Raw genomic sequence first — 131,875 nt, 5'->3', positions numbered from 1 at the left:
CCGAGATGCCATGAACAACTCGCTTCGCCGAGCTACTTTGATGTACGGAGACATAGACGAAGGTGCGTTGATGTTGATGTGTGTCCAAGTTTATGCTTTCGGTTAACTGAGGATAATTTCTGAATTTATCGCCTTCTCCTCCATTGCGTTGCAGCTAAAGCTGTAAGTAGAGCTCTGAGTGGACTCCCCCTCGGCCTTGGAGAGATACACATGTCATTAGAGTGTTTTCCCGAGGAGGCATGTTTCGTCTTCTTCTTTCTTTACCCCTTACCTCTTCTTCTTTGTCTTTACCTTACTACCTCTTCATTGTTTTCACAGGAAATCCCTCCGAGAGTAGAGGAGGAACAGACTCCAGTCTATGTATGGGGCTTCGGTAGCCACATCTCGGAATCGGCCTTGTTCGACTTGTTTGATAAAGAGCGAAAGACATCTCTAGCGTCTGTAACGCTTCACCGAGATGCCATGAACAACTCGCTTCAACGAGCTACTTTGATTTACAACAGCAAAGTCGAAGGTTTTTTTTTCAAATTTGTCCAAGTTTCTGCTTTTGTCAACTTGTTTCACTTGCAATCTCTGAATTTATCGCCTTCTCCTCCATTGCACAGCTGAAGTTGTAAGTGTGGTTTGGAATCTACAATCCCTCGATGTTGGGAAAATACACACCTCTTTAAAGTCTTTTCCCGATGAGGCATGTTTCGTCTTCTTCTTTCTTTTATCATTTCTTTACCCCTTACCTCTTCTTTGTCTTTACATTTACCCCTCTTCTTGTTTTCACAGTCAATCCCTGCGAGAGTGGTTAGTAATCAGATGATGACGACAATGACGCCATTGTAAGTTTTGCAAACCCTTCTTAATTCTTACTTCCTCTTTTCTTTAGATCAAGATCAGATTCTCTATATCCTTTTAGGAAGAAAACAAGGAAATTTGATGATAGAATTATCCATGTAATATTGTTATCTAATCTGTTTCTCTTGGATAACAGTGGATTACAAGCTTCTGTGCCACTACAAAGCTACCCCACGTATCAATTGTAAGATCATTCTTTTGGACTACTTAAAGATGTTTTAATTGTAATATGAATGCCCGTTTTTTTTATAGAATGATCCATGTAATCTAATCTGTTTCTCTTGGATAACTAGAACTGGAACTGGATTACAAGCTTCTGTGGCACTACAAAGCTACCCCACGTATTGATTGTAAGATGCTTATGTGCTTATGTTTTTGTTGTGTTTTTTTTTTTGTTTTTGCAGGTTCCCTGTGCCTTTGCCAAGAAGAGTGTGGGTAGAAAATAGAAGAGAACAGATAAGGGAAGGGATGGACAGGAAATCCATTTGTTACGTTAGTAACTTTCTATATGAATTGGAAGAAGCTAGCTTAAGAGACATCTTCCAACATTGTGGGGAAGTTCAGTTTTGCAAAATCAGGAGAGATCCGTTTACTGGAAGGAGTAGAGGTGATGGGTTTGTTGAGTTTGTAACTCCTGAAGCCGCCTCTGAAGCAATCAAGTTGGATGGGACATTCCATCATGGCAGAACAATATATGTCAGCTATGCCAAATCAAAGAAGGTATGAATCACTTATTCTGACTTTTCTCTAAGTGTATCTTATCTTGCACTCTATGTTTATTAGTTTCACTCACACTCTACTTGACTCTTATGCTATAGGTATCTACTTGAAGAGAGTCTCGTGTCCTGAAGTGTGCTTTAGGTGAGATGAAATCAGAGAAGTGACAAGAATGTTGTGAAAACTTGAGGATGGAGACGACTTTTAATTCTCGTTGTATGTACTATGTGACTATTTTTTCTTCTTAAAAACATGATGATGTGTAATGTCAAAAACAGGAAATCCCGTTACACCAAGCAGTTTTTGAAAATGATGAGAGAAATATTATTGCAAGTTTTAACAAAACAAATCAGTACTACTAAAATAAAAGGGGATTGGTATTGAAAAGTAAATGATGGCCAGTACTGAATTCAATGAGCTTGTGACTTTCTCAAGACCTTTAGTAGAAATTACTGTAACAAATAGTATTAAATTCTCAAATATGTACGACTTTGGTTAATTCATCTATCTGTATATATAAAAAGGGTACGACGACTTTGGTCTCCCATAGCCATCATCTCCTCTTCTAGGTTTCGGAATTCCTCCTATAATTCCTTGGAACCTTCTTCCTGATTCTCCTCCTATAATTTCCTCGGATAAACGAATTTGTGTCGATCTCTTTGCATTTGATTTTGGCAATTGGATGTACAGAGAAGCCGATTGGGAATTGGGATCTTTGTATTGCGATTGACATTTGAATGATAGCTGCGATGGACCTTAATGCTTCACCCCAACCCGAAGAAGACGATGAACCCTTTAAGAGACGTCATGAAGATCGAATTGAATCTGCAGTTGAGATCGCAAGACGGGTACTTTACATTTACCCAAATCCATTTATTATCACAGCCCCACTTAACATTAGACTCTCTCTATTTCTAATAGATTACGTTGTTAATCTTTTGGTGTGTGATCATAGGAGCGTGAAGAGCGAAAGAAACGAATGAGATTTGACAGGCCAACCCGAAACTCTCAGCCTGTCTTCCGTGATCAGTCTTATCACAACAGAGATACTAGAGTCTATGACCAAACCAAGATCCCTCAAGGTGTTTTCATTATTACAGCTTCTGTTACTTCCTCAAACGACGTTAATACTAGGTTCATTGGTTTCATTAAGTATGGTTTTTTTTTTTTGTAATAAAGGTTGGCTAGATTGTCCTGGGTTTGGTCTGGAGATAGGATGCATTATTCCTTCAAAGGTTCCCCTTAGTGAATCTTACAACGAACATGTTCCTCCTGGCAAAAGATACTCTTTTAAACAGGTGGTCCGTAACCAGAGAATTAATGGACGAAAGGTATGTTTTTGTTTTTGTTTCCCTTTAGCATGTATCAATCTTTTGTTTCTTTGCTATGTAACTCTCTAAAATCATGGTTTCTTTTTTTCAGCTTGGTCTAGTGATTGATCTTACTAATACTACTCGTTACTATCCTACATTAGAATTAAAGAAGGATGGCATCAAGCATGTTAAGGTGATTCATCGAATACTTTTTGTTTTTGTTGTTTGTATCATCTGCACCAGCATAATTAGCTGATTGATTTATCATCTTTTTCTTGTTGTAGATTGCATGCAGGGGTCGTGATGCTGTGCCAGATAACGTTTCTGTAAACAACTTCGTCAACGAGGTACTTGTTTCCTAAGTTCAGTTCCTCTTCTTGACTGACAAAAAAAAAGTCAATTCATCTTGAAGTTTATTATCTCCTCTTGAGCTGAGTTTGAATTGATGCACAAACTTATCTACTGTTGGTAGCTCATTTGAGGATACTGTCTTCAGGTTATTCATTTCATCCTTAATCAAAAACACGCAAAGAAATACATCCTCGTCCACTGTACTCATGGGCATAATCGGACAGGGTTTATGATAGTTCATTATCTTATGCGCTCTACACCAACGATGAACGTTACACAGGTTTAATTCTTTCTTTCACATTTGTACTTGTTTACTCGTTGTATTGATCCTGTTTAGAATTTTGAGATTCTTACGTCTGTGTTGTCTTTGGCAGGCATTGAAAATGTTTTCTGATGCCCGCCCACCTGGGATTTATAAACCGGATTATATTGATGCTTTATACACCTTTTATCACGAAATAAAGCCTGAGAGTGTCACTTGCCCACCAACTCCTGAATGGAAGAGATCTGCTGAGCTTGACCTTAATGGTGAAGCTGTTCAAGATGATGATGATGATGATACTCCGCCTGACCCTGTTCAAGTAAGCGTGGTGCAATCAAGTGCTTATTGTTTATTAAGATCTTGAGTTTAACACTCATTTACAGAAATATCCGTTAGAATTAATATCCTGCATGCTTTGTTAAGCTCTTGCTCTTGTTAAAACAGAGCTCATAATCTTATTGCAGCTTCATTACTGTTGTTTCTAGGTCATTTATTTACTTCTTCGTGATCCTGGAAAATAGCGGTATCATCTAAAAAAGATATACTGTTCTTAAGAATATCTTTGTGTGCATATTGATGGGTGTAGTTGAGTCTTTCATAGCTGACAAAGTTCATAAAGTGTCGATCTCATTTTGCTTGAGTTATCTAATGGGTCTGTTGCTGATCTTGCTTTTCTTTACTGTTTCAGGAAATCGATCAGGAGAATGTGAAGATGTCGAATGATGACATTCTGGGTGATGAAATACCCCATTATCAGGAGGAAGCTTACCGGCAATTCTGTTATAAGATGCTTATGATGAATACCGGGGTATGAGTTTGAACTGCTTATTTGTTATTCCTTGTTTTTTTCTCTCTATGCTCTCTTATGGAATATTATGTTCAGCCTAATGTTGTTTCCTGTGTGTATACTTCATTAAAATTCATGCTAAATGTTTGTTGAGACTAATGCAATAATAGAAAGCTTCAGTGAGTGTTATAATGTGATCTTTAATCATATAATGGATTAAAACTTCTCTGATCCAGGGAAGAGGATTTATGCAGTTCCCAGGTTCGCACCCTGTGTCTTTAGACAGGTATGACTCTCTTCTCTACTTTTGGTATTGCATACAAGGAGGATTTAGCAAGTTTATGTTCTGAATTTCAGAGGTTCATTAGTCGTAGTTTCTCAATGTAGTTAAATCTTACACTTTTTGCATACACAGGGAGAGTTTACAACTTTTGAGGCAGCGGTATTATTATGCAACATGGAAGGCAGATGGAACACGTTATATGATGCTCTTAACTATAGATGGGTGCTACCTGATAGATAGGAGCTTTAAGTTTCGGAGGGTACAGATGCGTTTTCCCTGTAAGCACTCAAATGGAGTGAGTAGTTTTCTGTCATTGCTTTTAGGCCTTCTGTGTCGATATCTAAAACCTGTGAATTACTTGACATATTTGGTTTTGGGTGGTAGGGGATGTCTGATAAAGTCCATCACTACACTTTGCTTGATGGAGAGATGGTCATAGATACCCCGACAGGTGAACAAGCGAGGAGGAGGTACCTCGTATATGATATGGTAGCAATCAACGGCGAATCAGTTGTAGAGGTTGGAACTGTCGTTCCCTTATTATTATTTTCCTTGGAATGAGTTCATTAGCACGTGAACTTAGCATTCAGTATTTATCTAACCGAGACTATGTCCGAGTTGTTTTCCAATATGCCTCTGTCGTGTTCACTTAGTATCAGCCATTGTCACGTATTATAGATATTAAAGATAACTTACAGTTGATTTAAACATGTACCAGCGGACTTTTTGTGAGAGATGGAACATGTTTGTGCGTGAGGTGATCGGACCTCGTGGAGCTGAGAAGCTTAGAAGTCATTGCTACAGATATGACCTTGAGCCTTTTGCGGTGAGTTGAATTTTCTGTCCCACGCCATATTTTGCTTCTCCTTTGTATAAATTGTTGGTAAAATTATTGTTGTTGCCCCAGGTACGCATGAAGGGTTTTTGGTTACTTTCTACTGTTGAGAAGCTTTTGAAGACTACCATTCCATCGCTTTCGCATGAAGCAGATGGTCTGATATTTCAGGTAACCAAGGGATGTTTATATTCTAGGTCTGAATAGATATTTGTTCCTGGATGCAGACGGATACAATTTTATGAGATTAGTAAATCTTTTTTCTTGGAGAAAGTAGGAAGATTGCATTACTTGAGCTTGACTTGCATTTGGTTTTATGGAGTATTAGGGTTGGGACGATCCTTATGTTCCACGAACTCATAAAGGTCTATTGAAGTGGAAGTATGCAGAAATGAACTCAGTAGACTTTCTATTCGAGATGGGTGAGGAAGAGGGGCGTGGTTTCCTCTTCTTGCATGAAAGAGGGAAGAAAAAACTTATGGAAGGATACGTGGTTGAGTTTAGAGATGATTCGGACTTGTCAAGTTACAACGGGAAGATTGTAGAGTGTTCATGGGATAAGGATAAGAAAGTTTGGGTTAGCATGCGGATCAGAGTTGACAAAACGACACCAAATGATATCAACACTGCTCGGAAGGTCAGTTGAATGGGTTAAATTTAATGTATGGCTTTTGTCAAATGGACTCCCTATATGATTTCTCAGCAAAATATGTGATGTTGTGAAAACAAAATAGGTGATAAAGAGCATAAATGATAACATCACTGAGGAGGTGTTGCTTCAGGAAATAAAAGAGATCATCCGTCTCCCAATGTACGCTGACCGCATACGAAACGATAGTCAGGTCGCACGCCGCAAGTAGAGATATTATATCCTTAGTGTTGCTTTTACAATCGTAGAACTAATTTAATAATGCATGGTTTTGGGGTACATTGGTTAACAGGTTTTACTTCTCTCATACGTTATAATATAGCTAAATCAATTTGTTTTGTTTTAGTCAATAACCAAATCCATCAATCTAGGTAGTTTTGAATCTACAATACTACAAAAAAAAAAGGTTTCTTTTATCCCGGAAATAATGAGAAAAGGAGGGTATTTACAAAAGTAAAAGATGTTAATGCAAGGATACAAATTTCTAAATCTAAATCTAAATCGTTCTGCTATACCTCAAACATGGAAACTCTACCAATAGCATTCACAAGGCTTTGCGGTTTGCATGCTTGCCGCGTTTAGCAGCTTGTGTGTCCATATGGATGCGCTCGGCGTACATTGGTAGACGGATAATCTCTTTGATCTCGTCCAGCAAAACCTCCTCCGTGATGTTGTCATTTATGCTTTTTATCACTCTAAAAGCGGCTATGGTGTCATTTGGTGTATCTTTGTCAACTCTGATCCGCATGCCAAGCCATACTTTCTTCTCCCTATCCCATGAGCACTCTACAATCTTCCCAGAGTAACTGGCCGGGTTTTTCCAACAATCACCGCTAAACTCAACCGAATAGCCTTCCATAAGCTTCTTCCTCCCACGTTCATGCAAGAAGAGCCTTCGGTGCCCATCCTTGGTCATCTCAACCAGAAAGTCCACCGAATTCTTTTCCGGATACTTCCACTTCAGTAGATAATTATTGGCTCGGGGTTTATAAGGATCGTCCCAACATTGGAATATTATGCCGTCCGCTTCATGTGAAAGCGAGGGAATCAACTCCTTGAAAACCTTATCAAGAGCAGAGAGTAGACAAAAAACCTTAATCCGTACACCAAAAGGCTCCAGCTCGTATTTGTACCAATGATTTGTCAACTTCCTCTCATCATTACGGGGTTTGATCACCTCTCTTTCGATTATATTCCATCTTTCGCAGAAAGGAAGCTCTGTTACTGACTTCCCGTTGATTGCTACCAAGTCATACACGAGGTACCTCCTCACCTGGCGGCCATCGGGAAGTGTATCCACAACCATCTCTCCATCAAGCAACGTTTTATGATGCACTTCGTGATAATCACTACGAGGGAACCGCATGTGTACCTTTCTAAATCTGAACGCCCTGTTTATCAGATAACACCCTTCTTTAGTCAAGAGCATCATATACCGCGTTCCATCTGCCTTCCATGTCGCGTAATAGTACCGATGCCTCAAGAGTCGCAGCTGTTCCCTGCCTAAGGATACAGGGTGCGAGCCAGGGAAGTACATAGATCCTCCACTTGTTGAATCGATGTTAAGCATCTCATAACAGAATTTCTGGTACTCTACCTCCTGGTCTGAGGGTATGTCATCCCCTAAAATGTCATCGTCGTGGAGATCAAGCCTCTTCCATTCATGAGTGGGTGGGCAAATATAACTCCCAGGCTTCACTTCTTGATAAAAAGTGTAGAGAGCGTCAATGTAATCTGGTTTGTAGATACCGGGCGGGCGGGCATCGGAAAAGGTTTTCAACGCCAGTGTAACGGTCATCATCGGCCTAGAGCGCATAAGGTAATGAACAATCATGAAACCTGTGCGATTATGCCCGTGTGTGCAATGAACGAGAACATACTTATTTGAGCGGTTATGTTTCTCGAACTGATAAACCTGACTGACAAAGGTGTTTACAGAGGAATTATCTGGCACAGCATCACGGCCAGAGCAAGGGATCTTAACATGCTCGATGCCCTCCTGGCTTAACTCTCTACTAGGGTGATAGTAACGAGTTGTATTGGTGAGATCAATCACGAGACCAAGCTTCCTTGTATTATTATTAGCTAACCACTGTTTAAAAGTGTAGATGTTGTCAGGATGAAGAGCATCGCTGTAAGAGTCACTGAGGGGAACCTTTGAAGGAATGATGCATCCTATGTTCTGACCAAAACGAGGACAATCTTTCCACCCCTGAGGGATGGTGATTCTAGTCTGATCACCCAAAACTGGTTGTGGATTGTTGTTGTTGTATACCCTCGCCCTTTTCCTATTGTCGTCCCAGAGTTCGGTTCCGTATTCGACACGTCTCTTACAGTCAAAAGACCTCCTCTCTGCTTGGACTTGCGTAGCAATCATTCTCTAAGGGTTTGTCTGATATCCCTAAACCAAAGCTTTGAATCGATATAGATTGAGAAAACACAGAAGTTGTCCTATTTATTATGGGTTATTGAAAGTCGGCGTTACATGGGCCACACCTTCTTTTCTAAATGGGCCTTGTGGCCACACTGATCCACCGAGACAGCCAGCAATCTGCGAGTAAATAAAACAGGATTTTCTTTGAAAAATCATCTTTCTACCGATCGAATTGACTACTTTCCTGAATCATAGCTGCGATGTACCTAAATGCTTCACCCAGGCCCGAAGAAGACGATGATCCTTTTAATAAGAGACGTCTTGAAGACCGAATAGAATCTGCAGTTGAGATCGCAAGACGGGTACCGCACATCATTGATTGATTTTCTACATTCTTCAACACGGAAATATCCATAATCAGAGACTACTTAGTTAATTACAATATGAAATCAATACTAACTGGATGATATCATATTAATCAACCAGAGACTAATTAGTTAATTACAATATGAAATCAAGACTAGTTAGTTAATACTAACTGGATGATATCATATATTAAGTTATCTTTTGGTGTGTGATCATAGGAGCGGGAAGAACGAAGGAAACGAATGAGATTTGACAGGCCAACCCGAAACTCTCAGCCTGTCTTCCGTGATCAGTCTTATCACAACAGAGATACTAGAGTCTATGACCAAACCAAGATCCCTCAAGGTGTTTTCATTATTACAGCTTCTGTTACTTCCTCAAACGACGTTAATACTAGGTTCATTGGTTTCATTAAGTATGGTTTTTTTTTTTTGTAATAAAGGTTGGCTAGATTGTCCTGGGTTTGGTCTGGAGATAGGATGCATTATTCCTTCAAAGGTTCCCCTTAGTGAATCTTACAACGAACATGTTCCTCCTGGCAAAAGATACTCTTTTAAACAGGTGGTCCGTAACCAGAGAATTAATGGACGAAAGGTATGTTTTTGTTTTTGTTTCCCTTTAACATGTATCAATCTTTTGTTTCTTTTCCCTTTGCTATGAACCTCCCTAAAGTCATGGTTTCTTTTTTTCAGCTTGGTCTAGTGATTGATCTTACTAATACTACTCGTTACTATCCTACATTAGAATTAAAGAAGGATGGCATCAAGCATGTTAAGGTGATTCATCGATTATATTTTGTTTTTATCGCTTGCATCATTTGCACCAGCATAATTAGCTGATCGCTTTATCTTATTTTTCTTGTTGTAGATTGCCTGCAGGGGTCGTGATGCTGTGCCAGATAACGTTTCTGTAAACAACTTCGTCAACGAGGTACTTGTTTCATAAGTTCTCTTCTCTTCTTCACTGACAAAATAAGCTGTTCAAGATGATGATGATGATGGTGAGGCTCCGCCTGGCACTGTTCAGGTAAGCGTGGTGTGCTTATTTGAGCTCTGAAGTTTAACAATTAACACACAGTTACAGAAATATGCATGCATGCATTTTTAAGCTTAAGATGTGCTCTTAATGATTTTAATCCGTTCTTACAATTATCTTTGGGTGCATATTATTGATGGGTGTGTGGATCTTGTCTTTCTTTTACTGTTTTACTGTTTTGTTGTTTCAGGAAATCGATCAGGAATATGTGAAGATGTCAAATGATGACATTTTAGGTGATGAAATACCCGATTGTCAAGCGGATGCTTACCGACAGTTCTGTTATAAGATGCTTTATACAGAGGAAGAAGAACTTAAGAAAATTATTGGGGTATGAATTTGAGCCTATTTCTTTTTGCCTGCATATGTCTGGTTCATTACAAGCATGCTAAACGTTTGTTGAGACTTGAGACTAATGAATAGCAGTAGTAATGTAAGCTTCAGTGATCTCTTAACCGTTAATTAACTAGATTAAATTTTTCGATGATCCAGAAAAAAGGATTTACGCAATTCCCAGGTTCGCACCCTGTATCTTTAGACAGGTTTGTTTGCTCTTTACTTTCCATATTGCGTACAAAGAAAGTGGAGATACAATGTTTCTCAATGTAGCTAAATCTCGAGTCTTGATGCTTTAACTTTTCCACACGCAGAGAGAGTTTACAATTTTTGAGGCAGCGTTACTATTATGCGACATGGAAGGCAGATGGAACACGTTATATGATGCTCTTAACTATAGATGGGTGCTACCTGATAGATAGGAGCTTTAATTTTCGGAGGGTACAGATGCGTTTTCCCCGTAAGCACTCAAGTGAAGTGAGTAATTTTCTGTCATTGCATGCTTAATTAGAGGCCTTTTAATTGTGTCAGATAACTTAGCTATATTTTTGAATATTTTTCTCTGACCTTTTTTGGTTTTTGGTGGCAGGGAATTTCTGATAAAGTGCATCATTACACTTTGCTTGATGGAGAGATGATTATTGATAATCCAAAGGGTGATCAAGAAGGCCAGGCAAGGAGGAGGTACCTCGTATACGATCTGGCAGCACTCAACGGCGAATCAGTCGTGAAGGTTGGTACTATAATTATTACATCAACATGCTTTGGTTTTGGTTCCCGTACGTGTTATATCTATTTCAATATTATTGTCGGGTATTATAGATACTAAAGAAAAACCTCAACTGATAATTTTAAAAATGAACCACAGCGGACTTTCTGTGAAAGATGGAACATGCTCATGAAAGAAGTGATCGCACCCCGAGATGGTGAGAGGGGGATAAGTAGAAATTGTTACAGATACGACCTGGAGCCTTTTGGAGTGAGTTTCATGTTCTGTCTCATTCCATATATATATATATATTATCCTTTTCACTTGTAAAAGTTTTTTTTGGTTAAAACTTTGTTTGTTGTTACCCTGCAGGTTCGAATGAAGGGTTTTTGGTTACTCTCTACTGTTGAGAAGCTTTTGAAGGTTACCATTCCTTCGCTTTCGCATGAATCAGATGGCCTAATATTTCAGGTAACCAAGGGATATATGTTTATATTTTTCATTTTAGGTGTCTTGTTTCCTGACATATATATATTGGGTTTTGTGGACTAATAACAGCGTCGGGACGACCCCTACGTTCCCCGAACCCATGAAGGTCTTCTGAAGTGGAAATATGCGGAAATGAACTCACTTGACTTTCTGTTCGAGATGGATGAGACTGATGGGCGAAGAATGCTCTTCTTGCACGAAAAAGGAAAGAAAAAGCTCATGGAAGGCTATTCGGTTGAGTTTAGAGATGATGACTCGAACCCGGCCACTTACTCCAGAAAGATTTTAGAGTGTAGGTGGGATTCAGAGAATCAAGTTTGGGTTTACATGCGGATCAGAATGGATAAACCTACACCAAACGATATTGAGACCGCTCGTAAGGTCGGTATATTTAATGATCTTATTCTTGTATATAAAGATCAACAGAAAATTTATAGAATAACCTAATAACTCTATAATTAGTAATAAAATTAGCTAAGAAAATAAGAAATGTAGAATAAGTATAGCACTGATAATGCTGATATGTTTTGTTTATCTGTATAAAAATAGGTGATAAAAAGTAAATATAACCGACAACATCACAGAGGAAGTGCTGCTTCAAGAAATAAGAGAGATCATTCGTCTCCCAATGTACGCAGACCGTATCGGAATTGACAGTCGAGCGGCTGTGACACGCCGAAGGTGACAAAAGTTTATTAATTTGGGTACTCTCTCATACGCTTTCATTTGTGGAGAGATGATTTGATATTTTATCTATCTAGATTTTTATTAGTAACAATAATATTCAACAGTTAACAAATAACACTAGTATTTACGAGTTATGTCGAACTTATAATACCTTTCTCGGCCTTTTGGATAATAATAATATTAGGCTTCGAGTTTGCGATGTCAAACAAATTTTATTTTCTTGGCCATGAAATAAAATTCTTAGTCCAACTAATACATTCGCATATGATATGATATTATTTTATTTCCCGTCAAGTGTTTAGGCCATACACGTGAAGATTGCTTCTCCCAGCACGTGTCCTTCAATCGCATCGAGCAATCTCTCTTTCGTCACCTGAGCCACCCATATGACATTTATCAAACCAACTCTTCATAAAGTAATTACTACATATATATCATAAACAAACTTGATAAATAAATAAAAGCCAAACGACGTTGTTTTATAGTTACCGTATGACCAAGATTTGGTTTATCATCGAGAGCCAAGAGCTTGAACTGGTAACGGTGATCGTGACTAGGCATGAGGGGACCACGCCATCCCGGAATCTTGTGGTCATTATTCCCTTCCCGGATACCAGCGGTCTGCTCCTCCTTGCCGGAAAATGCTTCCGGAATACCTTTCATCTCCGGCGGTATGTCAACAACTACCCATATCGTCCATGGGACTAGCGGTCCACTAGGATCTGGCGCATCTATGTCCTCCACCACCAAGGCTAGTGATTTCGTACCTTCTGGAACGTTGTACCTACATAACCCACGAAATCATTTTGAAATGTTGTTTTAGACTAAGATACGTCACATGGCCTACAGTCGATAATTCATGTTGACAATATAATGAAGAATGAGTTGACCAAAAAAAATGAAACCAAACTACGAAGCCTTTTATGATAACTGATTAACTGATTAAATAAATAAATTCTTTTTCTTATAACTATAGTTTTTTTTTTCCATGGTTTTACGTAAACATTAATAATCTTGCATAGAGCGTTATAATTCATCATTGAATCACCATCGTATATGGTAACAAAGTCATAAATTAAAAATATATATATATATAAACTGCGATTATATAGTTATATACCATTCAAGAGGAGGAGAGATATCCTTCTTAACACCTTGACCTCCCTTCGTATACTTTCTCGGCAGCTTCCCATCATTATCTATCGTCGGCGAAACCAGCCTGAACTCATCACTCGACATTTTTTATTTTCTTCCTTTCTTTTTGATAAACTTGATGATTTATTGGTTTTATATCTCTCTTTCTTTTATACTAATCCTTACTTACAAATATCTCATCGTGTTGTTTATATTACTGATTTAAATGGATCTCTACGTGTACAAAGTACAATGACACTTCGCCGACATGAATGTCTCGTGGCATAATTGGTATTATGGAAAGGGTCTGGAGGAGACGTGTAGGTTGTAGATTACACCGTGGTGCGTTTGCGAGACGACTTCTGGCACAACACCATATTGGGCTCTAGAGGGCCTTAACTTTTTTTTGTTTTCCACCTAATTACTATAATGATTTTTTAGATGTTCACAAATTAATGGGATGGATGTGCGTATGTATTTTTCTTTTTCAACTCCGTGATGAATCAGTTTACACCATGTCACACAATATCTAATATATAATAAAATATACATACAAAACTAATCGCGTGTGCACAGAGAACATCTTCTAATTTTACTGTGTCTGAGTCACCATGCGGCTGGAAAGGTGTACCAAAATAAATGCAGACAGTAACATGAGTCCATCACCATCACCAAAATCCAAAACTTCGCTTTCACATTTATTTACTTATGTAACTACTACTACACGTCTACACCTTTATTAATTTATTAACTTTTTCTCCTTAGCTACGTGGATTTAGTTTGGCAAGATAGGTCTATAACCATCCATTAAATTTAAAACATTTGATAATTCAAACTAATTAGTTTTGAGATCATAACACTGTTTAGGCCAAAAATAACTTAATTACACTATATATGCATGTATAACATAAGATTTTTTTCTCTCGAGTTCCTATTTCATCTGTTATTTTTCTACACATTTATCTCTAAGATTCAGTGTTTAAAGTTTACACTACACAGTAATTTAAAATCGTTAGCATTTTACACTTGTTCAAATCGTATGTTTATGCTTTCTTTTGTTTAATTATCTATTATTCGTTCTTTCGTAGGAACTAGCAACTGGGGTTAGTTACGTTAAATAGGCGATTTGAGGAAAATAATTGAAGAAAAAGAATAAGTCCGATTTTTTGTTATCTCACGTAAAACTAACGTCTCGTTCACTCAACAGCTGAGATGACAGTTTACCACTTTACCTATCTCTCAATTAAACCTGTATTGATTATTAGTTGTTTCTTTTAAATACAACTTAAGAAATCATTGTTTGAAATTTCATACTATTGCTTTGCTTTCTACAATTAATAAAAGAATGGCGAATATATATAATATGAAGAAAGAATATAATGACCAAATCCTTGAATATCTGTTACTATTTCAAGCTCATGCGTCTTTCCAGCATAGTTATTGCTATCCGGTCTTTTCAAATCATATTTCCTATTTTTCTAACTTTGTTTTATTTAAAAGGACAAATTTGCAATCCTACTTCATATATAGATATAGTTTATACTTTTTAGTGAATCAATTATAGAATTTGTATTGAACTATGAGAGAAGAACGAAGACATATCAATGGACTGGGACATCTACTGTACATAAACGTGGGTAATGTGCAATGAAGGTAGTTGTTTGAGAAGACAGTACGTAGAGTTTGAGTTGTAAGAAAATGATTAGGGTTTTGTTTTTCGTCTGCACTTCAGCCCAATGTTTTCACCAAACCCCACTACTACTACGTGAAACCCGGAGCCTCACGTGCTCTTCCATATTTTTTAGATACTTCTTTTTCTTTTTCAAATGTTACAACTTACAATTAGTATACTGCAAATAGAATCTCGTGATCTCCCGATGTTTAAAAAGACAGATTTGGATCAATTTGTGTGCTAGTGTTTAGATAACTATATGGAGTTGTCTAATTAGATTTGCATCGTACTAAAGTATAATAATGCCATGCATCATTACTTTTTTTTTGTTTAGAAAATGACATCACACACATATATGTTTGACGTGTATCCCGAAAATATTAGAGAAAATTTGTTATATATACATCCATCAAAGTCAATTAATCTTCTATGTTGTGTAAATCAATGTACTCTTAAAATAAGAAGCCAACCAAAAATGCTTCTTAGATGAAGAACGGATAAGAGAGCTAGTTTGGTATCCCTTATAGAATCAACAATCGTCATGAAGAAGTAAGGAGACGAAGAAAAAGAACATTGACAATAACATCCTAACTTCCGATTCGATTGAAAGTGCCAAGACGAATGCAAGAAGAGCTAGCGACAGTAGCCGCCTAAGCGAAGAGTTGATGATGAGTTGGTGTATAACTGTATACAGATGTATAACTCGTGTATAAATTCTAATAGTTGTGTAATTCCTTACGCAATTATATACAGCAATTTCAACATTTATACTATATGCAATCAAGATCTCAAAATACCAACTTGTATTTGTTGATTCATTAACTACATGAAAATTAGACGAGACTGTTTGAATTAGCCTTGAAAAAAGCGTTGCCTAGGGACTCCGACCCGTATTCCCTTCACATTTTCAGCGAATTGGAGGGTCATGATCGACTCCTTAGCCGTAAAGGAGTGGGACGCAACGGTTGCAATGAGTAAAGTCTTCGAATCGGCCTTCAACAAGGGCTGTTGAAAAATTATCATGTTAGATAAACTATGCGCATAACATCTAAACTATACATATTGGAATTGAATATTGGAACTGAATATGAGAAAACCATAACCTTCAGACATGTCAAAACTAATACTCTTTAAATTAGTAAATACTATAAATTAATAAATTTTGTTGGTTCAAAATCTTTTTTTACATGATTATTAATTTACGATATTATTGAAGTATTAATAAATTAATACTCCATAATATCTAAACTTTACAAATTGGAATTGAATATAAGAAAGTCATAGCCTTGTGATCTCTTGTTGTCATCTGCAGTCTCAATGGCTAATTCAGTGGAGAATATATTGGCCAGCTTTGCACAACCAACGTGACCATCATTGGTCAAAAAAGTCACCAAAGATCACCTCAGCCAGATAGAGTCTTGTGTTCCTAGACAGGAATACTAACTCCACCACTGTTGCAATACTATAATAAGCCAATGCTAAAATGGATCACGGCTTAGCCCCATACATTGGAATTCTAGATAAATCTCGAGGTATTTGCCAGAAAACATTAAATCGTCGTTTATTTTTTTCTAAATCGTTGGCAAGCTCATCTGAAAAAAATGCATCATTTGATATAATTATGATTCCACCTACGGGAGCCTCCGCTTCCTGTTTCTGTGAGCGTTTCATTTATAATTTATTTATTTATTTATAATAAGTGAATAATAATTTATTTATTTATTTATTTTTCAAAAATGAATTAACTTCTTATAATGATCACCAATCACTTATATGTATTATTACTACTATATAATATCCCAGGCGTTGCGTGAGTTTGAAATTAATATAACAAAATATAATTAGATATTTTTAAGATATTTTAGTAAATTATTGAATAAATTGATTATTTAATAGTTTATATTACATAAATATTCTTTTAAATACATATTTTTCAAAACATGTACAGAAATTATAAAAATTTTTCCTTCAATTATGGTTTTATAGCTTACTTAGTTCCTTCAATCATTTTTCCACTATCCAACAAATGCAAGAAAACTTACCTATTACTTAGATTCATTATAAAAATAAATATTATTCGAGATGATTAATCGAAAATTATATACGCTTTTCCGAGATAATTGATGAAGTCATATATAAAAATCATATGAAAAATGATTTAATTATACCAGTATAAGTGAGACAAAAACCTAACTTATATATATTTACAATTCACAATAATATGGTTTTAATAAATTAATATAAATATATTATATATATATGTTAATTAACTATATACTGATAAATGATATATGATTAGAATAATATTAATAAATGAACATAAATTAAAAAGTAGTTACATAATAATGTCATGTGAATTATTTATCTTAAAATAAATAAATAAAACAAAATATAAAATATGCGACATATCTTAAGGATGACAAATATAATTGAAAATAAAATTATACATCTTAATGTTCATAACATAGGAATAATATATATATATATATAATACTAATATTCCAAAAAAAAAAAAAAAAAATTTAGATGATAGAAAAGTTAAATATTTCATCATATTTTAAAACAAAAATATCACATATATATATATAATATATATATCATACACCTGAGCAGATGTTGAACTTTTTAAATGCCTGTCTATACATCCTTTCTTTTTATATAATACACAAGAACACATCACAATCAATTCACAATCAATGGACCCGCGAGACAATTAACCAACGTTAGCACTAAATCAGTTTCTATAACTATATATATACGCATACTACGTAACAATTATAAACCACAACAATCACAAATGGACCATTCTAATCTTCGTAGCCAAAACCCTAATTCATCATCCACCACTTCCACATCCTCTTCCCCTTTCCATGGTCACAAGAGCGACACCGGATGCACAAAACGGTCAAGGTCAACGTCCATGTTATCGACGGATCCTCAGAGCGTTGCGGCCCGTGAGAGACGGCACAGAATCAGCGACCGTTTCAAAGTTCTACAAAGCATGGTTCCTGGTGGTGCGAAGATGGACACTGTCTCTATGCTTGACGAAGCCATTAGATACGTCAAGTTCCTGAAAGCTCAGATCTGATTTCACCAAAACGTGCTTGTCTTCTTAAACGACCACGAAACCACGTCGTCTTGTACTTACTCTCCCGCCACCGGAGAATACGAACCAACACTCTTTGGTTATGATGAAGGCTGTACCCATGTAAACGAGACGTACTCACAAGGCATGCCACATACGGTTATGGACTCGGAGTATTCGCCGTGGTTTGGTCCGGTTGATTATGAGCAAGAACGTGGCTCATCTTAGTCATGTGATTACATTACAGTATTTTACCGCTTTCCTAATTGTCGCAATCTTTAGTAACTTAGTTTAAGGTTTACATGCATTTAAATTCTAAATATTTGAAGATTTCACTATAAATATGTGAATGAGACTAATTAATTATTTAACCTAGTACGTTATTGGGTGTTTTCATCAAAATTAATTGAGTTTTTTTTGTTGCCAATTTTACCGAGTAACTTGTGTCCAAGTAAACGTCTTTTACCACACGACGTGTCGACCAAATATTAGCACACACAACAACACGTCGTTTTATATATACAAATTAAATAATTAAACAACAAGAAGTTGCGATTAAATTTGGGAAATTGGGAAACAACACGTCGTTTTCATTACGCAGAGACGCCACGTACTCCAAACACACTACGACGAGGCTCCGCTGCAATTGTAAAGTCGGAGAAACAGAGAGGAGACTGTTTCTCCGGTCAACGAGAGAACTCAGGAACTGCCAATGGAAGACTCTGGTAAAAACATCAAACCTTTCCTGAATCAATTTCTCCTTTTAACATCTCTATTGTTTATTCTGATGAGTTTTACAACGATAATGGCTAAAATTGAAACAGAGAAGACGAAGCAGATAGTGGTGCTTCTGATTGGTCCGCCAGGAAGCGGCAAATCGACGTTTTGTGACACCGTGATGCGTTCCTCTCTCCGCCCTTGGTATCGCATCTGCCAGGTTTCTCTTTTTTTTTTTTTTAATGCACACAAGCTGACTGATGAAATTCCTCAACGTGACTAAATTTGCGAAAATTCCTTAGATTTCGTTTTGTTTAACTTACTTCAGGACATTATTAACAATGGCAAAGCTGGAACAAAGGCTCAGTGTTTAAAGATGGCAATAAGTTCCCTTAAGGAAGGCAAGAGCGTTTTTATAGACAGATGTAATCTTGACAGAGAGCAGCGCTCTGAGTTTGTTAAGCTTGGTGGTTCTGGCATTGAAGTCCATGCAGTGGTTCTGGAGCTTCCTGCTCAGGTTTGTATTTCTAGATCAGTCAAAAGAACCGTTCATGAAGGGAATCTACAAGGCGGTAGAGCTGCAGCTGTTGTGAATAGGATGCTTCAGAGTAAGGAACTACCCAAAGTGAATGAAGGGTTTTCTCGGGTTATGTTTTGTTACAACGATGCAGATGTTGAGAATGCTGTTAACACTTACAGCAAGCTTGGTCTAATGGATACGCTTCCTTCTGGCTGTTTTGGCGAGAAGAAATCAGACACTAAAAGCCAACCTGGTATAATGAAGTTCTTTAAAAAAGTCAATGCTCTTCCTGGTTCATCATCTTCTAATGAAGCTACTAACGCAATGCGCAAAGCTAATGAAAAGACAGAAAATTTCCGAGTTTCGCCAGCTAAGCTTGGTTCTGCTGATATTGTACATACACTGGCATTCCCATCAATTTCAACTGCGGATTTTCAGTTTGATCTTGAAAAGGCTTCTGATATCATTGTCGAGAAAGCAGAGGAATTCTTACCCAAAGTTGGGACTGCACGTCTTGTCTTGGTGGACTTGAGCCACGGGTCAAAGATTCTGTCTCTTGTCAAAGCTAAGGCTTCTCAAAAGAACATTGACTCAGCGAGTTTCTTCACATTTGTCGGGGACATTACTAAGCTTCGTTCTGAAGGTGGTCTACACTGCAATGTTATAGCTAATGCTACTAATTGGTAAGCACTAAGCATCTATTAGTTTCTTGCTCTTCAGTAAAATGCACCAACTTATTGAGTAAGATTAGGAGGATACATCTTCCATTAGTAGCTAATTTTGTGAGCTATGTTCAGGCGGCTTAAACCTGGAGGTGGGGGTGTGAATGCAGCAATATTCAAAGCTTCTGGTCCAGATCTCGAGACTGCCACAAGAGTACGAGCAAACACTCTTCTTCCTGGAAAAGCTGTGGTAGTTCCTCTTCCTTCTACTTGCCCTTTACACAATGCAGAAGGTATTACACATGTCATACATGTTCTAGGACCAAACATGAACCCAAACCGACCAGACAACCTTAACAACGACTACACCAAGGGCTGCAAAACTCTCCGGGAGGCTTACACATCCCTGTTTGAAGGTTTTCTATCAGTAGTACAAGATCAATCAAAATTTCCCAAACGAAGCAATGAAACAGCTGCGTCAGATTCTGGTGAGAATATTAAGGAACACTCTGAGAGAAACAAAAAGTACAAAGGATCACAAGATAAGGCCGTAGTTAATAATATGGAATCAGGGTCTCTGGAGGATACAAGAGACAGTGGAAAGAAGATGAGTAAAGAATGGAGCACATGGGCATTGGCTCTCCACACCATCGCCATGCACCCAGAGAGACATGAGAATATCGTGCTAGAATTTTCAGACAACATCGTTGTGATAAACGACCAGTACCCAAAGGTAAAAAAAGTCTTGATGCTGATTTATATAAATATAGTACTTATCTTTCTTCATGAGACAGATGACAAAACAAGATTTTCCATTTAGGCTCGGAAACACGTGCTAGTACTGGCGAGACAGGAGAGTCTAGATGGGCTAGAAGACGTTCGCAAGGAGAACCTTCAACTTCTGCAGGAAATGCACAATGTTGGTCTGAAATGGGTTGATAGATTCCAAAACGAGGATGCATCTCTTATCTTCCGCCTTGGATATCACTCGGTACTTAAGTCATCCTTAACGTTCTGAGCACTGATGAATTTTCTGTTTCCCTTGAGTCTAGACTTCGGAGTTGCACTTTCTGTTGCTGGTTTTAGAGTTTACTTTAAAGCTAAGAGTTCATTAGCAAAATCATTGAAATTGATATGTTTAACATACATTGATTTTTTTTTTCTTTCAGGTTCCGTCGATGCGACAACTACATTTACACGTTATAAGCCAAGACTTTGATTCAGATAGTTTAAAGAACAAGAAACACTGGAACTCGTTCACGTCCTCGTTCTTTCGTGACTCAGTTGATGTACTTGAAGAGGTCAAGAGCCAAGGTAAGGCCAATGTGGCGAGCGAAGATCTGTTGAAAGGGGAGTTACGTTGCAATCGGTGTAGAAGCGCACACCCAAATATTCCTAAACTCAGATCTCATGTCAGAAGCTGCCGTTCTCAGTTTCCTGAACATGTACTCCAAAACAGTCGCCTTGTGGCTCGACCAGAGACTTAGCTATAACGACCCGTTCTATTTTGGTTAAAAATTAGTGTATACTTTTTATGGAAATCTAACTTTAACGGGTTAAATATGTTGGGATTTTGGTTCAGATAAGATCAGCTCTGTTCTTAGGTTTTTGTTTTTTCTGGTAAATAAGTTATTGAGTTGGTTCATTTGAGGAAAAAGTATGTGTTGAAGAGCATATGAACTTCATTGAGTTGGTTCATTGAGTTGGGTCACTGATGAGTATAATAAGTTATTGAGTTGGTTCATTGAGTTGGGTCACTGATGAGTCATCAACTTATACAACTTATACAACTGATGAGTTGGTTTAGTTTATAGTATTAGAAATTAATTGAATTTTATATAACTATTTCTCGTGAGGTCTAAACGAGTTTTTTGTCGACCAGTCTCGTTCGATCGGTAAGAACTAAAAGTCGTTGTGATTTTAACTTCGGTAAAGTAGTCATTAGAACAAGGAGCATCTATTTTACAACGACAAAAAGTAATAGTTGTTTTGGCAAATCAATCACAGGGTAATAAGAAGCCCAATGGGCCGGTACAACATGTCAAATTAAATTGATTTTGATTTTGGCCATAAATGATCAAGACAAAGAGCAACCTCAAAAAAAAAATTTTGAAACAAAGAATTGATAACGGCTTTAAAATAAGAATCCAACCAAAAATGCTTCTTAGAAGAAGTGATAAGAGAGCTAGTTTGGTCGACGTAATAAATGAGAACAGTTGATCATATGTTGAGAACAGCTGATCTATCATCACCGAACATTGTCTACCAAAATGACTATAAGGTTGAAATAAATTGACATTATTGGTGTCCACAAAATCTTGTGCCATTCCTATGATGATTTCGGTAAGACCACCAGTGGCCGTAATTTAACTGCTCTGATACGTAACTAGCGAAGTGGACAATCATGATTTTGTAAATTAAGTTTCTTTTGAACACCACATAAAGTATCTTTCTGTTGTCCACTTTGAGCCCGTCGACTATTGAGGGAATGGACCTTTCACAATCCGCCCTAGCGAACATGACGAATTCTTTGTTCATTTCAATTGATTATTTAATAGTTTATATTACATAAATATTTTTTTAAATACATATTTTTCAAAAATTGTACAAAATTATAAAAAAATTTCCTTCAATTATGGTTTTATAGCTTTCTTAATTCTTTTAATAGTTTTTCCATTGTCCAACAAATGCAAGAAAACTTATCTATTATTTAGATTCATTATAAAAATAAATATTATTCGAGATGATTATTCGAAAACTAAAAACGCTTTTCCGAGATGATTGATGAAGTCATATATAAAAAGCATATGAAAAATGATTCAGTTATACCATTATAAGTGAGACCAAAACCTAACTAATATATATTTACAATTAACAATAATTTGGTTTTAATAAATTAATATAAAAATATTATATATATATATATATATATATATGTTAATTAACTATATAATGATAAATGATATATGATTAGAATAATACTAATAAGTGAACAGAAATTAAATATATTTACATAATAATTTCATGTGAATTATTTATCTTAAAATGAATAAAAATAAAAGCAAAATATGCGACATATCTTAAGGATGACAAGTAGAATTGAAAATAAAACTATACATCTTGATGTTCATAATATAGGAATAATATATATGTAGTACTAATATCCCAAAAAAAATTAAGAACAATTTAGATGATAGAAAAGTTAAATATTTAATCATATCTTTAAACAAAAATATCACATCTATATATATATATATCATATCTTATGTATATATATCATATCTTATATATATATATATCATATACACATGTTGAAATCTTATATAAAGTATATAAGAATTACAAAAATGTAATAATTAAATATTAATATCTTTTATTATTTATTCAATTTTTATTGTCATTAATCATTCATTAGAATGCTATATATACTATGGAGGTGAAAAGAATAACATAAACACAAATAAATAATTGCAATTAATTAAAATTTAGTGCCTTAAAATATGGATATGATTATAATATGAGAGTTACAAAATATTTGATAGAATATGTAAGTGAATACAATATGTAAAAAATTCATAAAAATAAATTTATTGTTAATAAAGAACTGATTTTTTGGTTTGAACATAAAAATTTGAAATTACTATAAATATAAATATATGACAGGATAGGTCGCTATGTTGGTTGTACGGAGTTATGGTTAGCATCTAGATGAGAGGATAAGAAGCTCTCCCCTGGCATTCCAGCTTGCCCTTAACACATTATTTGTTTACAAATTGTTTCTTAGTTTATAAAACCTTCAAATTTACGACACATTTGCTGTAAAAATTTTTTTGTCAAATAAATTTTACATTTTCTTCAAAAAAAAATATATATGATAGGAACTTCAAGATGGGCTAGAAGACGTTCGCAAGGAGAACCTTCAACTTCTGCAGGAAATGCACAATGTTGGTCTGAAATGGGTTGATAGATTCCAAAACGAGGATGCATCTCTTATCTTCCGCCTTGGATATCACTCGGTACTTAAGTCATCCTTAACGTTCTGAGCACTGATGAATTTTCTGTTTCCCTTGAGTCTAGACTTCGGAGTTGCACTTTCTGTTGCTGGTTTTAGAGTTTACTTTAAAGCTAAGAGTTCATTAGCAAAATCATTGAAATTGATATGTTTAACATACATTGATTTTTTTTTTCTTTCAGGTTCCGTCGATGCGACAACTACATTTACACGTTATAAGCCAAGACTTTGATTCAGATAGTTTAAAGAACAAGAAACACTGGAACTCGTTCACGTCCTCGTTCTTTCGTGACTCAGTTGATGTACTTGAAGAGGTCAAGAGCCAAGGTAAGGCCAATGTGGCGAGCGAAGATCTGCTGAAAGGGGAGTTACGTTGCAATCGGTGTAGAAGCGCACACCCAAATATTCCTAAACTCAAATCTCATGTCAGAAGCTGCCGTTCTCAGTTTCCTGAACATGTACTCCAAAACAGTCGCCTTGTGGCTCGACCAGAGACTTAGCTATAACGACCCGTTCTATTTTGGTTAAAAATTAGTGTATACTTTTTATGGAAATCTAACTTTAACGGGTTAAATATGTTGTGATTTTGGTTCAGATAAGATCAGCTCTTTTCTTAGGTTTTTGTTTTTTCTGGTAAATAAGTTATTGAGTTGGTTCATTTGAGGAAAAAGTATGTGTAACAACCTTAGGTAAAGGAGAGCATATAAGTCAAGATGTTAGTATATTAACTGAACTGAGTCTTATGATAATTTAGACTGAAACTGTTGGAATTATTTGGACTTTACGTTTTAAAAAAAGGCACAAATATTGGAGAAGCAACAGGTTCACTAATTGGAAAGATATAAAAACCAATCGGTACTTGAAAGCATAAAACTAAGAAAGAAAAACAGGAAACAATGTGATTCAATTGTATTGCTAAGAAACGAGAGATACTTGAGCCACACTCAAGATTCTCTCTATATGCCTTGCTTCTACTGAGGATTGGGAGGACGACCATTAGCAGCAGAGACGCGAGATCCCCACTCAAGCAACTCTCTGCTCGTATCATCTTTGTGAACAATCACTTCAATGAAACAAAGACAATCTTTCTTCTCCGTTGTCGCTATCTTAATCGCTTCCTCTAACTCCTCCTCGTATCTCACCTAACCAAACACACAACATTCATAATGTTACTACTTTACACCCAAAATTCATATATGTTTTAACTTCCAACTGTGATCATTAGAAATTACCTTTTTGGTCCAGCATTTGCCTTCACCGTTGTGAATGGCATCAACGAGACCAGTGTAGTTCCAATTCTTGATCACGTTGTAAGGACCATCATGAATCTCCACTTCAATGGTGTAGCCACCGTTGTTAATCAGGAAGATGATCGACTTCTGTCCGTTACGAATCATAGTGGATATGTCCTGAGCCGTCACTTGGAAACTACCGTCTCCGATGAAAGACAAGACTCTCTTCTCTGGTACAGCCTGTGCGTATCCCAGCGTTGCACCAACAGACCAACCAATTGATCCATACTGCATCTGAAACTCATACCTACAAAACAGAGCAAAGCTTTTTTTCAAATCTTGAGTTTGTTCCTTTATTTTCACTTTGTTAAATGTAGAAGATTCAGTAGTTTTTTGTTGGATACGTACCCACATCCTTTAGGCAGCTTTAGTTTCTGGCAATTGAACCAAGAATCACCAGTTTCAGCAATCACAGCAGTTTCACTAGAGAGCATCTTCTGAATGTGTTGAAACATTGCGTTGACTCTCAGAGGCTCTTTTGGTTCGCATTTCGCTGGTTTACCTTCAGGGACAAAGATCCTATGGTAGTTCTCATAAGCCGTCTCGTTACGCTCCACCCACTTAGCCAACTCCCTGAAGAAATCGGCCATCCGAACACAACCAAACGTAGGACCATTACCCACAACGACACGATCAGGATGCACAATGATGGCTTTCTCTTTCTTGAGGAGAAGGGAGTAACCAACGGAGCTGTAGTCGTTGAAGATTGGACCTGCGAATATGTAAGCATCGGCAGATTCGACAATCTCATTGCAGAAAGGTGTGCTTACTGCTCCCCAGTAAGTGCCAAGGAAATGAGGATGGTTCTCTGGTACAAGGCCTTTAGCAGAAGGCATCACTGCCATGGCGTAGCCTGAAGCATCAGCTAGCTCCACAAAGGCTTCACTAGCTTTAGCCACACGTAACTTGGGACCACCAACCATAACTGGCTTGACTGCCTTGTTCAGAAACTCCAATGTTGCTTCCACCGCAGCTTCTAGACCCATCTTGTTGCTCAACCTAATAATCAATCAATACATTAGTAATTAAGCTTGAATCTTGGAAGTGATTAGAATATATTGAACAGCTATAGCTCATATTACCTTGGAGTTAGGGCAAAAGGGACAGGATCACGAGCAAACGTAGGATGAGGAGTTGCAGCTAAGTTACAGCTGATGCTAATGTACACAGGCTTGCTCTCTTTCAGAGCTGTTGATATCGCTGTATCAATCTGTTCATGAGCATCCTCCAAATGGTTCACCACAGCCTGACAAAAACATTATGATCAAAATCTTACTTGCTATATAATCTTGTGATGATAAAGATTAAATATATGATTTGATTTTTGTGTGTGTTATTACCTGATAGCAAGTAACAGTTTGGAAACACCTAAGCTCTTGGCTGAAGTCAGGTAAACCAATGGTGTGATGAAGAATACGGTTAGTGCCAAAATCGTTGGAGTTGGGACCTCCGACGATACAGATAACTGGAAGATTCTCACTGTATGCACCAGCGATGGCGTTCAAAACGCTGAGTCCACCAACGGTGAAGGTGACGACACAAGCACCGACTCCACGAGATCGAGCGTAACCATCTGCAGCGTAACCTGCGTTAAGCTCGTTGCAGCATCCGATGTTTTTGAGCTCTGGCTCGGCGATGAGGTGGTCGAGCAGAGTTAGGTTGAAATCACCGGGAACAGAGAAAATGTCAGTGACTCCGGCTTGGACAAGACGGCGGGCTAAGTGACGTCCAAGAGTTGCTTCGGAAGTTGCGGTGGTGGGAGCGCAGTCTTGGATTGTTGCGACGGCGTTGCTTGGTGGACTTCCGACGTCGCTAGTTGTTGGCTTACACGTGTCGATCGATCCTATTTTGGTATCCATTGGAAAATTAGCTTAACGAATGAATAATACTGTATATGATTATGAAACCCTTTTAGTTGTTTGTTGATGAGTAGTATAATGCAATGAGGAGGTGTATTATATAGTTGTGTGGAGTAGTAGTAGAGAGTATTACAAAGGCGGTTTCAGACGTTTCGGTATCTGACTTTCTTGTGCTAAAAGCAAAAGATTTTGATGAAAATATTATTTGCTAATTTATCTGCTGTCAATTTATACATACAGCTAATTATTATACGCGAAACACGACCAAATTAGTTTTTTTATAAAATGTTTCTTTTAGTTTTTTAATAAGAAGATGAATCATGTTTGATTAGACATATCATCAATGCATCGTTAATCCCTGATTTTCATCTGTGAACTTGTTTGCCAAGATTACTCATAAATGCATTCGGATTTCCTTCTTAAGTATGGTTTAGCTTATAGATGAATTCAACGTGCCGAAGAACAGAAAACGAATCTATTTTATAAAGAATTTACTTATTCGTATTGTTCAAGACTTTTATTACCTTAAAAAGAAATTAGTAACCATATACGAGAATTTAATAATTTACATGTGATGCACGGAAGGACATTAAAATATTCCATCCTGATTTCATCAATATTTTCTTATACTCGATTACGTTATAAATATGATAGAGCCTAATCCCTCTCACATAATTAGAATAAAACTTAAAATACAATACATATGTTATGTGTATATATGGACCATGTATATAAGACAATAGATTAGGGCGGAGTTATTACGCGCGTAAATTTTTTTAAAAATATTGACAATAATTAAATAGTAATATTAATATACAAGTTTTTAGATTTTATTTTGTAGCATTTTAATATTGAATATGGATTTCTCATATTTCATTTCAATACTCTCTCAGTTTCATTATATAAGAGTTTTAAGACTTTTTTGCTCTATTTTATAATATTTTTCTCAAATTTCTATGTATAATTTTAATTAATATAAAAATTTATGACTTTTTGAACTATAAATATATATATTCTTTTTGGTTGAAGTTTTATAAAATAGATAATATTTATTATTTATTAATTTTTATGCTTTAGCTCTTATAGGAGATAGAATATCATTTAAATATCTATACCATCATAATAAACCATATTTTAAGTTTAATTACACATTTCAACTTAATGCATAAAACTAAATATGTTATATCAAACACAATTAATACATAATATCAAATCTATCTTAGTAAAAATTGAAAATACAAATAAAAATTAACAAAATATAATTCGCACAAAAAATGAATCAACATTATTTAGGATATATTTGTTATGTTGTTATCTCATAAGTATTAATTTTACCTCATGTCATTATCAATTTTAAATGAGTGAAATTTATAAAATACAAACATATATAAAGATATAGAGAAATTCTCATCTAATAACTGAATATTCTATCCTATAAATTATGATTTATTTAGAATTATCTTATGTTTTAACATATGCATTACAAAAATACATTTGTTGAAATTATAAAATCAAACATAAAAATTACTAATATTCTTAAATGATACATACTAATATTTGAAAAATTTTAATCGAAAAGAAATTTCATCGTTAGATATTCAGTTTAGTAATCACATTTAATTATCTATTTTATCGTAAAACCATAATTCACTTTTTCATGGATTATAGTTATAAATTTAATAACAAAACTAATATGAGAAGCACATGTATATTGGTTAGTATTTTAAATTTAACAATAAAAATAATCAGTAAAAAAATCAGTTAACATTCACAAAATTTTTGGAAATCCAAAAATATCCTAAATATTACTCTTCTATATGTCATAATTTCATAAGTAATACTTTTGTCAATTTTTATCAATTAACCAAAAATTCACTCCTACAAACTTATATATTTAAATTATTTATATATGAGAGAATACATATCTTTATATTTAAATTGTTATTATTTTAAGATTAGGCCAAGAAATTCAATATAATGTATGATTGATTTTGTATAAGTTTAGTTATTGTATAATTTTTAAGATTTTCTTTAGAATAACTATGTGTATCTTTATTGTAAAATTATCTGTATAATTTCTTTATGTTTTGGAATTAACAATTTTTTTTTGTTTGGACAATTCATTTTTCTTTAGAATTACAAAATTGTTGAATTTACTTTATAATAATAAAATTTATTATAATAATTTTATTATTTTAATAATCTACAACATAATAAGATCTTGACAAATGTCGTGATCTTATGAATTAGTAACCTATTTTAATAATCTACAACATAATAATATTTTGATACATGTAGCAATCTTATGAATTAATAACTTTTGAAACTATACTTTATATAATAAAATATTATTTGATAAGTAATTAACTCTTTAATTTGATTTTATTTTGTTGAATTCGGAATATTGTGCTAACGTAAGAGAATAGACTACAACTATTAGTTTATTCTTTTTGTCAAGGGGTTTTCATTGAATAGACAATAAAATGTTGAAATGAAATCATGTCTTTGTAAATTAAGCCTATTTATTAAAAATACAAAATAATACACATCGAAATTTCTTACCGTGTTTAGTGCTATGAATTACCGTCTAAGCTATTGTTTATTTCTCAAACCAACAGAGTGGCGGCCAATAAAATATTCACCAACGTTTTGTCGTAAAGCTTTGGTTTAATAGCAACAGTCGAAATAAACCGAGAAATGAATTCTCTCGTCCAATTAGAATATGTTAAAAGGTGATTACATTTGACGGTTTAACACTATCATTATCCGTGACGTAGTATACAAGAAACTGTCTGAATATACTTTCATTTGCGGCCCAAATTAAATCCTATCTTTAACAGCCCAAATCGAACCATAATACTCAGCCAGAACGGTTGGGTGATAAGAGAGAACCAACAAATCCAATCAACGGTATGAAACAGATCCTTGACCGAATTAGAAACAGCTATCAAAGTTCGACAGATACACAAGACAATCTCGTATACGCAATAAGTTACGTAGGAGACCAAAATCGATAGTATTGTTTTGTTGAATTCAGTAATCACAGATTCAAAGTAAATGACGTAAGTAACGAGACTCGTATGTTAACTGTCTCAGGGAATAATATCTTAGAAACAAGTCAAATTTAGTTATAGAAATCAGTGGCGTGATAAACTTGAAACATGTTCTGCATTTCATTGCGTAGTATTCTTCAATGTTCCAAGTTATACTGATAACGTTGACGTTGATATCACTCTGATCATATTGCTTAATATGGTGAGGGCATAAAACAATCATTCATATACTAGTGATTTTCGCAAAAGACTTAATGTCACGCCTACTTCATCGGACTCTTATTAAAAGAAATTCAAACAATTAATCAAAAATTTCAAAAAAAAAAAAAAAAAGTAAATGAACAAAAGAATGTGGCAGCAAAGAGGAAAAGATCGGTTGTATCAAGAACAAAATAACCGATCAAACAATTCCTCACTCAGGCAGCGAATAAATTGATTTAGGCAACTGGGAAAAAGAGAGAGATCGATGTTCGATTCACTCGGCAAAAAGTTGCCTTTTCACTATAATTCAAACCAATTCTTCAAAACTTTTCAAACCAATACAAAAAAAAAAAAAACAAATAAGTTTCCCATCAGAGTAACTATGACAATATAGCATCATATGGAATCTGATTAACAGACCCATAGCTTTTTTATTTGTTATCCTCATTAGGAAAAAACTACATAAAAGAGTTTACAAAACAGAGAAAACCATGACAAAACCAAAAAAAAAACGTTTCGAAGAGAATTCACCACTAGACGAAGAAGATAGATGAAAACTCTAAAAAGAAGCCGTCTATAAAAAGGAGAGGGTTGCGATTAGGGCTGGGCAAAATAACCGATAACCAAATAACCGACCGAAACCGAACCGAAAAAAACCAAACCGAACCGAACCGAAATTCTTCAAATACCCGAATGGTTAGTAAAAATCTATATCCAAACTAACTGAAACCGAACCGAACCGAACCGACAATTAAATGGTTAACCGAAATATCCGAAAACCTAGAAGATATCAAATATTATATACTTAATATTATGCAAAACTATAAAATAAACTTAAAATATAAATTATTTCTAGATTCAAAACAATTAAATATTTTAAATAATCAATATATGTAAATGTTATTATTTTGAATTTACAAAGTTAAATACTATTTTGTAAAATTGAATCCATATTTTTCCCTTTTTTGTATTTTTGTTATTGTATATTTGGTTAATTTTGGTTATATTCGGTTAGTTTTGGTTATATTTGGTTTATTTGGTTAATGTTAATATAATTTATGTTAGTTATGGTTATTTATTTAAATAACCAAACCGAAACCGAACCGAAAGAAACCGAACCGAACCGAACCGAAATTTCAAAAATATCCAAATGGTTACTATATTACTATATCCAAAATAACCGAAACCGAATACAACCGAACCGAAACCGAATGGTTAACCGAATGCCCAGGCCTAGTTGCGATGACGATGATGGTATTAGATGGCGGCGGCGGCTAACAACTAGGGTTTTTGTTTGAAACACAATGCTGAGCGTTTGCATTATTAATATATAAGGGATATGGGCCTTATATGCTGCAAACATGGCCCAAGGAAAACTGACCCAAGCCCAAACTAATATGGACGTGGCGGTTCCAAAGTTTCACCTAATTTTTTTTAATGGAAAACTGGATTCACCTGACATCATCATTGTTTGTTGCCAATTTTGATATGCTATTGTTGTATGTAGTAAACTTTGTTTAACTGCTGACATCAACGGCAACAGAAAACAAAACAAATACAACTCCCAAAATTTGATTAATCGTAACACCGTCATAAATCGTGAGCTTAGTTTTATTTTTTTTGATCAAATCCAAATTGACAAACTCAAATTAAAACACAAAAAACGTGTCTCACTATAAAGGAGCGTTCTGGAGATATCTCATCTCATAAAGACCAGTGACTTGATCTGCAACAGCCCACATGATGGCTTGTCCTGGTGGAATCCTCATTAGCCTCGGCAACAACCCTCTCCACAAAGCCACTAACCCTTCCTCTGCATAAATCGTTCTAATGGCATGAACCATCCCTTTATATCTCACCCCACCTTCACCGTCTCGGGTTTGAGCCATCAACCTAGTTTTGACCACATCAAATGGTCCTGTGCAGAACGGACCAGCTGTTCCAGCTAAAAACCCTGAGATCATTGACTGCCATGGCTGCAAGACTTTACCATCGCCTTCATGTTTGTTCCACAAGAGTACATCAAACGCGTTTTTCGCTGTGAACATTACAGCTTGGTTGGTACCGTTTCGCATAACCGTCGGTGCTGCACCTGACCATAACCCCAATATGCTTTCTTCTCTCACGATGGTTCGAGCACAATGTATAGGTCCTTTGTACTTGAATAGCTCAGGACTTAATCCTTTCTGTTGCTGAAGTCTAATTTTCACCACCTGGAGAGATTTCAAGACAAAGCAAGAACAGAGAACTCAAACAGTGTTTTACTCTCAGGTAAAGGAATCATATGAGATGCAAAAACTCCTTTAAACCATTTCAGTATCAAACCTTATCCCTCTAACCACAACAAGAACAAGACAGAGACTAGAAATGCTTCTACTTACTGTTTAGTATCAGACAGATCTGAATTAAAACAATTTCAAAAGATAGACTAATGTATTGATGAACAGAGAGAGTCTGGTTTTAATCTACAATTTTCAATTGTACTAAAAATCTCTCTGGACAAAAGTAACTAACTATGATTAAACTATAATTTAACAAATTCTAAAGTGCTAATAAAATATTTAAGACATGTGATTTCGTCAGAGTTGTTTTTTGTCCTGTAAAGTTAAGCAAAAGGCAACAAAAAAAAAAAAAGGAGAGCTTTTTATACCTCAAAGGGTGTAACAATGGCGAGGGCTTCAAGAACTCCGGCGCCGAATCCGGAAAGCAAACGGCCACGGTTGCTTACTTTTCCGGTCTCTGAATCTTTGAACGCGGATTGAAACATGGCGTTAGATCCCATCCGAAGAGTGTACTTGAGCGTGAGGTGAGTGGCGAACGGAGTTAAACCTTTCCAGAGAGCACGAACTCCTTCGGTGCGAACCACCGTGGAGCCACAGTGGGTGATTCCTTTGTAAGCGCCGACACGATCTAGCTGGAGACGCGTTTTGATTACGTCGATTGGTTGGAGACAACAAGCCTCGACTACTCCGCCTAGTGAACCTGACACTGCTTTCATGTACGCCGGTATCTGTTTCCTCCGCTCCGTCGTTGTCGCCGCCGCCGCCATTTTAGAATCCTCCCTCCGCGGCCGAGCGAATCAAAAAAACGGAGAAGAAAGCAGAGAGAGAGAGAGAGAGAGAGAGAGAAAGTTCCTTCTACTTCTATTTATGGTTTTGATATTTTTGGTTTTAAATCAATTTTGCAAGATTTGTTTGCTTACAAAGAAAACAAAAAGGGTTTACTAAACTTTGTTGAATCCTTTAAATACATAAATGTGGAGAAGTGCGAGAGACAGAACACGACCTTTTTTTCCTAGAAGTGTCATTCCTAAAAAATATTTCTAATTACAATTTATTCTTATTCAATAATTCTATTAGAAAGAAAGAAAAAAAAAGGGTTGGTAAAAAAATACGCAATGTATCACGGCTGTTCTGACGTAACGTAACGTTTCTTCAAAAAATACTATTTCATCACAACCAGAATCAGATACTTAGTTTATAGGCGTAAATCTATTTAATCACCATAGAGATGGTAGGTGTTAGTTTATTTGAGGCCTCTTATTTAAAGGACCATATTTGATTTGATTTGATCTCTTCTTCAGCGGTCGTAAATGACCCAACTTTAAATGACCATGCTTCTTTGGTCATTGTCTTTTGTTCGAAAATTGCCAATAGCATTCTTTTCCCTTTTCATTGCCTTTTTTAACGTTTTCTTCTTCTTTGTTTTTTGCTATGCTATTACACGTCTCTTCTTCTTTGTTTTGCTATGCTATTACACGTCTCTTCTTCTTCTTTTTCCCATTCCGACTAGAAAATGCAAAAAAAAAAAAAAAAACATTAGTTAGTATTTAATAAAAACTTAGTGTGTGTGACTGTGCTAAAGGAGCTTCACGTCTGGCACTGTATGAATGCCATTCACAGTGTCTGTCACTTACATCATGGTAAGTACAGTACTTTTAGATCCCGGTACCTGATCCTCTTGGGCATTTTTAGGTTGAGTGATCAGGCAAAAATGTGTCATGGAAATTTCAATTCTAACTCGCACACTAGTCCCAAAAAAAAAGAAGCAATGTATCTACTAGCAATAATTTTATGCTACGATGCTCTGTGACAGTTGTATGATCTTCACTGTGAGTATGGTCTTCACTGACGATATATTTACTCACTGGTAGCTCGGTAACAGTTTGGACTTGGACTTTTTAACCTAAACTGCAGTTGACAATCTTGGATTGTATTTTTGTTTGCATGTGATTGCATTGCTATAACTTCTCTATAAACTAGTAGATAGTATACAACAAGATGTGATTGTCTGATTGATATGTTTTAAAGATTCATTATAAAATTTTTGGAGGATATCAGTGGGGCATGGCTTATTAGATTTTATACTGCTGATCGATTCTAGACATTTTGGCTCGCACACCTGAGACCTTCACGCTCTTACAGTCTTACATTTCACAACTTTTCAAATCGATTACGTATTTACACATAAATTCAAAGCCAGCCCAAAACATAAAGAATCAATAAATGAGCTCTACAAATAAATAGAGGCATACGACGACAGAAATTCCTTGACAGAACTTCATATATAAGGGTCAGTCACTCCGGTCAAGTTGGATTTAAAAGAAGAGAAAGAGCATCAAAAGATCACTGGTTGTTTAACCCACACGCTTATTACTTTTTAACATCCTTTATACAAAGATAAATAGACCTCTCTACTTGAGCTGAGCCATGCAATTATAAGATTCCCCAAGAGAATAATCACTGTTTCTTCATGGACTGCAAAAGTTAACGGAGCAGTTTAGATTTCAATATCACAACGCCTACTGTAGAATCTATGAAAGATTGAAAGCAACAAAAAAAAAACAACTCACATCAATGTTCTTGGCGACTTCTTCCATCTGCTGAGCAACTTTCTCCTTGCTCTCTGCGGCTGGAATAATAAAACAAACCCACTTCTTTAATAAGATTGCGCAACAGGAGGGAGAAAGCAAATACACAACACAAATTTTTATAATGCTTTAAGTTAAAGAGACAAACCCATTTTAGAGAGGTTTTCTATTCTCTTTGAAGTCCTCACAGCAAATCTCTGGAACGCATGGCTGCCAAAACAGAAACGAATTTCACAAACTGTTAATGCTAAGTTATTGTAAGTGTTAACAAAGCAAGAATTACAACCAATCTTGTGAAACAATTGGAGATCCACTAGTGTGCAAAGTAGTGTGGAAACAAAGATAAACAAAACAATAATAGCCTCAGAAATTTCTTAGATTCAAGAGTAACGTCATGTATTTGATCAGGACAAGCCTACGAAAATCATCACCGGCAGCAAACCACTAAAGAAACATATGGAGAAACCAACAAATCTATACAAAGTAGATCCTAAGTTTCCCAAAGCTCAGGAAAAAAATGCATTGCTCTTCAAATCAGGGAATAGCATAAAACAATTCCAAAACAAAAGCACCAAATCTTGTTCAAAAAAAAAAACAAATATATCAAACTTCCTACGCTGCAGCGTATGGTAAATTACGTAGCAGACCAGCTGTAAGTTGAGGCTATATTGCTTCGATATGAACGAGCCGATGAGGAACTTATTTATAAATCCACTCAGCCAGAGAAAGAAGCTTTATATATTTAAAACATCTACCCCCAAATTCGATTTTAAAACCCTAAATCGACGAGTATTAAGAATCGAAAGTACCTGTTAGCCAAACCATTAACTATGAACTCGTTCGCAACGTACGAAATAACTCTGGCAATGAAGTTTCCTCCTCCCGCCATTACCTCACTTTCCTATATCAATTAAAAAAAAAAAAAAAAAAACCCTAATAACGTCAATAATTATACCCCCAAATCGAATTCAAACCTAATTTTATGATGGATAAACAAATCAAAACACAAATCAAACAAGATCGTGTAGGAAAAGAGCAGATTTTGCAGGAATCACAGCCTAACCTTATGCAAACGAAGAGGAAGGTTTCGAGCGAGACCCAACAAAGATCGGTGTCAAGTCCCTTATTTTTTACAAATCCCAGATTCGTCCGATGTTATATAGAAGGAGACAACTTCACCGTGACGGCGATTTGAGTTGTTGCGTTACTGGGCTTGATGTCTCCCATCTAACGGCCACGATGTTCTCATATAAAAGATCCAACGGTACATATTACCCCACTAGTCAACTAAACTAACCTAAAAACTCATGGTCCCGAAATTCCTACTTTACCCTTGACTCCTCCCTCAATTAATTAATAGGCCCATATATTTTTCTTACGTGCCAGGCCCATTTAGGCCTTATTTTCATCCAGGTAAAATATAAAAACGGGCCGAGTCTGTTTGATCTTATAATAAAAACGACGTCGCAATCTTATACATACAAAGTTCATCAAACAAACAAATAGAGAGAGGATTTTGATGGGTTTTTCCCGGTTTACTCCTCTTAGTCTGATTCCTATGCATTGATTTACAACAAATTAGCCAATAAGATCCGATTCCATGTATCGGGCAATCCAGGTAGACACCAATGTATACAATCAGCGTGCCGCATTGGATCAGCTCTCTCCTCAGCTGTTAGGATTTTGCCACCAGTCTCGGTGTAAACTGTTGTGTGGGCGTCGATGCGGTACTCAGAGAGCTGCGTGATGTTGATCACAGTCACGGGCGTTGCCATGTGCTTTATCACGCTTGACACCACTTTCATCATCTGCTTGTTGGACCCTGTTCCCCAAAACTTCTTATCCTTCACTGGCTTCGTCTCGTTGAAACACTTTGTGCCGTTTGGCTTTCCCCAGTCTGCACTTCTGCACGTTTTACATAACAACACTTCACGTTAATCACAAAGCAGACACATTACTTCTCCAACCAATATTTAAAACTCAAGATTTGTTTACCTAGTATGAGTGGGAGACATGGTGGTGAAGAAGACTCTGGTCTTATTAGGGTCAACGGTGGAGTCAACCCAATTAGCCCATGTCTTGAGACCTAGCCTATAAGCCACCGCTGTGTCTAGTGCCTCCGCACCACTAGCCCCATTTCCAAACGAACCCCACAGAGCGTTCATGCGGATACCACTCATCCACCAAACGTAAGTGTTGAAAACCAAAATATCTGCTCCTTCCCAAAACTTAGCTCGATCTTCCACTGAGTCCACTTTCACTATCCTTTTCTTCGGATCCAAAATCACAGGTATGTCCGTGTTTGATTCCACGATATATGGTGCCCAATAGAACTCAATTGTAGCATTGTATTCCTACGGATCAACAAAAATAAACAGAGGAAAAAAAATTTAAAATATGTTTTGCTTGCAATACAAGGTTTGAAGGTTTTGCCTTGCTTTGAATATTGATCTCTAAACGTACCTTAGCTTTAAATACAAAGTATCTTTTGCTACGGTTCATTGATTTTTCTCCTTCGGGTATTATTGATTCCACCGAACACACGAACGATTCCCATTGGCTTCGTTGCAACGAATCTCCCACAAAAAGTAGTCTTTTCCCTCTGAGTTTGTTCATTGCTAACTTCGGACTAAATCTGTTTTGGATTTAAACAAAGCTCATAAAGGTTCTGTCTCAAACCCTAAAACAAGTGAGATTATAGGTTGTGTTTAGTAAGTTGTAATATTTACCGTGGAATTGTGCAGTCGTCAGGCTGCCATTCCCACCGAAGATAATCAGTTTCTGGCTGTCCGTTTTTCATACAAGAGAATTGACGGTCGATGTAAGGACATGATCTATCGGTGTAGAGTGGTTCGATTGAGCTATTGTAAACCCATTTCCCTGATGCAACATTACACTCTTCAGGATCGAATTCGAACCTGTCGTCAAGCAATTCCAAAATCTCTGATCTCTCTTTTCGAATTTTCTCCTCTGGGAAACAAGGAAGATTAAGAGGAACATGGTGAGAATACTTGCGTCACAAGAAAGAAACACCAAAACAGGACCAAAAAAAAAAACAGTTTTCAGATTCGAGTGTCACGTATGTGCTTACTAGGTTTCGAGCTAACTTCTTTCCTCGGACACGACTTTAGCTTGAATAAATATGAAGAGGAAGAAGAAGACATCAAGCTGATTCTTTCGGTGTATAAGAGAACGAAGAACATGAAACCACAGAGAACGAGAACGATGATGGAGAGAGGAATCTTCTTGGTTCCTCCTGCTCCTCTGTAAGAAATCAAGAAGCTCATAGTGGCAAATCCGGTAATTTAATGTGGAAAACGTGTCGGGTTTGTGAAAATAGAGAGGGAAAGGTGGTACGAGGGTGTTGGGTTTATATTTTTGGGAAAATATGGATTGAGTAGGAGTGAAGCTAAAGGCATGTTTTGGATGTGTTGCTTCCATCTTTTCCCCAATTTAATAAAGATGTGGTTAGGGGGAGGTTAATCATTCGGTTTTTTTCTTTTGATTAGAATCTGTAAACGTGAAATGCACATTGTTATTGATTAGAACATTTTTTTCATATATTATAAATCTGCAAGACGTCTTCCGAGTTCCGATTAGTTGTATATATTCAATCAAGTAATTTCAATAGGTTAATGTTGAATATTGAAAAAAAACTGGTGTCATTTACTTTACTAACACACATTAGTCTCATTACTTTATAGTTTATACTAAAAGAAAAAGAAAATTAACAGTTAAACACATACGACATCTGAATCATATCAAATTTGGTTACTTGACTCGATTCTTCGATTACTCGTTTTCTTTTATACACTACTAGAACTTTGGTTACAGCTTTGAAGCTTTAAAAGATAAATAGAAACAAACATATTTGGGAAAAGCATCGAGTGACTACTTGATTAGGAATGCTAATCAACTCAATCATCATTCTTAAAAAAGTCGTTTAATGTGATGAGCAAATAGTTGAGTGATTGTTATCTTGGCCGTCGACATCAGAGAGACTAAAACGACGGGGGAAATATATTTAACGTATGGAAACGAAATAAACAGGCACCAACTAGGCAACTAAACAAATAGTTGGTGTTGCTTGTAAAACCAACAATAGTTCCTCTTTAGTTATTTTTTGGTATAGATGATGATCAACGAAAACAATTATTAAAGGCAAACATAAATCATTAAGGCTTCTACTTTCGCAATTAATCATATGCATAACGTATTATTGTTGCAAGATATTTTTTCACTATTAATAATCTAATTTGTATGATGAAGAAAAAGGGGTAAACCAAGAGAAAAGAAAAAAAACAATTAAAAAATAAAAGTGGAGATGCGGGGTATCGATCCCCGTACCTCTCGCATGCTAAGCGAGCGCTCTACCATCTGAGCTACATCCCCAATGTTGTTAGATCACCCAACATTTTGATATTTGAATACTTTAATATGGGCTGTTAATGGGCTTCCGAATATTTTTCTACATTTGATGCACTCTCTCACTCTCAGAGCTTTGAACAATACTAATTAGTAATTTCGATTTTTATTTGTAAAAAGTAAAATAATTTGTAGAGGTGCTTAAAACTTTTAAAGAAAGAAACACATATGCGTAAGGGTAGGGATTGGTCGAGAGTTGATAGGTGAAGGTGATAAGGCAAAAAAGGTCTCCTTGATGGCAATGTTTTCTTCATGCGCGTCAGATATAATTTAGATTTGTCGTCTCTGTTTCCGTTGCCTCTTTTTGTTTCCGGTGTGAACTAAGCGACCGAAGTACTTTCTACTTCATCTTTGATAATGACGCCACGCAGTTAAGATTTTCTTGTGTTTTTTTAAACAAAAATTTGAACGAAAAAAGTTGAAAAAAAAGGAAAAAGGGAAAGTAAAAAAGAATCTGTAAATATTTTATACTACCATTCTCTTCTTTTTCTTTTTTACACTTCGAATTTGAATTTGGAATTTTTGATCTTGACGATCATGCCTTATAAAATAAAATATTTAGATAATAAAGCTATCAAATCTTTTTTTTTTTTAAATATATATATTTATTGAAGACATAACAATAGCTTCATATCCTAAGAAATTAAAAGAAGTACTATATTTTGTGTTACCCGTTGTGCATGTATTATACCAATGAATGAAATTATAAAAACCAACGCTTTCTAAAGTGCCAAAGATAAACATACTATAAAACAAGTAGAAGATCTATATTATGAAACATACTAGACGTATTTAAATGTAATGATCAGACTAATCATATCATTATTAATCTCCCGTAAACTCGGCGACAAAAACAAATTAACGATTACCTTAAAGTTGGTTGCTCCAAGCCTTCGATGTTTTTATTTAATAATAAAGCAAACTAGATAGGTTTCGAAGAGCCCTTTTGCAACTTTTTAATATTCATCTTCTGAAGATTCCTTTTACTATTCGAAAGCTTGATCCCGCCTATTTATATATCTGATTAAGATTATTTAAATCTTCTAAGTATATCTTAAAACGAATTCTTTTACCGTTCAGTGCACATTGAGAATTAAGCCTAGTAGTTTATATTGTTGATCTATCATCCTTAACATTGTGGATAATCCACTGATTGTTTTAAAAAATATTGGTCTATCGTATTAAAATTGACAATTGTGACGTCTAGCAAAAGCTAAATTCTCATTTTATTTCAGAATTACTAACCACTTATTGGTTTTCCAATTTTAAACAGTTGCTTCAAAATTCAAGTTTCAACCTATAGTTAAATATGTTTGGAAAATAAAAAACCATGTATATAGTTAAAAAGCATGACCATTCTTTTTTCTTAATATAAAACTTACGTGAAGGAAAAAAAATCACGAAGTAGTTACATTACATGACCTTTATTTTGAAATAATTGATGAGGCCATTATTAATTGCTGATTTTTTTCAAAAGTACCAAAGTTCTTTTCTTCCGTTGAGTTTCAAAAACAGAATCTTCTCCTGCATATCACTTTGGATATAACTTTATTTTATGATCATGGTTACTTTCTCCCTTATTATGTTACCAATAAATACTAAATCCCCTGTTTATTAATAGAGAAGCATTCTTAAAAAATGCTGATGTGTCGTCGCCAGAGAGCTCGAATCACATTTTAGCAAATAATCCTCATTAATTATACTAATTACATCTATGCCATTATAGATTCAAATCAAAATTCATTACATAAATTAAAACTATTTGTAGCCATTTAATTTGAATCTATATTACTATTTTCTAAAAAACAACAAATTATTTTTTAAAATTGATAATTATTCATATTTTATTAAAATAATGTCCACACAAATTTCTCCACCACGTTAAAATTCTTTTCTATATTCAAATATTTCACAGGTGAAATGTATATTTACACCAAATAGTCACCAATTGGAATAATAATAAAAAATTAGTTACATATTTTGTTTTATACAAACGAAACTTAGATCTCAAATAATAATTTTACTATAATAATTTTCTTTGAATCGATTTATCCGCATTATGTGCGGGTTGTTTACCTAGTAATCTATTATTTTGTGATTGTGGTAAGATACATACCAATACGTGAATCTATTCAGAACTATAAATTCGTGTTACGAAATACAGTGAAATATAACGGTGAAGTCACAAAACATATTTTATTCACTTCAAAACAACACAAACCAACTTAATAAACTAATCATAAGCGTTTATTGAACCACAATGTCACTTAAAAATAACAAAATTTCACAGTACTTTTGTTGTTTACCCAAATAGTTTTGCTTTCAAATTAAATAGTTACTAGTTACGTCTGTGGGTCCTCGCAAATAATGTGAACTTGAGTGTTCTTCTTGTCCTTTATAAATACCAAGAACGTCTTGCACATTTTCTAACACACTCTCCTACTAAAAACACTATCACCATGACCCAACGACCCAACCCTAAGACTGGCTGCCTCACGACGGTAGTCCGTCGTCTTTTATGCTCCGGTAGCCAACAAACTCACCCTTCCGACAACATCCTCGACTCTGACGAAACACTCCAACTACTAATCCCTTACGAAGAAAACGAAGAGCCAAAGAAAGAGATCAAAACCGAAACTGAAACCCAAAACGATGACGTCTCTCTCCAAGCTCCTCTTCCTCCTCTTCCTCCTCCTCCTCCTCCTGCTCCAAACGTCGTAGCCAAACTCATGGGGCTAGACCATCCCGCACCAGGATCAAAACGGTTCCGGTATTTTGATGATACCGGTTCGGCTGTCGCACGGAGCAAGTCGGTTAACTTCATGGACTACATCTTAAGAGGTCACGAGGACGAAGAAGAAGAAGAAGACGAGAAAGAAGGTAACCGCCAGTGCCGAAGAGTCAAAGCTTCCGTTTCTTTTCGCGAGATAGTCCCAACCTCGGCGAGATGGAGCTCCAATAACCAACAAAAGAAACACGACTTTTTGCTGTCGTATCTCGACAAGCTCGACGAGAAGAGGGAACTTATCGGATCATCGTCTTTTTCAAGGTCTAGAAGGTTCGAGAAGGTTGTTGTAGAAGACTCCAAGAAGCCGCCATTGCCACCTCCGGCGAAGAAGAAGGAGAACGAGAAAGTGGCTAAGAAGTTTAAAGACGAGCCTAGAAAAGTTGCGAAGAAGAAGAAGAGTGAGAACAGAAGTGACGTTAACGGAGCTAAGAAAGTTCGTTGGTTCCTTTCACCGTCCAAGAGTAAGTCGTCGGAAAAGACTGCGCTTCTAGGAGAATCAAAGAATATTCGGGCGGATGAGTTTGTCGGAAAAGAGAGCGAGTCGCCGGAGAATAAGTCTAACGCGAGTCCAGTTTCGGTTCTTGATCGAGATCTTTATGATTATCTAATCCTTGACGATGACTACTACTTCTCAGGAGGTGAGTCTACGAAATATTATTTTTATTTCTTTACTTTTATATTTTTTTTAAAGATATATCATATATATATTTGAACGTAAATTAATTATTTTAAAAATCTTCTTTGAAAGTTTGCCAAAAGAGAAACTTCTGATGTTTAGTAGGTAAAAATTTGGTCATTGGTCAACATTTTAAGTGTTTAACCCATTCAGTGCACTTTATTTGAAATACTTAATAGTATCATTCAAAATTTTGACCAATACAAGAATTTTCCATAAACGTCGGATAACTCTTATTTAAAATTTAACCTTTGAACATCTTCTTCCCTTTGAACATTTTTTCTTGGTTTTACTGTAAAAAAAAGCTGCGAAAATGAGACTTTATCAACATTTTCAAGAATTTTTATTTGTATTTTCCCAATCATATTTTAAATGTCACTTTAATTTGAAAAAAAAAACAGGAGATTCAGAAAGTGCATCGGAGTTGTCAACAACAAAGCAAGTAGAGACAACAACAAAATCTTCATGCTCTTCATCACCAGCAACAACAAAAACAAGTACCAAGAAAGAAACCAGCAATGATTCTGAAGAGACAGAGTTTATCACAAAACTAATGAATATGCTCTCAGATCTGTCTGAAGAAGACATGAAGTCTTCCACTTGGGTTTCTGCTTCGTCGTCAACTAAACCCGTTGACTTTACTCAGGTCGAAGATCTTTGTGTCGAATTTGGTCAAGAGATTCTTGACCTTGTTATGGACCAGTTAGTTGATGAACTCTGTATGTAATTTCAATTCCAGATGTCAGTTAATTATCAGAAGTATGTCGTTTTATAATCTTATAATCCAATCGTTAACCAAAGACTCGTGCAATTTTTACCATTCATATTTTCTGAAATTACTAGGCCAATATAAGTTATTGACCACGGGTAACATTTATGATTACTACCAAAGACTATGATACCTATCCTAAACACAAATATATCGTGTGTTGAAACACACACGATAACCAAAATATATAGCACAAGGATAATCTTGGTGACTCGTATCATAAGAATAAAATTATTATTCAAATTCGATATGATGAGAAAAATTATAAATATATAAGTAGTACTGGTCCAAAAACAGTCAAATCGGTTTTCTTCTGAGATATGCAGAGCCCCGTAACTTCGAAATACGAACTGTCTTCTTTATGTCTATTTCACATGCAAATCGTGGTCTCCTTCTAACGTTACTTCTTTGACGTTTTTTTGTATTTTTCTGGATTTTTATTTTTTTTGTTTTTTGGTTCACATGTAAAATCCTTCAACATTTTCCCACTCTAATATATTTAAATTTTGAATTTATTAATTTTTTGAAAAAGAAAAAGAAAAACGCAAAAGTCATAAATGTCGAATTGTTTTCTCGTACCCATGACCTCGATCTCAGGGATTGTTCCAAGGTTGTAAACCAATAGAGCTAACGCGGCGAATGAGTCATCGCGTGTTTTCTAAAATTAACGCAGATACAGTAAAATAAATGTGAACGCGTCATAACACGGTTTCATGTTTTGTGTAATTTAACTGTTCTGCTCGCGCGATGTGTTGGTATAAGCAAGCTGTCTTGCAAGAGAAGAAAAGAATAAAAAGAACAAATTATTTCTTTATAATTTAAAATAGGTCTCTACTTATGAACAAAATAGGTTATATTAATATATATGTGTGTATATATGAATATGATGATCACAAATAACGCGGAGAAGTAATGTGTGACAAATGTGAATTGAAAATTTGGAACAAAGACTTTTTTTTTGTATAATTTTATTGTTTATCGTCTGATTAATAGTTATGAAACATTCTTAGTAACAGAATAAAGTAGCTTAAAGTACTAAACCAATTTGTTTTTCGACACCTATAACTATCAAAAATAGAATTCAAATTAGCATCTAATTATCTACACAGTGGTAGTTACTTTATGCACATATATAGGCGTCCTTATTTTTATCAAATAGAATCGTTATATTAAATGTGAGGTTGGTCAAATTGAAGTGCTTACATGCTCGCTCTCTGCTTCTAGATCAATTAAAGCTCATTTAAATCTATAAACTATGAACACAAAGACTTGGGAAAACATTATGTGAGGGCGCTTACAACAAATTTAATTTGATGAATTTCCAATTAAAAATAAGGAAACCAGCCTCCCGGATCCATCGAGCCTTTGATTATATAATTCGCAATCCTATTTTCATAACCACGATATGGTAACATGCGGACTATCAAAATCTGATATTTTATATTTTTCTTTTCGAATATAATTAATATAGTTCATATAAATAAAAGGAACATTAATTTAGATATGACCTAATTGATTTGCCTAGCAAATTAACTCATGTTTATGAGTAGCCTATTTATGAGAAATTAGAAACCTTGATTACGACCATGATCATTATGATCTCTATTAAGCTTATTAAGCAAAGCATCAATGAGAGTGTCTCTCTTCTGAGCCCTAACTTCTTCTCTCATCCGTCTCTCTTCCTCTCTCTCCATCCACCTCCTCTCCGCGGCAGCTCTCTCCTCCTCTAGTTCCGCCATTCTCTTCCGCCACTCTTTCTCTCTCTTTTCCCTCTCTCTCTCCTTCATCTCCCATGCATCTCTCCATTCCTTCTCCATCTTCACCGTCTGCCTCATAAACTCCTCCAATACTTCTTTTATTGTACTGCCAGCCGCGGTTTCAGCTTTAGTTACTCCTTTTCCTTTTTTAGCACGTTTTCTTGGATTGGCAGAAGTACTAGTAGTAATCACTTCTGTCTCTTTCTTCTGTGTCTCTACTAAAGATAATAATTCCTCGTTGATGTCTTGATTTGGCTCGTCAACTTCTTCTTCCTCTTCTTCATCATCATCAGATGAAAATTGATTATGTTTTCTCTTTGAAGAAGTGCTTGGTTCTGTGGGGTCTGACCACAGCATTCTTTGCATTCTTGCTGCAAAAATCGATTGAATTTCATTGTGGAATGGGAATTGCTGCCTAATAGCATCTGGCTCTGTCGTCTCACACGCCTGTCCCATAATTATTCAACATGTTATATATATAGTACTATACATAAATATTTATAAGTATGTAAACATGTAATAGCTATAGCATATAAATAATAATAGATAGCAATAGCCTATGCTAATTTTTATAGCTTACCAAAGTATCTTAACTGGAAATCATATATAATCTCGTACACACATGTTCATCTATCGTATAATAAGAAAACAAAAACATGTTCAACTATATCACGTTCCTTTTAGCATACAATAAAAGACGTTTTCAACAATCTTGATGCTTTGTGTTCATCAGTAACGTACGGTTATTATTAGAAATCTTATGCACTCGTTATATAACGGTTATATATTAATATTTTAGTGGCATGTTGTGAACACGAGATGTTACTTACATAACATACTAACCATGTGATAAACGAACAAAAAGAAAGATTAATTATGGTATAACGGATCAAAATGTGAACATAGGCAATATCATGATGAAAGCTCACCAGTAAACGCGTAGAATATTATTCTCTAGCTCGTTACCATTAATGGCAGGACAATATCTAAATAACCTTGGAGATTAGGTTAAGCTCATTAATTGATGTATATATAATATAGTTCACCTATACATACACCATAAACTAGGTTTCCATTTCAGTATGCATACTTTCATGTCTAACCACACAAACTAGTGATAAAATACAAAACAAATAACTATATAGTTACAAAAACAATAGAAAATGCTATTCTAATAATGATGCATATAGATACTTGTAATCATGTTCATTTAACAACATTTATATATAGGTGTGTATATATAGAGACTATAGAGAGAATCATTTAGTATAAATATAGTTGAAGGGGTAACCTTGTATCTGGTGACGAGGTTCTTCCACTTGCTCTTACATTGTTCAGGGCTACGGACAAAACCTTTGTCGGCCATCTTAGCAGCCACGACTTCCCAAAGAAGCTTATTACGTTTGGTCTCCATGAAAGTCTGATCAAGCTCTTCTCTTATACCCAAAAGCTCCTTTGTCTCCTCTATGCTCCACTGTGGGATTCTCTCACCTCCTCCTCCGCCGGGATCCATCGCCGCCATCGTGCTCTGAGATGGAGGAGGAAGCTGTTGCTGTTGAATCAAGTGATGATGATGAAGCTGATGGTGGTGGAGGTGATGTTGGAAAGGGTTACGTCTGTCCATTATTGGAATCGAATTGTCTTTGTGACGTAAAGAGAACAAGAAGAGATCAAGTTTTTTTTTTTTTGGGGTTACTTATAAATGAAGAAGAGAGAGGCTGCTTTGAGAAAAGAGGAGAAGACAGAGAGGAAGAAGAGAAAAGAGAGAATTTAATTAATTTATAAGGAAGTGTGAAAAGAAGGTGTGAAATCGTCAAGGGACGATAGAAGTGTAGTTTTTTGTTTTTTTCTCTAAATTATATATAATTAATAGAGATTTTTTAAGAAAAAATATTGAATATACTAGAAGTAATCGAATTATTTAGTTGAATAAAATACGAACACGAATGTCTCTTTTCATTTAGTGAAAAGGACATCATATATCGTGATTACATTACATTAGAAAAATAATAAGTTTAGATTTCTTTCTTCGGATATAAAAGTCGACATTTAAAGCAGCTAACTGAATAAAATCATACTACTTTTCTTCGTATTACAAAATTTTCTCGAACTATAATTTTTTTATTTTTTTTATTTTACAAATTGATTATTTCTGTTCTATCATGCTTAATTAAAAAATTGTAAAGTGGTCGAAGTTTTTTTTTTTCTTTTTTTACTAGAAGGCCGTTTTTGTATAGATGACCCTTTTTTTTTTTTTTGGCCAAGCTCAAGTGCTAAACTCAACGGCCTCATATTTATTTTATTGGTAGTTACTAATTTTGTCCCAATATAGTACTTATAATACTGCGTTAATATTTCGTCATGCTTACGAGTTATGTATGAGTGCCAATCTGATTTATAACCTTTATTTTCCTCCTCTTGCCTCAAATTAAATAATCATTGCTGGCCTTTATGCCTAGTCAATTGACCCACTAGATTTTCTTCTTTCCGTCAGTCTCGTATTTTTTCCTTCGAAATTATATGTAATTACAAAATTTCATCTTAAAAGTTATCTGATGGTTGACAGAAAAAGAATAACCCTATTGGAGATCAAATACACTTTTAAAAGTTAGATGAGCTCAATGGAACAAATTTATCAGAATTAAACAAGCAGTTACATAAGCTTTCCTGGTTGTTAAATATGTATAGAGGAGAGAGTATTTAATTTAACTAGTTGACAGACACCTAACGTTCCTATAAGAAACGACTTAATTTTAGCTACTGAAAACAAGAAGACTACGTACCGTTATAATTAATAAAGCTAACAAATTGATTGGAAATGTAAATTCCCCAAAGAGAGAAAAAAAGACGACCGTTCATGTGTTTGAATAATGATATTTGCTAAATGAATTGATGAACTATAACATGGATATTTCCGTAGTCGGCACAAGAAGAAATAATTAATAATAAGAGGGAACAGAGAAAAATGTACTGATGAGTATGTTTGGATCCAGTACTGCAATATACAACTGTCAGATTCCCAGAATATATATGGTAAGTACATACATATATATGAAGCCGCGTCATTGCAGTGACATTAGCTAAGTAATATCGTACGGTGAATTATGAAACTTGAATCTAAAGAAAGATTCGTGGGGGTGTTGTGTTAAAAGAAGTATATTATCTGTATAGAGAGAGTTGTGGGGTTTATAGCATCTGTGTGTGATGGATGTGTAAGAAGAAGTAACAAAAAAATAAGTCAGCGAAGTGGTCCAAATGCTGATGAACCGTGTTGAAAGTAAAAAACAAAACTTTTACATAACATGCAACTAGACTTGGCTCTCCCACCTGTCATCCCACGTGGATTGATTCACACGTTATTACTACCCCTAGTCTTATACTGTAGTACGTACTTCTTAATTCTGTTAGGCCAACTCCAACGGAGACGGCAAAACATTAAATTTGGTGTTAATTTACTCCAATAGAATGGCAAAACAAACATTACTACTATTTTTTTAATGTTTTGTGAATAGTGTAATATTATTTACAAAACACTAAAAAAAATATATTATTTTTATTTATATTTTTGCTTTAAAATATATTTAAATTATTATCTATTAACTAAAAATTAGATATATCATCAATATTTTTAAATCTATCTTATTACATTTAATAATATAAACTAGAAACTATAATTAATATAGTATAAAATAATAATTACGACTAAATTTCAAAATAAATATCAAATTTAATAAGATTAAAAGTTCATACTAAACTTCACACGATGATGCTTGATTTCAAAAATTTTTAACTTGACACAGACAAATTAAAAATCGTGAAGCACATATTGAACTTCGAAATGCATTAATTGAGCACTTATGGTTCAAATTTAGTAATATGTAATTTATTTCTTAATTTAAAAAAGTATTTTTTGTTATTTTAATTTATTGATTGTAATTTTCTATTAAGTACTGAATTGAAAGAAATCGTTTATATAAATGTTGATGTTTTATTAAACTATTTAAAAAATTTAGTTTAATAATATAATGATCAAAAATTTTATTTTTAGTGTGAAATTTGATGTTGTGGTTGGAGATGAAAAACTTTTTGAAACACCAAACACACTAAATTTAGTGTCAAAATTTGGTATTTTAGTGTTTTATGGTTGGAGTTCCCCTTATATGTGTCGTCGATTCATCCAATTTCAAGCTAATCTAAATTTTTCGTTCAAAATCTGTGGTCTTTACAACAGTTTTTTAAAAAGTAGAGGAGACTGGGAGTGAATGCATTACGAAATAGAAAAATTGAATAATCAAATACTCTCTCCGTTTCAAAATATAGGATGTTTAAGGTAAGGCACACATATTAAAATAGTTTATTTTTCTTTTAAAAACTATTAATATATTTAAATTAAAAAAGATTTAACCAATAATAAAGAAAACTACATAAATAACAATTACAAATTATTAAATATATATTAAAATTTGCATAAAAAGTTACAAAAACATCTTATATTTTGAAACATTTAAAAGAAATCAAAACATCTTATTGAAACGGAATAAAGTACTAGTTAATCAGGTATGCGGAGTCTTTTATTCCACGTGTAAACGTCCACCTTATTTACCGACGTGGCAATCTTATTATTTTTACTTGTAAAGATTGTTTTTTTTCTTTTTGGCTGATGTTTATCTGCTCATCATACAACAAGGCCACCTCATCGTCCCCGTTTAGTAGTATTTAATTTTTGGGTTCCTCTTTTGCTTAAAGGCTTTAAATAAAGCACATACATAATCAGCCAATTCGTGTTATTTACAATATTGTTTAGGATATCATCGCTCCGGATTACTCGGAACTCATCTACGCAAAAAAAAAAAAAAAATACACCACATTTCTAAAACCTTACTAACTCACTCACTATCTGCACAAACACCATGAAAATGGTTGGTGTCTTGGTGATATTTCAGTTGATTGCATTAAATCTTAATGTTCTTTTAAAAAACATTCAAGTCTCTAAGTGTTCATTTTGAATCTCTAAATCACACTAAATCTATGAATAAGCAAGTGCATAAGTAGTCTGTTTTTTTCTTTCTTTCCTATTGTTTGACATATATAATACTAACAATTATTCTACGTCAACATCACCACGTGAGGAGTTGAAAAGATTTTAATGATGGAATTAGACGGGAGAGCAAGGTCAAGATTCATGGTGCGAAAAACGTAAACATTGAAACTTTTAATACCAAACAAAAACGGTGTTCTTAATTCAAATTTCGCTACTATGATTAATCAATTTGACTTCAATTTTTTTTTTTTTTGACAAATTGTTAACGTCGTTGATTTAGTCTTTCAAAATCTGTTGACAATAATGTGTACACTACTAGTAAGTTTATTTGCAAAAGAGAGAAGACGGTATTAAGAAACTTTAACTACTAGTCAGTCCATTCATTACTACTAAGTAAACACCAGCATCGTTTGGTGGGTGGTATTTCACAATTACCTTAAAACTTTACCAAAATGCAACAAAAAATGAAATTCCATAAACCACATCATCTTCTGCTTCTAGACTAAACGATTCCCCAAAAAGAAAAAAACTAGCAGCTTTTAACAAAAAAAAACTGAAAACGAGATGATTCAATCTTAAGACAGACATTCAAGATGAAAACATCCGCTTGACCCCTGTTTTCTGCTCAGGCGTTAGCTTCGAAGGGAACTTGATGATGAATCTGATTCTCAAGTTTCCTTTTCTTGATGGATCTTTAGGGATCGGCATGCCTTCCCCTTTCACTATCTCTTCGTACGACGGACTGACCACATTGTTTACCGGAACCGTTAGGGTTCTTCCGTCAAGAGTAGTGACCTGCGCTGTGCAACCTGTGAGAGCTTCCACGAGAGATATCTTTTGCATTACCACCAGATCATTCCCATCTCGTTTGAAAACGGGATGGGGTTTCTCGTCTACGATGAAAACAAGATCGGATGGAATGATTCCGCGATGCTCGTTTCCTTTTTCCAGGAATGTTATCTTTGTTCCTTTCTTCCAACCGGCTTTGATCTCTATCGTCAAGATCTCCTCAACTGGAGTTGGCCTCCTGCATTGAAGCACACACTACGGGTTTAGTCAGCAGCAAAAACATAGAAAACATAAATCAGTAATGTCCTGCATTGAAGCACTCACAAACTACGAGTTTAGTCAGTCAGCAGCAAAACATAGAAAACATAAATCAGTAATGTCCTGCATTGAAAGTGGTTTGGAATTACAGAAAATGCGAATGAATCTATTCTTCCTGGATTCAATTGGTGTTTGCGAAAAGTTTATACATTCAAGAGAGCTTAAACAGACTTTCTACAAAGTGTGTAACTTGATCAATCAGAGAGTCTGTGAGTCCATGAGATTAAGAGAATCTATGTATAGTTAAAAACCATGATGAAAGTGGTTATTTAGGCCAAGGGATGCCGTGGTTAGCTGTATATATAGCTATCTGTTTCTAAACTTACATCTATCATTAATGTGTCAATAGAGAGGTCAAATAGTGAATAAAGGTCACACTCACAGAGATAAAAACTTGTAAACTAACCAAAACCTGTTAAAAAGAAGAACTTTCTAATAAGCCGACTCTATAGACTAAAGATTTGAAACCAAACTCCATACAACAATCACAGATAGAGGTTAAAGTGTCCCTAATTAGCCAAAAGCAGCAGCAGATATTTATAGATATGCAAAAAGCCACTAAATTGATGAAGGGAAGGGAAATGGAAAACAAACCCGGAAGAGTCGAGAACATCACGAGAGATCTTCATCTTCTTGGTGACTCCTTTATACAAATCCTCCAAACTACAAGGCAACTGTCTCTCGATAGGAGCAGCTTTCCTAGCAGGAATGGAAGGGTCTCCTCCTCCTCCAGCGCCGGCAGCAGCAGCAGCCCTCAAGGAAGCGAAGATATCATCACCATACCTAAACGCAGAAGGTCCTGCTCGGGAGTCGCTGCTTCCGGTACCAAAAGGCCTAGTGAAACCAAAGAAGTCAGAGAAGATATCATCGGCGCTTCTGGGATTGAAGCGGAAAGAAGAAGCTCCGGCGTCTGATTCTCCAGAGTAACCACCGGAACCGGGAGGAGGGCCTTGGTTTAAACCTTCTTCTCCGTATTGGTCATAGATTGCTCGTTTTTGAGGATCACTCAAAACCTAACAAAGAAGCATACATATAATGATCAAAAAGAGAAGTGCATGGTCGATTTCGATTAGATTAGCTTAGCTCAAAAAAAAAAAAAAGAAAAAGATTGATATTTTTCTAAAATCCTAAAAAAAAAAAAAAGGGGGAATTGAAAGAGAGGGAAGTAAATTAGTCACATCGTAAGCTTCGGAGATTTCCTTGAATTTAGCTTCGGCTTCTTTTTTGTTGTTAGGGTTCTTATCAGGATGCCACTTCATGGCCAGTTTCCGATAAGCTTTCTTAAGCTCGTCGTCGTTTGCACTGCGATCAACCTCAAGCACCTTATAGTAATCCACCCCCATCTCTCTCTCTCTCTCTCTTTCTCTCAATCTTTCTTCTTGTTCCAATCGCTTTCTCTCTCTCTCGCTCTGTCTCTCCCACTGGAATCTTTCTTCTTCTTCACTGGATTCTAGGGGCCGACTATATTTTCTCTTCCGGAATTAACATTTTAACCGAGCTGAACCGATCTATAATTTGGAAATCGGTACGATAAACCGATCGTGATTTTTAATCGGTTTAACACTCCAATTTTGTACTTTTTAAGTTTTGTCCACATATATATTATCAGCTTTAACTTTAAAAGGCCTTAATATTGGGCCTTTGAAAAAAATAATAGTAGCTGCTTGGTTAAGAAATCGCAAGACATTGGGTCTCTTCTGACCGTTGGACTACTCAAACACAAACATTCATGAAAAGAAAATTTTAAGAAAGAAAGCAAACTTTTATTGAAGTCTATTATTTCAAAGACGAATGCTATATATAATGTATGAGATAAACAATACAATCGCTGATGAGAGGAATGGCGATTTGGTTTCTCCCTTGGTGGTTGAACTTTGTCTCCATAGAGACGGTTACCGACGGTTTCGTCGACGTTGAGGGGCTTTACCTACTCTGTGATCGTGCGGCGGTTATCTCCACGAAGTGGATCTCTCTTCGTGATGCTCTGTTGGCGGTTGGAATGAAGGATTTGTTCTATAAATACCGCATTTTGGATCTGCAGTTTCTTCATCTTCGGCTTTTGCTTTCTCCACTTCTATTTCTTTTCCAGTATTTTCATTTCAAGTCTCTCTCAATGGCCGATAATCTTCGACAAAGAGTACAAGATATCAATCTGGGTGCCGATGATGCTCCGCTTGCAATCCCGGAGGGTGTGGTGGCTAATGCCGCTGCAGAGAACCGTTTTATTCTCATTGGTCGTCCTGTCATGCCACGCCGTCAGAATGTGCGTTCCATCATTGCTTCTATGCCACGAATTTGGGGCCAGGCTGGGGTTGTTCATGGTCGTATGGTGGGGGGTAACCGCTTTCAGTTCATTTTCCCTACGGAAGGAGAGATGGAATTGGTTCTTCGGCGTGGACCTTGGGCTTTCAATGATCGGATGCTTATCCTCCAACGCTGGTATCCCAATGATAATCCTCCTCTTATCGATTTCATCCCTTTCTGGATTCAGATCCGTGGTATCCCGTTCCAATTCCTCAACCTCGAAGTCATCTCTTTCATTGGTCGATCGATTGGCAACCTTCTCGATGTTGATTATGATGCGGAGGCTGCTGCAAGAGTGGAGTTTGTTCGTGTCCAAGTCCATTGGGACATTACTCTCCCACTTCGCTTTCAACGTCATATCCAATTTCAACAAGGTGTTAATACTCTCCTCCGTTTCCGTTTTGAACGCCTCCGGGGTTTCTGTGAGGTATGTGGCATGTTAACACATGACACTGGTGCGTGCATACTTCAAAATGGTGGTGAAGAACATTTTGACAACAATGATGATGCTGATGATGAAGACGTTGGTCATCTTGCCGCACCTGGTATTCATGGTGTCGTGATTCGTGAGATCGTTGAGGAAGACCCGCTTCCTGAAGCTGCACAAGAGATGCCTGCACCTGATACTCCTGCTGGTCAACCGGCGGGAGAGATTGTCATTAACCATGCTGCTAGCGGTCCTACGAACCCTGTGGACTCTGACTTCATTATGGAGGCCAGAGGTAAACGTAAGAGAGATGAGTCACCTGAACCTGCTGAGAGGATGGACAGCTCCAAAGCTAAGATTTTGGAGGCTGGTGAAAGTAGCTGTTCAGGGGATGATAGCTCTCCCCTTGATCTTGACAGAGGCGCGGTGGGCCCAGTACCACCACTTCCCCCATGAGGACAGCCGCTTGGAACTGTAGAGGCTTAGGCAATGACCTCGCAGTTCGACATCTAAAGGAGATAAAGAAGACTTATTCTCCAGACATCATTTGCCTCTTTGAGACAAAACAAGGAGATGATACTGTTCGAGACATAGTTGCAGAGTTAGGATATGATCGGGTTGTAACAGTCCCTCCTGTAGGCTTCAGTGGTGGTATAGCACTTATATGGAATAGCCGTATTTCAGTTTCAGTTCTTAGTCATTCCCCAAATCTTGTAGATACGCATGTTCAAGTTAATGGAGTTGGTTTTTATTTGTCGTGTGTTTATGGGAATCCAAACCCAGCTCTAAGACATTTGGTCTAGGAACGACTACAAAGACTTGCGGTGAATCGCAATGGTCCTTGGATCTCTATTGGAGACTTTAATGAGATAAAGAATAATAGAGAAAAACGAGGAGGCCCTCTCCGGCCTGAAAGCTCCTTTTTAGATTTCCGGCGAATGATTCAAGTTTGCGATTTTCAGGATCTTAAGTACTCTGGGAATCCTTTCTCTTGGGTCGGTAAGCGGTACAGTCATGATGTTACATGTTGTCTAGATCGTACTTTAGTTAACTCCGAGTGGTTAGCTCAATATCCTGCATCCCATGTAGAGTTTTTAGAGCTTCTAGAATCAGATCATAGACCGGTTATCACTACCATCTCCAACGACTTTACACCCCGACGAGGTCAGTTCTACTTTGACTCAAGAATGGTCAATAAAGAAGGATTTAAAGATGCTGTGGATAAAGGATGGACTTCTATGAGACCCGGACAGTCAATGTGTTTGCACTCTCGCCTCAAAGAATGTCGACGTACCATATCAATTTGGAAGAAGGGAAACAGAACTAATACTCAGGAAGAGATTGGCATATTGAAGAAACGTCTGGATCAAGCTCATACGAATGGCTTACCTACACAACAAATTCGGGATCTCCGAATGAAGCTAAGCTGTGCGTATAAGGAAGAAGAAGAATATTGGCGAATAAAAAGCAGGAAAACATGGTTGGCAAGTGGAGACCGCAATACGAAATATTTCTTTGCCACTGCAAAGAATCACACTGCTCGTAATAAGCTCTACTCGATACTCGATGATGACCGGTTTGAGCACTGTGGTGATAGTCAGATTGGTAAGGTCGCAGAAGCATATTTCACAAAGCTTTTCAAAAGTGAGTTATCACCGCAGAACAATCATTACCATGTTTTCAGAGATTTCAAGCAAAGGGTTACACCTTCGATCAATCAGGATTTAACAAAACCAATTACTGAAGAGGAAATTAAGGCTGCAGTGTTTGATATTGGTGCTACAAAGGCTCCAGGCCCTGATGGTTTCACTGGAGCTTTCTATCAGAATTTTTGGAACACAACTAAGGATGCAGTTACACAAGAGGTTCGCGATTTCTTTGATCTCGGGGTCTTTGATAAGTCATTAAATCATACCAACATCTGTTTAATCCCTAAGACACCTGAAGCAAAGCATATGAGTGAGTTCCGACCTATTGCGTTATGTAATGTCAGCTACAAGATAATCTCCAAGGTTCTGGTTGGGAGATTAAAACATCATTTACACGGTATCATCTCTGAAGAACAGGCTGCCTTTATCCCTGGTAGAATCATCACCGATAATGTACTTATTGCTCATGAGCTTATCCATGCACTTAAGGTGAAAAGGCGGTGTGCTAATTCATACATGGCGATAAAAACGGACATTACGAAGGCTTATGATCGCCTTGAATGGGACTTTCTACAAGAAGCTATGTTTCGTTTTGGTTTTGATGTCAGATGGATTCAATGGGTCATGACCTGTGTCAGATCACCAACTTTTTCGGTTAATATAAACGGTAATCCTCAAGGTTTCATTCAACCAGAACGGGGTATTAGGCAAGGTGACCCGCTTTCCCCCTACTTATTCATTCTCTGTGCTGAGGTACTAAGTCATATGATGAAGAGAGCTGAGTCTCAAGGCTTGATTAAGGGTTTGAAGATTAGCAACGCTAGTCCATCTGTAAGTCACCTTCTTTTTGCGGATGACTCCTTATTTTTCTGTCAAGCAAATATTAAATCCTGCAGTGCTATCAAAGACATCCTTACACAATACGAAAAAGCCTCTGGACAACAAATTAACACGAGGAAGTCTGCATTAACGTTTGGTAAAAGGGTTCCAGAAGCGACTAAGACTCAGATACGACATCGACTACAGATTTTCAATGATGGTGGATGTGGTAAGTATTTGGGATTGCCGGAGCAGTTTGGTCGTAAAAAGAAAGAGCTATTCGAGTATATTGTGGAGAAGGTTCAGAACAGAACAAAAGGATGGAATAACAAATTTCTGTCCCAAGGTGGGAAGGAGATTTTGCTGAAGGCGATAGCACTTGCTATGCCGGTTTATACGATGAATTGTTTCAAGATTCCTAAAGGGATTTGTGAGGAAATAGAACGAGTTATAGCAAACTTCTGGTGGAATACTCAACAAAATGGTACTGCAGTGCATTGGGTGGCATGGGCTCGTTTAAAGTATATGAAGAAAGAAGGCGGGCTTGGATTTCGAGATATAGAACGGTTCAATGAAGCTTTGCTTGGCAAACAAGCTTGGAGAATACTGCAACACCCAAATAGTCTTCTTGCGCGTATTCTTAAAGGTCGATACTTCGCAGATTCTAATATCCTGGAGGCAACAAGAGGAACTCAGCCTTCTTTTGGATGGCAATCGCTATTATGTGGTCGTGATCTTCTTAAACAAGGTTTACGTTTTACTATTGGTGACGGATTATGTATTAAGACATGGACTGATCCTTGGTTACCTGTACACCCTCCTCGACCACCACGGTTAGCTCCAACTATACGTGATGATTTATCCACAGTAAACACTCTCTTTCTGCCAAATCGCAGCGGATGGAATGAAAGCTTAATCCGTGAGAAGATTCATCCAGATGATGTCAATCATGTTCTTCGGATAAAGAAGAGTCATTGGCAAAATCAGGACTATCTGGGTTGGCACTATACGGAAGATGGTCTATACACAGTTAAGTCCGGCTATTGGCTCGCTACACATCTCCCAGAACAGGAATTTCAAATAGGCCCTCCATACGGAAATCCGCAGTTAAAATCAGAGATTTGGAAAACAAAACTACCTTCAAAGTTCAAGCATTTCTTCTGGCGTATGACTTCTCGAGCTCTAGCTACAGGTGATGAACTAGTGCGAAGACATATTTCTTCGAATCTATATTGTAAGCGGTGTGATCAGGTTGAAACTACTGAGCATCTCTTTTTCACATGTCCCCATGCTATGCAAATCTGGCGTTGTTCTAATATCCCTATAAGAAGTCTGCTAAGTTCAGTTGAGCCGTTGGAAGACAAACTCAAGAAGATCCTAGAATTTCATAGACTGAGAAGCCACAATGATCGACTCTCTCTTCTCCCATTTTGGATTCTATGGAACATATGGATAGGACGTAATAAGCTTCTCTTTCAGGGGAAAAATCTCAGTTGGCAGAGTTTGTTGAAGACAGCCCGACAAGAAGCTGATGAATGGTTAGCTACCATCCCATCAAGTTCACGTGATAATTCTCCGGATCATACTTCTATCAGTAGGGATCGACGAAATAATTCTCCTTGGCAAAAGCCGCCCTTTGGATGGGTTAAATGTAATTATGATGGTAGCTTTTTTAACATCGACAGTCAATCCACAGCAGGCTGGATTGTGCGTGATGATCAAGGCCAGTTTATGGTGGCAGGTCAAGCCACAGGGTCTAGAGTTATGTCAGCTTTTGAAGCTGAGTGTCAAAGCCTCATCTTTGCTATGCAACAATTGTGGAGTAATGGGTATAAAAATGTTATCTTTGAAGGTGATTGCCAAAGGTTGGTTAAGGCAATTAATTCTTCCTCTCTGCACTTTGATGTCTACAATTGGTTGCAAGAAATCAAAGGGTGGTCGACGAGATTTGATAATGTAAGCTTCCGATGGACTTCAAGGAAATCAAACTCATTGGCGGATAAACTAGCTAAATTTCAGCAAGACAGTCCTAGTGTTCTCTTATTTTCCTCAATTCCCCCTTGTATTCTATCTGACTTCAACTCTGTATTTGTTCGCTCTTAATTAATGCAATTGAAGGGTTAAAAAAAAAAAAAACAATACAATCGCTAATGACACGATCTACATAGAAATCTCTAATTCTAATTTACAAAATTCATTTTCGTAAAATAAATATAAAAATTGTGTCTACGCTTCATCTACGCTTTCAATCAATCACTTTTCTTCTCCGACACAGAGAGAGAGAGAGAGAGAGAGAGAGAGAAGTAGAAGCAACCTGAATTTTCTAAGAATCTCTTCTTCTCTCTCATGTCAAGATTATCCCAATTAAGATCTCTGTCACAGAATGATTCACATTACTCTTCTTCTTCTTCTTCTTCTTCTTCTGAAGAGTCCTTTGATTTCTCACTTTTTGTCACCTCCTTCTCCGAGGTTGCTGTGTCGTCTATCTTTTCATCATCATCTCGCTGTGTCTGGCTTGACGCTCGAGAGTCTGATGTTCGAGTATGACTCGTTGGTGCTGGTCCTACTGGAGCACTCGAGTCCGACACTTGAGGGCTCTGACCCATTTCAGACTGCCCAGTCCCAACTGGACTGCTTTGTGACTGACTCATTTCAGACCGGCCCGTACCTATGGGACTGTTCTGAGACTGGCTCATTTCAGACCGTACCGTATCTATGGGACTGTTCTGAGACTGACTCATTTCAGACACCCCCGTACCTCCGGGACTGCTTTGAGACTGAACGCCTATTACCTGACTGGGTTCCTGGTGATCTGTTTTGGAGGGACTCAATGGTACAGAAACTTGCTCAGACTGGCTCGTTTGCTGTGACTCGCTTGCTTGCTGCTGCTGCTGTTCCTGACTCGTTTGTGTCTCATTCGCTTGCACATGGCTGGTTTGTGTTCCTTGAGAATCAGGGACAAGTCCAAGAACAGCCAATGTAGACCTACCAACAAAATAGTTTCATATCAATGTGCTCAGCGGCAAATGGATTTCAAATAGCTTCTGACTCAGATTATTCAGAAATGAATTCCTGGAAGCTTGAAAGAGGAAAGGTCACCTTGGAAGTGAAGACTGAAACTCTGGCTGGCTGGCATGTGCGGTTAGTGGAGCTCTTAATGCTGGGATTTTAGTCAATGCATTTCCCAGTTGAGGTGGAGGAAGCTGAACAAAAGGAATTTCAGTGAAAAGCCAAGACAAGGATCACACAGTTTTAACAACGACTAGTATAGGTAATTTAACCATTGTGGAATAAATTTATTATAATCGCACCTGTAGTAAGACCTTGTATGACTGAGGCTGTGTTGTCTGTGCACATTTCAAAAACCCCACCCACAGTTTCGGATATTTCCATATCTGAGGCATACATATTAGAGAGAACCACAGTTTTATTTTCAACACACAGTCAATCATAAGAATGGAAGTATAACATTTCAAGAACATTACTGACCTGTTTGCTAACGAGACGAGAAAGGATCTCCAAGATGAAGTCCGACTATTACAATATCATGTTAAAGAGATTATTCAGTGAAAATAAAATTGGGATTGCAAAAAGAGAAGTGATAAGTTTGTTACCAGAGCTGGAAAAGCACCGATAGCTTGTAAAACTGTACGCATGAATAACATTGGCAGTGGAATTTGCTGGACCTGCAGCCAAAAGTTTGCCAATAAAAATAAATGTCCAGAACGAGAGAGAAAAACTCGGTAAGATAGAGACTGTTATATACCAGTTGATTCAGAACGCCGGCTAAAACCTGTTGAGTGAATGTCTGCCTCTGTGCAAAACAGGTATTGCATGCATCTGTGACCTGATAAGAACATTAATCAAGACATACGATTTAGGGAAGTAACCTCGGTGTTGATGGTAAAACAGAGCTGGCAGAGATTTCCTAATTGTTCATCAAAGCTTATATTCTTTGTTTGCTGTATGTTAATAAGTAAATGGTCGAGATATACCTGTTTAAGAGGTATTCCATCTCTTGCTGGGTCAATGCTATGGATAGCAATTAAAACTTCAGATGGAGAAAGCGCTGGGCCAGACTGAGATGATCCCTAAGAACCAAATTCCAGAGTGAGCAGATCAAACTTTACTCAAAAGCCATACGTAAGAAATGAATCTGATACCTGAAGCACACGAGAAAGTGCAACTTGGAATTTCTCCATGGGAAGATTCACCATATGTGGAAAAATGCGTAGAACCTGATCGAGAGACAAGTTACAAGTTTAGAAATATATGACAACTATAACCCAATGCGTCAATAGAAGGGATAAAAGGTAGGAAAGAAGATTTACATCGTCTCTTGGCAGGAACGGCAAAATTGGGAAAAGAATTTCTACATCCTGTAGTCCCATCAAAAGTTCAGAACCAAAGAAAAATTAGAGAAGAATAAAGCTTACAGTTTTGCTATTAAAGAGTTATCAATGAACATTTCATTGTCTTTACCTTTATTCTTGTATCAAACAACTTTCTTATAGTAAGTATCAATTCTGAAGACGGCGTGGGCCCCTCAGTGAGGGTTTGAAGAACCTGTCATCAAAGAGGAACAATAAGGAAATAGTTGTATACACAACTATATGAAGCTTTTTAATCTGTTTACAGTATAAAAGAAAGTCAAGAACAATGATAACCTGCATTAGAAGGTTCTCACTCCCACTTGGTGGGTCTGCTATAATTTTAAGAAGCTCAGAGGATGAGCCCATAGTACGAACTAGTATTGGGATTTGAAGATGAATAGCCTACACAAAACAAAAAGTGAGAATAAATACCGGAGAAGAAAATTCACTGATATTATAGAACTTCTTTACACTGGGCTCCAGTCTTACCTGCTTAACAGGATCTAATGCATTCTTGTAAATGCTGAACACATGAACAAAAAGGGAGTGCTTCTGCATACCAAAGACACATAGAAATCAAATTTTGCCAAATTTTGCCACAAACTTAAAAAGCTAGCTTAGTCATTAGTCCAAGAATGGTAAAATTTTACAAGACCTTTGTACAGAGAGCAAAATAGAGTGACAGGCAGCGTTGAGCTTCAGTAATTGAAGTTGATGATGTTCCTTCGGAGGGCGTATCCATGCCACTAATAACGGGTTGTGGTTTATTTGGTGAACTTTTCAGATCAAGATCCTTCTAAAAGAGAGAAAAAAACTTATGGTCAAATATTTTTTTATGCAGTGTTCATTAGTACATAAAGAAAATATAAATGCATAAACAACTCGAACAATAAATTATTTTGGTACAAGCGAGCACCTTATTATAATCATCAATACGTGTTTCAGCATCTCCTCTCTCTGAAGAAATGCAACTTACGACGGAAAACAGCCTATCCTTTGCAAATTCTTCAATCTGTTGTGTAATGAATGATAAAGAATAGAGCTTGTTTGCAACCTGTAAAAATGACCCACAATTATTGAAGTGCTAACACATCAGCAGCTGAAAACATTGAATCACAGGTTTAGCAGAAACATACCAGGCGGATTGCTTTCATGCGAATCTCTTCCAAGTGATGAACAGAACTCTTTTACAAGAAAAAAAGATGAATATTTAGTGAGAGCCCCATAAAAAAAATTAAGAATATTACAGCCTTAACAATATGAAACTGTCAAAATGCTGATAAGAGAAAATGAAAAGAGAAGGTCAAAAAAAGGAAGGAGAAAGAAACACAAGCACAAAATTAAAAAATGCATTGAAATGTGAAAGAGGATAATTAAAGCTGAACCAAATAAAAGGGAATTCAAGCGGTCAGATAGAAGGAACCTGCAACGCAATCTTCAGGCAATCACTTCGGATTCCAGGTCTCATTAAAATAAGGCTCCAAACAGTACTGAGACCTTGAGTAACACGGTCTCCATTCTGTAAATCCTTTTCAACTTGTTCACCACTTCCAGGACAGCAAAATGATTCCAACAACTTCAGAACTGATTTGGGCAGATGTGGAGAATCTCCAAGCAATTTACTTAAGGATTTGTCAGACGGTGGAAAAGAATCTCTAAGCGTTTCGGCCTAAAAGGTAAAACTGTTTTCTGAGAAAATTCCCTAGCAAAAAGTTGACTAAGATGCAAACAAAATGAACGCTTACCACAGTCAGCAAGAAACTTTCATATGCAGACGCAGCAGTAGTTGACGAGAAGAAATCTTGTTCTGCTTCTGCTTCCCCGTATAGTCTGTAAAGAACCCGCACGGTCAGCTCATGTCCCTGAAAACAAAAGAAAAGGTAGTCAGATAAATAACTTTTGAATCAATTAACAAAGCCATCCAACAGAAGACTAAGAAATTCTATAGTCGAGCCAGTACAAGAGCCCATCTAGATTAGAACATATACCAGGATAGAAAGAGAATATCAGAAGAATCTAACATCACTATCTCTAGCAAAAGGATTTCACCGCCAGAATTAGGCTTTTTAATGCTATCAAAGCACAGTAAGCATGTTCACGAATACACAGGATTGACCAATCCAAATGTCCAACAATGAAGTCACGAAAACAAATTCTCACCTCATGATTCAAATAATCCGACAGAACATGCTCCTGTAGTATTTTCCAAGGGTCTAACTCTGAAGGAAACTGCAAAAAAAAAAAAGAGAGAGAGAAAAAAAGGAAAATATGACGATTAATTACTGAGAGATAGAATATACTCAAACAATCATCTTGCCAACTAGGATGTATTTAATAGGTATAAAACAGGAGGGTATAAACAGCCATCGAAATCAAACATGACAATCAGTAAGCACTAGACATATCCTCTTTCTACCACAAACCAGGCTCTTAGAGTAGAGGCAAGTGAGGCAAGAATCATGCAGAGACCGTTATGTTAAAAAATACAGATTAGAAATTGACCTCAACTCCCAAATGAGCAAGAAGAGAAAAGCGGAGTTGTGAACCACCAGACACTGATATTTGTTTATATGCTTCAACAATGCGCAAAAAAACCAGCTTCTGCAAACTGTCTTTCTCTTCATCAGAAAGGTCGACAACAGGTGCTGATATCTTAGGCAGGACAAACTGAGGCGCAGAAGCAACTGAAGTTGCAGTTGACAAAACCAAGCTGGTAGAACCTGTGGCAGCCGCCTTTGGACTAAATTCATCAGACTTATCCACAGACATTGAAGGAATTACATCGACAAGAAGTTTTCCACTCGCATTTTGATTCTTGGTTGCAGCCTCCACATTCATAGCATTCAATACAGAAGTAACACGGGATCCTGATAAATCAAGTTGAGCAGAAGAGTCCAATCCAGGTATTCCACTTTCTGTATTCCCTTTATAATGCACGTCTGGTGGAAACACAGTACTGTCCTCTTCATTTTCTGGAAACGAGGCATCAGAAGATGGTAATAAGCCAGTTGCAAGAACTGCATCTTCAGCTGAAAACATCTGCTGGTCCACATGAACAGAAAAGACTTCTTCATCTTCCTGTTATTGGTGAGATTTTAGTGTACAATACAATCTTAAAGACAAGAAGGAAAAACAAGGAGCATAAATGACGCAATAAATATAACAGAGAAATACGTAATCGAGCAAAAAGCACCCATACATTTTCCGTTTTCGGTATGCGAGGATTTATCAGGGCAGCAATTGGTGGGAATGCAGTTGACAGTGAAAGGACATCCGCTACAAATGATGGGGGATATTTGATTTGTGCATCACTATCAACTATACACATATTCATCACCAACTCATTGCTGCTATCAGCATAAGAAGAACTATTTGGTGGAATATTATGCATATTAGCCATCACAACATCAGTAAGCAGATCCGGACAAATATTTTTAATAAGAACCTCCAAAGATCCAATTGCTTTTTCACCCTGAGCAACCAAGATTCCAAACATATTAACTAGTTGCTGAACAGGTTCACTATCACTCACTCCTCTGCTATTACTCGGTCCAGTTGAGGTAGAAGCAACCCGAGGTAGAGAGCCACCATCATTACCATTTAATCCGTCAGTAGATTCTTCTGACACAGAAGGTGTTATTCTTGCACGTTTTCCATTCAAAGCATCTCCATTTAGATCAATATTGTATTCTGATCCAGATCTTTTCCTACCAAAGTTACTTTCCGCAACATCAGAACTAGCACATAGGTGATTCGCTTCCACTGATACCTGTAATTAATAGTTCTCGAATTTTAATAATTTAATGTCTGCATCCAATATAGATAAGATAACCGGAGAGACACATGCACACACAATGATAAACATATAGATGAAATTATGAATTGAAAGAGGAACAAACTACCTTGGTATCCTCTGCACTGTCTTTGTCTTGAATGCTTCCGTTAGTCTTGTAAAAAAGATCTTTAGCTTTGCCTGCCCGACCTCCACCTTCTATCTCTTTAAGAGCACCGATCAACCGATCCTTCCACTAGAGAAAATGACAGCATACAGATCTAAATAGTTGCGAGTTTACTATGAAAATCAATGCCGTAGTTATAAGAATGTTATACCACTATTAGTTGATTAATAATGACAGGATAGCAAGTAAGACAGATTAGCATAATACACTTAATTCACTATATCCGAGTACATAAACTAACAATCTACAGCAAATTTTTGGGAAGATAAATTACAAAGCATGGGACAATGGTCGCTTGGTTGCAGTGACGATGTATACCAGCTCAGCATGACGAAAATAATCAACAATAGATAGAAAATAACAGTGAACTAAATCCTTGGAGTTAAATTAAAACAAAATAATACCGGTGCAGCAGCGGGATGTGTACATTTCAAGTAGGAGAGAAATACAGTCTTCAAGGCAAGATTTGCTGCTGCAGCATGCACTCCTTTGAGAAAGCTTAGGGGATCCAAGCTAAGTAGAACAGGTAGAATACGTCCACAATATGCAGGACGTTTCTTTGCAACTGATGAAAGACTGTATAAGAAACAGAATTAAAATGAAGAGGGAATCATGAACCATAAGACAAGTTTACATGACATCCTGGATCCCCATCTACACAATTCATGATGGAAGATACCGACAGATTACCAAAGACAGTCTCCCCATAAATACTGGTTACTGTGTGTGAGGACCAAAGCATGTTTTTACATTAACCCCGTTCTAATCACATGGACATCATCCTAGGTTGGATGCTCTTCAGTCAAAAGTCAAATCTAAGGTTTTAAATTCATGTTCAGATTAAAGATTTTCTACACATAATGGGCCAAAAAGAAAGTAACAGAAAGAAACATAGAAAGTTGAGTTTTCATGAAGTCATAGATAATTTTGCAGGTACAAACAGGTTGAAAAATACCAAACTAATTTGCGTATATTGATGCACTTAAAAACAACTCACCTATTAATGAGAACAATAATCGTCGAGCTATTTAGAGATTTAGCTGCAGGGTGCCTAAGCTGATCAAGCAGTAAACCCAATTTCTGGCTGGCCTCAATCGACAAGTCTCCGATATTCAAAACAGGATGCCCCCCACGAAGGATAGTTATATTAAAATCTGCTTCACTTCCTTCAGGACAGGTAACTAGATTGTATAAGCAACTAGTGTCTAATAAGCTACGAACCAAACAACAAATTTATAGTTTCAAGTAACTGAGCGGATAAATTCAAAAAAGTTTACCTTCATGAGGTGTATACAAAAGAATAAGCGCTTCCACAAATTTCATGGCGCATAATTTAACACCACTGTTTCCTTGCTAATATACAAGTCACAAGAAAAGAAAAATAATACAATCAGATAAGAAAGGCAACCCATGGAGGAATAAGAGAAAGCATTAATTCCCACCTTGAAAGCCACTGAGCATATTTCATCCTTAACCTTAATCATCCATGTCCACGAAGATTCAAGAAAATCATTCAACTCACTAGAATGCAAACCCTGGAAGCCAAATAGCAATAAGACGGGATTTAACATACCAAATGCAGAACGAAGAGGTCACATATACTAGAACCTAGAAAAACAAGAAAACAACCTGAACTGCCACTCTTTCGAGGGTGGAACGGAATAAATCAGCTCCACAAGCAATGACCTGCCTCGCCACAGCTGGTGTCTCGTCTTCGAGAGACTTAATTAAAAGGGGAACTATTTCGGGTAATAATTCAACATATTTCAATCCAATTTCACCAAGTATCCTGCATTTGAAAATAGCATCAGCGGTTCAGAGAGTTAATGTAAATTCCCTAGTTCAAGAGAGGGACACGTCCTAGATTATACTAGTCGCAAAGGAATCTTTCAGCAAGCTAACGAGAATAAGACAGACTCTAAACCTCGAAAGGATTAACAACAACAAGTAAATATACGAAGGCAAGAAACTATGCGTCGTCATTAGGGTGGCCGTGTAATTGATTATAAACAGAGACGGTACTTACAAAAAACTAGAGAATCAACACAAAGATCAAGAAGAATCAACAATTTCATATACAAAAAAAAATCTGGAAATTCATTTATGTTTTTTTTTGTATTTTACAAACAAATTCGAAATATTTGAGAAACTCCAGAAATGAAATCACCAGAACAAGAATAATAAAACTAATAAGGGGAAAAGGGTTACAGATTACAATAACGGAGCTTACTCGGCGACAAACTTGCGAACAGCACCGAATTGATCGGAGAGAAGATCGAAAAGGTGAGGAAGCAACTCGATGGGAAAAACGGATTCGTCCTTTTGCAAATCCCGGCGCAAATTGCGTAAGCGTTGCAGCTTCGGAGGCAATTCCGTGGCTGATTTGGCGGAACTCGCGAGACCTTCAAGCCTTTCTCTTGAATACGACGAAGCCATGATTCCAACCATCACCGGTTTCAACACAATCGATATTAATTATACACTAGTTCCCAGAGCTTCAACCAATACGCATGTCTCTTCTTCTTCTTCTTCTTCTATAGGGTTTTTCCGAATGGGGAGATTCGTTTTATTTCTGCTATGAACAAATTGAACTGATTTCCATTTTCGAGGTCTTTCCTAAAAGAGACTGGTAAATACTTCACACGGCGTCGTTTGGATAAATAAAGAAATTATACTATGGTCCCTCATAATTGATATTGTATTAGATAAGTCCCGTTAGTTAATGGATTGATTAAATAAGCCATTTGGGAATAAGAATGGGCCGATATGGGCCTATTTGGGAATAATGAAATTTTTATCGGAGTCTTCTCTTTCCGGACAAAATGCGAGTGGCGTGCATAAAATTGCAACAAGGACTTCTCACAAGTTGAAAAGCACTTTTGGAGATTAGGACCCGGTTTGTTCAGTTTCGAAACCAAAGCCAAAAAAGAGCCTAGTGGCTAAGTGAAGGGATATACTCGAATATAGATAAATCATGGTGTTTTGTAAAAGTAAAACTTTCAAGAACTCAGTCTTGAAGTCAAGAGCTCCATGGATTCCGTATGCTAATTACCGTGAGATCTGAAATTCCATAGTTAGAAGAGACCAATGGACACTCAACGCTAGAAGAAGATTCACATGGACTGTCTACCTCTCTTTTACCAACCACATTAACATAACATTCCTCAAACACCAATTTAGAATGCAACGAACCCATGAATCATTATAATGCACAAATCATGAAATCGATGATTCTTACTCTCTAACAACGAAGACAACCTAAATCAGATTACTTCCTCTGATGATAGGCTTTATAGCTATGTCTCACACCACATATTGATATAAGAACTAAATGCTATGTGAATGACAGCAGTTCTTGGAGCTCGAATACAATACTGAAACAGTTGCAGAGCTCAGTACAATGACATTGTAATCTCATTACCAAATCAATTAAGTTCCATCCTTTTTTACCAACCTGATACTAATAAGCTGTCTGAAATCTAATACTACCATCCACACCTAATTAAAACAACAAGCTCAAAATATGGATGGAAGAATACAATCATTTTCAAAAATGAACTGATCAAGAGAGTGAGTAGTACATTATTATAACTGACAAACTTGTTCTTGCAAATGGATTACAATAACAAAACACTACCAAAGAAATAAGGGAACACACAAAGGATACAAACTACCAACAACAAATATCATCATCTTCTTCTTTTCAAAGAGATTACTGCAAAATGGTCTCAAACCATTTCGTCTGAAATTTTACCTTTTTTTTGTTTTTGTTTCATTCTCTCTAATCACTCGGAGCGATTAGCGAACCTCTCAACCTTCTCATCATTGAGATTGATGCCAACCATAGCTTCTCCAAGACCACAGCTGACCTCCACAAGCATCTCAGGGTCACTGTAATGAGTCACAGCCTGAACAATGGCACGTGCACGACGCGCTGGGTCACCACTCTTGAAGATACCAGAACCAACAAAGACACCATCACATCCAAGCTGCATCATGAGAGCAGCATCAGCCGGAGTAGCGACACCACCGGCGGCAAACTGAACAACGGGAAGACGACCAAGCTGTTTGGTCTGCATCACGAGATCGTAAGGAGCAGCTAATTTCTTAGCGAAGGTGAAAACCTCATCATCATCCATGTTCCTCAAAACCCTAATATCACCCATAACAGACCTAACATGCCTCACAGCTTCAATAATGTTACCAGTACCAGCCTCACCTTTGGTCCTAATCATAGCCGCACCTTCACGGATCCTCCTCAAAGCCTCGCCGAGATTCCTACAACCGCAAACGAAAGGGATCCGGAAATTATGTTTGTTGATGTGATGGTCTTCGTCGGCGAGAGTCAAAACCTCGCTCTCATCGATGTAATCGATTCCAATAGCTTCAAGGATCTGAGCTTCAACGAAATGACCAATCCTAGCTTTAGCCATGACCGGAATCGTAACGGCTTGTTTGATATCTTTAATCATCTGAGGATCGCTCATCCGAGCAACGCCTCCTTGAGCACGGATGTCGGCGGGAACACGCTCCAAAGCCATGACGGCGCAAGCACCAGCTTCCTCTGCGATACGAGCTTGCTCGGCGTTGACGACATCCATGATAACACCACCACGGAGCATCTGAGCAAGACCGACCTTGACGGAGAAAGGGGATTTCTTAGCCTCCGTTATAGCACCGTTACCGTACACCGCAACAACGCCGGTTCCTTCCATTATCGGAGGAGATTGAATTGAATTTATTTTTTTTGTGTGGAGAAGAAAATGGAAGAAGAAAGATTTGTGATTTGGTGGTGAGGCGATTTATGGCCGGTCCTCGTCTATCTTATTAGATCGGCTTTATAGTGAGAGTTTGTGGCGGTGTGTCCCTTAATTAAAAAATAAAAATAGATGTTTTTTTTTTCTTCTTTTATTTTTTAATTTATAATAATAAATATTGAATTTTTCATTGGGAACTGTGTAGATTAAGTTATACACACGATTTCGGACGGTGTAGATTAAAAACACACGATTTCGATTATCGGGTTAACCACACATGTTTAGTGGACTGCATTTTAAGCTTTTAGCTAGCGTGTATTCAATATAATATTTTAAGTGATTTGAGTTTTTGTGAGATTTTAAATGATTTTGATGATTTTAAAGAAGTTGATATGATTTATTGTAAAATTCTTTCAAATCTCACCTAAAACCATGAGATTTGGATTTTTATATTTTAAATAAGAGGGATTATTGGTTCTAATGGATTTGGAATTCAAACAAAAATCATATGTTATTCAATCATTGATTTTTAAAATACTTATCAAAATTATGTGTTATTGGTTCTATGATTTACATATATTTATTAAAATCCCTAGTTATTATTTAAGAGGAGTATTGAAACAATGATTTTGGAGGATTTGATGAGATTTAGGAAATTTGGAATTTTGATAGATTTTAGGGAAGTTGATATGATTTATGCTAAAATTTTTTCAAATCCCACATAAAACCATGAGATTTGGATTTCTGTATTTTTAACTAGACAAATCCTCTCAAATCTTCTAGAATCCTTAAAACTTATTAAAATTCAAATCCACAAACTGTTTTGAATAACAGTAGATTTTAAAGTAGATTTTTAAATCATCGGTTCAATAACAGTGGATTTCAGGAAACTTTTTAAAATTCATGATTGAATAACATAGGATTTGTAACTTTTAAACATCACTTAAAATGTCAAGTTGAATACACTTAGTTGACTGGTTCTCCCGCTACCTCCCGCAAACACTGCGTTTGCGGCTGGTAGCGGTTGCTAGCGATTGGAACCAATCATACAAAACGCTCCCAATCGCTCCTAATCGCTCCCAATCGCTCCAAACCACTGAATTCCAAAAGCTGCTTCCCGCAAGCGTTTGCGTTTGCGGGCGATTGCGGTTTGAATTTTTTTTTTTTTGTAAAAAACTTAAAAGAAATCAATGATAATGAATTTTTTTTTTGTTATATCTTCTATCTAACCAGTTTACTCATTAAAGATGGAAGAAAATGAAGTACGGATATGATTGCACAGATTATAAAATAAACAATTAGAAGAAAATAATATTCCAATTAACAATAATCCAGAAAACTTGATGTAAATTTAATGGCACATCGCACATAAGTTCAAAAAAATCTAAATAAATATAATATTTTCTCATATTTCATCAGAAATTTAAGAAAATAAGATTATTTGTGAAAAGTATTAAAACAAATCACCAGTGACTCTTCTCAACTTTCACTTGACCATTCCTACCTATGCAACTACTGACCCACGATCTAAGAGAAAAGAGAAAAGATCTACGATCTAAAGCATATGTATTTTGCTTTTAGATTTCAAAATCCACATTATGTTTTAAATGTATTTGAATGGATTTGAAAGTGTAAAATAGAAGGTTTCAAATTAAAAGATAAAACATGTTATTTCTAAATCCATGTATTTTGATTTTTAAAATTTACAATTCTATATGCATTTAAAAATCACATATCCAATAACAGCCCCTAAATAAATCTTCTCAAATCCTCCAGAATATCAAAAACTCATTAAAATCCAAATCTATAAATTGTTTTAAATAACAATAGATTTTAAAGTAAATTTTTAAATCATCAGTTCAATAATAGTGAATTTTAAAATAGATTTTTAAATCATCGGTTCAATAACAGTAGATTTTAATAGACTTTTTAAAATTCATAATTGAATAACATAGTATTTGTAAATTTAACATAAATCACTTGAAATGTCAAGTTGAATACAAATTGAGAGTCTTCTCAAACTTGATTTTTTTTTTATCAAAGTGTTACGTAAAATGCATGGTTAAAATCAGCGAAAATGCTGACCAATAGTAACAAAGTTTTATAAAAGTACAAGTAACAACCAAATAGAAACAAAGTAACAACCAAAAAGTAACAAAGTTTTTAAACGTTTTCCACAATGAATTTGTATGTAAAATTTTGGAAACAAAAAATATCTTCTGACACCAAGAAATGTAACTGGACCTCGTAGAATCCACGACTGTCGCTCTAGTCCGCATTAATTGTTTCCATAAAAGACAAAGATAAAAAGGAAAAAAAAGGTTTTGCAGAAACGAATTGCACGCTTTTAAAAATCATTGATTATGGAAAGCATCTTTTTTTTCTTCTTAAAAACATATTTTGATTTTTCTTTATCATAATCTATCCATAGCCAATCGTTTTGTAATGCGATTGCGATACACTTGATAGTTGATACTCGAAAAAGAAAGAAATTAAAATCCTTTTAGCAAGCAGTTTGTGATGATAAAAGTAAATAGGCGGCTGTGGTTGAAAAGGAAGGCCCGCCTCTCGTTTGCAATCAGTAGATTTTTCCACTCAAATCAGTCGACCCCGGCGGCCCAAAACCCTTCCAACTTGGTCGTCTTCTTGACTACTTTGACTGTTAGTGTAACATTCACGTATAAAAGTCCAAAATTTATTCAAGTAACTTAGCTGCTATTCATAGAATTAGTGATGATAAGTGGATGATCGATTATTTAGTCAAATAGGAAGTTCGATTCTCAAATAATTGTAGCTTTGTAATTAAGGATAACAATCTTTCATGGAGGTTTAAGACATGCTGCTACTAAAACCGGTTTGTTATAAACATCCTATAGTTTTATAAACACTAACAAAATGCTATATGTGCAATTCGTGTCTATAATTCGAAATCTTTGTGTGGAAACAAACCATATGGTAGATAACGAATGACCATAACGAAACAACCATATTTATTTTCCGTATAAAGAAATCGTTACAGCACTTTGGAAAAATAATAATAATAAACGAATTTGAGTAATATATATACAACACGAAAAAATCAAATTGGTCTTAAGAGCAGCAAGCAACGCACACAACCAAACCATTCTCATTACATATCAAACACTGAATCCTTGATCCATCACCGTTAATAATCCGGCGACTACCTCTGCATCCACCACACATCAAAAACCTAAACCCATCGCATCGACGGCAACGTTCATCTCCAGCCATTGGAACTCCCTCAAACAGAACCTTAAACTTACCTTGCTCGTGCAGACCCAATACTCTCTGAGCTCCTCCGATGCATCTTCCTTTAACGAACAGAACCGGAGGCAGAACCTCTGTTTCCTCCGCCGCTGAGACTCTTCGGAGCTCTTCCCTATACTCTCTATGCATCGACACATCTCTCTCGTAGTACTTAACCTTAAAACTATCCAGCAGAAATCGGATCATGTTGCAGTCGTCGAACGTTTTTCTGATTCCCCGGAGACTCGTCGTGTAGAAAACAACTGATTCCTCTCCTCCCGGAGGACACCGTTCCTCGAATTCCAACAAAGGATCGATAACGGCATCGCCGTCTTCTTCGACGCCGATCACCGGAGGAAGGGTATTTTCGTCTTTTTCGATTTCCTCTTCATCGGGAAAGAGGATATGGTTGTCTTCATCATCGACTCTGGAGAAATCGTCTATCTTCTTAAAGCACACTGATGCTAATTCAAACGCTTCTAACAGCTTCGGATCGAAAAGTGTGCTCGAATTCAAATCAGGTCTTCTAAATCCAGATCCAATAGCTTTATCAGATCCGTTAGAAACTTCCGATTTGCTCTCTTTCCCATCACACGGAACTCTCGGAATCTGGTTTACCGGAGGCCGTACGTTTTCCTTGTCGCCGACGACACTTCTCAAAGCTTCTTCTCTCTCGTTTTCCACAAGTTCCTCCTTTACGTTTGCGATTTGATCTCCAGGCTTCTGCTGAGGGGTTCTCCAGATAGAACCGGCGGCTGTTATCTGAGGAATGGGGTTAGATATTTTCGGAAGAAACTCAGAGATCCCATCTTCTGCAGCAGAAAGCACCTGAAGAATCCGATCCTGATTCAGATACTCGCCGGCTTTAAACGATTTCAGTTTCTTTGCAAACTTCATTCTCGATGACTTCATCTCCCTCCAGTGTTTTTTTTTTACTTCACCGGAGATCTGTACCAGTCAGATAACAAAATTCGAGAAAAGTTAGTTGGGGATAAAGAGGATAAATTAGGGTAAAAGAACAAAAAGGCAATGAGGATGATGATGATGATGATTCAATTTCAGCCCCAACGGCTAGTTACAAGATGGAAGCTTCTCTTTTTCTTTTCGGGGGAAAACAAATGAAATGAGAGTGTATGACCACTAAGCATGTGCCACGTCTGTAAACGATTTAACAACACATCGATTAACGCAACGGTACATAAAAACTCCGCATCTTCCAAATCTCATCATAAACCGAACCACATTAGAATTACACATTGAACCGGAACCGGAACCGCTAATCAATTTTATATGTATGCCAAAACCAAGCGACGACGTATTGCCAAAATCAGATTTGGCCAAACGGTTTGTCAAATTAAAAAAAAGGGAACCAAAAAACGTTTACAAACCCCATCAAGAGCATTAAAGTCACTGAGTTTTCTCTTAAGTACATAGACACACAGCTTCAAATTGTACGTTCTGCTCCATCCTAATTTCTTTCTCCTATGGTTTTTATAGTTTTCTACAGAAGTCAGACAACCACACCACCAACTTCTTCTTCCAAAAACTTTTAATCGCCTGTTCAGCTGCATCTAGCTGCTCAGTAGTGAATCGTCTCTCTACCCGGGCTAGGATACTAAACCGGCACACGCTTGCCACGGTACTTGTCAAAGAACTACACATTGCATAAACAAAAACCAGTCAATCGATCGCATTAGCCAACAACTGGCAGAATATGCAACAGAGTTAATAATAAAGTTAAGGCAAACTGACAAAACACTAGGCCTAGAAACTCAAGACTGACAAAACACTAGGCCTAGAAACTCAAGATCATCAGACACAATGAGAGAATGATCCATTGTAATTTGGATAGCCAAACTGGGAATCACATGAGTTCTGTTTCTGTATGTGGATCGGAGTAATACATCTATCTCACCAGGTTTTGAGCAGTTCACATGGATAAATTGTTATTGATAACATTGAGTAACGGCATGTGGTAGTGGAAGTCTACGAGTCTCATGCAAAGACAATTATTAGTGAATTTTGAATTGGAGACATACCGTTCTAATATATGGTTGCTGAATGATCCAACCGAGAACTGGTATCTTCTGAGCAAAAACTGCCAAGGTTGGCCAGAAGCCACTGAAATACAAAACGCTTTTAGTATCTGTTTACATTCCCACAAGCTGTATCAGTAAAGAAGAAGAAAAATAGCAAAAAGACCTGAAGAGTACGAAAAAGCCATAGGTCTCCAACATCATTCCCAGGATTGGCCACCCAATGACAACAAAAAAGAAACCGACGCCAAAAGAAATAGTTCCCTGAGTGGAGAATATGTAAAAGCCAAATGAACATGCGTATAAGGATAAATATGTAAAGATATATCTGAGACGGATCCAGAGATATTGACAAGATACAGAAAGATGGCAAAAGCAACTAGACCTTATAATTTTGACGTTTCATGAAAAACTGCATGGTAGACTTGAAGCCAATGGTTAGACTAACACCCGATATGAAAAGAATCTGAGAAAACATGAAAAGAAACAAGCTATCTCACTCTTAGTTTTGTACTTTGCAAGAATAGTGGGTCAAAGCATTAGAAAACAAAGATATATGAGGTACTTACGTTTCCCATGGCAAGTAATCCCTTATCAAAGACAAAGACTACTCCCAAAAACGAGAAAAATACTCCAAATCCTGTAAGCCCTAACCCGATTTCTGTTTCAAATCACATAAAGTATAACCAAGTTCAGTAGGAATAACTTTGCACCCTGATGATAAGATATACTGAAAACAATTGGATTCCCCAAACAAGAACAGGACATTCAGTGATCAACTCACTCATTCCCGTGATAAGGATAACTAAGTAACAGGTATCCCTTCCGATAGCACTAATGATTAAGTATAACTAAGTAACATGTACATCTTCCAATAGCACGAATAAGTAAGCGTAACTAAGTAACAGGTATCCCTTCCAATAGCACGACCTATTTACAGAAATCACAATGTAGACTTACTTTTTCGGTCATTCATTTCAAAGGACATCATGGTTCCCGGATTCAGCTGCTTCTACCTTTAGCTGTCATAAGCATAAAAACATGAATTAGTGTTAACATGACTTAGCCATACCTAAGGCCATGACTGATCGCATACATAACCCATAGAGATCTAAGACTCTGGCATCAGTTTTGGCGAAATATCAATATTAGGAAAGATTCTACGAATTTTACATCGACTAGAGAGGTACTAGTTACGGAATCAAACGTATAAACCCTAGGTTGTTCAATCGAAAACAAATAGACTGCCTACAGAGCGAGACGAGCGATTGATTCAACGATAATAGAATCTAATTAGACGAATTGCAGAAATTGAAAAGAGTCAAGTGAAAACGAGGATCATATCAAAAGATAATCAAACAGAAACCGCTACGGTGCCCAGGGTAACTTACAGATCTGGAATTAGGGGAGGAAGAAGGCGTAGAAAACCTAGCACGCAAATTCCTCGAAAGACGATCTAGAAAAATTATCAACCATGTCAGGCGAATTTTGTAATCGGAATTGATAGATCAGTGCAACGAACATTAGTAGTAGATCGTGATGATGAACAAAAAAAACAAAGATGGAGGGATAGAGAAGAGAGAAACGAACTTGCTCGCAGAAGAGACAAATGGCCGGAGGGAGGAGCAGAAAGCAGAAGGCGATGCGAGAGAGAGCACGGTGGTGGAAGAAGAGAGGCCGAAGGGGGTCGTGATTTGTTTACCCGGTGAGGCCAGAGAGTGTCCCAATCGGAAAGAAAGATATAGTGCGGTTGGGAACAATGTAAATTATGTGTCTTTACCATTCACCACTTGACACATGTCACTCTGTAGTAAACCGTGTAAAATAAAGCAAAATACGAATGTATACTTATATATCAAGTATTTGCAATCAGAGAATAATTGTTAATTGATTCAATGATCACTAGTGTGGAATTGTGAATCAAGTATTTTTTTTTGGATATTGTGCTATTTGTTTTCCATTTATCCGTCTCATTTGCAGGTTTTCACAAATATTTATTGCACCTCCTATGAACATCTACTCCATGGAAAGAGAGATTAGTGTGCCATTGACTCAGGTTTAAGTTTAATTGCCACTTTAATTTGTTTATAAGAGATACACAAACTTCATTTTGTAATTTCATTCTTTACTATGTTGCAGAATTTGAATCACATAAGCAAATTAATATATTCCGTCTTGAACAACTCAAGGCTCATACATCTCCAACCGAACATGTTTACAACAGATTTTCATGTGGTATATTGTTTTTAATTTTATTTTGTTTTACTTGACTTACTATTATTGGACAAGGTAATCTTTGGGCATGTAGGTTTGACGCATGCGTTCTTTAGCGTATATCTGAACGATGAAAGTGAGGATGTCAAGAATCATCTTATGGTGAAAATGTTTCTAAATCTTTTAGACGATGCAATAAGGGAAATCATATTTCAGATTAGTACATTTAACCTTGTGAGATATGCTTTTGAATCTTCTAGATTCACTATTGAAATTGTATTTATTTGTACGCAGGGAAAATCTGCTGGCCTTGGGACTTCATTATCACTTTGTGATACCAAAATACAGTTGAGAGTTATTGGCTACTATGAAAAACTTGGCCTATACATTTCAGAAAACTTTGAGAAGTTCATGTATTTTCTCCCATCAGTTAAACTTTTTGAGGTAAATTATGTTGTAGAAATTTCCATAAATTTTGTTTGAAGTTGTACCCCTTTTGCATGAAGTTGTTGAAAATCTAATTTTTTTATATTTCAGGTTATTAAAGAGAGCATGAGTAGAGAACTACAAAACAATGGTCTTTTGGGCCATTCTGAACGGCTTCTCATGCAAATCGTTTCACAAAGTAGCCACTCAAATAGAAACATGTTGGAAGTGCTGAAATCAATTTCTTTTGACGATCTTGCAAACTTCATTCCTGATTTGCGTACTCAGGTATTTGCATGTGACATTTTATTTTTCATTATCGAATAGCATTTCTTTGATTACTTTGATTGAGTGGCTTCTTGGCAGATATTCATCAAGGGTATATTTTTTGGTGATATTCTAAAAAGCGAATCGATGAGTATCTCTAACGGTTTTCATAGTCTGAAAATATCTCCACTCCCCGAGAATTTGAGAGAGAGAGAGAGAGGAAGATTAGTTCATCTTGCCAAACGTAGAGTTGATGTCAAGGTGGAGAATAGGTTTGTAACTAATTCTCTAGCAAAGGTACTAATTAGATACTTGGCTACTTTCCAATTGGTTCAAATAATTATTGTGTTTTATGCTTGTGAATACATTGTTTTGTAGGTCTACTTTCCAATTGGTCTTGGAAAAGTCAAAGAACTTAGGGAAATGGCAATGCTAAATCTCTTTGTCTCCATCATAAGTGAGAAGTTATCTTACAAGCTAAGGTAAATGTCAGAAAGGTATTCTTTTAGCATGTTTTAAGCTAATTTGTTACTTAGCTTTCAAATCAATTTTGCCTCCAGGACACAAGAGGAGCTTGGTTATTTTGTTCAATGCAAAACTCGTTTGCTACAGGGAGCCGCCGGTCTTGATATTTGCATTGTTTTCTCATCTTTCAATCCTAATCATCTGTCAAGGCGAATATATAAGTTTGTGAAACTCTTTGGGATGTGCTTGGTAAGTTTGTTTATATAATAAGTTCATGAATTTGTTTGTAAATTTGTCTACATCATTTCATTTACTTCTATATTTACAAGAAGGTTTGTGTGACGAGACTTTTCAAGATTACAAAATTGGTGTAATTTCGATGTTGCCAAATGATAGTGGGAAGTCCATATGAAAACAGATTGTTCAAGGCGTTTGGGTACCCGTTCGGATTGGGGTCGGATATTTTGGATTTTCGGATTTTCGGGTATTTCGGTGAAGGGGTCCTAGAGCAATTCGAGTATTTCTAGTATTTTGGTTAAGTTCGGATAAACACCCATTGGGTTCGGGTATCCGATTACCCAAAATATATTTTAGATTTGAGTTTGGTTTTGAATATTTACATCTTAAACTTAACAAAATACTTGAATTCAATTCGAGTTCCAAATAAATCTGAATTCAAATCTCTCCGACTCCGATATTAAAGTGAAGAAAAACTATGGCAAACACATTTTTGTTGTTGAAAATGACCTCTTTTGTTTTGTATTTTTTATTTTATATATTTTTTAATATATAAAAATAATATTTTGGTATCCAGAATTTATGAGTGTAAAATAAAAAAATGCAATAAAAAATATAATAAGTAAAATCTCTCATATCTAAAATTCCAAAAAAAAGTTGCACTTAGTAATATATAAATACTTGAGATTTTAGTATTAATCAAAAATATTAAAGTGGCAAAATGGTTACAATGCACTCACTAAATGCTTTAGGTGTTGGGTTTAAGTCTCACTAGTGATTATGTTGCACTGGTTTAAGAGTAATATTTATACTAGGAGATACCCGTGCTTTAAGCACGGATCAACACTTTTTAAAAAACTATAATATAATAATAAAAGTTATTGTTATTATTTTAAAAAAGTTATTTTGTTTGAAATAATATTTATTTTTAATTGTTCTGTAAATCTATTAATCTATTTGAATAGTAAGTATTTTGGAATATTATAGTATCTTATTTTTGACGTATAGTATTACAGTTTTATATTGTTTGTTTGTTGTATTTGCTTCATTATTTTATGAAATATAAAGTAGTAACTTTAATATTATAATTGTGGGAAAATAAAAATTATTAATTTATCATCTATATAAATTTAGTTTTACCAACCCGCCAATGTGGAAATTAAAACATACATTTTTCATAGATTGATTAATATATTTCGTTTTTAAAAATTCAAATCACAACATATGCAGAAAAAAATTTGCACTTTATTAATCATAAGTATTATATGAAAATTCCAAATAATTTGTAAATAAAATAAAATAAAGATGATAGGAGAATCATAATTTGAAATCTTAACAAAATTTTTGAAATTTAGTTATTAAAAATAATTATATTGTATATTTGGATATAAAATCTTAGTTTTTAAAATTCTGATTGGTTTATATATTTTTTTAAAAAAATATTTAGTAATTTCGTTCATAATTTATTAGAGTAATAAAATATATTTTTTCTAGATTCTTTTATATTTGATCTGTGAGTGTTTTTTGTTTTTTTAGTTAATTATATTTATTTAAATTAATTAATTAAGCTTAATTAAAATTTTTTAATGGCAATTTAATGTAATATTTTACACATTTTAAGGTTAGTTTCATATTTGTACTTCCCAATTAATATAGTAGGATATATATCCGGATTCGGATATCTGTTCGGATATCGGATAATACCCGATCGAGTTCGGGTATCCGATTTTAATAAATACTAAACCTATTCGGTATTTTAAAACTTCGGATCAGGTTTGAGTATTTCATTGAACAAATTGTTTAGAGTTAAGTTCCATAGATTAACAATTAAAAAAGGGATCTGTATATGGGAAGAGATTGTTCCATAAAGGTAGTGAATTCATCAAACATCAAACTGATTTGCATATTTCTTGTCGATTTGTAGTCTAGAGTTTACAAAAAAAACAAAGATGGGATAGAGAAACTAAAAAGAGTTTTTAAGTGACAACATTGGGAGAAATTAAAGAGCCTTCTTAGGTGGTGGTGGCTTTGCGATTCTTCACGATCATCTTCTTGTGAAAAGCTTTGTGCTTGTGGAGGAATCGCATCTTGGAACTTGATTGAAGCTGCTTAGCTAAGCTGATTCAGGTGAAAAAAAAAAAAAAAAAAAACTAACACGTATGAACAACAACAACAACAACAACAACAATTGATCCCATATATAAGCTAAAACAGACCTATTACTATTTACTCGATAAAAAAAAAAATGAATTGGTGATACCTTGAAGATGATTTAGAAAGGTCAGACGATATATATTCCTCCTGCTATATTTATATAAAAAACTCGTAAGAATCAATCAATAAACCAAGACACGGAATCTTCAGTTGCAAAAGGTATGCAGAGATGACAAATAGAAAATGATAACCTTCTTAACAACACTGCGACAAAAACAGGGAGTAGGATCAATTCTTATCTCTTTTCTAAATTGAAAACAGGTACGAAATGGTGGAGGTGGTTTAGCAAAGGGGCTGTACGTGGGATTGTGAAATAATCTCCCCATTATTGCGATGTGCCCTCCTCCTTCCTCAGGAAACCCTAGCTGTTTATATTATGATGATAAATATCGGAAAACAAATATTTTTACATTATTTATACTGTGTTTTTAGGAAATATATAGATAATCCGATATATAAAAATGGAAATGTTTTTCATTTTTTTTTGTTAAGAAAATTAGTATATATATTTTTGAAAGGACTGATTACCTATCAAAATTTTGGAGTAATTAATTTTCTCATATGAGAAAGAGAGCATCATGAGTGTTTGTTTTTTTCTTTCTTTGGGTCAAAATTCGCATCTATATATACTGTATGTTGTTTGTTACCCATTCGGTCCATCATCATCATTAACTATAAACAAGAAATGACGCTGAAGTTATGGAATCGGAAAAAATATAATTTCGGATGAACCGGGTTCGATGATATATGGTTACAAGTACAACCAAGCCGAGAAAAACTCCGGAATCCATACATACATACATCATACACAGAAACAAGCACTCTTATGGCTTTTCTCCATCCCACACTTGTCTTTACATCTATACAACAGATACGGTAATGCGAGGAAACCAACAACAGCAAGCAACTTGGTGTGTTATTCATTCTCTTTGTTAGACATTGAAGATCTTCTTTACCTTCCTGATCTTCCTACGACATACAGGGCAAAAACCTGATGTTTCAGCTATCCTGCGTATTTGTACATCCAATTTGTTAAAAGTCATCACTAATGTTAACCCAGTCCGATTTCAAAGCCAAACAAAAGATCATATCCTAATATTGTTTAAACGAAGTCATGTTTTATCCAAAAAAAAAATGGAAGGAATGAGTTATTTATTACCGTGTCCCGCACTGGAAGCAAGCAACGCAGTGACCACAAGAGAGGAAGAAACAGTCTCTAGGCGCATCATAGCAAATCGCACAGAGATATCTTGTACTACTGTGGCCTTCACCATGTGCGCCTTCCAGTTCCTCTGTACTTGTCAAGATAGAACTGTAGGACGAGCACCAGCTCGAGTTATCGTCGTCTTTGCCCGGAACTAGAGGAGCTACATCATCATTTTCATCAACAGCTTCGTCTTCGGAGTCTGGTTGTCGTTTATTGAAAAGACTCGAGACAATTAACAAGAGTGCTGTCACTACACCTGTAATTAAAAAAAATCCCCAGGAGAAAAGCAAAATTTATAAAGAAGTCTTAATGAAAACATCGGTTGCTATGACTCAAAAGTTTAACAAAAAGAGCATTACCCATGCAAACCATGTATGCAATCCACCTTGGTTCATATGAGAGTTTTGCGCAGAACTCATTCTTAGAATTGTTCTGAACAACAAGAAGAGAGTTGAATTCAGACTGGTTCGTAAGATTTCTACTGGAATATACATAACAATGTGAACTATTTTGTATTGCTCTATGAACTCGTTCGTAAGGAAGAGTGAAATAGAAAGACAAGAATTGGGCCACATACCAGCTTTGGACCTGGTGATGTTAGTACCGCAGCATTAGTTCCAAATAATGGAACACCTAAAGTGCACTTGTCGTTAGGGAAAGAGCAATTGTAATAAGCATTTGTAGTATCATACAATATCCCCTCGACTTGAATGTCAATCGTCGCCTGAATATAGACATTGTGTGAGAATATTATGACAAAAACAGAGCTACTCCGGATTAAAAAGTGGCAAAATACTGCAGTAAAACTAACAATTGAGGCTCTTGTTTCAAAAATTTATCCTAAAAATTTAACATTTAACATGTATCATCATAAGATGCTTCAGCTTTTTACCTTCACTTCATTCAGGTATACGTTGCCTACTGCAACGTAATAGCTCGACGACTTAGTTATGTCCTGGTCAATGTAACCACTATCTGTCAAAAATAAAATAGGTAGAGTGTGAGTAAGCTCATGAATATTACGAATTAAAACCTATCATGTTAAAAGTCTTGATTGCTTACCAGAGATTATATGCCATGACAATGTGGTGTCTGGACGTGTAGGGTCTTGTACCCACTCAGAGAGCCCATCCACACCTTCGATTATGAATGCATAAAAAGCTGAATTACTAAACAACTACTTCTTATTGACAGCCATTAAAGACCAGAATACAACACGAAATCTCAATATCAATTCAGGGGAAGGAACAAACACTACAGTAGCCAATGCACCAATGCACAAACTACAGTAGCCAATGCAATAAGAATGATTTCAAAGTAGAAGCCTAACTGGAGGTAGACAAATCATTAATAGATGGCAAAAACAGCCATTATGTCGTATTTTAAATTTGTTTGATGCAGGAAATTCTTCTGCTACATCTTCTACATCATATTATCATTAAAGAGAGAATAAAGCAACCAACGTGACCATTCCCGTGGTAATTGTCTTGTACTCTTAATGGATCCCAAAACATCACCAAACTCAAGATTTCGCCAATAAACTATTGTGACGCTAACTTAAAGTAACCAACAAAAAGAATATAAGAGCATCCATCTAACTTACTGAGGTAACTACCAGTAAAAAAGGAATCGTATCTAGCATACCTTGGGCTATGACAAGGTAGAGGGAAGAACCCACAGATTCAACATTGTATGAAACTTTTAAGCGTGACCCCTTGTTCAAATACTGTATCCAATACTGAAAAGAGTAGCAAAACAAAAAGGTATCAGTACCCGTTGCATAGCCATTTCAAGATAGCAGAGGTAAAGAGCAGAGAGAGAGCTGAATATGACCTTGTAAGAATCATTTGGCACGGCTAGATAGTGAAGTTCAGACCATTTAGCCGGAACATCAAGCTGTGGGGCTTGGTTCAATCCATACAGCACCAAACCTGATCCCTTATTCCCTAATTCTTCCACCTTGAGAAAGAAACACGATATCAGGAAAGTTCGACGACAATGGTAGGATCCTAATGCATGAGAGCAGAGAAACATACAATAACATTTTGGACGAACACTGAAGTTGGCTTGATAAGGAACGAAGCGTTTGGTCCCAACCATACGGTCGTGGTGCCGTAAAGCCCCAGAATCAAAGTCATCGACACTGAATTCAAATTCAATGACAAACACAACTATAATAAAACAAAACATTCACCAAAACATAAACGAAACACAGATTGAAAACTCGAATCTCACCGAAGATACAGAAGGTAGCAACGACGACAACGCAAGACCAAGGGTCTTCAGAAGAAGTCGAACCATCCCTGACGTTCTCAGATGCAACAATGCTCCCATGGCGGTAATCGTACTCGGAACGATTCCATGGTGGTCGATCACGATGATCAAAACCATTATCTTGAGCGTGTTCAAAGCGATGATACCCGGTCTCTTCGCGGGTCACAGGAGGAGAAGAAGACGAAGCGAGAGAATCAGGAAGAGACATGTCGCGAAATCGAATCGAATCGAATCGAGGAATGAAGAAATCGAAAAGAAGAAGGTAAAACCCTAAACGACGCAGGGTTGGGGTTAATGTTGAGGAACGAACGATGATGACAGAGATTTGAACGACGGGTCGGCTTCTTCTCTTTCTTCATCGTCACGCTCTTTGAACGGTGGATTCACCCACACAACTTTTTTTGGAGAGAGAGAGACGACTTTGGACAAAGTAAAACATTTCCTCTAATTTTTATTTTTAATTATTTTTTCATCTAAAATAAAATCATAATCAGTAAAAGTACTTCCTAAATTGCTAATTAAATCTCTTTTGGTTTGGAGTCTGGTCTCCTGGTCTCCTCTTAGGAAACTACCGTAACACCCCTTACTCATCTGTCATAAGCGAAGGTAATTTCGTAAATATGACATATAAGTGAGGGGCTTATACGTAAATTATCAGACTCGAGTTCACATATCCGGGACGCAGTCTTCGTTTGTCTTTTCCAACCTGGTTTTTCGACAAAAAAAAAAAAAAATCCCCAAATTCAATTTCAAAATTACGAAGCCACAAAAGAAACCCTAATTTTGTTTGAATCGAGTTGCTGCTTCTCTCAAATCTCATCAATCTAGGGCCCTGGTTGGGGTTAAGGACACTCTCGTAACATTGGGACGCGATGGGAGATTTCAATCTCGCTCTCTTGATAGTAGCGATCGTGGTTTGCGTCATTGTTTTCATCTCCAGCATCTACCTCCTCGTTAACTACCAGCATCCAGATGATGCGAACCAGGCTTATTTCCCCAAATTCGTTGTTGTTTTTGGTTTATCCATTGCTATGATCTCTATTCTCATGTTGCCCGCCGATGTGGCTAACCGGCATGCTTGTCGCCATTCGATTTATAACGGCGCCTGCAATCTCACTTTGCCTATGAAGGATCTTTGGCTTGCCGTTTACATTATCGACGCTGTGCTTGTCTTCTTTATTATCCCTTTCGCTATGTTTTTCTATGAAGGCGACCAGGACAAGTTTGTTTCTTTCTCCACGACTTTTTTATATTTTGTGAGTTTGTTAAGTTTGATTATCGAGAGTTGCTGATGTTTTTTTTTGTTTTTGTTTTTACTGTAGGAGTCTTGGAAAGAGGATAAAAAGTGCTTTGATTTGGGTGGTTACTACTGCTGTTGTTTGTGCTTTGGTGCTTGGGATATTATACGGTTAGTTGTTACTGTGCTTTGATGTCTCTTTGTAGATTTGAGCTTTGTATTCTCCCTGGTTTGATGAAAGTTCTGAGAGCATGTTGGAGTGGGGTGATTGACCATTAGTGGGATTGTGAAAAGGGTGATTATCTGATGTTCTTCTTTAGTGATGTGAGATCGTTGGCTACAATATTTCTGTTTTATTTAGATGTAGTCAACAAATTCATCCTACCTACAAAAATAAGGGATCCTCTTATTTGTTTAATCTTCTTATGAGGCTATAACTTTGCTTTTGGATTCATGGTCTTTAAGTTTCTGTTTATAATGTGCTTCTACAATGTATTATTTAGGAGTCATTGGGAAGGTGGACTTCTCTGTCAGGCACTTGTCTTCTGCCACGACGACTTTCCCTACTTCATGGCAGTTTTCAAATAATCAACCTTGCATTGGTAACACTGCTCGTCAGGTAATTCTTGAATTTTTATTTTATTCTTGGTATTAATTTATCTTTCATTAGTCTGTATAACTTATTGTTCGTACTCCTTTGTTGAATTGATTGCCAGTGCTCTGCATATACAGCTAATGCTGCATCTGAGAAGACATGGACCATGCGTACTACGTTTCCAGAATATGTTGTTGCTCTAGCTACAATTGTTGGGTCAGTGCTCTTCACGGTATGTACATTCCTCTGTTAGGTGTTTGTGTTAAAAGTTGCACCTCATTGTCTTGGAAGGCATGTTATCTTTCTTATATTAAGGAGGCTTGGTTGTGTTCTCTTGTAGTTAAAATACTTTTGGTGGCTGTCATTTTTTGTTTCCTGTAATGATTCTGAGAACCTCTTTTATCTCAAATGTTTTAGATATTTGGTGGTGTTGGTATTGCTTGTCTGCCCTTGGGACTTATCACTGCATTCATAAGACGACCAAAGGCTGTTATCACTCGGTCACAGTATATAAAGGTTCATTGTGCTGGTTATTGTTGTCTTCATGCGAGGCTTTTCTAAAGAATGTATTCGGGTCTTTGGCAGTCCTTTTTGGCCTGACAAGTCATCTAAATGTTTTTCAGGAAGCAACTGAGCTAGGTAAAAAGGCAAGAGAACTAAAGAAAGCAGCTGATGCACTTCACCAGGAAGAACGGAGTGGTGCTAAGGGAAGGAAGTGGAGGAAAAATGTGAAAGCAGTTGAAAAGGTACACCATCATATCTAAAGCTTTAAGGTCTTATTTCAAATCTGTTCCATATCCACAAACTTGACCGATGCCTCTGTTGATATTGGTTACTGATGTGTAGAGAGGCTTTTTGGCCGTAGGTGCAGTTATTTAGGTGATCATTCCTAGTAAAAAAGCTAGCTAGATAATAGAAACCAGTTCTGCTATAGGCCCACTACTACTGGCAGCTTTATGCATACCTGATTGTGGATTTGAATTCTTAACTGCTCTTAATTGGATTTCATTGGTTTTCATGTACCCTGCAGGAGTTGCTCCAATTGGAAGAAGATGTGAACCTATTAGAAGAGGTGTATCCGCAAGGAGAGAAGGTAAAGATGACTATATGTATCTCAGTAGTTATCCTATCGAAAGAATTCTGTAATCCAACTTGTCCCTTACCTTGTTCATTTTCCAGGCAGAAACTGCTTGGGCCTTCACTGTCCTGGGATACTTGGCCAAGTTTATTCTTGGAATATTAGGGTTTGTATTTTACATAATCTTCTAGTACTTTCACGCTTTCACTCTATAAGCCCTCGGTTAAGCTCTTATTAGATAAATCTTTTTCTTTTTGCTTGTTGAAGATTAATCGTTTCTGTGGCTTGGATTGCACACATCATCATATATCTACTTGTTGACCCTCCACTCTCTCCTTTTCTTAATGAAGTTTTCATCAAACTGGATGACGTCTGGGGTAACTTCATTTTCTGTTCTTGTTATGCTTACTCAATACCATGTTTCTTTTGTGTCTGACCTGGCTCTATGTTGATACGTATGACATTTTCTTCTTCATTAGGTCTTCTGGGCACAGCTGCTTTTGCTTTCTTCTGTTTCTACCTCCTACTTGCTGTTATTGCTGGGGCAATGATGCTTGGTTTGAAGCTGGTTTTCATTACCATTCATCCAATGAAGTAATTTATCTTGTGGTTTTGAAATGCTGTTGCTATTTCCGAGATCTTTCTGTTTTCTTTTGGTTTCTCAGAAGCCTAATTTACTTGCTGCAGATGGGGAGCCACTCTTATGAACTCTTTCCTCTTCAATGTGGGTCTCATTCTCCTCTGTTCTATCAGGTAGACTTCTTAGTTCTCATATTTCCCGTCAGCTGAAAGCATCAAAAGTATAGACATAGTAACCTTAATTCTTACAATTGGCTATTGTGGCTCACTGAAACTCCAGTGTGATCCAATTCTGCGCCACTGCATTTGGATATTATGCTCAAGCCACCGCCGCACAGGAGATATTTGGCCACACTTTGCAGTCTCTTCGTGGTATTAAGTACCTCTACAAGTAAGTAATATTGGACTTCTGCAGATATAGGTCTCAATGTGTACATAACACTAATGATAATCATCCCTCTCTTATTGGTATCTTTCAGGTACAATGTGTTCCAGATCGGGTTTGTTGTCCTCGCTGGACTGACCTTTTTATATTACATTGCCTTTGTAAGTCTCATATATCCTCTCGGTGTTCTGTTCTTTGCATTATATAGTTTTGTGACAAAAGTCATAAATCGTTATACTCATGTTCTTGGTGGGTATTGTTTGGCAGGGATGGAGAAGAAAAAAGCCGAGCGGTAGATTCCAGCTCTCTACCTAATGTAAATCTCTTCTATTTATTTTATCCTCTGTGTTTCCTCGTCTTTGGGATTCGATTGCGTGCTGCTGAGGATTGCTCTGTCCACAATTATACCGAGATTGGTCTCATGATCTTTGCAAGTGGTCTTATATTATAAGAACAAGCACCTGCCCAAAAAGCTTCTCTTCTTCTACTTCTCTTTTCTGCTGAGGTTTGGTTTCATTTCACTTGAATGTAATATTGTTCTTCTTTCTTTTTTCTCTTGTATCTATTGTTTTAATTTTGTTTGATTAATTACGAGAAAGATCTCTGTGTCGCCTGTCTTCTCATGGTCTTTTGTACTACTTCCAATACTCTCTCGTAACCGTTACTTGGTTAAGAGTTTAGATTATCAGAACAGATTCGGGTTTTGGAGTTTTCTGAGGTAGATGACAAGAGACTTCATGCCACATTTTTATTATAGTTGGGAAACCATAATTTCTCCTTTATGGACCTATCTCAATGGTTTTGACTAGGGTTTGGACTTGGGAGAAGTCTTTTCAAATTGAAACCTAGAACAGACAAGTTTAATTCGGTTCAAAAGTTTAGTTCCGGTTGAAAAAAAACAATAATTGAGAGCTAAAAAAAGATAACATACGAATTTAGACATCCATGGCAAATGTGGAGATGGGCCTGAAATTTGTACTATTTTAGTTGCCCTAATTAATGGCTTTTAAGGTTAAATTGGACTTTATTTTGCACGGAATTAGGAAATTTCCGGACACTCTAGGGTGCCCAGAGGGTCTCAGAGATGGGAACACGTCTATAAGCCGTTCGATCAAACGAGTCTCCCCGCTACCTAAAAAAAACTCAACGAGTGACATGGACATAGCCCTCTTCTCGCCGGCGTCCCTCTTCGCCGCCGACGGTGACTCCTCCGGTCAGTGATGCCTCCCCTCTTTCCTATTTCTGCTAGGATCGAATAGAGAGTATCATATATATTAGCGAAGTAAACTGTATTTTTTTCTCAGATGGAGAGACGACGACGGAGACGAGCCAGAGCTTCGTTGAGAGGAATCACCAGTTTCCTGGATTTGTAATTTTTTTTTCAATCCCAGATTTTACTCTGCTACCGATTCCTTGTTTTACTTTTATCTTCTCCGTTGAAGAGTGAAGAAACTTGAACTTCTGATTTCAGGGATTTTGAGTTAATATAGTGGTTAAGTTGATTTTTCTGACTAAGGTTTAAGTTTAGTGTCAGTTTTAGGCTTTTAGCCAAGTCTCTAGTTAGTTAAACTACTAGAGAGTACAGTTCTGTGTTGGTGATTGTGATTATATGTTTGTTATTTGAATCTTTGAGTAGGAATTGCAAATCCGGGAATTTGGTTTCCACCAGCTGAATGCAAACTTGCTGTGGCCAGGTACATTTGCCTTTGCTGATTGGTTACTTCAGCATCGACACTTGATCCAAAAGCGACGCTGTCTCGAGATTGGAAGGTACTTCCTTTGTCTTCTTTGTTTTGTTTGTGTGTGTATCGTTGTTCTTGACATCCCAACTATGATTGATTTGTGTCTTAGTAGTTACAAACTGCTTTTATATGCCAGTGTCGTCAGAGTCCACTGATCAGGCTTTTTTGTACTTATAAATCAATTTGGCAGTGGCACAGGGGCTCTAGCTATTTTTCTTAAGAAAGAGTTCAATCTCGACATAACCACTTCGGATTACAATGACCAAGAGATTGAGGATAATATTGTTCATAACTGTATTGCAAACGAGATTATCCCTTCCCTGCCTCATATCAAGCGTGAGTTTCCCTGCTTATCACTCTCTCAATGAACCACATTCTTATCTTATCTCTAGTAGAATGGCTAAGTATTGACTTGATAATTTCTGCTCATGTTTTTACATTCTTGTCTATTATGACAGATACATGGGGCGATGAATTTCCAATCTCGGAACCAGATTGGGATTTGATCATAGCCAGTGATATACTTCTATGTATGTAAATACCACTTTTCCCATTCTTTTGTATTGGAAAACTATCTATACATATACATTTTTTACATTTGTTTTTTTTCGCAGATGTGAAACAGTACCCAAACTTGATCAAGTCTCTCACTTTTCTTCTCAAAACCTACAAACCTACCAATGACGTTAGTCCAACAGAATGCAAGCTAAATGGTCAGTAGTCCTTTCTTTTGGTCATCACCACTCACACACAATAAAAGGAAAAGTCTTAACATTACTCTTTTTACCTGTAGGAGCAGACACAGAACTGCCTCGTCCGGTGTTCTTAATGAGCTGGAGACGAAGAATTGGGAAGGACGATGAGTCTCTATTCTTTACTGGTTGCGAAGAAGCTGGCCTGGAGGTGAAGCATCTCGGAAACCGAGTTTATTGCATCAAGCTTAGACAAGGCAGCCTCTGAAGACTAGGTTGACAAACTCATGAATCTTCCACATATGGTTCATCTCTGAAACTACCGTTCTGTTTGTTTCTCTGGCAGCTTATTTGGATAGGCTATTTGTGTCAAAGTTAAGGTGAAATGAGATACCGTCGATTCTTAACTAATGTTTCCCCTTAATCAATTGAATTGAATGGGTGGACGGACAAAAACTGTATCTCATTTTGTAGTATAATAGAACAATAGGTGGGAAAATTAGTTAAGGAATGAACATAGAATCAATATTAGCCTTTTCTTTCAAAAATGGAACATAGAATCATATTAGAACTTGAGAGAAACACACATAAAGAATCGCATTCTTGCTTTTGCGGTGAGAAAGTTTGTAATGAAAATAAACTGTGATTACTTGGCGTGATACATTATCTTTGTATACATGAAAGTCTTGGTCAGTGTGTATATATGTAGTCTGTAGCTTAAAATTAAAAAGGAAAAAGTAAAGACTTACAAGTCTTGAATCTGTTGGTAAACCCATGGATCATCTTGACCACGCTGATCATTCCTATCGACTCTTATGCCCAAACGAACGATATGAAAAAGAGAAAGATGGCAAAGTGATAACAATCAGTGGGAAAATCCATCACATAATGAATAGTTCATATTTCATTTCTGAGGCTGAAGAAGAAAAGTCCGATGCAAATCTCCACTCGCTTCTTTGCAAAAACAGAAAAGAAAGTTTAGAAGTGCACGCAACAGATAGGTGCTGTGCTTGTGGGCAAAAACTATTAGGTGAAACCTATTACGTCTGCAGCTATTGCGGCCTAATCTACCACAACGAATGTGTTGAGTCTCCTTCCGTGTTCCATTCCTCTGATCATCCAAAACATCCTCTTCAACTTGTCTCGATTCCCGGCATGTTTTTCTTTGAACATGATAAACGATGTTTTTCTTGTAGACATCGCCATTGCGAGCTATTTTACTACTGCTCTATTTGCGATTTCTCACTCCATCCAGTCTGCGAGAAGTCCAACATCCCTAACTGTAGACAGTCCAAAAAGGCATAAGCATACCCTCCATTACTTTCCCAGGAACTCCGGTCTGGTTTGCGATGTCTGTGCGTTGGTGGACGGTTCCGATTACTCATATGTATGTCTCCTATGCGATTTCTTTGTCCACAAACGATGTCTCGACTTACCATTTGTCATAAAGGTATCTCGCCACGATCATCGTCTCGCTTTTACTCCTACTCTTCCTTACAAAGAGCCGACGAAGACGACTGGTTGTGGAGTTTGTCATGCGACGATAAACGAGAATTACGGAGGATACTCTTGCACCAAGGAGGGATGCGTTTATGCACTGCATTCCAGATGTGCCATGCAAAGCGATGTGTGTGACCGGAAAGAACTTGAAGGAGAGCCTGAAGAAGTATATCAAGACACTAAAATGTTTGAGGAGAAAGGCGATGGGGTTATAGAGCATCGGAGTCATCCGCTTCATCTATTGCGACTTGAAAATATATCCCACCATGAAAGCAAGCCTTGTCAAGCGTGCAGACTTCCTTGGAATTATAATTACGGGCACGGCCATGATGTATATCGATGTTTGCAATGTGATGATTTCATTTTACATAAATCATGTGCATATCTTCCTCGTGTTATCCAATTTATGCTACACGTTCATCCATTGACTCTAGAACTCAGTTATACCACAACCGGGTTCCGATGTGTGAAATGTCGTCGTTACTCATCCGGTTTCGCATTTGTATGTCATGATCTTCAAGGGTGGTGTGAATATTATTGGGTGGTAGACACACTTTGTGCTTCTATATGTGAGCCGTTCCATCACCACTCTCATTCACATCCCTTGTTCGTCACCTGCGGTGAACACGAAACCAAAACATGTTCCATCTGTCAATCATCAGAGGAACAACCTTTAAACTGTGTGAAATGCGATTTTGTTTTGTGCTTTCGTTGTGCCACTCTTCCACATAAAGCGAGATACGAACATGATGAGCATTTGCTGACTTTTTCTTACCAAGAAGATGCAAGTGATCATGATGAGCTTTATGGGTGCGAAATATGCGAGGAAGATATAAACCCAAAGAATGGGTTATATGCATGCAATGAGTGTGGAGTCACACTCCACAGCGAATGTTTACTAGGGAGAGATCCGTATGTCACGCCTGGATCATATTGGACGGGTGTTCTTCCCAACACTCATTCAACTCGGCCTATATGTAAAACATGCAAAAGACGTTGTCCTTACAAAATAAGGATAAATTCATCTAGCACAGGCGGCCCATACTGCTCTGTTGATTGCCTTGAAACTGATCGTCGCGTGGGAAGAGGCTTCTTTTATTTATAGGTTGAGCTGTATGCATGTATCAAGAATAGGATGGTATCAGAATCATTTCATGTTTTTATTTATTTAGAATTTGTCCGTAATGGATAAACAGCGTTCATGTAACAATTATTGGAAAAAAGAAAAGAAAAAAACCGTTATTGAGTTTACAAAACACCAAATGTAACACAATTTCATCTAAATTTGTGTTTGTCGATTTTCTTTTAAAAAAACTTTTTTAGTGTAAAAGCGCACGTTAAATATATTTATTTTTGACAATTCTAGAATTCTGTGTGTAAACTAAAACTGAGTTGAATTTTGATATTAAACACGTACGTATTTCTACAAACTTTTGGTATTTGTGGAAGAAGAAGGAAAAAACATTGCATTATGGGGTTTTTTAAAATTGCTCCATGTAGCCGAAAGGTAATAACAATAATGCTACAAGAAACTAAAATATAATGGTTTCGCTTTGCAAACGTAATTTTTTTAAGATGTCACATAGATATACAAAATTAATAATTCGGTAATTGTGTGGCTGATTGTTTGTTATCAAAGACATATGTAAAATTCAAAAATCACTTTTAGTTTAAGAAATTTCGATACAACTTTGATACAGACATCAAATAGTTTAAGAAATTTCGAGGGAGTTTCGCAAGATAAAGACATAAATTCATGTTTTAATTTGTTTGAGAACGTAAAGACGACTAGCTAATACAACTTTGATGAGTCAAGCGTACATAACTCCAATTTTTTGGTGTGTTTTCACTTAATTATTCGACGGTCATCGATATGTAATTTGTTTAATTCTACGAGACAGTAATGCTACACTCTATATTTTATTAGTAAAACACACATAGGAAGTATATTAGGTTGCGAAGAGGCTGGCCTGGAGGTGAAGCATCTCGGAAACCGAGTTTATTGCATCAAGCTTAGAGAAAACAACCTCTGAACAATATAGGTTGACAAACTCATGAATCTTCCACCTCTAAACTACCGTTGTGTTTGTTTCTCTAGCAGCTCATGTCGATTTGCTTTTTGGGTCAAATGAGATACCGTTACAGGGATGCCAAATCATCATTCCTCAGCTGTTGTGGCTTCTCGCTTAAAGATCAGTTGAAATTAAGAGGGAGAATTAATGACCAGTTAGTTAAGAAAAGAACATAGAATATATACTAAGCTTTTTCTTTTAAAAATGGGGCATAAAGAAAAGAACATAAATTGTGATACTTGCCGTGATACAAACTTGAAATGAAATGAACATATAAACCCTATAGCTTTAGCCAATTGTCTGTCACAACTTAACATTAAATCTAAAGAAAAAAGACGTCAAGTCTTAAATCTTCTGTAACCAATGGATCCTCTTGAGTACGCTTCTTCCTATCGTCTCTTATGCCCTGTAGAACGATTTGAAAAAGATAAAAATGGCCAAGTGACAACAATTAGTGGGAAAATCCATCACATAATCAAGAGTTCCTATTTCATTTCTGATGCTGAAGACGATAAGTCCAATCATCATCACTCCATGCTTCTTCGCAACAAAACAGAAGGTGAAGAGGACAACGTAACATATTATTGTTGGGTTTGTCAGATAGAGATGATAGGTAAAACCTATTATTTCTGCAGCTATTGCAGAAATCAATACCACAAAGAATGTGTTAGGTCTCCTTCCGAGTTCCATTCCTCTGATCATCCAAAACATCCTCTTCAACTTCTCTGGCTTCCCGAACCTTCCAGACAACATCAAACACAATGTTCTTCTTGTAGAAGGGCCCATAACGAGCTATTTTACTATTGCTCTCTTTGCGATTTTTCACTCCATCCATCCTGTGCGGAGAAACCAACATCACTTACTATAAACAATCCGAAAAGGCATAAGCATACCCTTCATTACTTCCCAAGGATGTCCACTTTGATTTGCGATGTTTGTGGGTTGGATGGCGATCACGGTTACTTATATATATGTCTCCTATGTGATTTCATTGTCCATAAACGATGTGTCGACTTACCATATGTCATAAAGGTATCTCGTCACGATCATCGCCTCACTTTTACTTGTAATCTTCCTTACAAAGACCCGACTGATTGTGGAGTTTGTCATGCAAAGATAAAACAAAATTACGGAGAATACTCTTGCATGAAGGAGGGATGCGTTTATGCTGTGCATTCTAGATGTGCCATGCAAAGTGATGTGTGTGACGGGAAAGAACTTGAAGGGGAGCCTGAAATAACATATGAAAAATCTGAAATGTTTGAGGATAAAGGGGATGGGATTATACAACATCCCACTCATCCGGGTCATCAATTGAGACTTGAAAAGAAAATTCACAATGAAAGCAAGCATTGTCAAGCGTGCAGACTTCCTTGTTATGATGATGCTGATTGTGGTGGTAATGTGTATCGATGTTTGCAATGTGATGATTTCATTTTACATGAATCATGTGCATATATTCCTCGTGTTAAACAATTTATGCTACATGTTCATCCATTGATTCTAGAACTCAGTTACACCGCAAGTTGGTTTCGATGTTGGCAATGTCAACGATACTCATGCGGCTTCGCATATGCATGTGGTATTCAAGAGAGGTGTAACTATATGGTGTTAGATACACTTTGTGCTTCTATATCTGAGCCGTTCCATCATCACTCTCACCCACATCTCTTGTTCGTTACCTCTACTCAATACGATAGTAAAATATGTTCCATCTGTCAATCATGGGAGGTACAACCTTTGAACTGTGTGAAATGCGATTTTGTTTTGTGTTTTCGTTGTGCCACTCTTCCACATACAGCAAGGTACCAGCATGACGAGCATTTGCTTTATTTCTCTTACGAAGAAGATGCAAAAGATGAGCTTTATGGGTGCGAAGTATGCGAGGAAGATATAGATCCAAGGAAAGGGTTATATGCATGCAATGAGTGTGGTGTCACACTCCACATCGACTGTTTACTAGGAAGAGATCCGTATATGAAGGCTGGACAAACTCGCACAGTAAACTGGGACAAAACAACGGTCCATGTTCTTCCCAACACTTATTCAACTCGACCTATATGCAAAACTTGCCGAAGACGTTGTCCTTACAAAATAAAGATAATATCATCTCACGTAGACGACCCGTTCTGCTCTTTTGATTGCTATAAAGGACAGTGATCAGGTATGTTGTTCCCAAATTAGACCGACGTAGTGTAACAGTTTTATATTTGCGTATGTATGGAATAAATTTTTAGTGTATGGTATAGATTTATTTTTTGACAAATACAGAATTTAAAATAAATCAAAACCGAGTTGAATTTTTGATTTGGTCCGGTCTAGAGTGTCTTTATAAACGTTTTCCTACAACTTTGATGGTATTTTTCGGATGTCACATATAAAATTCAATTATATTAAGGCTACTTATTGATACAGACATCAAATAGTTTTAGAAATTTCGAGGGAGTTTCGCAAGATAAAGACATAAATTCATATAATAATTAGTTTATAGAAGATGATTCGTAAATTTCGTGGGGGAATAACACACGTAAAGACTAATGCAACTTATTTAGATGAGTCAACCGCACATAACTCCAATTTTTTTGGTGTGTTTTCACTTTTATGACCGTTATCGAGATGTGTGATTTGTTTAATCTATGAGGATCGATGCATGTAAATTAATCCCCTACGTAAACTCTTCATTTCATTAATTAGTATAACACATAGGGAAATTTATAAAAAGTATTCATCAAGTCACACAAAAATTGAGTCCAACATGTGCAAGGAGACACACAAAAATTCCAAATCATTTATATATATAGTTGCAACTTGCGCGGGATTGAAGCCATTCATTTCTTCTTCTTATATGTATAGTAGTTCTCATTGTAGAAAGGTAAAAATCCGTAGAGATCATTGTATTCATGAGTAATGTATCTATACTACATTGACATTCAGAGCTGGACTTGAACACATGTTTTTGAAACATTTCAATGGGACCCCACTTTGAAGGGCCCCCACTTATATATGAATGAAAAAAAAATTGATGAAAATCTTTAATAGAAACAAGAAAAAAATGGTAATATTTTTTAAAAAAATTGAAGTTTTTGTTAGTTTTTTTTAAAAATTTAGCAATATGTTTTTAATACAAGATTTTTTTTATTAAATGATATATATTTACTTTGTAGGTTTTGATATTATGAAAGTATAAATGTCATTTTACCTAGAAAAATTGTCATTTTACCTAGAAAAATTGTCATTTTACCAAAAAAAAGTGCAACTTTTTCTTAATTTGTATAGGGCCCCCAATTTCATTGGTCTGTCTCTGAATACATTGGGTGAATATATCCAAATATACAAGAGATATACATTGTGAAGATCTAAACCTATCTTATAAAGATTTATGTATATCTTTATCTAACACTTATATGTATTTTTATAAAATGATATATTGACATAAATGATAAACACAAACATTGACCAAAAATGTAAAAAATAATATACAAAGACGTCAACAACAACAAAAAAGGATATAGAAAGAAACGTTCGTTCACACGCGTTCTGTTTTTAATTTTAATACAAATATAAATACAAAACCGAGAAAAAAAAAAAAAAAAACAGATTCAAAGGGAAAAACGTAAAAAGGTGCTTTTGACCAGAGAGAGTCAACGAATAAAATGTCTTGGATCAGTACGGAATCGTCTACGAATTTGTCTCTGTTAGAGAATGGCGGAGGAAGTGCTAAACCGACGGCAGAGACGTCGAGGCGTGTGCGGAGAACGGTGTCTGCGTCGTCGATGATAAGGAAGAGATCGGATCTGAAGCTGATCTCGAGAGTTCGTTGGGAGTTTCTGAGACTAATCTTGACGAATCTTCAAGAAGTTCTTCTCGGTACCAAACTGTTCATTCTCTTCCCAGCCGTTCCTCTCGCCGTTGTTGCTCACCGTTATGGATGTCCACGTGTAAGTTTTTCCAACTTTTTACAAACCATAACAAATAAACATTAACCGGAATTTTATAAACCAAACATTAACTTCATTCATGTAACCAAAACCAAAAAAACAGGCGTGGGTGTTTGCGTTGAGCTTGCTGGGATTGACACCTTTGGCCGAACGTATCAGTTTCCTCACGGAGTAATAATAATTATTCTTCTTTTTTCATTCTACTAAATAACGTTTTTTATTTTAAAATTAATAATTATCTACAATTTTTTTTTTTTTTTTTTTTTTTAATTCTTAATCAGGCAAATTGCTTTCCATACCGGTCCAACAGGTGATCATTTAAAATTTCGTTGACTATTATCTTATTTGAATCGAACCGGCCTGGTTATCCAGCACAAAACCGAAGTTAAATGAATGCCTTTTGTGGTGCATTGTCAAACGTACGGTAGATTTAAAATCTTTTAGAGTGCACTGATCTCTTGAGATTATCCTGGATTTGATGACAGTATTGACATGCAAGCTAAATATATGAAAAGGAAATTGGAATGTAGTGTGAAAGTTTTTTTTTGTGTGTGTGTTTTCTCCCACTTATATGACAATTTTGTGAATTAATTTATGAATGAATGAAGTTGGGGGATTAATGAACGCGACTTGTGGGAACGCCACGGAGATGATAATAGCGATTCTAGCGGTTGGACAAAGAAAGATGAGAATAGTGAAACTCTCACTTCTTGGCTCTATTCTCTCCAATCTTCTCTTCGTCTTAGGAACTTCCCTTTTCCTTGGTGGTCTCTCTAATCTCCATAAACACCAATCATTCGATTCAGTACGTTCAAAACTTACTCTCTTTCAAATTAATTACTCCGATCCTTAAATATATACATGTATCATCTTATCATATGCATGTTTCGTAATTGTTTACAAGAACAGAGACAGGGAGAAATGAATAGCATGTTGTTGTATCTGGCGCTCTTGTGTCAAACACTACCAATGATAATGAGATTCACAATGCAAGCTGAAGACGATGGATCAGCTGTTGTTGTGTTGTCGAGAGTAAGCAGCTTCGTTATGCTCGTTGCTTACTTGGCTTTCCTCATCTTTCACCTCTTCTCTTCTCATCTCTCTCCTCCTCCTCCTCCTCCTCTTCCTCAGGTTCTCTCTCTCACACACTGACACTCTCTCTTATACTACTCTTCAATCATATATCTTGTGCAGTTGTGCTGCTTCTTATAAATTATATATGTGCGTCGGTTAATTATATAAAAGAGGGAAGAAGAAGAAGAAGAAGAAGAAGAAGAAGAAGAGGACGTGTATGACGATGACGTGAGAAACAAGGAAGAAGAAGAAGAAGCCGTTATTGGAATGTGGAGTGCGATTTTTTGGCTTATTATAATGACACTTCTCGTTGCTTTGCTCTCCGAATACCTTGTCTCCACTATCCAGGTCTGTTAATGTAGTATTTTCTTGAATACTTAAATTCGATTGATTCCAATTTAAGTTAACTTAAAACAAAGTATAAATATGAAATGGACAGGACGCAGCAGACTCGTGGGGATTATCAGTGGGATTCATAGGAATAATATTGTTACCAATTGTTGGTAATGCAGCTGAGCATGCTGGAGCTGTCATCTTCGCCTTCCGTAACAAACTCGTATGTTTTACTTCGTTTCTTCCCTAATATATTACATCATATTAGTAAATTCATTAACATTCACATCAACCCTCTTTATCATTAGGATATAACTCTTGGAATTGCTCTCGGGTCTGCAACGCAAATTGCTTTGTTCGTGGTAGGCAAATCGATTTAACACGTTTTTTTATATATACTTCACTGAGTTTACAAACTTGGCTCAATTATCAAGTTAACTTGGCTCAATTATCAAGTTTATAGGATTTCTTTCATAAACTTGTACTAATACTAAGAAAATATTTCATTATGGTTCACTTTTCTTACAACAATATCTAATTTCAAATTTGAATGTAGGTACCAGTGACAGTGTTAGTGGCATGGACAATGGGAATAGAAATGGACCTTAACTTCAACCTCCTTGAGACCGCTTGTCTTGCCTTGTCCATTATCGTTACTTCCTTAATATTGCAGGTGCAATTTCATTTTTGTACGCATTAAAAATATAGTATATACACTGTGAATCTTGAATATATAGTTTTATTAATATATATATATATATATATTTATTATATGATAAATAGGATGGGACGTCGCACTATATGAAAGGCTTGGTTCTTCTCTTGTGTTATGTTGTCATTGCGGCCTGCTTCTTTGTCTCTAACTACTCAAGTAAGTTTCTCTTCTCATTACTTACTGTTCGGTATGAATTACTCACTATGATATTGACTTTGTGTTTTCTCGATTGCAGCCGAAACCAATACAACTAATCATAGATTGACGACAAGCTAGGTAAGCTATATATGTTTAATTAAATATATCAAATACTTCATGCCACATTTCAATGATATACGAATAGTTCTCAATGTGAAAATAGTAATAATATACGAATGCTTAAACCAACTTCTAGAATGTTAAATCATTTTCAGATTCTCAGACTACTTAATTCTATATTGTGATATATGGTTCATATATTTTTGCAGGTAACTCGACGACTATTGTTTTGTCTTTTTTTTTTTTTTTTTTTTTTTTTTTTTTTTTTTAAGTGTATTGTTTATTAATTTTACTACATATTTAGTTCTTGAATTTACATTGTGTAAGTAAATTTTTTTTTTTTTACGGAATGTATATTTATAAATCATTTTTATCAACGATACGATTCCATAGAGATCTCTATAGTTAAGGTAAACGTATAACAACTTTTGCACCACGATATATGTAGTTTGATATCTGTTGGTTTCACGTGAGATATATATTATGGTATGAATGTACATATTGTCAGCAATTTTTTCATAAAAGTTGGAATCTGTTTTTTTTTTTTTTTTTTTTTTTTTTTTTTTTTTTTTTTAAATTACAAATCTAAATGCCGTTTCATGGGAAACATATCAGAAGATTCAAAAGCGTTCAACGCTATTTATCATTTTCGTAAAATCTGAAAATTTAATTACACGGGACTCACCGTTACTTATGGCCGGAAGTTATATTTTTCTTAATGGTCTATATTCCAACTTCCCAAGTCTCGGAAAAGCCCAACTGAGCCCACTAATTTGACTAGAACTTTTGTTTGGATCCCATTATTAAAAATATATAACTGTTTAATTTACAGGAATGCCATCACCGGTGACAATTTATACAACTTTTGTTGCAACAAAAACAAATAAAAAAATCTCAATATTCCTCTCAGGCGAGAGATTTTAAAGAAGCCCAGAAAAATAAGATAATCCTAAAATTTGATCCGCCATGGGAGAAGAGAAGTCTCTACTTCAATTCCGTAGTGTTCCTTCACTCAGGACCTCTGATTTTGCACTCACCGACGAACCTTCATGGAGCCTCGGGAACAACGTGTCATCAAATCGCCGGACGGTGAACAAAAGAAGCGGTGGTGGCGGTTTTACCAATTTCGCCTCCTTATCTGTAGCGACTAGGAGAGATCGGAAGGAATCTCAGTTTAACGGTGGGAATGACGGCGGAGGCGGAGCATTCGCGTCGGTTTCGGTGGTGATTCGCAAGGAGGAGGATGAGTTCGCGCCTAGTTCGGCTCAGCTCTTGAAAAATCCGGTCGCTTTACTGTCATTCGTACCGAAAGACGCCGCACTGTTCTTCGCCGGAGCGTTCGCCGGAGCCGCCGCGAAGTCGGTGACGGCACCGCTTGACCGAATAAAGCTCCTAATGCAGGTAAGATTAACAGACCTCTCTTCTCTCATTCTCAACAACTTTAAGGTTTTCTCGCACGTGTCTTTTCTTTTTTTTACTCCTCGTGTCTTTTTAAAAAAAATGGTGGACTTGGTGAGCACATCAATACGCTGTCGTTTTGCACTAGTTGTTGATGTTACATGGATGATTCTATGGAGTATGAGTGATTGTGTTCTTTGTTAACAGACTTGCAGTAATGTCTTATTGATTCTTACAATCCAATAGTAAATTCTTGTTGATTTAATTTATAGACACACGGTGTTCGAGCTGGACAACAAAGTGCTAAGAAGGCTATTGGTTTCATTGAGGTTATATACTTAATCATGTCATGTTAAGAGGACTGTTTGTTCTTAATTATTGTAAAATGTTGTTGATTTGGTTTTTGCTTGGAATTGCTGCTGCAGGCGATTACTCTTATTGGAAAAGAAGAAGGTCTTAAAGGTTACTGGAAAGGAAATTTACCTCAGGTACTAACAATTTCTTGGACTCTTTTTGAAATAAAAAGGTGTGTAAATTTAGTATAGTTTGATTGCACATAATCTTAGTCTGAATTTTCCAGGTGATAAGGATCGTGCCTTATAGCGCAGTCCAGTTGTTTGCTTATGAAACATACAAGGTAATCTAATCTTTTTCCATATCTGACTTTGGTTGTATGAAAGTTTTAGAAATACAACTCTGTTTTCTGAACATTTTTTTCCCTTTTTGTGTTTCTTAGAAACTCTTTAGGGGAAAAGACGGTCAATTGACTGTTCTCGGAAGGCTCGGTGCTGGTGCTTGTGCTGGCATGACGTCTACTCTGGTAACTAACGTTGTTTTATAGGCCTGAATGAGTTTGTCTAAACTTAATAATGCCTTATAGAATCTATCTTCTTTATTCAGATTACATACCCTTTAGATGTGCTGAGATTGAGGTTAGCTGTTGAACCAGGTTATCGAACCATGTCCCAGGTATGATCATCGCATCATATCACACACCAACTGTATGTTCCACAAATTCATCACAAGTTTAAAAGGGACATGTCATATTTAGGTTGCCTTGAACATGCTGCGGGAGGAAGGACTTGCATCATTCTATAAAGGTCTCGGTCCTTCGCTTTTAAGTATAGCTCCTTACATTGCCATCAACTTCTGCGTCTTTGATCTGTAAGTCTGCTAACAGTTAAAACATTACCCCTGGAGATTTACTAGATTGTTAACATGTTCGATATCTCCTGCAGGGTAAAGAAATCTCTGCCAGAGAAGTATCAACAAAAGACGCAATCATCTTTGTTAACAGCAGTAGTCGCTGCTGCTATTGCAACTGGTACTTGCTATCCATTAGATACCATAAGAAGACAGATGCAATTGAAGGGTACTCCATATAAATCAGTATTAGACGCTTTCTCAGGTAGAGGAATATGTTTTGATTCTTTCCTTCCATAATGGTAGTTTCTGGTGACTTACCTTTTTTATCCTCAAAACTGGTGTGCAGGTATCGTTGCGTGTGAAGGAGTTATTGGCTTGTACCGTGGCTTCGTTCCCAATGCACTCAAAAGCATGCCAAACAGCAGGTAGTTAAGTTACTGTTTTGTTATAAAAACCAGCTTTTTTGTTTTCTTCTTGTTTCAGCACTAATAATTTTGGAATCATCTGTCGTGTTGTTTCAGTATTAAGCTTACTACATTCGACATCGTCAAGAAACTCATTGCAGCGAGTGAGAAGGAGTTCCAAAGAATCGCGGATGATAACAGGAAGAAAGCGAGTCCTAACACAACAGATGAACAAACCTGAAACCCTGATTTTGGATTTCTGGAAGGTCATATTTTCCACAGTAATCTTATGACCTTTGTTAGTGTGTGTTTTGTATTTCTTAATGTAATAAGTTGTATTCCTCCTCCTAATTCATAATGTTCCTAGAGCTTAAAGAGTGTGTGTTACAGTTTATGGTAAGGTAATAAAATGTCTGTTTGTGTCCGATTTAACCGGTTTGTGTCCGAGTATATAAAAACGCTGTCGTTTTAACGCTGTCGTTTTAACGCTGTCGTTACTCTTAAAAATTTAAAACGACAGCGTTTTTACCGGAATCGGGTCATCTATTTGGCGGTGGTTGCAGACGAGGAAGGTGAGGAGATTAGCAGTTCAAAGAGCAGCTGTCGACGACGTGTCTTGTTTAGGCTACTTGACTCCGGCGAACTCCGAACCCTAAAACCTAGCTCCAAAATATAATTTTCTTCATGTACTGTACTTTGCGATTTCCCTTGCCTCTTCACATTCCCCGAACTCGAACAAAGGCGTCTTGTAAGCCGAAACGACGCCGTGTGGAGCACTTGCGATGCTGTGTTCAGCCTAGTCTTCGTGAAGATGACGAAGAGGCCGATGATAGGAGGTGAATGAATCGTCTTTATTCAACTTCTTCCTGGTTTGATGGAATGGGATTTTGATTATTCTGTAATGATTGATTGTAATGTAATGATGATAACTTGGTTCTTAGTGTTGGAGCTCAAGGACGAGTTTCGATTGTGGTAGAGAGATACGGAAACGGCACTTCAAAAAGGTGAGTTTCAGGTTCTTTGATCTAATCTTGTTGCCTGAGCGAGGATTCATCTGCTACAAGTCTTTACCTGTGTTTGAACATACCACTTCTTCTTGTTCTTCTGCAGATATTTGCTAGATGATGATGATGATTCCCCTTTACAAGGCTTTCTCGAGGAGCGTGAAACTAAGCCTGATAACAAATCTCAGAGCTCAAATTCCTCAGAAACCAACACGCTTTGGCTTCCAGATGTTGTTAAGGATTTTGTTTTTCCCACAGGCTTTCCTGGTTGGTACTTTTTAGCTCTTTAAAGTCCAACGTAATCTTTCATTCTTTTCCTTGTTTGGGATCTCAGAATGCCAAACTTGTAGAGGTTTTGTAGAATACTATTTATGGGTCAGTGAGTTAATCTCGTAAATCACATTGTGCAGGGTCTGTTTCAGATGATTACTTGGACTACATGTTGTGGCAGTTCCCTACCAATGTTACCGGGTGGATTTGTAATGTATTAGTCACTTCAAGTCTTCTCAAGGTATGTCCAGAAACTTTTAGTATATTGCCTTCTCTTGTCCTTGCTACAAACTGCTCAAGGTCTTCTTATGCTTGGAAATGTTCTAAAAATGGATGTTTGCAATTTTTTTAAATAGTTATCATGCAACTATTCAGGCGGTTGGCGTTGGCTCTTTCTCAGGAACTTCTGCTGCCGCTACTGCTGCTGCTTCCGCTGCAGCCATCAGGTTTACTTTGAATGCAAATTTAGTTTGTCTGTTGCTACAGAATTTTGTTTCTATAGTTTTTTCAAACCGATCTGTTGTCTCTTCAGATGGGTGTCCAAGGATGGAATTGGAGCTCTTGGTCGTCTTCTTATTGGTAGGGAAACCATGGGAAGATTAATAAATGTTCATGGAGTTATCTTAGAACCTCTAGAGTAAGAAGAGTATGTTTTCCAGGTGGACGTTTTGGTAGCCTTTTTGACGATGATCCCAAGCAATGGCGCATGTATGCAGATTTTATTGGCAGTACTGGAAGGTTTGTTGTAGATGACTAAAAGTCTTGTTGATCAATATTTTGGTTTAAACTACGTATAGCATCAAATTGGTTTTTGTTTTGTTATGCAGTTTCTTTGATCTGGCTACACAACTATATCCAACCCAGTTCCTACTGCTGGCATCCACGGGAAATCTAGCCAAGGTATTCCTTATTGCAGTTTCCTTTTTCCTGCCAGCTGCAAATCCTTGATTCATATAGATTTTATTAAGGATTCGCGTCAGCTAAGCTTTAAATGACAGAGTGCACATACTTAGTTTTTAATTCGAAATAGGCTGTGGCTAGAGGATTGAGAGACCCTTCCTTCAGGGTGATTCAGAATCACTTTGCCATCTCAGGGAATCTTGGAGAGGTAGCAGCCAAGGTATGCTTGTCATGTATGTGTAATCAAAACCCAAATACGAGAATTGAGTAGTTATGGGCCACTCTATTACCAGAGTCTCTAATTTGTGTACAACGTCTCAGGAAGAAGTGTGGGAAGTTGCTGCTCAGCTAATTGGTCTTGGTATCGGCATTTTGATCATTGTATTTTTCTATTTTATTGGGTCATTTCCTCAAAATCTATTCATTATTTAGAGGTTCCACTGGATCTCGGATAAATCATTTTCGTGGTTTCATATTGTATACTTATAATCTTGATGCAGGACACGCCAGGCCTTGTAAAGTCATTTCCCTTTGTGTCACTTACATGGACGAGCATAAGACTTGTTCATCTCTGGCTACGCTACCAGTCACTTGCAGTCCTGCGATTTAACACAGTAAGAGTTTTAAACTGTATTTTTTTACAATCCCTAATTCCCAGCATGAGAATACTCAGATAAGTGAAAGTACTTTTTGAATTGAAATATTGCCAGGTAAATCTCAAGCGTGCTCGTATGCTAGTTGAATCTCATGTTGTACATTCCATCGTACCAGGTAAGAATGTTTCTCCCTTTTTCCAGCATATATTCAACCTCCAAGTAAGACCCATCTTCTACTAATTTACAGGATATGTTGACTGCAACAAGCGAGAAAACATTTTGTTGTGGCAGAGATTCATGAAACCTCGGATCATCTTTGGTGTATCTCTTGAGGAAGTATCTGGTCTGGAAAAGTCTGTTTCTAAGGTAATATTTACCTTTCGTTTTACCTGTATCCATCTGTAATTTTGAGAGAATAATCTTAAGTTTATTTTATTTATATATATTTTCGGATATAGTTCAATTTGTTAATCCAACTTCTTGGAAACCTTTATTTGTTCAGGTGAAAGCACTCCTTAAAATATACACAGAGGAGAAATATATTCTTACGTTGAATGGGTTCAACACGAATACCGAGTTTTATGTATCCTTTAAGGTATGTGTGTGTGGCCTTATAAAATGACTTATCAGCACTTGCATCTATCGCCTCAATCATGTGACCCATTCTTGTTCTTGCATTGTGGAAAAAAATTCAGATTGAGTCATGATTTAGTTAGCGATTAGTTGATGAGAGTCTTAAGACTCATTCGTCTTTAACTAATTAAGCATATCAAGTGTGGATGATTGCATATTGAAAGAGATCATAGAGCTGATATACAGTCTAATCATTTGAATAAGCTACTTGAGAAAAGACAAATACGAGGCAGGGAGTTGGTTCTCAGAATTATTGGCTTAATCGAGAGGAAAATGGTTATTCACCTTGTTGAAGAGTACTCTCGGTTGGTTATCGTTCGGGCTAGAGTCTATCTTGTAGTCTCTTATAATCTCTGGACCCATCCTTTACGTTTTTCATTTCTCGTTTTAAAACTATGTTACTTTACATAACTTCTTGGTTTCTTTCTCGTATTGCTTTGTCGAGTAAAGCAAATCATATATATATCGTGAGTTTACGCATTGTTTTTGCCTTTTAGTTCATGGATGTGAAACTAATTAATGCAGGTGAATGCCACAAGCAGAGACGTGTTGAGATGTCTTTGGCAGGCATATTGGTTAGAGGAGAACATGGAAGGAGGCTTAAAAGACAAGGATAGTGTGTACCAGTGGCTGAAGCAAAGCTTGTCGGAGATGGACAACAAGTTTGATGATTTCTTGTTCAAGTTGGATACTGGTGGATGGAATCTACGTGAATCTAACTTGAAGATTCCAAACAAAGTCCTCATCGAGCACGAATCTATCCCTCTCTAACATTTGATTGTTCGATTCTTTCAGACTCATCACGGAATCTCTTTGAACAACACTGAGGTAAATAATACCAAATCCTGTCAATTTGAAAATCTATTAATATATTAGGCGTCTATTGTAGGTAATTAGTAGAATAACATTTGTTTGGTACAGCTAATATAGTTAGGATATATCAGGCTGTGTATGGCAACTTGTATTGTTATGACCTGATCCATATAAAAGTAAGAGTAAAAAAACAAACGGGTATAATATCTAATAAGCTAGTGTGGATAGCAAAAAGACAAATGGTGAGGTTTTTTTAAGGCAAATGATAGTGATTATGATTCCTCCTTTGTTTGTACTTGAGTCGTCACCATTATTGTGCTTGCGTTTAGTTTAGAACTAAGAGGTGGCCTGCCCGAGTTTAAAAACAAAAAGACAACAACAACATTTTATAAATTGATTTGTATATTTACAATAGAACCAAAAAACATGCGTTTATCAGCTATTATAATCTATGTATAATAATAATAATATATCAAATTGTAACCTAATTTGTTTATTTTATTTTCTATAGAAAAAAATACTCTACGGATTCAATTTGTAGTGGAGTTATCTAACATACTAGAGCAAACTAAAGGTAAATTTACTATATTTGTGTGTGACAAGAGAAAAGCGAAATCGCTTTCGCTTTATTTGTGTCTTCATTACCATTGTTTGAATTAGCGGTGTTTTTGAGTCATTATCGCAAATTCAATTTGGTTTCCCTAATAATGATAAGCAATCAATCATGTTGTCACGAACATAAACTATTATTGTTTGATTCCCTTGCCCCTCACGGCCTCACCCATATTATTCATTCATTCATTCATTCATTGTAAAAGCACACGTATTCTGAAAAAAAACGAAATTATTAGTATAAGCCAAAAAAAAACTACATATGGTCTTGGGAGATCCAAGCATGCAAAGTAGTAGTACATTCTATAAGTCATCGATTTCAGGATAAACTAGGGTCGACTTTATTTTACCGTATGGAAATAGAGACACGTACATCAAAGGGAGCTAGTGTTTGGACTTTGGACATACAGACCGCTAATGTATAGGCCACGTGTCGAGATTTCCAGCGGCAGCCAAAACACACGTCGGTCAGATACTTCTAGCCCTCTTCTCACCACGAATGAAGCCCACTTCCCACACTCACCGCCGCCTATAGCAGCGACACACACACGTCCTGTCACCGGCATGTCACTGTCACCTCATTAATTTTCAGTGTACTGTAAATAAATAATATTATCCTATACTTGTTAGGTGGGATCCCAACGGGAGGGCTTTCTGGTAATTTACGTTACTACTTTGTAGAAGCTTATTTTTTTTTTGTAGTAGTAGTAGTAGTAGTAGGAGAAGTGTTGCCGTTCCTTCTCGAACAAAAGCAACAAAAAAAAAATAAGAGCTTTAGACGACGCTCCTCCTCTCCTCCTTTTGTATATATTTTTGATATTTATTACTTACGTGTGCTCTACGCGAATATCTCTCTCTCTCTCTCTCTCTCTCTCTCTCTCTCTCCTTCTCTTGTTCCTGTCGCTACCTTGTGGTTGAGTAAAAAAAAAATCTCATAAACCCCCCCCCCCCCCCCCCATGGAAATGGGAGAGAGTATCATCAACTCGAGTTGTTAGGGTTTGCGATATTTTTGAGGTTTGTGTCGGTGAGATCTCCAGATATTGAAAAAAAAAAAAAAAAAAAAAGGGTTCTCTAGGGATAGGTTTTTGTTTTCTCTCACTCAGAAAATGCGAAAATCGTTCAAGGATTCACTCAAGGCTCTTGAAGCTGATATCCAGTTCGCCAACACCCTGTAAGTATATATATCTATCTTCCTCTCTGTCTTATCTTTTCTTTTCTTCTGGTTTTATATATTCGCATGTTTCGATGTTTTGGTAAAACTTTGATCTTCTTAGTCCGGAGTGGTCAATTGTTTCGGAAACTTGTGTGTTATGTATGATTTTTTTGGTCTCTTCCGATTCAGTTAGATCAGATTGTTTACGCACTTTCGAGTTCTGTCCAAGTTTCTCAGAGTTTTTGATACTTGTGAATCTGAATCTCTGTTGTCTGCTGATGTCATAATGAAATTTTGAGACTTTGCGTTTACGCGAGAGCTCCCTTGGCTTAGTCTCATACGCCACCTCTTCTTTTTGCTCAGATCACAATCTATACTAGTCAATTCTTTTTCCTTTTGGTCATAAATTCTGATTCTATCCTAAGTTGACTTGTTTTGTTGGATTAAGCTGGTGAAGTAACATGTTCTCATGTTGCGTACTAATCTCCTCATTCATTTTTTTTTTTTAAAACAAGATTGTAGGGAATCAAAACATAATTTATTGAAAGAAAAAACATGATTTTTTTTGTATGAAGGGCATCAGAGTATCCAGAGGAGTATGATGGTGGGTGCGTGCAGATGAGATTATCTTACAGCCCCGCGGCTCATCTCTTTCTCTTCCTTCTTCAGTGGACGGATTGTCATTTCGCTGGCGCTCTTGGATTGCTTAGGATCCTTATTTATAAGGTGGTTTGATTTTTGCTGCTGTTTCATTATTGGATATTAATCCTCTGTTCTTGTCTCTCTGATATGGTGATTCTCTGTTTTTTTGTAGGCATATGTTGATGGGAAAACCACAATGTCGCTACATGAACGCAAAGCTAGCATCAGAGAATTCTATGGTAATTTTTTTTACCAAATTGGCGCATTAGTGTCTCTTAAGCTATATAAGCATGTCAGATTAGTCCACCTGATGTTTTTCTTCTGACTAGCAATGGATGTTGATGAGCAGATGTGTTGTTTCCTTCGCTATTGCAACTTCACGGAGGGATAACCGATGTAGAAGAAAGGAAACAGAAGGAGATATGCGACAAAAGATACCGGAAAAAGGACAGAACAGACAAAGGGAAGATGTCAGAGATCGACTTGGAGAGGGAAGAAGAGTGTGGCATTTGCTTGGAGGTTCGGAATAAAGTTGTTCTTCCTACTTGCAATCACTCCATGTGTATAAACTGCTACAGAAACTGGTATAGTTAGCTTGCTCTTAGTTTATTTCACACACACTCAATCATCAGCCTTCGTTAGAAGTTAAAGAATCCATTTGTGTTGTTTGAAACAGGCGTGCACGGTCACAGTCGTGCCCGTTCTGTCGAGGCAGCTTGAAAAGGGTGAATTCTGGTGATCTATGGATTTACACTTCGAGCAAAGAGATTGCGGATATACCAGCGATTTACAAGGAGAATCTGAAGAGGTTGTTCATATACATTGACAAGTTGCCTCTCGTTGCTTCTGATCCAAATCTAGTCTCTTATGCTCCTCTTGCTCGCTGAACAGTTCACTCTCTCTCTCTCTCTCTATTTTTTTTCTAGTTATGCACATAGCAATATTACATCATCTCTTTGTGCCCCCCACTTTGTATATAACAACATTTTATGTGTTTTCTCTCTCTCTCTGTGCCTTAAGTTATTTTTTATTTAGCTCTCTACAGTCTCTGGTTTGGATTTTGTGTATAAACAAACCACCTTTGGTTATCGACATTGATAGATCTCAATATCACACATTTGTTGATTGGGTCTGCTTAATCACACTGTTTGATCAGGTTATGAGATATAGCAACCGATTGGTTTTTCAATCCAACCGATTTGGTCCAACGTTGTTTTGGAATAATTTAATTTGGGACTGGTTTGATTGATTAAACCGAAAACCGGTTAGTTGCAGCAAATTTTAATGGGAGTGAAGATGGTATCACAGTTGCACGTGGCGTCTTTTAATTGGTTACTAGCTTAGTTGACCCAATCAGATTATAGCATCATCTAGATTCTATTGCCAAGTGGATTTGTAACATCATCAGATAACACAGAATATAATAGATAAGCTTAATATATTTTTTCACCGTCAGATGGATTTGTGAACCGATCCAACGGCCATGATTGTTGATCCAAGATAGCTCGGCTCCAGAAACCACAAAAAGAATTACATGCATCTTTCTATAATCATGGATCAAGAAACAGAGTGGTCTTCTCTCTATCTTCCTGAAATCACAAAACGATATCGCTGGAGATGGCCGCCACTTCGACCGCTGCTGCCTCCATCATGGGTACTCGTAACTCGAGTAGCTCCCCGGTATCTATTCCGGATCGGGTCGGTTTACAGAATCGAGTGTGGGCTTTTGCTTGTTTGGTTTATTTAGTTATTTGGCCCATTAGATTATAGTGGCCTTTCCCGAAAATACTAAAAAACCTACTCGTTATAAAATATTAAAATAAAATCAACTGGCCACCAATAGCTAATGTTATGTCGCACGAGATTCATTAGCACAGGTTAAATTGGTTAATGGTTCTGTTATTGTTAAAGATAGACACAATCGCACAACTAAAGATAGACACATCACAGAAAAGATAGACCGTACAGAAAGATAGACACAATCACACAACTAAAGTCGCCAAAAAAAAAAAAAAAAAAATAGTCACAAACTCGCACCGCGTGGGGATTTGGTTGAATGAACATTGTGAAGTCGCATTGAAAATTTGAAAAAGGTGTATCGTATGTATTCGTATCCCTTGTCACTGTTGCGTAATTAGGGAGGTCGTTGAATTATTGTTTGTTTTGTAGTTTAGATTGGATTACGACACACGTATCAAACAGTTTCAATGTCTTCAAATTATAGTAGGCAGACTCAAATTGAATTGATTGTAACATACTATATCCCCAAAATAAATATCCCTCGAGGAGGAGGGTCGTCTCAATTAATAAAGATATATAGTATTAAATTATTAATGAATTGAATATAAAGGAACTGGTTGGTTGGTTCAACGATCAAAATTGACATGCCGCATAATCCGGATAAAAAAAAAACAGAACCGGTGTCTTTTTACTAAATTGCTAAACCAGTGATAAATGATAATCACTTATCCTAAAAATTTGATAATACTTGTATTTGTTTTAATTAAAAAAAGGAAAATTACAATGCGCCGCGCCGCCGCCCTATCCACTGCCACTGATACGAGAAATTGAAGAAACTCTGGTGGCGAAGGAAGAAGAAGAAGAAGCGACAGAGCTCGACGAAACAAATCCCACAAACTTGGATCCGAATTCGTTTCTTGAAGGATTAGAATATCCCCAATCATCCTCAATCTCAGGAACATTCTCATCTCCGTTTAGATACCTAAGTACCATCCTCATCGACGGCCGAGACTCCGGGTTTTGATGGCAACACAGCAATCCGACGGCCAGAGCAAGCTTTGCTTCTCCCCCATCGTAACCAGATCCAAGCCTCGGATCGATTACACTTAGAATCTCACCGTTCGCGTGCATCTCCATAACCCAATCGACCAAGAAGAAGCTACCTGAATCAGTTGGTTTTCTCCCTGTGACGATCTCTAACAGCAAAACGCCAAACGCGAAAACATCAGACGCGGTTGATGGTTTGCCGTTTCGGGATAGCTCCGGCGCCAGGTACCCAATGGTTCCAACTAACGCTGTCGTTTGCGATGATATCGTTCCGCGTTCGTAGAGCCTCGCCAGTCCAAAATCACCCAATCTAGGGTTCATGCTTGAGTCAATCAGCACATTGCTTGGCTTCACGTCTCTGTGAATCACAATCTTCTGCCATTCTTCGTGAAGATACAACAAACCAGACGCGATTCCTTTGGTGATTTGAAAACGCACGTTCCACGACAATACAGCACCGCTTCGTCTCGGTACCGTGTAGAGCAAGGAGTCCAAGCTTCCGTTAGGAATATAATCGTAAATTAGCAACAGATCGGTTTTGTGTTTGCACCATCCTTGAAGATTCACGAGATTCTTATGCCTTAGTCTCCCCAAGCTCTCGATCTCTGCGACGAATTCTCGAACACCTTGCATGCTACTTGGGATTATCTTCTTCACAGCGATGGGATCTGAGTTTGGGAGCTTTCCTTTGAAAACGGTTCCGAATCCTCCGGTTCCGATGATCCTATTCTCCTTGAATCCATCAGTGGCTACGTAGAGATCTCTGTATCTCAATCTGCGTGGATGATCGATTTCCCAGTCTTCTAGCATTTCTTCTTGTCCCAATCTCTTCTTGTACATGGCGAAGAAGAAGAGTAACACAAGCATGACCATCATAACGGCTGATAAAGCCACGATCAGAACGATGACTTGAGAATTGAAACCTTTCTTCTTCGCCGTATTCGGCGGCGGAGGAGGAAGCTCCGAGAGGTTAAGCACGTCTGCCATTGGACGATCTCCGCCGCCACCGCTTGAGAAACTCCAACCCATGACGTAGTGAGCACTCGACTGGTCTCTCCCCGTCGCTGCCGTGAATCCCACGTACATTTCTTGTTGCACAATCTCCAACAGTTTTGGAACGTGTCGAGAGATCAAAGGCTTTGTGGGTTTAAACCCCAATCTCGCCGGATAAACCGTGACGTTTAGCGTTTGTGATGGTCCGTCGTACTCCAGAAGTGCTTGAATCGGGTTGCCACTCTCGAGCTGGAAATCTTCTTTCTTGTTAGGATCGTCATTGTTGTAATACACGACCGGCTCTTGGATGTCTGAAGTACGACTGTTGTAGTTCAGACCTATGTCGTTTCCTATTCTGTCTGTGTTGTCGTCTCTGGATCCTTGCACGGTGTCGAACTCCACTGCGAAGACGTGATTCCTAGGATCCTTATCGTTCTCTTTGTTGAGAACTCCCAAGTATCCTGCGGATCCAGCATTGGGACGATAAGGCGTTGGAGATAGTGTGAATGTGAATCCGAAGCCTTTGTTGCTTGGGCTTGAAGGGATTATGACAAAGACGAAAGAAGTGCTGAAGGAACGAACCATGACGTTTGTGGAACTTCTTGTACTAGTCTCCAGCAATCTCACCGGTTTGTGGTAGAAAGCTGTACCGGTAACGTTTGACTTTCGGTCAGTGAGTCTCAACAGACCGTTGGGTTTGATCATCGCGGCTCCTTCCATCTGAATCTCTGATTGGTTTCCGCTAAAACCTCGGAAAGTAAACTCTGTTGTTGTTGTTGTTGTTGTTGTTGTTGTTCTCTGAGCTCGAACATGGACGCTGAAAAACACGAAAAGCTTCAACAAGGATGAGACTGAGACCATGGATCTTTGAGTGCCCATGGGTGAGAGCGAAATAAATAATTAGATAAGGAGAGATACTCTTTGTTGAAATTTTTAGTTTAGAGATTTTCTTTTATGGACATGGGACCTTTGGTTTTTTCTTACAGATTCGGTGATTGAGATGAAAAAAATATCTAATATAAGGAGTCAACGAAGAAGAAAATTATACCCAAAAAAAAAAAGGAATCTTCTTCTTCGTTTCGGCTTAATGTTCACATCATCGTATACTGAAAATATGTGGCACATAATGTTTTAGTGAAATATTAAACAAAGAAAAGAATGAGTAATTTCTTGTCTACAAATAATGAATTGCAACCAATATGCTTTGTTGCTTGAACTTGTGTATAAAAAGAGGTCCAACGTAACCATCACGCTGACTTTGACTAATTCCACGCTGACTTTAACTTCCTCAATTATTATATCTTTCTTTTGGGACAAGAAAACGATGACTACCTAAAATAGTCTTTATCTTATGGACTTGGACGTTTATGTTTAAACCTTCTAAGAGATAATAATAATGTGCAATGTTCAACCGGTATAAGTGTATATCACCCACTTATAACTTTCTGAAATTACGATTTCTTTCGAGATCTGGTGAGTTCCAAATCTCTCTATTTTGATTTGAATTTGTCAACACATTGTGCTGGTTTCGGTTTTGTCCATTTGTTTGTTACTTGTTTGATATTCCAAATGACATAAGACTAATTTCGACTCTCGTTTGAAAATCTGAGATACCTTTAATTATTGTATATAAGATTGTTTATAATCTGGATAAAAAAATTAAACGAATATACAGAACAAAACAAAAATATGTCATTTTTCACAAGGATAACATGATGTAACATTGCGATGTCAATATATTAATTATTGAATACTTTATGTATCATAGCTTTGCGTCATGGTAACTTGTAACAACCAAAGTATTATAACAGAAATAGACAACCCAACTAACATATTTTCAAGTTTATGTTTTTGTTCGTTTGAAAGCTAAACGAATTTTCTTAGCAACAAAAAAAAACTAAACGAATTTGATAGGTACTGAATGGTGACTCAGAAAATTATTTTGTATCATTAAAATCGATTTTAATTATTAATCCAACAAGCGTCTTAGCAATTTACAGTTATAAAAATAACATTAGAGATCTCTTTTTTTTTTTTTTTTACTGTAAGTCGTTTCAAATTTGTTTAACCGCTCTTACCCATCTATTTTTAGTTTTTAGTAGGTGATAAAGCAACGATATTATTTCCATACCGTTAAAAGCGCTGTTTGTCAAACGAGCCGTTATAAATGGTAAATACCAAAAGTACCATAACAAGTGAGAAACAGAACTAGTACTATTGTAGTTGCTTATAAGTTAATTTACAAGACTCAAACTAAGTGAAATTTGCACTATCTACCACTCATAACAGAAGTCGAAGAAATCCTAGTAACGGATAAAGATGCGACCGAGCTCGAAGCTCTATCGGATGAAACATATCCTTCAAACTTGGATCCAAATTCGCTTCTTGACGAAGAATCCGAGTATCCCCAATTGTCATCAATTTCAGGAACATCTTCATCTCCGTTCATATACCTAAGCACCGTTCTCATTGACGGTCGAGACGCTGGTCTTTGATGGCAACAATGCAACCCTATGACAAGAGCAAGCTTTGCTTCTCCATCATCATAACCAGATCCTAGTCTCGGATCGACCGCACGAAGAATCTCATCACTCGCGTGCAATTCCATAACCCAATCGGCCAAGAAAAAGGTCCCAGAGTCTGTCGGTCTTCTCCCGGAGATGATCTCTAACAACAAAACGCCAAACGCGAAAACATCAGACGCAGACGAAGATTTGCCGTTGCGTGCTAGCTCTGGCGCCATATACCCAATTGTGCCAACAACTACGGTCGTGTTCGATTGTGATCCCCGTTCGTAAAGCCTCGCGAGACCAAAATCCCCCAACCTAGGGTTCATATCAGATTCAATCAGAACATTGCTAGGTTTCACATCTCTATGAATCACGATCTGTTCCCATTCCTCGTGAAGATACAACAATCCAGACGCGATTCCTTTAGCGATCTGAAAACGTACGTTCCAAGATAAAACTTCGCCGCTCCTTCTAGGTTTACTATAGAGCAGAGAGTCCAAGCTTCCGTTGGGGATATAATCGTAAATCAACAAGAGATCGTTCTTGTGTTTGCACCATCCTTGAAGGTTGACCAGGTTCTTATGCCTTAGCCTCCCCAAACTCTCGATCTCTGCTATGAACTCTCGAACACCTTGCATACTATTAGGAGTTATCTTCTTCACTGCGATTTGATTAGACGGAGACGATGAGACGTCTCCTCTGAAAACGGTTCCGAATCCTCCGGTTCCGATGATTCTACTCTCCTTGAATCCATCAGTAGCAGCGTAGAGATCTTTGTATCTGAGTCTGTGAGGATGATTGATCTCCCAGTCTTCGAGAATCTCTCCTTGTTGCAGACGTTTCTTGTACTTGGAGAAGAAGAAGAGTAACGCAAGCAAGATCACTGTTACGCCCGATAGAGCTACGATCAGAGCGATGACCTGAGGATTGTAACCTCTCTTCTTTGCTGTATTCGGAGGCGCATGAGGGAGCTCTGAGAGGTCAAGCATATCTGCAATTGGACGATCGCCGCCGCTTGAGAAACTCCAACCCATCACGTAATGAGCACTCGACTGGTCTCTCCCCGTCGCTGCCGTGAATCCCACGTACATTTCTTCTTGCACGATCTGCGACAACTTGGGAACTGGTAGTTGCGAGATCAAAGGTTTTATGGGTCTAGACTTGGATTTTGCGGGATAAACTGTGAAATTCAGAGTTTGTGTTGGTCCGTCGTAATCCAAAAGTGCTCTGATCGGATCGCCGCTCTGAAGCCGGAAGTCTTCTTTTCGGTTAGGACCGTCGTTGTCGTAATACACGACCGGTTCTTGAAAATCTGATTTGAGACTGTTGAAATTTAGACCGATGTGGTTGCCTGAACTATAGGCACCGTCTTTGAATCCTTGTACCGTGTCGAATTCCACGGCGAAGACGTGATTCGTCGAGTTCCCGTCGTTGTTTTTGTTGAGAAGACCCAAGAACTGCTCTGTTTCAGCTCCGGGACGATTAGGGGTTGGAGATAGCGTGAACGTTAAGCCATAACCACCGTTGCTTGAGCTAGAAGGAATTATGACAAATACGAAAGATGTGCTGAATGAACGAACCGTGGTGTTTGTGGAACTTGTATTAGTCTCTAGCAATCTCACTGGTTTGTTGTAGAAAGCTGTACCGATGACGTTTGGGTTTCGGTCAGTGAGCCTCAATAGTCCGTTGGGTTTGATCGTCGCAGCTCCTTCAATACTAATATTGGCCGGTTGGCTTCCGTTAAAGCCTCGGAAAGTAAAGTCTGTTGTTGTTGGAGTACTCTCCTTTGATGTTCTCTGAGCTCCAGCAGGGATGGTCAAAAGCAAGAAAAGTATAAGTGAGATTATGGATCTTGTAGTGTCCATGAATGATTGGTACATAGGAACAAAAAAAACAAAGAGAAGCCGTTTGAAGGAGAAGAAGAAGAAGAAGATATACAAAGAGCTGTTTCTCTGAGATTTCGTGATTTATAAGTTTTAAAGAAGAAAGGAATTGCGTTTGTTCTTCCTCTTCGCAAACTAATTCACATTTAGCGAGTATTGAAAAATAAATATAATTTGGGGTCAATTTACAATAATTGACGAATATGTATGTATCATCAACCAAGAGAAATTAAGATATTTTAAGTTGTGGTGGGACCTAAAATACTGTTAATCATCATTTCTTTTAGTTATAAGAAAAGAAGGATTTGGATACTTAATTACGTTAATTTTGAAATCTATTTTCAAACCTCTGTATAATGAAATCAATTAGAATAAAGTCTTACTTGAAACAAGTATTATTGATGATTTTCCACTACAAATTCAAATTTGTTTTTATTCAATTAGTGATTTTGAAATACAATTATACAAACTAAATGTAAGAGATAATCTTTCAATTTACAAATTCATATTAAGATGTTTAATAATTTCAAAGAAGAAGATATCCAAATTTCATGTTTTATGTAGGAAGGATTTGTTTTTCTTTTTGCTTAAAAGTCCTACGCACATATGGGATGTCTTTGACAAATTCCACATATATACTTGGAATATGCATATATTTTATATTTTGTGGAGAAAAAAAAAACAACAAACAAGTTGACTTTGGACTTTGTCACTTTGACATTGTGATTTAAAGTTTACAAAATAAGTAAGTTTTTTTGCCCAAAAAAAATAAGAAAAGAAAAAAAGAGAGGACATGCAGTAAGTTTTCTTCCCTTTATTATCAACAATCTAGCAATGATTAGTGGACTATATTAGTTCAAATACCGACTGATCACTTAAATCTTTGGGCTTAAAAAGCTTCGTACTTCACCGTTATTACGACATATAATTATTATACTTAAATAACCATTTATGACGAGATCTCATGAGTTCAAATACCTTTATTCGATTGGTCACAAGTACGTAAAGTTTGACTTTGGACTTTGTCACTTTGACATTGTAATTTAAAGTTTACAAAATAAGTAAGTTTTTTGCCCCAAAAAAAATAAGAAAAGAAAAAAGGAGAGGACATGCAGTAAGTTTTCTTCCCTTTATTATCAACAATCTATCAATGATTAGTGGACTATATTAGTTCAAATACCGATTGATTGCTTAAATCTTTGGGCTTAAAAAAGCTTGTACTTCCCCGTTATTACTATATATAATTATTATATTTAAATAACCATTTATGACGAGATCTCATGAGTTCAAATACCTTAATTTGATTGGTTACAGAGTACGTAAACCCTTATCAGTTTGACTTTGTACATGTTGTCCTAAGTTTTCAATATATATCGCTTTTGTTCATTTATTCATCCGTTATTATGATGTACTATTAGTAATGGAAGGTCACGTCATGTGGTCGCGTAAGATTGGAATATACGTGGTTTAACCCTATCATATTCTAAAACAAAATCAAGCTTTTGATATAGTTGTTGTCACTAAAGGCAAAAACATAAAATAAGAGAAATATAAATTATTTGATTTCATTAAAAAAAACTTAGGAGGTTGATTAGAGAGTGCCAGAAAGAAACTTGAATTAGTTAATTAATTAAGATAGAGAGTTAGAGCTTGAATGTGTCAAAGTAATTTCACTATCTACCACTGGTAAAAGATGTCGAAGAGATCCTTGTGAGAGACAAAGATGTGTGTGAGTGTGAGCTGGAAGCCCTATCCGACGAAACATATCCGACCAGTTTCGATCCTAAATCGATTCTTGAAGAATCTGAATAACCCCAATTGTCGTGAATCTCAGGAACGTCCTCGTCTCTGTTCAGGTACCTAAGCACCATTCTCATCGACGGCCGAGATCCCGGTTTCTGGTGACAACAGAGCAACCCGACGGCGAGAGCTAGCCTCACCTCTCCTTCTTCGTAACCAGATCCAAGTCTCGGATCGATCGCACTTAGGATCTCTCCGCTCTCTTCTAGCTCCATAACCCAATCGGCTATAAAGAAGGTCCCGGAGTCCGTAGGTTTCCTCCCTGAGACGATCTCTAACAGCAAAACGCCAAACGCGAAAACGTCAGAAGCCGATGAGGAGTTTCCGTTGCGTGCTAGCTCCGGCGCCATATACCCTATCGTCCCGACGACTACGGTGGTCCGCGATTGCGATCCGCGTTCGTAGAGCCTCGCGAGCCCAAAATCTCCCAATCTAGGGTTCATATCAGACTCAATCAGGACATTGCTTGGTTTCACGTCTCTGTGAATCACGATCTGTTCCCATTCCTCGTGAAGATACAACAAGCCAGACGCGATTCCTTTTGCGATTTGAAAACGTGCTTTCCAAGTCAAAACTTCGCCGCTCCTTCTAGGTTTACTGTAGAGCAGCGAGTCCAAGCTTCCGTTGGGGATGTACTCGTAAATTAGCAAGAGATCGTTCTTGTGTTTGCACCATCCTTGGAGATTCACGAGATTCTTATGCCTTAGTCTCCCCAAGCTCTCGATCTCTGCGACGAACTCTCGAACACCTTGCATACTGTTCGGAGTTATCTTCTTCACTGCGATTTGATCAGACGATGTTCTGATGTTCCCTCTGTAAACAGTTCCGAACCCTCCTGTTCCGACGATCCTGTTCTCCTTGAATCCGTCTGTAGCCTTGTAGAGATCTCTGTATCGAAATCTGTGAGGGTGATCGATTTCCCAATCTTCTAGAATCTCTTCTTGTTGCATTCTCTTTCTGTATATAAGGAAGAGTAACAACAACACTAACATGATCGATATAACGGTAGATAAAGCCACGATCAGAGCGATGACTTTACCGTTGTAGCCTCTCTTCTTGGGCTTATTAGGAGGTGGAGGAGGAATCTCCGAGAGGTCCAGCGTAGCTGCAAGTGGATTTTCTCCACCGCTTGAGAAACTCCAACCCATTACGTAGTGAGCACTCGACTGATCTCTCCCCGTCGCTGCTGTGAATCCGACGAACATTTCTTCTTGCACAATTTCTGAAAGTCTTGGAACCTCTCGTGAGATCAAAGGAGTTCTTGGTTTATATCCTAACCTGGTTGGGTAGATAGTGAGGTTAAGCGTTTTGGTTGGTCCGTGATACTCCAAGAAGACTTGGATTGGCTCGCCGCTCACCAGTTGGAATTCCTCTTTATGACTATCGTTGTTGTTGTAATAAGCCACCGGTTCTTGGACATCCGAAGAGAGACTGTTGAAGTTTAGACCGATGTGGTTGCCTTGTCGATTTGTGCTGTCTTTGAATCCTTGTACGGTGTCAAACTCCACAGCGAAGACGTGATTGCTCACATCCCCGTCGTTTCTTTCGTTGAGAAGCCCCAAGTATTGTGCGGATTCCGCACCTGTACGGTTTGGAGTTGGAGATAGTGTGAATGTGAAGCCGAAACCTCCGTTGCTTGAGCTTGTAGGGATTATCACAAAGATGAAAGAAGTGCTAAAGGAGCGAACCGTGGCGTTTGTGATGGAACTTGTATTAGTGTCCAGCAATCTTACTGGTTTGTGGTAGAAAGCTGAACCGGTAACGTTTGACTTTCTATCTGTGAGCCTCAGTAGTCCGTTCGGTCTAATGGTTGAGTCTCCTTCCATCTGAATTTCTGATTGGTTTCCTTTAAAACCTCGGAAAATGAACTCTGTTGTTGTTGTCTTTGTTGCTGCTGTCTGAGCTCGAACAAGGATCTTAAAGAAGAGCACCAGCAAGAGTAAGACCATTGATTTTGCTTTTCCCATAGATGATCAAGACAAGAGCAACCTCGAACAAAAAGAAACAAGAAGAGAGATAACGGCTTTAAAAGAAGAAGAATGAGAGAGCTAGTTTGGTATATTTTACAGAATCAATGATTGTGATGAAGAAGTAAGGAGACGAAGAAAAAGAATAATGCTAATAACATCCTAACTTGCACAAGTTTTTTTGGATAAAATAGTTAAAATGTCGTTGTAGGATGCTCTACGCAAATCAGGGATTTGTATCTTTTATTAATGTCATGATAGGGTTGACTTTGACAAAGTCCAAATGTACTTTGAATCTGTATATATAAAGTTAACTTTACTCATTTCTGGTGCTGCCACATCATCAACTCATTTTTTTTATTTGGGCTTAATCTTAAACACTAATCCACTATATAGCTTCTAATCTATTTGTTCTTAAAACTTTAAAAGCCCATATTAAACCCAAATGTTTTAAATAAATGACATTTATAAATAGTAAAAATAATAGTATTGATTTATTTTAGTAATAATATTATTATTCAAAGTTTAACCAAAAATGATTATATTCCAAATTTAAAATATAAGTAAGATTTAAATGCATGGTGGAGTAAAAAAAATGTTTATGTAACTGTATTTATAAAATTCTAAACATAAAAATAAAATTGAAGTGAAACATTAGTTTCTAAGAAACAATTTCAATTATAGAAAAATAAAAGATTAATTACTCAACTCAACTTAAAAGTTTTGATCTAAAACGAAGATATTGTAAGGGTCACAATTTTTTCTGGGGAAAAACTATGAAAAAGAATCTTGAAAAAATAATCCATCTAAAAAAACACAAAATCACTGGTCACAAAATATTAGAAAAAATGATATATAAGTCGTTACAAAAAAGTGACATGTATAGCATATCTCAGAATGCATATTATCAACCGGAGCTACAATTCTATAACATGATAAATATATATATATATATATATATATATATATATATAACATGTTTGAGATTTTATCAATTTAGATCAAATACTTTTAACCAAAAATATTGCCAAAAACAACATATTATTAAAGTACACCATGTTTTCTTTAGAAGACGAAGCTGAGGTTGCATCACAAAATTAACATCTAAAAATAACATATGAGAGTTTTAGTCTTAGATTAGTGAACGGATGTCGGTTTAATCATTTCACTATTTAAGCATTCATGACTTGGTCAGAAATTCTATTGTGGCAGGTGATGCACTTGGACAACTCCGTTGTAGCGACATAACACTAAAAATGTTCATGAATCTTTGTATATTTGCATTTAATGTGGGATATCGATATGTTTAAATGATCTCTATAATTAGGTCAACGATCGATATTCGGTGTTAGAAATTTTAAAATGATGATTTCATTGGATATGAATATGGAATGTACTCTTCGAAGGAAATTCTTAAGTTATTTTTTGTTACTACGTGATATATTATTGATTTACCAAAAAAACATTATTGCGACAATAGAAAATATATATATTATATATAGATTAGTAAAATAAGTATATCTTTTATTTGGATTTATCTTTTAAACTTCAAATGGTTAATTATATTTATATTCAATAATTCTTATTCCCAAAAAAATTTAAACTAAAATCCCTCGCAAACAATATAACAAATAAACATTATCTTCAACAATATATATATTGTACGTTACTTAGTAAAGTAAATTTAATGTTTATATAGATTTATACTCAAAAGTTTCAATAAATATATTTGAGCTCAAAAATTTATATTGATAAAAATATTTAAAATTAAAATTCCACGCATGCGCGGGTTCAGATTCTAGTCTACTTATAATATTGGGTGTGAAAGAAAGAAGACCCAATAAGTCATTTGGGACTTTGGAGATTGTGGGACTTGAACTTAAATAAAGATTTTGGGGATTACATATGACTCTCAAGCTTAAAGACTTAAATAATACGACCGCACCAGTCAGTCAATTAGTTGTTGTGTTTAATGTCTATTATATTATTACAATCCCCACATGCAATTATCTTTTAGTTTATAGTATTACAAATTAATTGAATTTTATATAACCATTTCTCGTGAGGTCTAAACGAGTTTTCTGTCGACAACTTCTTAGTAAGAACTAAGAAAGTCGTTGTGATTTTGACTTCGGTAAAGTAGTCATTAACTTCCTATCTTCCGATTCATTTGAAAGTGCCAAGACATCGGGTACCAAAATGACCATTAGGCAGAGCCGGCGCAGATATATAGGGCCACGAGCCCAATTTTTTAGAAATATGAAAAGAGACTACTTATACCACTAAGATAAACAAATTTTCAATAATTAAAAGGCTGATTATATATTTATATTTAACGGCTGTATCTTTTGCCGGCTCATTCATTAGGTTGAAACAAATTTATGTTATTGGTGTCCACGAAATCTTGTGTTTTTTCGACGATGATTCCGGCAAGACCACGCGCGCTGTAATTTGACTGCTCTGATACGTAACTAGTGAGGTAGACAACCATGATTAACGATTGAAGGAATGGACCTTTCACAATCCGCCCTGTCGAACATGATGAATTCTTTGTTCCTTTCAAAAAGTTATTTAATAGTTTATAATACATAATTATTTTTTTAAATACGTATTTTTCAAAATTTGTACAACAATTATAAAAAATTTACTTCAATTATGGTTTTACAGCTTTCTTAGTTCCTTCAATAGTTTTTCCACTCTTCAACAAATACAAGAAAACTTTCATATTATTTATTATATTATTTATATTCATAATGAAAATAAATATTATTTGAGATGATTAATCAAAAACTAAAGACGCTTTTCCGAGATGATTGATGAAGTCATATATAAAAGTTATATGAAAATGATTCAATAATACCAGTATAAGTGAGATCAAAACCTAATTTATATATATTTACAATTCATAATAATTTGGTTATAATAGATTAATATAAACATATTATGTGTATATATATATATTAATTAACTATATACTGATAAATGATATATGATTAGAATAATATTAATAAGTGAACAGAAATTAGAACATATTTACATAATAATTTCATTTGAATTATTTATCTTTTTTTTTTCAAGTGAATTATTTATCTTAAAATGAATAAAAAATAAAAGCAAAATACGCGTCATATCTTAAGGATGACAAGCAGAATTAAAAATAAACTATACATTTTGATGTTCATAATATAGGAATAATATATATGTAGTACTAATATCCCCAAAAAAAATTAATAACAATTTAGATGGTAGAAAAGTTAAATATTTCATCATATTTTAAAACAAAAATATCATATATATATATATATATCATATCTTACATATATATACCATACACACATGTTGAATTTCTTGTAAAATAATAGCATATGCTACACACATGTTGAAATCTTACATAAAGTATATAAGAATTACAAAAATGCAATAATTAAATATTAATATTTTTATTATTTATTCTATTTTTAATTATTATTAATCATTCATTAGAATGCTATAAATACTATGTTGGTGAAAAAAATAAAATAAACACAAATAAACAATTACAATTAATTAAAATTTAATGCCTTAAATATGGATATGATTATAAATATGAAAGTTACAAAATATTTGACAGAATATGTAAGTTAATACAATATGTAAAAAATTCATAAAAATAAATTTATTGTGAATAAGGAACTGATTTTTTGGTTTGAATATAAAAAATTTGAAATTACTATAAATATAAATATATAGTAATGTAAATTACTATAAATATAAATATAAACCTTATCAAATTGTAATTTGAAATATATAAGAAGCCCAATGGGCCGATACCACATGTTAAATTGCTTCTCAAATTAGTGCATCGATTCTTACTACAATCGGAAAAATATTAGAAAAAATCTTTTAATTTCCCTCTCTGCTTTGGTTTGAATTTAGACCGATGTGGTTGCCTTGTCGATTTGTGCTGTCTTTGAATCCTTGTACGGTGTCAAACTCCACAGCGAAGACGTGGTTACTCACATTCCGTTGCTTGAGCTTGAAGGGATTATCAGAAAGATGAAAGAAGTGCTTAAGGAACGAACGGTGACGTTTGTGACGGAACTTGTATTAGTGTCTAGCAATCTTACTGGTTTGTGGTAGAAAGCTGTACCGGTAACGTTTGACTTTCTATCTGTGAGCCTCAATAGTCCGTTGGGTCTAATGGTTGAGTCTCCTTCCATCTGAATTTCTGATTGGTTTCCTTTAAAACCTCGGAAATTGAACTCTGTTGTTGTCTTTGTTGCTGCTGTCTGAGCTCGAACAAGAATCTTAAAGAAGAGCACCAACAAGAGTGACACCATTGATTTTGCTTTTCCCATAGATGATCAAGACAAGAGCAACCTCGAACAAATTGAGGTACTTAAGATGTATGGTTAAAAAAACAAAAACAAAAAACAAGAAGAGAGATAACGGCTTTAAAAATAAGAATGAGAAAGCTAGTTTGGTATATTTTACAGAATCAATGATCGTGATGAAGAAATAAGGAGACGAAGAAAAAGAATAATGCTAATAACTTCATAACTTGCACAAGTTTTTTTGGATAAAATAGTTAAAATGTCGTTGTAGGATGCTCTACGCAAATCAGGGATTTGTATCTTTTATTAATGTCATAATAGGGTTGACTTTGACAAAGTCCAAATGTACTTTGAATCTACTCATATTTTATCATATTGGGTGTGAAAGAAAGAAGACCCAATAAGTCATTTGGGACTTTGGAGATTGTGGGACTTGAACTTAAAAAGAAGATGAAATAAAGATCTTGGGGATTACATATGACTCTCAAGCTTAAAGACTTTTAAAGTACTACGACCGCACCAGTCAGTCAATTAGTTGTTGTGTCTAATGTCTATTATATTATTACAATCCCCACATGCAATTATCTTTTAGTTTGTAGTATGAGAAATTAATTGAATTTTATATAACCAATTCTCGTGCGGTCTAAACGAGTTTTCTGTCGACCAGTCTCGTTCGACCGGTAATAAACTAATAACTAAGAAAGTCGTTGTGATTTTGACTTCCGTAAAGTAGTCATTAGAACAAGTAAATTAGGTAATGATTGTTTTGGCAAATCATTCACAGGGTAATAAGAAGCCCAATGGACCGATAGAACATGTTAACTAAAATTGTCTTAATTTATAAAATTTTAAAATTTTAAACAACTCAAACATCTATATCTATATATATAAAGTTACCTTTACTCACCCTTGGTGCTGCCACATAGCATCTGTTCTTAAATATTTTGGGTTTTTCAGAATAGACTTAGGCACTTAACCCAAAGTTTTGCAGAGATAATTAAGGCCCAGCTGTTTTTTTATCTTATTGATTAAACCTATGAATGTCTCTCTTCCACACTGTCGACGACGCTCCATCTCCACTGGTTGCTCTTCTCCTTAACTCACGATCCATGCCGTTTCACCATCTGATGCGAATTGAAGTTTTCCAGTCATCTGGCAAGAACATCCGCCGTGCGCTTAAGGATCTTGTCGGATCTGCTGATTCTGGCGACATTTTTGTCGTTCATTACAGCGGACACGGGACGAGGTTGCCCGCTGAGACTGGTGAAGACGATGATACTGGCTAAGACGAGTGTATTGTTCCTTGCACGTGAATTTAGAGGAGAATCAAGAAGCCACCCAACACTAATCGATGGTCAATGATTCGATCTCTCTTTCGATGCTCCAATCTCTTTCTATTGGTACAATTTTTTTTTTAAATGGCAAACGGCTTAAGCTGCATCTCCATGAATCGATTAGGTTTAGTTCAATTAGTTTAGCATAGTTTAATTAAGGTTAGATTCACAAGATCGGTTCATGCTGCTTGACAATACTATGGTTTTACATCTGGTATAACTGTATTGGGTCTGGTTTGGAATGAGAATTATTTAAGATTATTGTAAGATGCAACTGATAGATTATGTCATTTTGTATTAGAAAACATTATTTAAAAGCTTTATTAACTCTGGAGCCTTGTGGATTTTGTTGTAGATGGTCTAGTCGACGTTTGTTGCAGTTACGTTTGTGTGTGTTTAAAATATTAATGTCGACCTGCCACTATTTGGTTTAATTAGGACCTTTGATATTGACATCGTTATGAGTTCTGCTCGTTACCTTCTTAAACATTAATTTAGGACTTCATTGTATGAGTTATTTGGTTTAGTGGGGATTTTAATTTTCGATCCTTTTATATTTTCTAACGTTTTAAAATTATGGACATTTATAACTTTATAAAGGAAATTACAATGGGAATACATATGTCCTACAAGGAATACAATTTGTTATATATATTTTTGATAAATAAGAAGCGTGGTTGAATTATTTTTCTAGATTGGTATAAACATTTTTTGACCTCATTTAAATTTTTAGTCTATTCTTTGTTTCCCTCGGCTGTCCGTTTAGAATGCATTTCTATTTGAGTGTCTGATCACTCTTATTCTTTATAATTTTTTTCCCTTTATTTGTTATGTGTTCTGTGTTTTTTTTTTGGCTTAATTTGTGTTGAAAATATTTTTCCTTTTAAGTACAACTCACTGTAGTTACTACATATATAGTATATAATTTACCGACATTCCATAGGGTAAGTAAGAGATTTTACAATGATTCGAGATCAAAAGCAGAAATGCAAACAGACATAGGTAAAAGAGAAAACTCAAGAAAGCATTAGATCCAAGATCAGTTAATGAACTAATTTATAAACATACATACTCTCCTCCAGTTTTATCAAGCCTCCATAATGGCTAAACTCATTTTGACGACGATGATGGGTTTAACGGACTCGGCTTTGCACTATTTTCCCCTTTTCCAGCAACCCTAGGACTCATCTCACCTCTTTAATCATTCACTCTAGGACTAAACACTTGAGAAAGATTCCGATTATAAACTGGAGTTGAAGTTGAGCTAGTAACTTTAGGATTACACGTGTGTCTAAACTTTCCTCTGCTTCTCATCAAGAATCTCAGAATCACATGGATACGAAGCTGTTGACCCCACCTCAGCTTCCTGCAAAATCCAAAATCTGTTAAACAACTATCAAGAAATTAAAGACAAATGGATATTGATTTGAATTTGTAATGGAGTCCTTTACTGATACTGCAAGATTGAATGGTAAAGCGGGTGCTTCTTCATACTCTGCTGCGTCTAAGTCCTGAAGATGAGCACTTTTGAAGAATATTGGGAGGATATATTGCCTTACGGGTATTATAAACATGATCATTAGAGGGAACATAACTCCAGCTATTGGGATCCACGTGAGACCAAAGCAGGTTAAAAGATAAGTTGTTTGGAAAATAGTGAACATTGCAATCGTTTTGAATGGAACAGTTTCCACAAATGTTGCGTTGTTATCTTCAAGAACCCTGCAATTTTGGTAAATAGTTCAGTAAACCATTCTTGAAAAGTAAAAGGCGATAAAAAAAAAGATTGAGATTTTTACTTGAATCTACGGCTTGGGGCTGTGAAGAGAAGCAAGATTCTTTCCCAGAACTGGTTTCCGGGTAGGCTTTCAATTGCCGTGAAGGCGAAGTATCCCCAAAGGACTGATGTAGGGATCATTTTAAGGAGAGGCATAGCTGCAACACATCCTCCAACCATTATTGCTTGAAGCAAGTTGCTCACTCTCTGTTCTTTGACTTTAATTGGCAATAAATCATCGATCTCTTTCTCAATATCAAACAGAGTTTCATCAACTGGAGCATCGAGATTTCCTGTGAATGTCGTTGCTTGGATTGTTGATTCTCTCAGCTCTTTCAAACCCTGCGGAAGAGATAGTTTACCTCCAATGAGCCTCTAACAATACTATTCCACTGAAAATTGAAAAGTTACACAGAAGATTCTTACTTGATGATAAACTTAATCTAGAAGGGGAGAGACGGTTGAGGTCGCAATTCAGAGAACAGCAGAATGGAGGATAGCAAGGGGTTAGACTTTCAGGGGAAACAAAAAATGAGCCTTTAAAAGATTAGGCCCAAAAATAGAAGAAAAATTAACTTGGATGACTTTTGAAATTAGGCCTCTTAAACAGAAAGATATGCTGAGGTACAACAATCGCAAATAATATTTTAGAGATAACAGAATATTGTAGGTGGTGGTTTTTCTCTTTAGTTAGACCAGACCAGTTCAGATCTGTAAGAAATGTACCAGATAGTTAGTACAAAATTTGAAGTCGAAGCTATGGTTTTATCAGAGCATGAAGTGTTACTCGAAGATTGAAGCTTAATGCTTAGATAAGATATCATCTGTTGGAGTTGTTCATTAGACATGTCCTCATTGAAGTTCTCCTTAGGTGTTATCCTTAATATCTTCAACATGACTGGTGTGCTAGCAAAGTTAGTACTTCCAACATAGTTATTCTTCTTTGCCCTTGGATGTCCTGGAGGATAGATCCATGTAGTTTGTAGCATTTATCCGCAATATGTCCAACAAGCGAGCAGTGAGAACACTTAGGCTTTTGAAAGTTTCCTTGTGGCATCAAGACAGAATTCTGACATGTGAAATCACAACATTTAAAATCCACGATTTCACCATGCTGTTGCATCTACTCCAGATAGATCTCCTTGGACTCACAACATTTAAAACCCACGATTTCACCATGCTGTTGCATCTACTCCAGATCTTGACAAAGCAAGACAAAACAAGACTTCAATATTTTGATTAATTTTTTCCGCTAGCTGTCATAAGTTGTCCTTTGGTTTGTCTACATTTGAAAGATCACTAAGCTTGGCGTTCAGCCCAATGATGATCCACAGATTATCCGGCGCAATAGATTATATTTATGACAAAACAAAATTGAACCTTAAATTGAACCTATTACAAAACAAAATTAAAAAGAAATTCTGAAAATGACTTATGAAGACTTTTGGAGGCAAAAAATGGAGAGAGCAAATGTTTTACATCGTGTTCAGAATACAAGCACAATCATTGGAAAACTAAAAAAAGGAAGAAAATAACCCACAAAAGAAAAAAAAAACTTATAGAACCCAAAATTTGACCCAAAAACCATGTTTTCCTTTGGATATCTTCTCCTTGGAAATATCTTCTGCAACTTCTCTTCTCTCTCTCTCTTTTCGTTCATCATCTTCCCAAAAAACCTAAAAAAATTGAGTCTTGAAGAAGAAGAAAAAGGTTGCGCTTCCAAGTACAGATCGAACGATTCGCAGAATCTTCCAATTTTTTGAATCTGAATCGATGGTTGGAGCTCTCGGTAACCCTTTCAATAATTTTCTCTCTTTCTTTTATCCGTTGTAACACACAAGAATCCATATCGTCAGTATTTTTAGTGTTCAACCGTACCACCGTCAACCACCACTGCCGGCCATCACCTTAACCCCTACCCTTAAACCAAAAAACCCAAAATAGTAATTTACCCTACCCTTGATCCTACTTTTCTAATTTTTTTGAATAGATGGTTATATTATTCTATAGTTTTGTTTTTTTGGCTACTCAGCTAATTCACCCTTATTAAAAACAACATAAACAAAGAAAAGAAAGTGAGTACCAGATACAGACGAAAATTTAAAATACCAAAAAATTGTTAAAAAAACACAAACTATAATCTAACTACAAGAGAAAAAAATTAGAC

The 131,875-nt window shown here is 36.4% G+C and overlaps 30 protein-coding genes, 2 non-coding genes and 3 pseudogenes across 57 annotated transcripts in view; 15 read left to right on the top strand and 20 right to left on the bottom strand.

The window, feature by feature from the left end:
- Positions 1-1,912, top strand: part of LOC104768336 (uncharacterized) — a 2,428-nt gene extending 516 nt beyond the window's left edge. Inside the window, exons 1-8 of one of the 2 annotated variants that reach the window (XM_010492283.3) lie at positions 1-62; positions 155-237; positions 319-514; positions 606-688; positions 778-830; positions 983-1,030; positions 1,251-1,566; positions 1,665-1,912. The exon at positions 1-62 is cut by the window's left edge and continues 516 nt beyond it. In XM_010492283.3, coding sequence (XP_010490585.2) covers positions 1-62; positions 155-237; positions 319-514; positions 606-688; positions 778-830; positions 983-1,030; positions 1,251-1,566; positions 1,665-1,676 — 853 coding nt within the window. In that variant the 3' untranslated portion in view covers positions 1,677-1,912. Of the gene's footprint in view, positions 63-154; positions 515-605; positions 689-777; positions 831-982; positions 1,031-1,250; positions 1,567-1,664 lie in introns of both variants that reach the window. The other variant, XM_010492282.3, reaches the window with a different exon arrangement.
- Positions 1,913-1,975: 63 nt separating this feature from the next.
- LOC104768335 (uncharacterized) lies at positions 1,976-6,393 on the top strand. Of its 2 annotated transcripts, none has more exons than XM_010492281.3 (15): positions 1,976-2,411; positions 2,519-2,645; positions 2,743-2,894; positions 2,986-3,069; positions 3,161-3,223; positions 3,373-3,507; positions 3,602-3,808; positions 4,178-4,297; positions 4,513-4,562; positions 4,692-4,854; positions 4,944-5,078; positions 5,278-5,385; positions 5,467-5,565; positions 5,723-6,031; positions 6,129-6,393. In XM_010492281.3, the coding sequence occupies exons 1-15, from the start codon at positions 2,301-2,303 to the stop codon at positions 6,252-6,254; spliced, it is 1,989 nt and encodes a 662-aa protein (XP_010490583.1). In that variant the 5' UTR covers positions 1,976-2,300; the 3' UTR covers positions 6,255-6,393. The 2 variants fall into 2 exon arrangements, 1 of the variants encoding a protein (XP_010490583.1); XR_015593634.1 differs by having other exon boundaries at positions 2,041-2,411; positions 4,692-4,837.
- A 125-nt stretch (positions 6,394-6,518) lies between these two features.
- LOC104768333 (uncharacterized) lies at positions 6,519-8,515 on the bottom strand. The gene has a single exon (XM_010492278.2). It carries the CDS (start codon positions 8,418-8,420, stop codon positions 6,588-6,590), a length of 1,833 nt encoding a protein of 610 aa, XP_010490580.2. The 5' UTR covers positions 8,421-8,515; the 3' UTR covers positions 6,519-6,587.
- Positions 8,516-8,551: 36 nt separating this feature from the next.
- On the top strand, positions 8,552-12,173 carry LOC104772085 (uncharacterized). The gene is made up of 14 exons (XM_087505719.1): positions 8,552-8,779; positions 9,002-9,128; positions 9,226-9,377; positions 9,476-9,559; positions 9,651-9,719; positions 9,762-9,809; positions 10,009-10,149; positions 10,311-10,360; positions 10,469-10,631; positions 10,744-10,887; positions 11,023-11,133; positions 11,236-11,334; positions 11,422-11,733; positions 11,902-12,173. The coding sequence occupies exons 1-14, from the start codon at positions 8,678-8,680 to the stop codon at positions 12,004-12,006; spliced, it is 1,707 nt and encodes a 568-aa protein (XP_087361845.1). The 5' UTR covers positions 8,552-8,677; the 3' UTR covers positions 12,007-12,173.
- Positions 12,174-12,231: 58 nt separating this feature from the next.
- LOC104768334 (uncharacterized) lies at positions 12,232-13,678 on the bottom strand. Its single transcript, XM_010492279.3, has 3 exons — positions 13,160-13,678; positions 12,529-12,823; positions 12,232-12,412 (listed from the first exon to the last, which is right to left on the bottom strand). Exons 1-3 carry the CDS (start codon positions 13,276-13,278, stop codon positions 12,338-12,340), a joined length of 489 nt encoding a protein of 162 aa, XP_010490581.1. The 5' UTR covers positions 13,279-13,678; the 3' UTR covers positions 12,232-12,337.
- A 3,964-nt stretch (positions 13,679-17,642) lies between these two features.
- Positions 17,643-18,306, top strand: LOC104772084 (transcription factor bHLH140 pseudogene; annotated as a pseudogene).
- LOC104768332 (transcription factor bHLH140) lies at positions 18,304-24,440 on the top strand. 2 transcript variants are annotated; one of them, XM_010492275.3, is made up of 6 exons: positions 18,304-18,655; positions 18,755-18,867; positions 18,976-19,850; positions 19,965-20,562; positions 20,650-20,820; positions 20,999-21,486. In XM_010492275.3, exons 1-6 carry the CDS (start codon positions 18,643-18,645, stop codon positions 21,314-21,316), a joined length of 2,088 nt encoding a protein of 695 aa, XP_010490577.2. In that variant the 5' UTR covers positions 18,304-18,642; the 3' UTR covers positions 21,317-21,486. The 2 variants fall into 2 exon arrangements, with proteins under 2 accessions (XP_010490577.2, XP_087362146.1); XM_087506020.1 differs by lacking the exon at positions 20,999-21,486 and adding an exon at positions 24,024-24,440 and having other exon boundaries at positions 18,585-18,655.
- Positions 24,441-24,648: 208 nt separating this feature from the next.
- On the bottom strand, positions 24,649-27,064 carry LOC104768331 (pyruvate decarboxylase 4-like). The gene is made up of 5 exons (XM_087506019.1): positions 26,474-27,064; positions 26,216-26,379; positions 25,482-26,132; positions 25,074-25,380; positions 24,649-24,983 (listed from the first exon to the last, which is right to left on the bottom strand). The coding sequence occupies exons 1-5, from the start codon at positions 26,990-26,992 to the stop codon at positions 24,813-24,815; spliced, it is 1,812 nt and encodes a 603-aa protein (XP_087362145.1). The 5' UTR covers positions 26,993-27,064; the 3' UTR covers positions 24,649-24,812.
- A 3,328-nt stretch (positions 27,065-30,392) lies between these two features.
- Positions 30,393-30,542, bottom strand: LOC147918361 (small nucleolar RNA snoR144). The gene has a single exon (XR_015594338.1). It is a non-coding gene; the product is annotated as a small nucleolar RNA snoR144 (small nucleolar RNA).
- Positions 30,543-31,816: 1,274 nt separating this feature from the next.
- Positions 31,817-33,810, bottom strand: LOC104768330 (mitochondrial succinate-fumarate transporter 1). Its single transcript, XM_010492274.3, has 2 exons — positions 32,897-33,810; positions 31,817-32,459 (listed from the first exon to the last, which is right to left on the bottom strand). Exons 1-2 carry the CDS (start codon positions 33,293-33,295, stop codon positions 31,920-31,922), a joined length of 939 nt encoding a protein of 312 aa, XP_010490576.2. The 5' UTR covers positions 33,296-33,810; the 3' UTR covers positions 31,817-31,919.
- Positions 33,811-34,783: 973 nt separating this feature from the next.
- LOC104768329 (uncharacterized) lies at positions 34,784-36,354 on the bottom strand. Its single transcript, XM_019242041.2, has 5 exons — positions 36,180-36,354; positions 35,926-36,017; positions 35,265-35,326; positions 35,099-35,157; positions 34,784-35,003 (listed from the first exon to the last, which is right to left on the bottom strand). Exons 2-5 carry the CDS (start codon positions 36,003-36,005, stop codon positions 34,986-34,988), a joined length of 219 nt encoding a protein of 72 aa, XP_019097586.2. The 5' UTR covers positions 36,006-36,017; positions 36,180-36,354; the 3' UTR covers positions 34,784-34,985.
- A 181-nt stretch (positions 36,355-36,535) lies between these two features.
- On the bottom strand, positions 36,536-38,689 carry LOC104768328 (protein trichome birefringence-like 3). Its single transcript, XM_010492272.2, has 5 exons — positions 38,208-38,689; positions 37,846-38,086; positions 37,580-37,751; positions 37,112-37,470; positions 36,536-37,021 (listed from the first exon to the last, which is right to left on the bottom strand). The coding sequence occupies exons 1-5, from the start codon at positions 38,401-38,403 to the stop codon at positions 36,685-36,687; spliced, it is 1,305 nt and encodes a 434-aa protein (XP_010490574.1). The 5' UTR covers positions 38,404-38,689; the 3' UTR covers positions 36,536-36,684.
- A 746-nt stretch (positions 38,690-39,435) lies between these two features.
- TRNAA-AGC (transfer RNA alanine (anticodon AGC)) lies at positions 39,436-39,508 on the bottom strand. Its single transcript has one exon. It is a non-coding gene; the product is annotated as a tRNA-Ala (tRNA).
- A 2,292-nt stretch (positions 39,509-41,800) lies between these two features.
- Positions 41,801-43,805, top strand: LOC104768327 (uncharacterized). Its single transcript, XM_010492271.3, has 2 exons — positions 41,801-42,967; positions 43,407-43,805. The coding sequence occupies exons 1-2, from the start codon at positions 42,001-42,003 to the stop codon at positions 43,730-43,732; spliced, it is 1,293 nt and encodes a 430-aa protein (XP_010490573.1). The 5' UTR covers positions 41,801-42,000; the 3' UTR covers positions 43,733-43,805.
- A 1,390-nt stretch (positions 43,806-45,195) lies between these two features.
- On the bottom strand, positions 45,196-47,314 carry LOC104768326 (trihelix transcription factor GT-3a). Its single transcript, XM_010492270.2, has 2 exons — positions 46,823-47,314; positions 45,196-45,978 (listed from the first exon to the last, which is right to left on the bottom strand). The coding sequence occupies exons 1-2, from the start codon at positions 47,153-47,155 to the stop codon at positions 45,340-45,342; spliced, it is 972 nt and encodes a 323-aa protein (XP_010490572.1). The 5' UTR covers positions 47,156-47,314; the 3' UTR covers positions 45,196-45,339.
- A 3,608-nt stretch (positions 47,315-50,922) lies between these two features.
- Positions 50,923-53,222, bottom strand: LOC104768324 (uncharacterized). Its single transcript, XM_010492269.3, has 3 exons — positions 52,858-53,222; positions 52,274-52,692; positions 50,923-51,599 (listed from the first exon to the last, which is right to left on the bottom strand). The coding sequence occupies exons 1-3, from the start codon at positions 53,020-53,022 to the stop codon at positions 51,161-51,163; spliced, it is 1,023 nt and encodes a 340-aa protein (XP_010490571.1). The 5' UTR covers positions 53,023-53,222; the 3' UTR covers positions 50,923-51,160.
- Positions 53,223-53,792: 570 nt separating this feature from the next.
- On the top strand, positions 53,793-54,866 carry LOC147918360 (uncharacterized). The gene has a single exon (XM_087505717.1). The coding sequence runs from the start codon at positions 53,793-53,795 to the stop codon at positions 54,864-54,866; it is 1,074 nt and encodes a 357-aa protein (XP_087361843.1).
- A 4,100-nt stretch (positions 54,867-58,966) lies between these two features.
- On the bottom strand, positions 58,967-67,816 carry LOC104768323 (uncharacterized). 4 transcript variants are annotated; one of them, XM_087506017.1, is made up of 27 exons: positions 67,441-67,816; positions 66,840-66,999; positions 66,653-66,745; positions 66,488-66,563; positions 66,208-66,376; positions 65,615-65,786; positions 65,154-65,279; positions 64,451-65,020; positions 63,754-64,329; positions 63,412-63,480; positions 62,997-63,113; positions 62,675-62,920; positions 62,388-62,435; positions 62,168-62,305; positions 61,907-62,047; positions 61,741-61,803; positions 61,546-61,653; positions 61,361-61,444; positions 61,210-61,257; positions 61,042-61,116; positions 60,874-60,969; positions 60,645-60,725; positions 60,493-60,564; positions 60,368-60,412; positions 60,190-60,273; positions 59,978-60,081; positions 58,967-59,863 (listed from the first exon to the last, which is right to left on the bottom strand). In XM_087506017.1, the coding sequence occupies exons 1-27, from the start codon at positions 67,656-67,658 to the stop codon at positions 59,272-59,274; spliced, it is 4,371 nt and encodes a 1,456-aa protein (XP_087362143.1). In that variant the 5' UTR covers positions 67,659-67,816; the 3' UTR covers positions 58,967-59,271. The 4 variants fall into 4 exon arrangements, with proteins under 4 accessions (XP_087362143.1, XP_087362141.1, XP_087362142.1 ...); XM_087506015.1 differs by having other exon boundaries at positions 66,208-66,391; positions 67,441-67,810; XM_087506016.1 differs by having other exon boundaries at positions 61,907-62,044; positions 66,208-66,391; positions 67,441-67,810.
- A 938-nt stretch (positions 67,817-68,754) lies between these two features.
- On the bottom strand, positions 68,755-70,141 carry LOC104768322 (pyridoxal 5'-phosphate synthase subunit PDX1.3). The gene has a single exon (XM_010492267.3). The coding sequence runs from the start codon at positions 69,923-69,925 to the stop codon at positions 68,996-68,998; it is 930 nt and encodes a 309-aa protein (XP_010490569.1). The 5' UTR covers positions 69,926-70,141; the 3' UTR covers positions 68,755-68,995.
- A 2,793-nt stretch (positions 70,142-72,934) lies between these two features.
- LOC104768321 (uncharacterized) lies at positions 72,935-74,367 on the bottom strand. The gene has a single exon (XM_010492266.3). The coding sequence runs from the start codon at positions 74,144-74,146 to the stop codon at positions 73,058-73,060; it is 1,089 nt and encodes a 362-aa protein (XP_010490568.1). The 5' UTR covers positions 74,147-74,367; the 3' UTR covers positions 72,935-73,057.
- A 199-nt stretch (positions 74,368-74,566) lies between these two features.
- On the bottom strand, positions 74,567-77,179 carry LOC104768320 (vesicle transport protein GOT1). Its single transcript, XM_010492263.3, has 8 exons — positions 76,861-77,179; positions 76,662-76,726; positions 76,231-76,292; positions 75,840-75,931; positions 75,656-75,736; positions 75,437-75,534; positions 75,274-75,355; positions 74,567-74,888 (listed from the first exon to the last, which is right to left on the bottom strand). Exons 3-8 carry the CDS (start codon positions 76,259-76,261, stop codon positions 74,850-74,852), a joined length of 423 nt encoding a protein of 140 aa, XP_010490565.1. The 5' UTR covers positions 76,262-76,292; positions 76,662-76,726; positions 76,861-77,179; the 3' UTR covers positions 74,567-74,849.
- Positions 77,180-81,790: 4,611 nt separating this feature from the next.
- On the bottom strand, positions 81,791-85,075 carry LOC104768319 (E3 ubiquitin-protein ligase APD2). Its single transcript, XM_010492262.3, has 10 exons — positions 84,536-85,075; positions 84,337-84,443; positions 84,134-84,259; positions 83,945-84,038; positions 83,363-83,437; positions 83,193-83,275; positions 82,878-83,024; positions 82,660-82,732; positions 82,253-82,556; positions 81,791-82,101 (listed from the first exon to the last, which is right to left on the bottom strand). Exons 1-10 carry the CDS (start codon positions 84,780-84,782, stop codon positions 82,026-82,028), a joined length of 1,332 nt encoding a protein of 443 aa, XP_010490564.1. The 5' UTR covers positions 84,783-85,075; the 3' UTR covers positions 81,791-82,025.
- A 155-nt stretch (positions 85,076-85,230) lies between these two features.
- On the top strand, positions 85,231-89,156 carry LOC104768318 (LIMR family protein At5g01460). The gene is made up of 14 exons (XM_010492260.3): positions 85,231-85,796; positions 85,897-85,982; positions 86,315-86,430; positions 86,528-86,638; positions 86,824-86,922; positions 87,030-87,152; positions 87,437-87,499; positions 87,586-87,650; positions 87,752-87,861; positions 87,964-88,078; positions 88,172-88,237; positions 88,344-88,454; positions 88,543-88,609; positions 88,716-89,156. The coding sequence occupies exons 1-14, from the start codon at positions 85,447-85,449 to the stop codon at positions 88,761-88,763; spliced, it is 1,530 nt and encodes a 509-aa protein (XP_010490562.2). The 5' UTR covers positions 85,231-85,446; the 3' UTR covers positions 88,764-89,156.
- A 273-nt stretch (positions 89,157-89,429) lies between these two features.
- LOC104768316 (protein N-terminal and lysine N-methyltransferase EFM7) lies at positions 89,430-91,430 on the top strand. 2 transcript variants are annotated; one of them, XM_010492259.3, is made up of 7 exons: positions 89,430-89,661; positions 89,753-89,817; positions 90,085-90,218; positions 90,381-90,526; positions 90,649-90,720; positions 90,805-90,903; positions 90,990-91,430. In XM_010492259.3, the coding sequence occupies exons 1-7, from the start codon at positions 89,448-89,450 to the stop codon at positions 91,148-91,150; spliced, it is 891 nt and encodes a 296-aa protein (XP_010490561.2). In that variant the 5' UTR covers positions 89,430-89,447; the 3' UTR covers positions 91,151-91,430. The 2 variants fall into 2 exon arrangements, with proteins under 2 accessions (XP_010490561.2, XP_010490560.1); XM_010492258.3 differs by having other exon boundaries at positions 89,480-89,661; positions 90,984-91,338.
- A 203-nt stretch (positions 91,431-91,633) lies between these two features.
- LOC109131124 (uncharacterized) lies at positions 91,634-93,605 on the top strand (annotated as a pseudogene).
- A 1,157-nt stretch (positions 93,606-94,762) lies between these two features.
- Positions 94,763-96,720, top strand: LOC104768315 (uncharacterized). The gene has a single exon (XM_019242115.2). The coding sequence runs from the start codon at positions 94,818-94,820 to the stop codon at positions 96,612-96,614; it is 1,797 nt and encodes a 598-aa protein (XP_019097660.2). The 5' UTR covers positions 94,763-94,817; the 3' UTR covers positions 96,615-96,720.
- Positions 96,721-97,912: 1,192 nt separating this feature from the next.
- On the top strand, positions 97,913-101,149 carry LOC104768314 (vacuolar cation/proton exchanger 4). Its single transcript, XM_010492255.2, has 12 exons — positions 97,913-98,392; positions 98,496-98,563; positions 98,674-98,702; positions 99,001-99,197; positions 99,302-99,523; positions 99,638-99,814; positions 99,906-100,022; positions 100,108-100,161; positions 100,356-100,472; positions 100,583-100,670; positions 100,750-100,790; positions 100,982-101,149. Exons 1-11 carry the CDS (start codon positions 98,108-98,110, stop codon positions 100,788-100,790), a joined length of 1,395 nt encoding a protein of 464 aa, XP_010490557.2. The 5' UTR covers positions 97,913-98,107; the 3' UTR covers positions 100,982-101,149.
- A 436-nt stretch (positions 101,150-101,585) lies between these two features.
- On the top strand, positions 101,586-104,147 carry LOC104768312 (thylakoid ADP,ATP carrier protein, chloroplastic). Its single transcript, XM_010492250.3, has 10 exons — positions 101,586-102,173; positions 102,443-102,499; positions 102,596-102,658; positions 102,751-102,807; positions 102,907-102,990; positions 103,071-103,139; positions 103,222-103,334; positions 103,409-103,578; positions 103,663-103,741; positions 103,838-104,147. The coding sequence occupies exons 1-10, from the start codon at positions 101,739-101,741 to the stop codon at positions 103,959-103,961; spliced, it is 1,251 nt and encodes a 416-aa protein (XP_010490552.1). The 5' UTR covers positions 101,586-101,738; the 3' UTR covers positions 103,962-104,147.
- Positions 104,148-104,230: 83 nt separating this feature from the next.
- Positions 104,231-108,679, top strand: LOC104768310 (protein root UVB sensitive 5). Of its 19 annotated transcripts, none has more exons than XR_015593453.1 (16): positions 104,231-104,556; positions 104,662-104,724; positions 104,831-104,991; positions 105,135-105,235; positions 105,351-105,440; positions 105,527-105,573; positions 105,654-105,732; positions 105,822-105,894; positions 106,025-106,114; positions 106,216-106,275; positions 106,395-106,508; positions 106,605-106,665; positions 106,738-106,856; positions 106,993-107,085; positions 107,649-107,951; positions 108,448-108,679. XR_015593453.1 is itself a non-coding variant. In XM_087505880.1 (15 exons), the coding sequence occupies exons 7-15, from the start codon at positions 105,701-105,703 to the stop codon at positions 107,892-107,894; spliced, it is 888 nt and encodes a 295-aa protein (XP_087362006.1). In that variant the 5' UTR covers positions 104,231-104,556; positions 104,662-104,724; positions 104,831-104,991; positions 105,135-105,235; positions 105,351-105,440; positions 105,527-105,573; positions 105,654-105,700; the 3' UTR covers positions 107,895-108,131. The 19 variants fall into 19 exon arrangements, 2 of the variants coding, with proteins under 2 accessions (XP_087362006.1, XP_087362005.1); XR_015593451.1 differs by having other exon boundaries at positions 104,248-104,556; positions 105,370-105,440; positions 106,216-106,255; XR_015593448.1 differs by having other exon boundaries at positions 104,248-104,556; positions 105,370-105,440.
- A 319-nt stretch (positions 108,680-108,998) lies between these two features.
- LOC104768309 (E3 ubiquitin-protein ligase AIRP2) lies at positions 108,999-111,483 on the top strand. The gene is made up of 5 exons (XM_087505881.1): positions 108,999-109,720; positions 110,278-110,428; positions 110,517-110,583; positions 110,694-110,928; positions 111,021-111,483. Exons 1-5 carry the CDS (start codon positions 109,656-109,658, stop codon positions 111,229-111,231), a joined length of 729 nt encoding a protein of 242 aa, XP_087362007.1. The 5' UTR covers positions 108,999-109,655; the 3' UTR covers positions 111,232-111,483.
- Positions 111,484-112,747: 1,264 nt separating this feature from the next.
- LOC109125230 (L-type lectin-domain containing receptor kinase VI.2) lies at positions 112,748-115,317 on the bottom strand. Its single transcript, XM_087506602.1, has one exon. It carries the CDS (start codon positions 115,001-115,003, stop codon positions 112,886-112,888), a length of 2,118 nt encoding a protein of 705 aa, XP_087362728.1. The 5' UTR covers positions 115,004-115,317; the 3' UTR covers positions 112,748-112,885.
- A 952-nt stretch (positions 115,318-116,269) lies between these two features.
- LOC104768308 (lectin-domain containing receptor kinase VI.3-like) lies at positions 116,270-118,687 on the bottom strand. Its single transcript, XM_010492243.3, has one exon. The coding sequence runs from the start codon at positions 118,512-118,514 to the stop codon at positions 116,394-116,396; it is 2,121 nt and encodes a 706-aa protein (XP_010490545.2). The 5' UTR covers positions 118,515-118,687; the 3' UTR covers positions 116,270-116,393.
- A 1,379-nt stretch (positions 118,688-120,066) lies between these two features.
- Positions 120,067-122,601, bottom strand: LOC104768305 (lectin-domain containing receptor kinase VI.4). Its single transcript, XM_010492238.2, has one exon. It carries the CDS (start codon positions 122,282-122,284, stop codon positions 120,191-120,193), a length of 2,094 nt encoding a protein of 697 aa, XP_010490540.2. The 5' UTR covers positions 122,285-122,601; the 3' UTR covers positions 120,067-120,190.
- A 3,678-nt stretch (positions 122,602-126,279) lies between these two features.
- Positions 126,280-126,621, bottom strand: LOC147918359 (lectin-domain containing receptor kinase VI.4 pseudogene; annotated as a pseudogene).
- A 2,213-nt stretch (positions 126,622-128,834) lies between these two features.
- On the bottom strand, positions 128,835-130,234 carry LOC104744292 (putative boron transporter 2). Its single transcript, XM_010465325.2, has 4 exons — positions 130,135-130,234; positions 129,731-130,050; positions 129,383-129,653; positions 128,835-129,297 (listed from the first exon to the last, which is right to left on the bottom strand). Exons 2-4 carry the CDS (start codon positions 129,886-129,888, stop codon positions 129,223-129,225), a joined length of 504 nt encoding a protein of 167 aa, XP_010463627.2. The 5' UTR covers positions 129,889-130,050; positions 130,135-130,234; the 3' UTR covers positions 128,835-129,222.
- Positions 130,235-131,875: the final 1,641 nt, after the last annotated feature.

This window comes from Camelina sativa, chromosome 20 (genome assembly GCF_030686135.1).
Source record: "Camelina sativa cultivar CO46 ecotype springtype chromosome 20, ASM3068613v1".
Taxonomy (NCBI): Eukaryota; Viridiplantae; Streptophyta; class Magnoliopsida; order Brassicales; family Brassicaceae; genus Camelina; species Camelina sativa.
The sequence above is the reverse complement of the archived record's forward strand: the minus strand, read 5'-3'. Positions and strand labels throughout refer to the sequence as shown.

Excerpts from the sequence above, each read along its gene's own strand:
- LOC104768335 (XM_010492281.3), top strand. The coding sequence starts at position 2,301 with ATGATAGCTGCGATGGACCTTAATGCTTCACCCCAACCCGAAGAAGAC. Across the intron at positions 5,079-5,277 it reads ACGGCGAATCAGTTGTAGAG|CGGACTTTTTGTGAGAGATG; the intron begins GTTGGAACTGTC and ends AACATGTACCAG. Across the intron at positions 5,566-5,722 it reads CAGATGGTCTGATATTTCAG|GGTTGGGACGATCCTTATGT; the intron begins GTAACCAAGGGA and ends ATGGAGTATTAG.
- LOC104768333 (XM_010492278.2), bottom strand. The coding sequence starts at position 8,420 with ATGATTGCTACGCAAGTCCAAGCAGAGAGGAGGTCTTTTGACTGTAAG.
- LOC104772085 (XM_087505719.1), top strand. The coding sequence starts at position 8,678 with ATGTACCTAAATGCTTCACCCAGGCCCGAAGAAGACGATGATCCTTTT. Across the intron at positions 10,888-11,022 it reads ACGGCGAATCAGTCGTGAAG|CGGACTTTCTGTGAAAGATG; the intron begins GTTGGTACTATA and ends AATGAACCACAG. Across the intron at positions 11,734-11,901 it reads ATATTGAGACCGCTCGTAAG|GTGATAAAAAGTAAATATAA; the intron begins GTCGGTATATTT and ends GTATAAAAATAG.
- LOC104768334 (XM_010492279.3), bottom strand. The coding sequence starts at position 13,278 with ATGTCGAGTGATGAGTTCAGGCTGGTTTCGCCGACGATAGATAATGAT. Across the intron at positions 12,824-13,159 it reads ATCTCTCCTCCTCTTGAATG|GTACAACGTTCCAGAAGGTA; the intron begins GTATATAACTAT and ends TGGGTTATGTAG. Across the intron at positions 12,413-12,528 it reads AACCAAATCTTGGTCATACG|GTGACGAAAGAGAGATTGCT; the intron begins GTAACTATAAAA and ends TGGGTGGCTCAG.
- LOC104768332 (XM_087506020.1), top strand. Across the intron at positions 20,563-20,649 it reads TAAACGACCAGTACCCAAAG|GCTCGGAAACACGTGCTAGT; the intron begins GTAAAAAAAGTC and ends TTTTCCATTTAG. Across the intron at positions 20,821-24,023 it reads TCCGCCTTGGATATCACTCG|GTTCCGTCGATGCGACAACT; the intron begins GTACTTAAGTCA and ends TTTTTCTTTCAG.
- LOC104768331 (XM_087506019.1), bottom strand. The coding sequence starts at position 26,992 with ATGGATACCAAAATAGGATCGATCGACACGTGTAAGCCAACAACTAGC. Across the intron at positions 26,133-26,215 it reads CCTTTTGCCCTAACTCCAAG|GTTGAGCAACAAGATGGGTC; the intron begins GTAATATGAGCT and ends ATTGATTATTAG. Across the intron at positions 24,984-25,073 it reads GCAAATGCTGGACCAAAAAG|GTGAGATACGAGGAGGAGTT; the intron begins GTAATTTCTAAT and ends GTGTTTGGTTAG.
- LOC104768330 (XM_010492274.3), bottom strand. The coding sequence starts at position 33,295 with ATGGCGGCGGCGGCGACAACGACGGAGCGGAGGAAACAGATACCGGCG. Across the intron at positions 32,460-32,896 it reads CCATTGTTACACCCTTTGAG|GTGGTGAAAATTAGACTTCA; the intron begins GTATAAAAAGCT and ends AAATCTCTCCAG.
- LOC104768329 (XM_019242041.2), bottom strand. The coding sequence starts at position 36,005 with ATGGCGGGAGGAGGAAACTTCATTGCCAGAGTTATTTCGTACGTTGCG. Across the intron at positions 35,327-35,925 it reads GTTAATGGTTTGGCTAACAG|CCATGCGTTCCAGAGATTTG; the intron begins GTACTTTCGATT and ends CTGTTTTGGCAG. Across the intron at positions 35,158-35,264 it reads AGAAAACCTCTCTAAAATGG|CCGCAGAGAGCAAGGAGAAA; the intron begins GTTTGTCTCTTT and ends TTATTATTCCAG.
- LOC104768328 (XM_010492272.2), bottom strand. The coding sequence starts at position 38,403 with ATGAGCTTCTTGATTTCTTACAGAGGAGCAGGAGGAACCAAGAAGATT. Across the intron at positions 38,087-38,207 it reads AGAAGTTAGCTCGAAACCTA|AGGAGAAAATTCGAAAAGAG; the intron begins GTAAGCACATAC and ends CTTGTTTCCCAG. Across the intron at positions 37,471-37,579 it reads ACTTTGTATTTAAAGCTAAG|GAATACAATGCTACAATTGA; the intron begins GTACGTTTAGAG and ends GTTGATCCGTAG.
- LOC104768327 (XM_010492271.3), top strand. The coding sequence starts at position 42,001 with ATGACCCAACGACCCAACCCTAAGACTGGCTGCCTCACGACGGTAGTC. Across the intron at positions 42,968-43,406 it reads TGACTACTACTTCTCAGGAG|GAGATTCAGAAAGTGCATCG; the intron begins GTGAGTCTACGA and ends AAAAAAAAACAG.
- LOC104768326 (XM_010492270.2), bottom strand. The coding sequence starts at position 47,155 with ATGGACAGACGTAACCCTTTCCAACATCACCTCCACCACCATCAGCTT. Across the intron at positions 45,979-46,822 it reads ACCTCGTCACCAGATACAAG|GCGTGTGAGACGACAGAGCC; the intron begins GTTACCCCTTCA and ends ATTATGGGACAG.
- LOC104768324 (XM_010492269.3), bottom strand. The coding sequence starts at position 53,022 with ATGGGGGTGGATTACTATAAGGTGCTTGAGGTTGATCGCAGTGCAAAC. Across the intron at positions 52,693-52,857 it reads AAATCTCCGAAGCTTACGAT|GTTTTGAGTGATCCTCAAAA; the intron begins GTGACTAATTTA and ends CTTCTTTGTTAG. Across the intron at positions 51,600-52,273 it reads GATGTTCTCGACTCTTCCGG|GAGGCCAACTCCAGTTGAGG; the intron begins GTTTGTTTTCCA and ends GCTTCAATGCAG.
- LOC147918360 (XM_087505717.1), top strand. The coding sequence starts at position 53,793 with ATGGCCGATAATCTTCGACAAAGAGTACAAGATATCAATCTGGGTGCC.
- LOC104768323 (XM_087506015.1), bottom strand. The coding sequence starts at position 67,658 with ATGGTTGGAATCATGGCTTCGTCGTATTCAAGAGAAAGGCTTGAAGGT. Across the intron at positions 63,481-63,753 it reads TTGCTCATTTGGGAGTTGAG|TTTCCTTCAGAGTTAGACCC; the intron begins GTCAATTTCTAA and ends TTTTTTTTGCAG. Across the intron at positions 61,258-61,360 it reads TGTTTGATACAAGAATAAAG|GATGTAGAAATTCTTTTCCC; the intron begins GTAAAGACAATG and ends ATGGGACTACAG.
- LOC104768322 (XM_010492267.3), bottom strand. The coding sequence starts at position 69,925 with ATGGAAGGAACCGGCGTTGTTGCGGTGTACGGTAACGGTGCTATAACG.
- LOC104768321 (XM_010492266.3), bottom strand. The coding sequence starts at position 74,146 with ATGAAGTCATCGAGAATGAAGTTTGCAAAGAAACTGAAATCGTTTAAA.
- LOC104768320 (XM_010492263.3), bottom strand. The coding sequence starts at position 76,261 with ATGATGTCCTTTGAAATGAATGACCGAAAAA. Across the intron at positions 75,737-75,839 it reads GATTACTTGCCATGGGAAAC|ATTCTTTTCATATCGGGTGT; the intron begins GTAAGTACCTCA and ends ATGTTTTCTCAG. Across the intron at positions 75,356-75,436 it reads GGCTTTTTCGTACTCTTCAG|TGGCTTCTGGCCAACCTTGG; the intron begins GTCTTTTTGCTA and ends TTTGTATTTCAG.
- LOC104768319 (XM_010492262.3), bottom strand. The coding sequence starts at position 84,782 with ATGTCTCTTCCTGATTCTCTCGCTTCGTCTTCTTCTCCTCCTGTGACC. Across the intron at positions 83,276-83,362 it reads GTCATGGCATATAATCTCTG|ATAGTGGTTACATTGACCAG; the intron begins GTAAGCAATCAA and ends TATTTTTGACAG. Across the intron at positions 82,557-82,659 it reads TGCATACATGGTTTGCATGG|GTGTAGTGACAGCACTCTTG; the intron begins GTAATGCTCTTT and ends TTTTAATTACAG.
- LOC104768318 (XM_010492260.3), top strand. The coding sequence starts at position 85,447 with ATGGGAGATTTCAATCTCGCTCTCTTGATAGTAGCGATCGTGGTTTGC. Across the intron at positions 87,651-87,751 it reads TTTATTCTTGGAATATTAGG|ATTAATCGTTTCTGTGGCTT; the intron begins GTTTGTATTTTA and ends TGCTTGTTGAAG. Across the intron at positions 88,610-88,715 it reads TTTTATATTACATTGCCTTT|GGATGGAGAAGAAAAAAGCC; the intron begins GTAAGTCTCATA and ends ATTGTTTGGCAG.
- LOC104768316 (XM_010492259.3), top strand. The coding sequence starts at position 89,448 with ATGGCTTTTAAGGTTAAATTGGACTTTATTTTGCACGGAATTAGGAAA. Across the intron at positions 89,818-90,084 it reads ATCACCAGTTTCCTGGATTT|GAATTGCAAATCCGGGAATT; the intron begins GTAATTTTTTTT and ends ATCTTTGAGTAG. Across the intron at positions 90,527-90,648 it reads TTCCCTGCCTCATATCAAGC|ATACATGGGGCGATGAATTT; the intron begins GTGAGTTTCCCT and ends CTATTATGACAG.
- LOC104768315 (XM_019242115.2), top strand. The coding sequence starts at position 94,818 with ATGGATCCTCTTGAGTACGCTTCTTCCTATCGTCTCTTATGCCCTGTA.
- LOC104768314 (XM_010492255.2), top strand. The coding sequence starts at position 98,108 with ATGTCTTGGATCAGTACGGAATCGTCTACGAATTTGTCTCTGTTAGAG. Across the intron at positions 99,524-99,637 it reads CTCCTCCTCCTCTTCCTCAG|AGGGAAGAAGAAGAAGAAGA; the intron begins GTTCTCTCTCTC and ends ATTATATAAAAG. Across the intron at positions 100,162-100,355 it reads CGCAAATTGCTTTGTTCGTG|GTACCAGTGACAGTGTTAGT; the intron begins GTAGGCAAATCG and ends ATTTGAATGTAG.
- LOC104768312 (XM_010492250.3), top strand. The coding sequence starts at position 101,739 with ATGGGAGAAGAGAAGTCTCTACTTCAATTCCGTAGTGTTCCTTCACTC. Across the intron at positions 102,808-102,906 it reads TTGCTTATGAAACATACAAG|AAACTCTTTAGGGGAAAAGA; the intron begins GTAATCTAATCT and ends TGTGTTTCTTAG. Across the intron at positions 103,742-103,837 it reads AAAAGCATGCCAAACAGCAG|TATTAAGCTTACTACATTCG; the intron begins GTAGTTAAGTTA and ends GTGTTGTTTCAG.
- LOC104768310 (XM_087505879.1), top strand. The coding sequence starts at position 104,405 with ATGTACTGTACTTTGCGATTTCCCTTGCCTCTTCACATTCCCCGAACT. Across the intron at positions 104,557-104,661 it reads GAAGAGGCCGATGATAGGAG|TGTTGGAGCTCAAGGACGAG; the intron begins GTGAATGAATCG and ends CTTGGTTCTTAG. Across the intron at positions 106,666-106,737 it reads TGTACATTCCATCGTACCAG|GATATGTTGACTGCAACAAG; the intron begins GTAAGAATGTTT and ends ACTAATTTACAG.
- LOC104768309 (XM_087505881.1), top strand. The coding sequence starts at position 109,656 with ATGCGAAAATCGTTCAAGGATTCACTCAAGGCTCTTGAAGCTGATATC. Across the intron at positions 110,429-110,516 it reads TTAGGATCCTTATTTATAAG|GCATATGTTGATGGGAAAAC; the intron begins GTGGTTTGATTT and ends GTTTTTTTGTAG. Across the intron at positions 110,929-111,020 it reads ATAAACTGCTACAGAAACTG|GCGTGCACGGTCACAGTCGT; the intron begins GTATAGTTAGCT and ends TGTTTGAAACAG.
- LOC109125230 (XM_087506602.1), bottom strand. The coding sequence starts at position 115,003 with ATGGGCACTCAAAGATCCATGGTCTCAGTCTCATCCTTGTTGAAGCTT.
- LOC104768308 (XM_010492243.3), bottom strand. The coding sequence starts at position 118,514 with ATGTACCAATCATTCATGGACACTACAAGATCCATAATCTCACTTATA.
- LOC104768305 (XM_010492238.2), bottom strand. The coding sequence starts at position 122,284 with ATGGGAAAAGCAAAATCAATGGTCTTACTCTTGCTGGTGCTCTTCTTT.
- LOC104744292 (XM_010465325.2), bottom strand. The coding sequence starts at position 129,888 with ATGGTTGGAGGATGTGTTGCAGCTATGCCTCTCCTTAAAATGATCCCT. Across the intron at positions 129,654-129,730 it reads GCCCCAAGCCGTAGATTCAA|GGTTCTTGAAGATAACAACG; the intron begins GTAAAAATCTCA and ends CCAAAATTGCAG. Across the intron at positions 129,298-129,382 it reads CATTCAATCTTGCAGTATCA|GAAGCTGAGGTGGGGTCAAC; the intron begins GTAAAGGACTCC and ends TGGATTTTGCAG.